At 38.2% G+C, this 144,179-nt stretch overlaps 2 protein-coding genes and 2 long non-coding RNA genes across 6 annotated transcripts; 2 read left to right on the forward strand and 2 right to left on the reverse strand.

The window, feature by feature from the left end:
- Positions 1-4,417: 4,417 nt before the first annotated feature.
- On the reverse strand, positions 4,418-83,555 carry LOC136254213 (protein NLRC3-like). Its single transcript, XM_066046882.1, has 6 exons — positions 83,490-83,555; positions 69,654-69,774; positions 61,404-61,460; positions 40,670-40,942; positions 25,046-25,108; positions 4,418-8,053 (listed from the first exon to the last, which is right to left on the reverse strand). Exons 2-6 carry the CDS (start codon positions 69,754-69,756, stop codon positions 4,578-4,580), a joined length of 3,972 nt encoding a protein of 1,323 aa, XP_065902954.1. The 5' UTR covers positions 69,757-69,774; positions 83,490-83,555; the 3' UTR covers positions 4,418-4,577.
- LOC136254214 (uncharacterized) lies at positions 27,420-28,109 on the forward strand. The gene is made up of 3 exons (XR_010700367.1): positions 27,420-27,499; positions 27,555-27,611; positions 27,663-28,109. It is a non-coding gene; the product is annotated as an uncharacterized lncRNA (long non-coding RNA).
- LOC136253656 (uncharacterized) lies at positions 72,949-73,659 on the reverse strand. The gene has a single exon (XM_066046316.1). The coding sequence runs from the start codon at positions 73,657-73,659 to the stop codon at positions 72,949-72,951; it is 711 nt and encodes a 236-aa protein (XP_065902388.1).
- Positions 83,556-83,585: 30 nt separating the features above from the next.
- Positions 83,586-106,346, forward strand: LOC136254226 (uncharacterized). Of its 3 annotated transcripts, XR_010700379.1 has the most exons (9): positions 83,586-83,791; positions 83,840-83,969; positions 87,243-88,377; positions 88,427-88,489; positions 90,377-90,658; positions 91,621-92,406; positions 104,251-105,072; positions 105,660-105,730; positions 106,164-106,346. It is a non-coding gene; the product is annotated as an uncharacterized lncRNA (long non-coding RNA). The 3 variants fall into 3 exon arrangements; XR_010700378.1 differs by having other exon boundaries at positions 83,586-83,969; XR_010700380.1 differs by having other exon boundaries at positions 83,586-83,969; positions 87,243-88,371.
- The last annotated feature ends 37,833 nt before the right edge of the window (positions 106,347-144,179 follow it).

Here is a 144,179-nt window from a genome sequence, read left to right on the forward strand (position 1 = left end):
AATATAAATGTCTATGTTAGCACACCCCTTTCTGAAATCCTAGATCCACCCCTGCTAGAAATATGTGTTCCAACTACAATGCTCTGCACTTGCCACTTAGAAAAGAATTTTAAGCCAGCTGCAGAAAATTAATCTTATCATTTCTGGACGATATCTATATTTTATATTATACCGGTTTTGGAAACTTATACAAAGTAAAATTTAATGTGACATCCATGGCATCCTCTAAACCTTGCCACAATTGGCTAATTTCTTACTCTGCTTATATAGCACTACGGGCACATGGGTAGTGATGGATTTACTGTTGTATGAAGGGTTAGGAAAACTGCTGTAGCATCTGGTAGGGTTAAGGAATTGTAGTTAGGATATTAGGGCTTATCAAGACACACGATAGTGTGTCGTGCGGCCCAAGAAGCCGGCGCGCCACACCGTGAGTATATTGACAGGAAGAAAGAAAACGTCATTTTCACACTTTTGTATCTCGTGATAGCTTATCCGATTGAAACCAAATTTGCTGCAGAGTTGCCCCCCAGCTAGGGGAGTCTACATTCCAAATTTGAAGGAAATCACTCAAGCCATTTCCGAGATATGAGCGGCCAAAGTTTCGTTTTTTTTTCTTCGTCTTTTCGCACACTTGCAAAAATTGCTATAAAACGCAAACGCGTGCTCCGATCGCCTTGAAATTTGGCACACAGAAAGGGAGTCCAAAGGCGCATCCTAGCATCAAATTTGGTGCAAATTCGATGAATGGTTCAGGAGTTATGACCGATTATTCGCGTAAAACAAGATCGATTTGTTGTCACGCCTACAGGGTAAACCGCTTCATGGAATGAGCTGAAAATTGCTATGTAGATGGAGTAACCATCGTAGGAGTGCCTTTTGGTGGTTTGAAAGAAATCGAGATTAAGACCACGGAGATATGACACAAAACCCAACCTGTGTCACAATTACACGATCGATTTTTAGTAATAAAAAAGTATTAGTTTTTACGCCTACTAGGCAAACCGCTAAGAGCAATGAGCTGAAAATCGGTGTATAGCTGGAATAATCTTCATAGAAAGTCCTTGCAGTAGTATAGAAGAATTGGATTACAAACCACTGAGTTACGCTGAGTTATGATTCGAAAGCCAACTCTGTGTAGCAAATGTGAGATACTCTAATAGAACAGTCACCCTAATAGAGCATTCAGCTAATTTATTTACTCCATTATAGAATTCTATTACATTACAAGTTATTCTGTAGGGACTTCAGCTGCAAACAGTTAATCTTATAGACAGTTCAGCAAGAAGCAAGTCACCCTGTAGATAATTAAGCTACAATTATATCACTGTAGAGATTCAGAACATTACAAGTCACACTGAAGAGAGTTCAGCTATAAACAAGTCATGCACCCTGTAGAGAGTTCACCTACAATTAAATCACTCTCTAGAGAATTCAGCTACACACAAATCACTGCATGTGCAGAGAGTTCAGCTACAAACAAATTATCCTGTAGAGAGATCAGCTACAAACAAAACACTTTGCAGAGAGTTCAGCTACAAACAAATCAATCTTTAGAGTGGTCAGCAACAAACAAATCAACTTGTAGAGAGATCAGATAGAAACAAATCAACCTGCAGAGAGATCAGCTACAAACAAATCAGCTTGTAGAGAGATCAGTTACACACAAATCAACCTGTAGAGAGATAAGCTAGAAACAAATCAACCTGCAGAGAGATCAGCTACAAACATATCACCTTATAGACAGTTCAGCTACAAACAAATTACCCTGTAGAGAGATCGACTACAAACAAATCAACTTGCAGAGAGATCAGCTACACACAAATCAACTTGTAGAGAGATCAGCTAGAAACAAATCACCCTGTAGAGAGTTCAGCTACAAACAAATCAATGTGCAGAGAGATCAACTACAAACAAATCACCCTGTAGAGAGATCATCTAGGAACTAGACACAATGTAAGGAGTTCAGCTACAAGCAATACACCCTGTTGAGATTTCAGCTAGAAACAAATCAACGTGTAGAGCGAACAGCTGGAAACAAATCACCCTGAAGAGAGATCGGCTACAAACAAATCAGACTGTAGAGAGATCAGCTAGAAACAAATCACCCTGTAGAGACTTCAGCTAAAACAAATCAACCTGCAGAGAGATCAGCTACAAACAAATCACCTTATAGACAGTTCAGCTACAAACAGATTACCCTGTAGAGAGATCGACTACAAACAAATCAACTTGCAGAGAGATCAGCTACAAAAAATCACCCTGTAGAGAGATCAGCTAGAAACAAATCACCCTGTAGAGACTTCAGCTACAAATAAATCAACCTGCAGAGAGATCAGCTACAAACAAATCACCCTGTAGAGAGATCAGCTAGAGACTAGACACAATGTAAGGAGTTCAGCTACAAGCAAATCACCCTTTAGAGAGTTCAGCTACAAACAAATCAACCTGCAGAGAGATCAAATCACCTTATAGAGAGTTCAGCTACAAACAAATTGCCCTGTAGAGAGATCAGTTACAAACAAATCAACCTGCAGAGAGATCAGCTACACACAAATCAACTTGTAGAGAGATCAGCTACAAACAAATCACACTGTGGAGATCAGCTAGAAACTAGACACAATGTAAGGAGTTCAGCTACAAGCAAATCACCCTGTAGAGAGATCAGGTAGAAACTAGACACCATGTAAAGAGTTCAACTATAGAAGAGGTCACCTTATAGAGAGTTCAGCTACAAAGAAACCATCATGTAGAGAGTTCAGCTGCAAACAAATTACTCTGTATAGAGTTCAGCTAGAAAAAGTCACCTTGTAGAGAGTTCAGCTACAAAGAAACTGCCATGTAGAGAGTTCAGCCTCAAACAAATTACCGTGTAGAGAATTCAACAACAAACAAATCGCCCTGTAGAGGGATCAGCTAGAAGAAGTTACCTTGTAGAGAGTTCAGTTACAAAGAAACCATCATGTAGAGAGTTCAGCTACAAAGAAAGCACCATGTAGAGAGTTTAGCTGCAAACAAATCACCTGTAGAGAGTTCAGCTAGAAACAAATCACCCTGTAGAGAAATCAGCTAGAAGAGGTCACCTTGTAGAGAGTTGAGCTACAAAGAAACCGTTATGTAGAGAGTTCAGCTACAAAGAAAACACCATGTAGAGAGTTTAGCTACAAACAAATCACCTATAGAGAGTTCAGCTAGAAGAAGTCACCTTGTAGAGAGTTCAGCTACAAAGAAACCGTCATGAAGAGAGTTCAGCTACAAAGAAAGCACCATGTAGAGAGTTTAGCTGCAAACAAATCACCTGTAGAGAGTTCAGCTAGAAACAAATCACCCTGTAGAGAGATCAGCTAGAAGAGGTCACCTTGTAGAGAGTTCAGCTACAAAGAAACCATCATGTGGAGAGTTCAGCTACAAACAAATCACCCTGTAGAGAGTTCAGCTAGAAGAAGTCACCCTGTAGAGAGTTCAGCTACAAAGAAACCATCATGTAGAGAGTTCAGCTACAAAGAAACCACCATGGATGTAGAAAGTTTAGCTGCAAACAAATTACCTGTAGAGAGTTCAGCTAGAAACAAATCACCCTGTAAAGAAATCAGCTAGAAGAATTTATCTTGTAGAGAGTTCAGCTACAAAGAAACCATCCTGTATATAGTTCAGCTATATTTTAAGTCACCCAGTAGAGAGATCAGCTGCTAAAAAATATACTGTGGGGAATAATGGGCATGTAATAAATATATGTATATAATTTGTATAATTACTAATAAAATCAAAAATAATTGAAGTATTAAAAATCTTCTATAAGTTCTTTTCTTCTTCCTGTGGTAAATAAAAAAACACATGGGTTAAAAAAGCCCCAAAGCCAGCCATAGGCTGGCTTTGCAGTATACAAATTCAAAAAGAAGTGATATCTAATCAAAAACAGCTAAGCTGTAAAAAAAGGTGCGGCCCCCAAAAAGGCCATGGTGAAAAAAGATGTGAAATCCAAGGTGGCGGCCAAGAAATGGCTGTGATGGTAGGTTAATGGAAAAAATTTTAATAACGACAATTCAGGTGAATTTTGTGCCACTTGGTTTTGGGATCAAATTCACCTGAATTGTCGTTATTAAAATTTTTACCATTAACCTACCATCACAGCCATTTCTTGGCCGCCACCTTGGATTTCACATCTTTTTTCACCATGGCCTTTTTGGGGGCCGCACCTTTTTTCACAGCTTGGCTGTTTTTGATTAGATATATATATGTATGCATCTAGGATGAGATAGCTATTCACTTTCAATTTTCTGGTGAATGAGTATTGGCTATATACATTTCTTTTACTGCAATAACATCAATATCAATTGTAACTATGGCAATAAATCCTGCATGCACATATATAGGTACTAGCCAGTGTAACATAAAGTTGATCCTTTTGTATCATTACTTCTTTTGTTAGTAAGTAAATGATATACAGTAAAATGATATACACAGTGAAATAGCAAATACAAAATAGTATAAAACACAGTAAAATGATAAGAAAAATCAATCCATTTAAAAGTAAGTTATATACAGTTATAATTGTAAAGATACAATAATAAGTTTAGCTAAACATAAGTGTTCAGTAATGTAAACTGTTTAGTAATATTTAATTTCTTAAATTTTGTGCTTAACTGAAGTGCATGACAAACCATCTTTGCTCCCTCGCAAGTAATCATATTATTTGATAGGTCAAGTTCTTTTAGTGTGACATTGTCCTTTAAATGGTCTCCAATAGCTATGGCTCCATTATTGGATATGTTATTGAATGAAATATCAAGTGTTTGCAATACTTTATTTATTTTTAAAGATTCTGCAAGTTTTTTAGCCCCCTCATCAGTAATATCATTGCGAGACAAGTTGAGTTCTTGTAGTGTGCAATTACTTTTCAAACAATCGCTAATAGATATAACTCCATCATCACAAATTGAATCAAATGAAAGATCAAGTTTTGTTACTTTATTACTCAACATAGCTGAAACAATGATTGCTCCTGCATCACCAATCCGCTGTCCAGCCATGTTCCATAGCATTTCATCTCTATTCAGACTTAAACCAAGTCTCTTCCATGGATATTTTGAAGTCATTGGCAATAACACTATGAGCTCCAATAATGTGCTGTTGTATTTGAGACCATCGCTGATAGCTACAACATCAGACATTTGACTGCATGAAACCTTAAGTTTCTGTACTGTTGTATTATTATGTAAACCAAATGCTACTATTACTGCTGCATTATCATTAATTATTGTATTAGCTATTTCCACCACTCTAGGTAAATATTCATGATGACCATCATGCAATATGTTGACATCTACCACTCTGTCATTGTAGGTCTTTCTTGTATGAAGCAACACATTATTGTCATTTATTTCACCTTTTATTTTCTTCCACGATACGTTCACCTTACTTAAAGTTGTGTTGCAACTCAAAATTGCTTTTATTGACTCAATTCCAGCTCTTCCAATATTATACAATGTTAGTGATGCAAGTATCACATTTGCTTCTAGACTATCTATTATCTCCCTAACATGGTCTTCCATTCCAAATTCTCCACAAACTGTTAAACTACTAAGTACACAACTATGTCGAATGATAGCACAATACGCACCCCATGGGGATGATTCATTTCCACTAAGGTCAACATACTCCAGTGCCGATGTATTTATTGCAGATTCTACGAAGCTATTCATTCCGCTACTAGTCATCATATTAAGTGATAAATCAAGTTGTATCAGGGTGTGATTTTCTTGAAAACAGTTAGCAATAGCTGCAGCTCCTTCGTAAGATATACTATTTCTTGAAAGATCAAGCCTTTCTACTATTACATTATTATGTAAAGCAAAAGCTATTATTGAAACTATGTCATCATTGATTCTCTTTTTAGACAAATTGATTTTGTTGGACATGGGTTCACAATATTCATCATAAAGTACATTAATATCCATCAATTTGTGATTGTTACTTGTCATTGCACTGGTGTCAAGTTTCGTATGCATAAAAATGTGAGTTTTGTCTTTTGTGTCTTCCCTCTTAAGTTTCTTCCATGATATATTCACCTCTTGTAAAGTGGTGTTGTTAACTATAACTTCTTTAATTGAATTAACACCACTCCTTCCAATATTACACAAGGTCAGTGATGTAAGTTTTGCATTTTTTCCTAGACTTTCAATTATATCATTAATATATTCTTCTATTCCATCATCTCCACAGAGCATTAAATTATGAGCACAACAATGTCTAATGACAATACAATACACACTCCATGGAGACGAGTTATTTCCACTGAGGTCAACATATTCTAGTGTTGATGCATTCTCTTCATTTTTTTTTAGGTGCTCTGATAAACTATTCATTCCATTGTTTCCAAGGTTGCAGTTTTTCAATTCTAAGATCCTCCAGTTCAGTGTGGTAGAAACGGACATAAAAAAGACTAATGATGAAATATGGTGTGGAAGCAAGGCTATACCGGTGAGCTTGATGTTTCCATCACTAAAAATGGTAGATATAGCATGAGGTATTCCATCACTCTTAGCTTCCATGTAGCACTGAAACAAATGTAAACATTTTCTTTTGTCATTTTGAATAGCATGAGATAGCTCTACATATCTGCTATGGTAGCTAAGAACATCATTGCCAGGAATTATAGTACCCCCGGTATCATGTTTAGATATAAAAGAAGTAAATACATTTGATCGTATTCCAACTATTCCGACAAACATCATCCACATAAAGTTAAACCGACCATCCCAAAAAGTCCTCTTCATAAGTGATGACTGCTGGTCACAAGGTAGGGTAGAAACGTGGAAAGCAGCAAGATACTCTTGCATTGTAAAGTGAAGAAAGTTAACAGAAGTAGTCCTTCCAACTCCTCCTTTAACATAATGTGATACAGCTTGTAATAAACCGAGCCCATTAATAGTTCCAGGGAATTTATCAATTTTAGGGCACAGCTTTTTAATTTCATTATAAGAAAACACTAACTGATTATTTTGCAATCCCACAAAAGCTAATTTGGACAATTTTTCAACAAATTTATAGATATTTTCAGGTAAGTCTTTTAATTTTGTCATTACGAGTTTATCAGAAGAAGTTACTTTATTCAGATGCCTATATATAGTGTGTGTAACAAAGAATTCATTCATTTCAGTTAGTGTTTCAGGAAGGCTTTCCTCCTTAAAAAGGAACAGAAGAATGGTTAGATGAAGTGGAATAAAACAGAGATCATTGATAATAGGATGCTGTTTCAAGTACTTGTCCAGTTCTTGCTTTTTGTCTGGTGTATCTTTGAGGTATAGTGAAATGTATTTATCTCGTTCTTCTTTAGCAAATCCAAGTATTTCAATTCTCCTGTCAACTTGATTATGCAGCAATAATGTAGCCTTTGGTCGTGAAGTTACCACTACTATAGACTGCCGAAACCTCTTTCCTACATCCGTTCCTTTAATGATGCTAGTTACAAATGAGTCTCTCTGTAGTTCATCAGGCAATTCATCAAAACCATCAAATATAAAAACTACATTTTCTCCTCTAGATTTCTCAACGTACTCTTCTAATTCTTGGGATACTTCTTTGATTGTAAAAATCTTTAAGAAATCCTTAACTGATATTACTTTGCGTAATTTTGGATCTCTAAGATGTACTAAGAAAACCAATTTATGGTCTTTCAAAAGTTCATCATTAGCCCACAAGTACACAATCTCTTTAGCCAGTACGGTCTTCCCAATCCCAGGAGCACCTTCTATCAGTATACGTTTTGGTGGTTCACTGGTGTTGGTATCGGGTGCAAATATTTTGTCAATGTTCTTAGTGACTTTAGAATGTGATGATGCTACCAATTTGTCTACAGCAGAAGCACCTTCTTTGAATCTCTCTGATATTTCAATCAACTCTTGCTGTGTCCTTCTATTGATATAATGTATCAAGGCAACACTGACAATTGAGGTTGGCTGTTCTGGTGGCCATTCTTCTTCTTGGGGCCTCCTTCTAGTAACTTTGTAGTCAGCTCGTAAATCATCTGATAGCTTGTTGACCACTTGTGGTACTAAAAAGGAAAATAATACAGACTGCATACATTATATACATAACTGTAAATGTAAGCAATGTTTTCAAAAACCAGGTGTACTTATGTGGATGCATATGGACATGCAAACACAGATAGATAGATAGGTACACACACAAACACACACACTACGAAAACAAATTTCAGTAAATCAGGGGAGTGCCCATAGCCAGCCAAACTAGGTAGCTTCTTTTCAGCAGTCTGAATACGGGTATGGCGACTCTCCTCAGTCTTTGTGAATTACCTTCCCTTTGGGTTTTACAGGCATTTAATAACTGAAAAACAACGGTGCAGGCCTTGTAGACTAGCAGGAATAGCCTGTCCCTTCCCTGGGCGTGTTCCTACTTATGTGAATTAAAATGAAGAGCAGCTTGGAGGCTTTGTCTAGAGAATTTGCAGGAAAAAACACAATAGTCAAACTATAAAACAGTTTAGAAGAGCTTTCCTTAGCAGTGCATAGCAACGTAATCAAAGAATTGTGAGAATTTCATGAATTTTACAATAACTTAATTAACTGATGTATTATTGCAAACCAAAAATCTATTAGCTAAAATAATAAATACACTGTAATAACTAGTAACACATCATATTTTAAAAATTATTAATTTTAAAAATGAAGTAGGGATCTGTGCAATAAAAAGTAGTGAAACAAGAGATAAATGATGGTATTACAGTATAGCTCAGTGGGAAAGTCCCTACTTTGGCATTGAGCAATACTTGTTATATAATTATAGCTAATGTGCAAGCCAAAGCAGGGACATTTCCACTGAGCTATGCTGCAATATCACCATTTGTCTATTGTTTCATTACTTTTTATTGCTGCATAGATCCCTAATTCATTTTTAAATTAATAATTTTTAAAATACTAGTTTGTTTAAGGGGTGAGGTCATCTTGTTAACTGTTAGTAAACAGCTAGATTGTTAAGAAGGTGTGGTCTCTGTACTCTATTGCTATTAGTCCATCTAGATCTATAATTGATGGGTGTGGTCACAAACCTATCGTGAACGGGATACTAATCGCAAACTTGCAGATATTTAGCTCGTATATCTCTTATAGCAGCGCCAGGACTGAAGTGCTTCTGAAATCCAGCTCTGAAATAATTCTGTGGTGGCTATATATGCTGCCGAAAGGAAATGTTGATATGGAAAATTAATGCCTCAGTATGATTTCATGGATGAAGAAGACAAGCAGCCTGATTGAAGATAAAAGAAAAGACAAGGTGCAGAGGGCCTACACTCATCGGAACCCCAAAAAGCACACCCCACTGGTGAGTTTGTTATTGTGGCGTAAAATGGTGGCTGTGTGCTGCTTTGTTTGGCCTCTAGACTTGCGAACGTGGTCAGGCAGTGAGGCAGACTAAATTTCGAGATTTAACGATCTTTAAAAAAAAATGTTATCCAGTCTTTTCTTGTTTTCAACGCTGTATTTCATGTTAGATTGACTAATAGTATTCTGCAAAGGTGATTTTTGTCTCGTAATATTTCTCTAGGATGATTTTTAAAGGCAGAAATATTGGTGGCATGCATCAATTTTGGGCAATCCCTACTTAAACAGTACGGTATTGACAGTTGGTTAATTCCAGATGAGTTAGCTAGCTGCATGGCGCCCCATAGAGAGTCCAGCTATAAACAAATCTCTCAGTAGAAAGATTAGCAAGAAACAAAACACCCTGTACAGTATTCAGTTAGACACAAATCTCCCTGTAGAGAGATCAGTTAGGCAAGTTAGCTTGCAAAGAGTTCAACTATATTTCAAGTCACCCTGTATAGAAACAAGCAGCCCTGTAGAAAGATCAGCTAGAAACAAATCACTCTGTAGAGTGTTCAGCTGGAAACAAGTCACCCATAGAGAGATCAGTTAGAAACATGAGAGAATTCCGCTACATTTCATAGTGTTTCACCTAGAAATAAGCCACCTTGTGGTGAGTTCAACTACAAACCATTTACCATGTAGTCAAAGAGTAGTAACATTATGAGGCTCCCTGTGGAACTTTCAGCTACATACACATTTTCCTGTAGAGTATTCAGCTGCAAACAGTTCAACCTGTGTGATGTATTTTTTATGATCAATCAACACCATAATTATTGCTTAAATGTACATGTAGCTACAGTACAGCTCACGAGCAACGTCGCGTGGTCTGTGAGACTTGCATGTGTGGCATGCACGCTGCACGCATGCTACGTACTTGTGTGTGCATTTGCAGTATACATAAACTACTTGTTAATTATTGTGTGTCTTCTTTTTCCTTCCAGATTATCTCTTGATACGTGGTGGCACTCTCCTCAAGACTCACCTTGAACAAGAGCTCAATCTACTGGACATCATTATTGTTTTGGCAGGTTATATAGAGCCAGTACTGGTTGCACTGTTTCGCCAGATATTTTTCCAGCAGTGGAGGCTACTGAGAAGTTACGTGTATTTTAAAAAAAAAATGGACAAAATCTAAGCGCCAAAAAAGTTACCTCATCTTAGGCTTGAACCCTGGCATCTGTAGGGATCCCCTAGATTTGTATACAGCGATCTGTAATTAGTTGGAAGTATCATATACTTCCACTTGTAATAACAATAACTATAATAATAGAATTAAGATAGTAATGAAATACTGTATAATAATCCCTTGCTAAAACGTACAATGTCTTTCAGAAGTTGGCAATTCAGTGGCTGCAGTGTGATGACTTGTTAACAAAATGAAAATATACGTATTTCAGGTACAGTTGAGTACGTGAAGCAGTTATGAGTCATAAAAACATTATTTCCAGTTGAATACGCAAATCGAGCTCAAAAAAATTTTTTTTGATAATACTTTAGTGCAAGCACATGTCATAAACTTTTCTTCATGAACAAATGGATATACAAGTTCTACTACAACAAACCATATTGGTGCTAACAGATGCTATTGTGAGTCATGGTATGTATTGAGTCAACATCTATGCACATCTTTCACAATAAAACAACTTTGGCACTCTTCTCTTTATACTTGTACAGTTTTCGCTGAACCACATGTTACACCCATCACAACAGATCCATTTCTCTGAGCTATCACCATACCCAGAGGAGGTTGGGGGTATATGTGGTTAATCAAATATAAATAGCTACACTTAGTTATATCAAATCGGTATCATATCGGTTTCAAAATGATTAATCCATATTGGATCGGTATCGGATCGATTCAATTTTCTTATATTGGTACACATCTACTCATTTTGCACACCTTCATAGATAGGGTGATGACAATAGCTCTGATGACTTTCCTGATTTTTTCTCAAGTTGTTGGAATTTTTTAGTGTAAGTACTTTTACCCTCGATCATAATATAGTAGGTTGAGTAATCATGTGTGATCTTTTAGGTGCTGTTATCATAACACCAATTAAAACTTTATAGGGATTCAGAAAACATATGGGTTAGCTACATTTGTAAGGTCTAAAGTCAAACAGGGAATCAGCAAACTGTCTATACTTGGCTTGTAGCAATGGTTGATGTCCCAGCATGTTCACATAACCAGCTTTAATTTTGAACCACCACTGCACCAAACAAGCTGAACAAATTAAGCTTGCCTGTGTAGAAACTCACGGCACAATGCTGAACAACTAGAAAAAATGGCTGGCACGATGCTGAACAACTGGAAAATATGACTGGTATACAAGGGAATTTACACATATGTATGCAGCTATACTGGTCTGAGTACAGTAAGCATCCTGAATCTTTAGTGCTAGCATAATACAATAACATTATTCATTTATCAGTTATGCACCAGTTGTATAGCTATAGAAGTATTGCAAGTCACTGAAAGTATACGTGTAACTAAAAATAAGAAATTTTACATTAGAATAGGGATTATAGGAATATAAAACAATGAAATAGGGGTCGGAGGTGATCTATACCTGCAGCTATACTGGTAGATATTTAATTCTTTCTTTTTAATACCTAGCCTACAAATACCAATATTGAGTATTGTTGCTAACTAACAAGTATTTCTAGAAGCAGCTACAGCTACTCTGATACATATTGTACCGGTTCACTGTTATCAGGCCTTCTTCTAGGAAGTTACTCAATGGGGGATGAAAATAAGGGTGAGCAATGGCTTTTAAGTTGCCTTAGAATGACTGACAATGACTGACTAAGATGATTACTGTAAGTGTTCCGATGTATTCTCTCAAGAGTTCTTAGCTAATGTGTATGCACACTAAACAATCATAATCCTTTAGATTAAACTGATCATTCACTTAAATGGTGTTAAGTACTGGCTCCAACATGCTGGATAGGTAGCACTTAACACCACAGTAAGAACTTCAAGACTTTTTGAAGTTACTACTTGAATGATACCAAGTGCTGGCACTATGAGTATCCAAACAAAGGTACTCATGCTTGCATGTAACATCAAAGAATGGGGAAGCTGTAACCACAGAGAGGAAAACTTACTATTGGTTGTTAGTGAGCAAGCCTGAAAGTGATATGAAGGCACAGCTAAAGCAACTTGCTTCTCATGCATGGCATGATAAAAACGCTTTTTCCTAAGTACACTTATTTGCTCTGTAAAGTCATAATGGCTAAATGTCAATTGGGTTCAACAACGGGTACTTTTAGGTAATCAGTGGTTCCTGTGGATATAAAGTACATAAAATAGCAGGGAGAGAACATCCTGATTGCCTGCCAGATTCCTGTAAACATTCGATTGCAAATTGGCTGGCTGTTGCCTAGGCTCTATTATGGATTTTTTCTCCTTACTGTAGCTTTTTAAACATACTGAATAACCAGGTGACCTACAGTACCTGTGCTGTAAAGTCATAATAATTAAATAAATAAATAGGTATAATCTGTCTTTACAAATAAAGTAGAGACTAATTGCAGGTATAGATCACCTCCCCCTGTTTTATATTTATAGCTATCATCCCTATTCTAATGTGAAATTTCTAATTGCTATTTACACTTGTTTTTCCTTTTTAAGCGAACCTTTTTGGAGGACGGAAATACGTCTCCTCAGATGTGAATATCTTCTCTTCGGGTAATACAGGCATTTAACAACCGAAAAACAATGGTGCAGGCCTCATAGACTACGAAAAAATATTCTATCAAGGTGGGTATATCATATATGTACACGAACAGAAATGAAGAGGAGCTTTGAGACTTTGTTAAAGAATTTGTGGGAAAACAAAAGTTAAACTACTTCTGTGTAATATGATATTAAAAGCTTATTTAACAAATACCTCCTTAGCAGTACATAGCAACATAATTGAAGAATTACAAAAGTTTCATAAACTATGAAATCTGGGAATTACAATAAATACCTAATTGTTTAATTCCAGATGAGATAATTACCTGTATGGCGCCTGGTTATTAGAAGCAGCACATCAACTTGCTCTGTAACAATTCCAAACAATTGTCAATGTTAATATTACCCTTTATTCTGCATTTCAACAAATGTCCCCATTACCTCAATTCATCCATCTCATTTTTGAGGTGCACCGATATACCAATACATAACGTTTCGTACCATATGCAAAGCCATCTAAGTGCATGGATAATTACTGTTTTGTTGTCACAAAGCTTACCAATCATACAACAAACACTCATAGTGGTGGGCCTGGGGATACAGCAAAAAGATGAACCAAGGAACACAGCATAAAACAACCAGCCATCTCTACAATCCATTAAAATGCGGAGTAATCCGGACTAATCTTGGCAGGGGTATGTATTAAAATATTTGTTGATGCCTTATAGTCTGAGCTGTCAATAGAGACCACACCACCATGGGTAACCAAGTATAGCCAATGATCTTAAGACTGCCTTCAGTAGTTCTTCAGTAGTTAAAATAAAGTAGAACATGGTCTGGCGTGAGATCTCGCGTGATTTATACATAGCTCAAGTTTAAAAAACTAACCTATTCAGTGGGGCTAAACGGGGCTTATTGTACCAATGCCATGTACTTGTCATATTTCATCAATCAGGAGGTTTTTCAGCACCCAAGGAGGTCCAGTATACTTTTCAATACAAAAACATTGGATTCATGTGCACGCTTCCAACCTCCTCTGCACCATACCTAATGCCACACTTTGGGAAAGTGGTACTGTATTGTGAATCTGAATCAATGTCTTCTCCAGTACCTCCTTGAGAAGACTCACCATCTTCATCACTCGAGCTTGACAACAAATGTAAACCTTTAATGACAACATCAATTCCTTTCTCTTGAGAACTGTTCCTCCTTAACCTAGTCTTCTTACCACTGGTCATAGCATGCTTTTTTTTTTCAATTGTTTCTTTTCTCTGACTGCTTTTTTACATTACCTCTCTAATTGTTTTAGTTGCTTGTTACGTTACGTTCTCTCTCTATTCTCTTTGCTTCTTTTTCTTTCTTAGCTCCAGCCTTTTCAACCTGTTTTCTCTTCAAATCTTCCAAAACGGTGTCATCAGTAATACAGATAGCTTCAGCATTTAAAGTTACCTTGTATTTTCTGTTGTTTCTTGGTTCAGGGCATGGCAAAGCAAGAATCTCAGAACATCATCGCTGGACAGTTTGAAGTTTCCTGGCTTACCAGAGTCTTTACTTTCTTCTGATTGCTTACAAGAGACTAATGAAGATGATGACTGCACAGTGTTGCTACACACTTCAGTGGGGTGGTTAACTTTTAGCCATGCTGTATAGCTTGGATCATCAAAATCATATCCCTCTTCATAACGCTTCTTATAGAGTTCAACTTGTTTTGGTGTAAACAGAGAATTTTTTTTTGTCTCACTATTGGAAGTTGAACCATCTTGACTGCTCTCTGATAGCGATTGCTTGAATGGTCTTGAGGGTGCAACTTGTCTATGTGTCACCTCACTGGGATTTATGGGGTTTTCTTGAATCCAAGCATGATGTTTAAAAGTGTTAGAGAGAATGGCCAGGTGACTGCAACAAGAGACGCTAGTTTATCACTGGTGATCACTCTTCCAGAGTGAGCAGCAAGATATTTGCTGTAACTCATTGAAAAATAGCTTTTAAATACTTGAGGACATCCACATCCAGGTGTTGGAGAATGTGAGTAGTGTGTGACAGCAGGCATGATGAGCAACACTGGCTAAGTTGGTGGAACGCTTGCCAGGGAGAACTTAAACCACTGCAAGAAAAGATCATCATTTATCCAACCATTACAACTACTGCAAAAAAAGTGTTTGTGTAAGCACCTACACGAAAATTAGGCGGAGGTGATTGTTAACGGGAAATATCACCATAGGTGGCAATACAAAGTCAGATGCAGAAACACATGTCAAAATAGTATGTGTTTTCCCCTTTCTACAGTAAGACAAAGGCAGAGGTGAACGTATAGATAACTTAGGATGTTGGCAACAGAAGCCATCAAACCATGCACGGCCTGCCCTTCGATCTTTAAATGGATGTTTTTGTTGGGTGGCATCAACAATCTTAAATGCTAGGCACGTCACTGTTTCACGACTTAAACCAAATCCCACCTGTGCCATTTTTATTAAGTAAGATGCTAAATGTTCCTCCTCTTCCTCAGTTAATACTGTGGGTGGACCTGGCTTGCATCCAGGAACTACAGTGTCATGGACACGTCTTCTTAATATTTCAAATGTGTACTATATTTAGCACGCTTGCACATGCGCACTAGGCTTTCTGTTTATAGAGCACCATAATGACATGTTGTATTTATCGTGTGATTGTATCTTGTTGATTCTTGTTTGTTTAATGAAGTCGAGATATTACATGGTGTCAGGAATCTAAAGGAACAGTTCTTTTCGTGATGGACAACTTAAAACCTCAGGGAGAGTTAGATTTTTCCACCAGCGGACCCACCACCATTGCAGAGAAGTGGCATCAATGGAAGCAAACTATGCAATTGTTTATTGAGTTGACAATGACGAAATCGTCGGAGAAAGAGAAGTGCAGTGCGTTTCTGTACGTGATAGGACAAGCAGGAAGAGACATATACAACACTATGACTCTAACAGAGAAAGAAACTGGCAAAATCGATGTTCTATTCACCAAATTTGAAGCGTATTGCAAGCCAAAACAAAACGTAACTATCGAAAGATATCATTTCAACACACGAGCACAAGGTAGAGGTGAGACAATCGACCAGTATGTCACAGAACTCCGCTTAATTGCAAAGAACTGCAAATTTGGCAACCTAGAGAATGAATTAATTAGGGACAGAATAGTCTGTGGCACATCTTCAGATGATGTTAGACAACGACTGTTGCGTGTAGAGGACCTCTCACTGGACAAAGCAATATCAATATGTCGTGCAGATGCTGAATCTAAGCAAAGCTCCCAATATTTGGCAGAGAACAGTGACAGAGTTCATGGATTGAGAAAGTCACATAGTGCTCAATCTCAAAGGTCCAGTGGTAGAGGAGGCAAGCAATCCACAACAGAGCCCATGAAACAACCCTGTGGCAGCTGTGGCCTCCGACATCCCAGAAAGCAATGTCCAGCATATGGCAAACAATGCCGCAAATGTAATAAATTCAATCACTTTTCTAAGTATTGCGGAAGCTCCCGGACAACTGATGCTATTGAGCAAAATGAGGATTCAGATTCTGGAGACAGTGAACACTCATTATTTATTGGAGCCATCACTAGTAAAACAAAGGTCACAGGAGATGAGTGTCACACATCCTTACAAGTGCAAAACCTTACAGTCCGATTCAAGGTCGACACAGGCTCACAGGTAAACATACTACCCCAAGCAATGTATGACAAGCTAAGCACAAAACCACTTATGACTAAACCTGTGACAAAACTCACCAGCTACAGTGGAGGAAACCTCAAAGTGGTAGGGTGCACTCGCCTTATGTGTGAACATCGACAGCTTGAGTTTCACATAGTTGACACAACACAAGACCCTATACTTGGGTTGTCTGCATCCCAGGAGCTTGGAATTGTCAATATAGTTCTGAATATTGACCGTGGCACACCACAGCTTACCAAGAGGTATCCAAAGTTGTTTCAAGGTCTAGGATGTCTCAAATCTCCCTATCACATTGAGATAGACCCCTCAGTGACTCCTGTTGTATGTCCACCACGAAACCAACCAGTGGCATTACGAGAACGCCTTAAGCAGACCCTAAATGAGATGGAGAGCATGGGGGTGATAAGAAAGGTTGATGTACCCACTGACTGGGTAAACTCGCTGGTTGTATTTGAGAAGCCGAAGTCTAAGAAACTGCATATCTGTCTTGATCCCAGGCCACTCAACAAGGCAATCCGACGGGAACATTTTCAACTTCCAACACTAGAAGACATTACAACCCGACTGTCTGGGGCATGCTTTTTCTCTAAACTATATAGATGCAAATCATGGGTACTGGCAAATCCCCCTCTCTAAGGAAAGTCAATTGCTGACCACTTTCAATAGCCTATTCGGTCGATATTGCTTTAAGCGAATGCCATTTGGCATCAAGTCAGCTCAGGAGGTGTTTCAAAAAAGAATGTGCCAGTTGCTTGGTGATCTACCAGGTGTTGAAACAGACATTGACGACATACTTGTATGGGGTATTAACCAGGAGGAACATGACATGAGACTAGCAGCAGTTCTAACCAGACGTGAAGAGATTAATTTAACTCTCAACAAAGACAAGTGTCTGTTTGGTCTTCCAGAAGTTTCATACATTGGACACATCTTGAACTCTGAAGGTGTAAAGCCAGACCCCGAAAAAGTCAAAGCAGTCAAAGAGATGCCACCACCCACCGACAAGAAAGGTGTGGAAAGGATACTTGACACTATCATTTATTTGGCTAAATTTATACCCAACATGTCCACAATCACTCAACCAATTAGAGAAATCCTAAAATCAGATGTCACTTTTCACTGGGAAGACCCCCGCAAGAATGCTTTTGACAAGATCAGGAAGATACTATCAGAGCAGCCAGTCCTGATGTATTATGATGTAAGCCAACCTGTTACAATTTCATGTGATGCATCTCAATCTGGCTTAGGAGCAGTCCTCTTACAAAACGCCAAGCCTGTTGCATATGCTTCTAGGGCTCTCACTGATGCAGAAACCCACTATGCACAGATAGAAAAAGAGCTCTTAGCGGTGGTGTTTACCTTTAACAAGTTTCACCAATACACATATGGAAAGGAAGTGAGAGTGGAGTCAGATCACAAGCCACTAGAAGCCATCACTAAAAAGCGACTAGCTGCAGCACCACCACGCCTGCAAAGAATGCTCCTACAGCTGCAACGGTACACATTCACACTCACCTACAAACCTGGTAAGGATATGACCCTAGCTGACGCATTATCACGTGCTTACCTTGATAATGTCTCCACCCCAGATGATTTAAGTGAAGACCTTGTATGTGCAGTAAACTCAGTGATGAACAACCTGCCAATATCAGATCCCAAGTTGGAAGCGATACGACTAGCCCGTGCCAATGACCCAACAATGGTCACCTTACAGAGTGTAATAACATCAGGATGGCCAGAGAACCGATCAGAGATTCCTCAAGAACTGAGACCCTACTGGAATTTCCGTGATGAGTTGAGCACAGTCCGAGGAATTATCCTCAAAGGTGAAAAGGTGGTGATACCGCACAGTTTGAGGAAAGAGATGTTGAACAAGATTCATACAGCACATCTAGGAGTAGTGAAAAGCAAACAGCGTGCAAAGGATGTTCTATTCTGGCCAGGAATGGGCAAAAACATTGAGAACCTGATCTCGAACTGTGAAACCTGTTTACAGTACCAAGCATCCAACTCCAAAGAAACCATGATGTCAGATGAGCCACCAGCCCGACCCTGGGAATCAGTTTCCACAGACTTATTCTCCTTGAACGGTGAGGACTACCTTTTAATTGTGGACAGCTACTCGCATTTCATTGAAATTGCAAAACTGCATAGCACATCTAGCAGATTAGTAATTCGACACACCAAATCTGTGTTTGCCCGCCATGGAATACCAAGAATTGTCAAGAGTGACAATGGTCCACAATACACATCTGATGAGTACAAGAAGTTTAGTGAAGAGTGGGGTTTCAAACATGTGACAACAAGCCCATATCATCCACAGGCAAATGGACTAGCTGAAAAATCAGTACAGATTATCAAGAGAATACGGAGGAAGGCAAAGACTGACGAAAGAGATCCTCACCTGAGCTTACTGGAATACCGCAACACCATGATCAATGGTATTAGTTCACCAGCACAGCTATGTATGAGCCGCAGGTTACGTTCAGTACTACCGTGCACACCAGAACAACTGGCTCCTAAGATGATTAATCCAGAGAAGGTCGTGGAATCTGCAAGACTTGCTCAATAAAGAAACAAAAAGTATTATGACAGAGCCTCTAAAGATCTCTGCAAACTGCAGCCTAATGATAGTATCAGAATACAAGTAGAGGATCAGTGGGTACCAGGAGTAGTAGTCAAGCTGGCAGATGCACCCAGATCGTACATTGTAAGAGGTCCCAATGGTCGAGAATACCGCCGAAATCGCAAGCACTTGAGAAAAGTCAGTCAGGCATCAGAAACATTGTCAATTGATGACGATGATGAGAATGAGGGAGCCACGGAACAAGTGGAACAAACTCAGGAAAACACTGTACAAACTGACTCAAGTGCAGGGGTAACAACTCAAGAGCCAGTCAGAACCTCTCGTGGTCGAATTGTTAAGGAGCCAACAAGATATCAGAACTTTGTGAGACTTTAATGCACACACATGCACAACATACACACAAATTGTATTTTAGGGGGAGTTGTACTATATTTAGCACGCTTGCACATGCGCACTAGGCTTTCTGTTTATAGAGCACCATAATGACATGTTGTATTTATCGTGTGATTGTATCTTGTTGATTCTTGTTTGTTTAATGAAGTCGAGATATTACAAAATGGTACATTATAAAGTTTTGAAGCCTCCCTAATAGTCATGTTACTGTTCTGTACTTTTTTAGTGGCAGCTTCCATGCTTATTTCAGTCCATCATTTTTGTTTTCCTTCAGCCATTATATCTAAAAAAATAAGCAAGTGATCATTAATTAGAATGTTGTTTGCCTGTTTGCACTTTAATTAATGCATAGTCTCCTGGGTACTCCCTTTTGCTTAAGGGTCTGGTCAAACAACAGTTGTGGTTTGGTATCTCGCACGATGAGGTATCAACAGTCTTTTGTTTGGTAGGTCTGCTGTGTTTTGTGATGCTACAGCAGATACGCTTATAGCATGACCAAGGCAAGCATGAAATCATCGATTATTTGCCACAGAAGTTGTTAATACAAAGTGTGAAGTGTTAATACGAAGTGTTAGTACAAACTTACAAAGTGCTAAACATAGTGTTAACCAGACCCTGAAGAAATTGGCCCAAGAGACAATAGAACTTTGCCAAACACTTACCACTGATATTAGTAACTGTCTAAGTAACCAGAAAGATAGCTCCAAGACAAAATACAAACTGCATTCAAATGATCGAGGTGTTAATCAGAATACTAGAATTTACTCATGCACATCTAATCACGTGATAAGGTACCGTCAGCGGATTTCTAATTTAGTTATTAACTAGTCAATGTGTCACCAAATGTGTGCACAGATAATCAAGAAGATTGACAATGGTGACTCATAATACCATCTAACCCACAATACCAGCACCTACTCTATAGCTACTGTACGCATAATTATTGAACAATGGCTGCAGTGTGTCCAGCGACCTATTAAAAGAGACCAAATATATAAATTAGGCACGTATAGCTGCGTGAAGTTAAAATAACTAACTAGGTATACCATAAATAATATACGTACAGGCATCTATGGATATACGTAGCTATAATATATACTGTACGTACAATATTAAATGATTTAATACACAAATCTGAGGAGTTGTGCGTAGCTACCTAGCTAGCTAGCTGCAAACAGATATCTTACTGCTGGCTACGTATGGATTACCTGCACTATCATAGTTAGTTCCCTGTAGCTAGGTCCAGCTGATAGAAAGAAGGGCCACAAATGTGAGAAATGTACGTCTCAGTATTCTCCAGCGTGGCTCGCGCGTATACAGAGAATTTTGCGTGCAACATGTGTGTTGCGTGTGAGGCAAGTACATGCACTCGCGACATTGCTCATGAACAGTACCATAAACAAACCATTAAAATCTTCTCCTTCAAAATAATCTTCTCCCTGTATTAAAGAAAAAAAGACAAGTTAAAAGAAATACCTAAAGCTAGCCATAGGCTGGCTTTAGATATAAAATTACAAAAAGAAGTGATATCTAGTCAAAAAAACAGCCAAGCTGTAAAAAAGGGTGCGGCCTCCAAAAAAACCATGGTGAAAAAGATGTGAAATCAAAGGTGACAGCCAAGAAATGGCTGTGATGGTACAGTAGATTAATGGCAAAAATTTTATTGACAATTCAGGTGAATTTGGTCCCGAATCCTGGTTAAACTTGGAGGAGGCAATGCAAATTCACCTGAATTGTCGTTATTAAAATGTGGCAGTTGTTCTGAGGACAATTTTTGGCAGTGAGTCTTGTCAACTTTAACCACGCGTAGATAGTTTTGAACTGAGTAAAAAAGCTGTTTAATCTGTTGAGGAAGAAACACAGACTGTAGTGAGTGTATGTAAGGCTGCACATTAAGCTACACTGAGTGAAAGGTTGCTTTTTTAGTCTGTACATCCCACTTCCGTGTACCATGAAACGTAGTAACCCATAACTTTAACAAGATCATCCTGCGATCTTAATACAAGCCTCGATACAAAAATGAACTACTCGCTGGCTTTTCAAGATACAGTATGACTGTCAAATTTTGGGTAGGCAAGCAGTAGAAAATAAGCTACAATTGTGGGGAAGCCGATTTTTAATGCTTGCTTCCACCTGGTAGTGGCAATTTTTTTAAAAACCATTACAAATCTTGGTGTGACATGGGTGGACTACTAGAATTAATGCATCAATTTAAGAAAAGTAGCTCTGCACAATGGTAGATAATCAGGTATGCAAATAGTCTCTAACAGCAAACCCAGTGCCACTGTGCCAACCAAGTGTGAAGGAATTGCTCTGAAGTGCTAAACTCAGAACTCACACTACACACATCCCAGAGAGCTCCTGTTTGTTGTCAAGGGTAGAGAACAAAATGCTTCATTGATTTCTGTTAGTGCAAAGCACTTTATGGTGGTGGTATGCTTGTTTCAGGCCCAGAAAATTCATGGTGAAGCCATACGGAAACTGTACTGAGCCACCTTAAAAACATGAAATCAATGAGGTACTGCTGATTTCTTTGTAGAAATTCACTGAATATGACAGTTGTGGTAGAGTCCTATTATAACTTCACACACACATGGCATAGCACAATTTTCTCTGTGGGTGATTAATGGTATAGCCACAGGTGGGTGAAGCCACAGCTATGCATGGGCACCTCTTTCAGCTTCTTGGCAATGTTTACGCCAGTGTCTCTCAGAAAATGAAGCAATTTCTAACACAAAGTTCTGCATCTTCTAACTTGCAAAGAGTAGTTGCCTCTGAATGCTTCTGTGGCTATACTAGTCCAAATTTCTAGGTAGACAATTATCCAAGCTAACTAAAGAAAGGACTGTGTACTTTTATGTTGATTATACCAAAAATCTGCATACTTGTTGCTGACCCATTATTAAAATTTCTGGAATATACTACTAGTATTTTAAAAATTGTAAATATAAAAATGAAGAAGGGATCTACGCAATAAAAAGTAGTGAAACAAGAGATAATAAATAATGGTATTACAGATAGCTTGGTGGGAAAGTCCCTACTTTGGTATCGAACAAAATTATAGCCAATGTGCCAAAGTAGGGACTTTCCCACCGAGCTATGCTGTAGTACCATCATTCATCTCTTGTTTCACTACTTTTTATTACATAGATCCCTACCTCATTTTTAAATTAACAATTTTAAAAATACTAGTTTTAGTTTTTTATTATAGCACAGCTAGTTACAGCTTGTGACGACTATACATGACTGTTGTATTAGAGTGACTGTTCCATTAGAGTATCTCGAGTCAACAAAGAAGTGTGCAGGTAGCTAGACCAATAAGGGATAGTGGTGTGCAATATAGGATATTTTCCTATCATGATTATTGCACACAACATATCCCGATACGATATACAACTCATCACTCAGTTAGTTTATTTACACCGATGACACTTGTAGCAGTGATGTACTAGAAGTACAATACAACATGGTACCGCATAATCAGCATACAACATTGCAAGCTCTTTTATCAAAAAGTACAGTGTACAATGACATCTTGGGTACATTTTTCTCTAAATATAATTAAAATCTATACTTTGGCTTATATCGTGATATAAAGATTCTATATCATATCACGATATAAAAAAATTATCACAATATTTCGATATATATATTACGTATCGCACATCACTATAAGGGGTGAGGTTATCTTGTTTACTATTACAAGTAAGTAAATAGCTATATTGTTAAGAGGTGTGGTCTCTGCACTCTATTGTCACCTATATCTTTATTTGATGGGTGTGGTCATGAACCTATTGCGAACGGGATCCCAATTGCAAAGTTGCAGATATCTAGCTAGTATACCTCTTTTAGTAGCGCCAGGACTGAAGCACTTCTGAAATCCAGCCCTGAAAGGGAGTTTGTAAAACGTGGAATATGAAATAATGGAATTGCAGAATAAATAAGATTGTACAAACAGTCATATGCTCTATAGTAATTATACTTTATTTTCCTTATACAGTGGAACCTCAGTTATCCGAAACCCTTGGGACCAGGGGTGGTCCATAAGTCTGAAAAGTCCATATCTCTGAAACTGTGTATAAATAAATAACCTTAAAAAAATAACACGAAGAATTTTTTTTTAATATCAGTATTTTCAACTACTCTAATAGAACAGTCACTACTCTAATAGAGCAGTCATTTCTGTAGTTCGGTTAACCGAGAATCCGGATAAGTGGGGTCCGGATAACTGAGGTTCCACTGTACAGCTCTGCATGGCACACCACGGCAATGGATAAACAGCAGCTGGGCAAGCATTAAATGGGACGAGCACACAACCAATCATCCTACCTTTGCTAATTTTATTTATCTATACTCCTTAGTTGATATAGCTACAAAATGCTAAGATCTAGTTGTATTGTTAGGTCAAACTAGCTGCCCTTCATGTGCACACGACCAAATTTATAAGAGTCACACTATCAAGTTAGTGGAGTAGGGAAGTCCAGTGGTTGTGTTTGTCTTTAAATGGAATTCAAAACTCTTCAGGACTGATCAAGAGTGTAGGTAAGTAAGTTTAGCGAAGGTAGATCGCTCTAAGGTGATTAGTTGTGTGCTCGTCCCATTTAATGCTAACCCAGCTACTGTTTATCCATTGCCATGGCATGCCATGCAGAGCTGTTACAAGGTAAATAAAGTATAATTACTATAGAGAATCTAACTATTTGTACAATCTGCAAAAGATAAATTTGCTTATTCTGTTATTCCGTATTCAGCATTTTACAAACTCCCACTCTGAAATAATTCTGTGGCATCTAAATATGTTGATACGGAAAATTAATGCCTCGATATGGTTTCAATGGGTAAAGAAGACAAGCAGCCTGATTGAAGATAAAAAATGACAGGGCACAGAGGGCCTACACTTGTTGGAACCCCAAAAGGCACATCCCACTGGTGAGTTTATTATTGTGGCGTAAAATGGTGGCCATGCACTGCATTGTTTGGCCTCTAGGCTTGCAAATGTGGCCAGGGATCCCTACTTAAACAGTACTACGGTACTCTTTGATACATACATCAGAATGATTCCAGCACGTATGTAGTTGGTTACTTGCAATATGTATGCAACAAGTGTACATATCGGTTGTTAGTATTACATGCCTTGTGATTTGCCTGATATGTACATCCCACCCTCAGGCCTATGCCCAGGAATGGGTGTACATATCAGTAAATCACTTGGGCTCAAGATACAGCTCCTACAGACAACACACACACGTGTCATGTGTCTACATGCAAATATGCTAGTAACAAACAGATGCGTATTAACTGACCTTTCACAATGCTAGATGGCTGGTTACTACTGGAAACATCTGTACTGGCACTCATTCTAGAAACTATGTAAGTATGCATGAAATAAAATGACAAACCTGTTTATATCAAATTATCAATTCGTTATATACAGTGTACAATACACATATGTACATTACAATTCAAGTGTGAGGAAAATGAAAGTGCTGAAACAAGTAATATCAGCACCCAATGCACAAATTTAATTCATATTTACTACATGTATGTTGTATATATTACAGAGTCTTACATAGGGAGAACACATTCTATCCTTACAATTTACAAAGCATTTCCCACAAACTGACACCTTCACACTACCATGGGACACAAAGGAGACAAAGGTAAGTTCATGATAGGTGAGGCCAAAGTGATGACTAGCTGTGAAAAAATCTAATCCAGAGTTTATACTCTTATATCTGTGATGGGTATAGTGTTGCATCAATAATCAGTTCAATAATCAGTATCGGGCCAATATTGGCTACTTAATCGTAAATCAAAACTGAAGTAAATCTCTACTGTGCTGTGTATGTAGGGGAGGTTAAACATAAGGCATTTTAATTAAGTTATGTGTTGATGGTCTAGCAGTGACTACAAGCCATGCCCATAGTAAAACTGACAGGTTTTAGGCCATGCCTAAAGTAAACTGAGGTTTTAGGCATTTATTTATGTAGTACCAACCACTTATCTCAACTGTGCTATGAATTCTGGTTGTTAGCTATAACTGAACTATGCTTATTTGAAGGTATAATGTAGTTAGTAAAAGAAAACGGCTGGAAACATTTCAGATGGTTCATGACATGTTTGAGCTTGACTGTACTGGATCAATATTGCTAAACCATCATGAAGGTAATGAGACTGTTTACTGGTTGATATTCTGATGGAAGAATGGAAACCTTCATGATCTCTACCATTTACTACTGTGAACGATAAATAAGAACAATCAACCTATATCTGGTTAAGAAAATAACATGCTTATGTGTGCTTCAACCGTGATGTAGTGCTGGGCAGTATTGAAAAGTAGCAAACGGTATACCTTCCATAAAAAGTATCACGGTATCACTAAATATCCCGGTATTAATATAAAAGCCATTGGTATTAAAGTAACTGCCATTTACCTCAACAAAAGCACCAAATACCCAGGTAGCTCAGCAAACTTCAGGTACAAATTATCACAATCAAACTTGTTTTACATAGTTTGGTTAGCTGACTACATCAGCACCTGTCTACAAACATTGTCACATGTCTGGGTACCTTTTAAATATGGGATGAAACAAGCCCACAGGGAGGCAATAGTTCCCAGACAGTATGGCGGTATTAAAAAAACACACACACACACACACACAAAAACAGGCGGTATCAAAATCGGTATATATGACTTAAATATCACAGATTACTAACAATACCAGCATATCGCCCAGCTCTATAGTATGTTCGCGTTGAACTGAATCCTGGGTTGTTGGTTAAGAAGCCATACAAGACCAAAGGTTTTAAACATAATGTTCATGACGCATTTATTCGTAAGCCCATGTTACGGGCGCACACTTAATTGTTGAGAATATGGCGTCCAGTGCACCATCAGCGAGTGCGGAGCGAAACCCTCTTGGAAAGAAATTAAACAGTCAAATGAAGTATCTACTTATGAAACTATGGGAGTACTTTAAGCAAGAAGCGAAGAAATGTAAAATTTCTGTCAACATCATGGAGAGAATCTCGCAGGCCACCGGTATTGTATGTAATGCCTTCTTTGCTGGGTTTTGGCATACATTACGCCACGCAGGGATTTCAAGGACATCCATTGTAAGAGTTAGAATTGAACACCACAAGAAAGGCGGTTTATCTACGCCAAGAAAAAGCACTTTGCACAAGCCCGCTCAATTGTAATCATCAGGTACAAATGTTCACAAGTCCATGATGATGCAGACAGTTTTGACTGAGATGCCATCAGACAAGATCCATTCATTGTACGGAAGGAAGGAAATTTATTGCTCTCAAAGACTTTGGTAAGTTAAATTTTGAACCCTGGAACTTTGTCACGTACTCCGTCTTAGGCCAAACTTAAGAATGATGGTGCTTTCTCTGGGGGTAGAACATAGCTTTAAAGAGTGTTGAGTGATATGGGATTTAAGTACAAGACGATTAATGACAAGAGGTTAGCATTGAAACTGTTTGTGCTTTAATGTCACTACACATATACGCAGGGTATACTATGAGCAGCCCTGCATAGTCCATCAGCATCATAAATATTAAAGACAAACGAGGTACAACAGAACTGAAGGAAGACCAGTTGTGTACTTGGATGAGACTTAGGTAATGAAGAACTTCCAGAACAATTCCTCATCCAAATCAGCAGTGATAGTAAAGATAGCGATGGCAGTATTAATGAATCTTCCACTAGCAGCAATGGGTCCAAGTCTTCTCCTGGGCTTACTTCATCTGATGTAAGATTGTTTGATATTTGCAGCATTGGTGTTACAACTTGATGTTGTTCCCCAGGAGTCATCAGGTAGCTGGGATTAAACTCTGTGAAGTACATGAAAATACAGATGAAGTGTAAGTGTGTGCACTTTAATAAAAAATATCATTGCTTTATTGTGCTAGCAGAAATTGAACATACCATCCCTTGTATATGAAATCAGTGCAGGAGTGTTTGGAAGTCACTACAGGTACTATCAGCCCAAATTCATACAAACAGTATTATTTCATTTGTTGAAACTTTTAGTTTTTTTGGGAATTTAACTTCAAAAACAAAATGCTGGCTGGAAAGACTGTGTACATGTGTGGCAAGCAAAGTGATGAGAAAAGGATTAAAATGACAAATTGACTAAATGGGAATAGAAGACGATAGGCAGCTGTGGTGAATGTGAAGTAAAATACATGTTGTTTGGCTCACTTGCAGGAACACCAATGCTGCATAACAGATTTTGAGCTGTTATAATTTGGTTTTTTTCTCTTTTGAGGCTGAAGAAGTTTTTCCCTGAATATAAGCAGGCCACTGATCTTCTAAATACAGTGCAACAGTGGCCCCACTCTTCTACTTATGCAACTCTGTTTTACACACAAAAACTGTTTTATTTTTCTTGTAAAGTGTATTACAGCCTCTTACATAACGGATGGTGAAATCATGCGTGTTGAGGGTGGGTGTGTGACGTCTGGCTTCGCCACAAACATGTGTCAACATGAACATCAAAGGGCCACGCTTTAGAGGCTTCCACATTGAAAATGTATGGCGAAACTTTACAGTGTCATAATTGGAGTGTCTTACATTCGAATGAAGCGATTTTAATTTATTTTTAGCGGATTGAGAAGCGCTATGTATCGAGCAATACAGGAGGCCCATGTGATGTAGCAATCGTAAGTTATTAATTGTTTTTGAGGATTCAGCTCAACGCGAACGTACCGTATACGCGGTTTTTTTTCGAGGGATAAAATTTTCATGAATGCCATGATTTGGAGGTTTTCACGATTTTATTTCCACGAATACTGCTTTTGAATCACGTGATTAAACTTTACTAATCACGTGAGTTTCCGCAGTAACCACTGCACGCAGAGTTGAATGGATATTAAGCAGTACTTCAAGTCTAGAGATTCAAACTTTGAAGACACCTTGCCGAAGAAGGTGCCAAAGGCTAGCATACGAGCGGTAGAGAAGGAGCTTAAGGAACGGGCCGAGGCAGTAGTGAACATACGAAGTGGTGGCTATGTCAAGAATACAGACGAAGAGAGAGCAACAATTGGTGGGTATGCCACTAGGAATGGAGTTACTGCTGCTTTGCGCCATTTCAAGCAAACGAAAGAATATCCTGGTTTAAAAGAAGCCACAGTTCACGGCTGGAAAAACTTGTATCAAGAAGAACTAAAGAGAAGATCAAAGAAGAGAGGTTCATGCAACGATCCAATAATCCAGTTGCCAGCCAAGCGCCGAGGAAGACCTCTGTTGGTTGGTAATCATCTTGAAGCAGAAATATAATTATTTCTTGAAGCTATGTGAAAAGATGGAAGTGTTGTCAACACACAAGTAGTAATAGGCACTGCGATAGGAGTGATATCCTCTTATGATGCAAACTTACTTGCAGAGCATGGTGGCCCTATCGACATAACGAAAGATTGGGCTAAACGGCTGTTGAGGAGAATGGGTCTAGTGAAGCGACATGGTACTACTAAGGCAAAGATCAACCCTTTGGATTTCGACGCTTTGAAGAAGCAGTACCTTGCTGATATTAGAACCAAGGTCTACATGGAGGACATCCCAGCAGATATTATTATAAACTGGGACCACACTGGGTTGAAATATGTGCCTGTGTCCAATTGGACTATGGAACACAAAGGTGTGAAGAGGGTAGAAATAGCTGGCAGTGACGACAAAAGGCAACTTACTGCATTGTTTTCTTGCACATTTAGTGGAAAATTTCTCTCACCCCAAGTGATTTATGCTGGGAAGTCACCAGCATGTCTTCCAAAAGGTAACATTCCAAGTGGGTGGAATTTGACCTTCACTCCAAACCATTGGTCTAACGAACAAGCGATGATGACCTATTTACACGCCATTCTTATTCTATATGTTGAGAAGACTTGGGCAAATCTGCAATTGAGCAAAAATCACCCAGCACTTGTAATCTTTGATCAGTTCAAAGCTCAAACTACTGAAAACTTTCTTAGTGCTTTGGAACAGCATCACATATCATTTGTAGAAGTACCAGCTAACTGCACTGATCGGTTGCAACCATTAGATCTGAGCATTAATAAACCAGTCAAGGATCATCTGAAGGGCAGCTTTCAGGATTGGTACGCTGCTGGGGTACGCAGGAAAATACTAACCGGAGATGGCGACAGAAATGTGATTGATTTGCGTCTTTCTTTGCTGAAGCCATTAGGACTTAAATGGCTTGAAAGTGCCTGCACTTACATTCAGACTACTGATTTTGTAAGAAATGGATTTCATGCAGCAGGCATAACTGAAGCTATATCAGATCTAGTGTAAAGATACAGTTAATTGGCTTTATAAACATAAACAATGCTGTGATGTAATGTTGATTTACCAACTTATATTGAAATTAATTAAATGTACACAATAATTAACTTTTATGGTACATCATGTTTGGTATTGCTATGGAAATGGACAAATGTTCTTTGAGTAGAAGCAGTTAAGTAGGTGCTGACGCATAAGACCTTGATTATACCTCTTCTGTGAAGGATCTTCTTGAAATGCAATAGATGTTGCAAAAGCAATAGAAAAGAGACCACAGTCAGTGCCTCCACACTGTTTCTGCACATTAGCAAATTTGATATTGCATGGACTACAACGAAACTGTCTTTGCAGCATCTTGTATGAACTTTTGTCCCACCCTGTATATAAGGAGTCATACACATGCACTAACTTGCCCTTGCTTGTTGTTGTAGCACGTACCCAATGATTTCCATTGATATGTAAAATCTGTATGTGATTAGCTGTTTACTCCTTGTGGTCTTGGTTTTGAAGCAAAGTCAATCTTAGCCCATTTATTTTAGGAAAAGCTTCCTTCAGCAATCGCTGTGCAACATTGATGTGCTTATTGGTTAGCATTTGACCTGATGCTAGAATTATTTTGTCCCCATTAGTCAATGAAATACCCTTAACCTTCACCCACATGTTACTGTCTTCAGATACTGCAATACTGTTATCAAACAATAACGGCTTTGGTGCTGCATACGAGTGCTCAGTATTGATGTAGCGGAGAACATTAATTTGATCCTTGGAAGCTCCCACTGTAGCAATCGACATCTTATTTGCAGGACCAAGAACAAGAGTAGAAACTTGACTGGAGAGTGTAGCAGAATGTTGACTGGAGATTGTAGCAGAAGGTCGACTGGAGATTGTAGCAGAAGGTTGACTGGAGAGTGTAGCAGAATGTTGACTGGAGAGCGTAACAGAAGGTTTGACTGGAGAGTGTAGCAGAATGTTGACTGGAGAGTGTAACAGAAGGCTGACTGGAGAGTGTAGCAGAAGGTTGACTGGAGAGTGTAGCAGAATGTTGACTGGAGATTGTAGCAGAAGGTTGACTGGAGAGTGCAGCAGAAGGTTGACTGGAGAGTGTAACAGAAGGTTTGACTGGAGAGTGTAGCAGAATGTTGACTGGAGAGTGTAACAGAAGGCTGACTGGAGAGTGTAGCAGAAGGTTGACTGGAGAGTGCAGCAGAATGTTGACTGGAGAGTGTAACAGAAGGTTGACTGGAGAGTGTAGCAGAATGTTGACTGGAGAGTGTAACAGAAGACTGACTGGAGAGTGTAGCAGAAGGTTGACTGGAGAGTGCAGCAGAATGTTGACTGTAGAGTGTAACAGAAGGTTGACTGGAGAGTGCAGCAGAATGTTGACTGGAGAGTGTAACAGAAGGTTGACTGGAGAGTGTAGCAGAATGTTGACTGGAGAGTGTAACAGAAGGCTGACTGGAGAGTATAGCAGAAGGTTGACTGGAGAGTGCAGCAGAATGTTGACTGTAGAGTGTAACAGAAGGTTGACTGGAGAGTGTAGCAGAATGTTGACTGGAGAGTGTAACAGAAGGCTGACTGGAGAGTGTAGCAGAAGGTTGACTGGAGAGTGTAGCAGAATGTTGACTAGAGATTGTAGCAGAAGGTTGACTGGAGAGTGCAGCAGAATGTTGACTGGAGAGTGTAACAGAAGGTTTGACTGGAGAGTGTAGCAGAATGTTGACTGGAGAGTGTAGCAGAAGGTTGACTGGAGAGTATAGCAGAAGGTTGACTGGAGAGTGTAGCAGAAGGTTGACTGGAGAGTGTAGCAGAAGGTTGACTGGAGAGTATAGCAGAAGGTTGACTGGAGAGTGTAACAGAAGGTTGACTGGAGAGTGTAGCAGAATGTTGACTGGAGAGTGTAACAGAAGGTTGACTGGAGAGTGTAGCAGAATGTTGACTGGAGAGTGTAACAGAAGGTTGACTGGAGAGTGTAACAGAAGGTTGACTGGAGAGTGTAGCAGAAGGTTGACTGGAGAGTGTAGCAGAAGGTTGACTGGAGAGTGCAGCAGAATGTTGACTGGAGAGTGTAACAGAAGGTTGACTGGAGAGTGTAGCAGAATGTTGACTGGAGAGTGTAACAGAAGGTTGACTGGAGAGTGTAGCAGGTTAGCTGATATATCTATAGGGTGACTTGTTTGTAGCTGAACTCTCTACATGATGGTTTCTTTGTAGCTGAATTCTCTACAAGGTAATTTCTTCTAGCTGATCTTTCTACAGTGCGATTTGTTTGCAGCTGAACTCTCTACATGGTGGTTTGTTTGTAGCTGAACTCTCTACAATGTGATTTGTTTCTAGTTGATCTCTCTATAGGGTAACTTGTTTGTAGTTGAACTCTCTACAGGATGGTTTCTTTGTAGCTGATCTCTCTACGGGTGACTTGTTTATAGCTGAACTCTCTACAAGGTGATTTGTTTGCAGCTGAACTCTGTACAGGGTGGTTTTTTGCAGCCGAACTCTCTACAAGGTGACTTCTTCTAGCTGATCTCTCTACAGGACGATTTTTTTGTAGCTGAATTCTCTACAGGGTGATTTGTTTGTAGCTGAACTCTCTACAGGGTGATTTGTTTGTAGCTGAACTCTCTGCAAGGTGATTTCTTCTAGCTGATCTCTCTACAATGTAACTTCTTGTAGCTGATCTCTCTACTGGGTGACTTGTGTTTAGTTGTACACTCTACAAGGTGATTTGTTTGTAGCTGAATACTCTACATGGTGATTTTTTGGAGCCAAACTCTCTTCAGGGTGATTTGTTTGTAGCTGAACTCTCTACAGGATGGTTTCTTTGTAGCTGATGTCGCTACAGGTGACTTGTTTCTAGCTGATCTACAGGATGGTTTCTTTGTAGCTGAACTCTCTACAGGGTGATTTTTTTTCTAGCTGAACTCTCTCTAGGGTGATCACTTCACAGCTGAATCCTCTACAAGGTGGCTTCTTCTATCTGATCTCTCTATAGTATGATTTGTTTGTAGCTGAACTCTCTACAAGGTGACATTTTCTAGCTGAGCTCTCTCTTATTTTTAGCTGATCTTTCTACAGAGTAACTTGTTAGTAAAGTTGAAGTCTTTACATGGTGGATTTTGGTTGTTAAGCTCTCTGCATGAAGACTTGTTTGTAGCAGAATTTCTACAGAGTGAATTGTTTGTAGCTGAACTTTCTACAGGGTGCATGACTTGTTTATAGCTGAACTCTCTTCAGTGTGACTTGTAATGTTCTGAATGACTACAGCAATATATTTGTAGCTGAATTCTCTATAGGGTGACTTGCTTCTTGCTGAACTGTCTATAAGATCAACTGTTTGCAGCTGAACTCCCTACAGAATAAATGTAATAGAATTCTATAATGGAGTAAATAAATTAGCTGAATGCTCTATTAGGGTGACTGTTCTATTAGAGTATCTCGACCTCGCATTTGCTACACGATTTGGCTTTCGAATCATAACTCAGTGGTTTGTAATCCGATTCTTCTGTACTACTGCAAGGACTTTCTATGAAGATTATTCCAGCTATACACCGATTTTCAGCTCATTGCTTTAAGCGGTTTGCCTAGCAGGCATAAAAACTAATACTTTTTTTATTCATAAAAATCGATCGCGTAATTGTGACACAGGTTGGGTTTTGTGTCATATCTCCAATTTTCAACTCATTCCATGAAACGGTTTACCCTGTAGGCGTGACAACAAATCAATCTTGTTTTACACGAATAATCGGTCATAACTCCCAAACCATTCATCGGATTTGCACCAAATTTGAGGCTAGGATTCGCCTTTGGACTCCCTTTCTGTGTGCCAAATTTCAAGGTGATCGGAGTACGCATTTGCGTTTTATAGCAATTTTTGCAAGTGCGCAAAAACATGAAGAAAAAAACTAAGAAAAAAAATTGAAACTTTGGCAGCTCGTATCTCAGAAATGGCAGGAGCGATTTCCTTCAAATTTGGTATGTAGACTCCCCTGGCTCGCGGGCAACTCTGTAGCAAATTTGGTTCCAATCAGATAAGGGATCACCGAGATACAAAAGTGTGAGAATGATGTTTTCTTTCTTCCTGTCAATATACCCACGGTGTGGCGTGCCGGCTTCTTGGGCCGCACGAGACACTATCGTGTGTCTTGATCAATTTGTTCAATGCCAAAGTAAGGATTTTCCCACCGAGTTATGCTGCAATACTATCATTCATCTCTTGTTTCACTACTTGGATCCATACTTTATTTTTAAATTAAATGTATTAGTGTGACTGCTATACACATGTGACCGTTCTATTAGAGTGACTGCTGTGTTAGAGAATCTCAGTCAGTCTCCTATGGCCACTATTCTTTATTTTCATGGTGTTATCATTAAGTACAGCTAGACTAATAAGGGGATGAGGTAATCATGTTTAAGTAAATAAATCGTTAAGTTACCCTTTTAAGGACCACCATATTGTAAACAGTTCCTACCCTAAAAACCCATGAAAATCACGACAATGATAGTCTACAAAACTACTGTACTAACTATTTAACCCTTAAATCCACACACAATTATTAACAAAAGTGCACTGAAAACACATAGGCCGATATTTTGGACATAATGCGTGACTGTAAACAAAGCATTATAACTTCCGTATAGTACGTGCTATGGCTACACAATCTGTACCAATCTATCCGTGATGTAATAAGGAATGAAACAGTACCTAGGGTTTTACCCCTTGGCAAAAACATAAGGCCAAAAACTCGCTGTGAATATAAACTGTCTTATTACATACCTTCAGAAAACGGTTGATAACCTCTTCACAGTGTGTCTTATGGAGTTCTGGTAAGGACCATTCAATGACAAATCACACCATATAAAGCTCATGTGAGTCAAACATTTTTATAAATGGCTACCAACATGATGCGTGTGAAGTAACAGGAAATACAGTCGCAGTTCTTCGTGGTATCATAACAAGTGAGCGATTGTTGTTACAATTATTTATACTTGTGTAAGCAGCCCAATGAATAAACTTTCCACTGATATAAGGTTTTCAGTTAATATCATTAGACCAGTTTGTCTGTGCTGGCTGTTTAGAAGCAGGGGCGTAGCTAGCCAGAAGGTGATGGAGAGGCAGGCATGCCCCCACGAAACACTCAAAATCATTCATGATTGCAAAAAAAAGGCTAATGACCCAATGGGGGGGGCTAGCCAACATACGGTGTTGTATTATTACAGCTTAAATAACTAGCTACGTAACTATTTCAGTACTGACTGCTTCCAATCGAGGTAGCTATATTCGTCGAGCATCATTGCACGTGCCACAACTGTACTCCAACAAATTCATCTAGTCCGGTAGAGCTAATACTTTAGTGCAAATACAAGTTACTTTACGTTAGCCACAGCCTGTGCTGCAGTCCTAGCACACTGCTGACAGGATGACGTATTCACTCACTTCACTCGGCGAAATTCAAATGCCATGTCAGTATTGCACGAAATCCCACCTGTCTTGCTAGCAGAACTTGTAAACTTGACTGATCCACCTGACTGACTGACTGACAAAGTAAAAACAGACTGCACTGCCATACGTACAAAGGTCCAGTGTGATCGATTCGATAAAATAAACTTGGTACATTTATTTAGCTAACACTTTATCACCTCGTAGGCAGCAGGTTCGTAGCGTCATCTGGTCTCCTTTGTCACTTGTGAGTTGTGACTCGTGCTGCGGAGAAGCGGGTCACTCTTTTTAGATTCAAAAATGTTCTATCACGCGAGTAATCTAGGCTAAATATAGAAGTATGTCGCTAATATTTTCGTTTGATGGATTCACGAGCGAGTTGAATGTTGTGTGTGCGCATTCACTAGCAACCCCTGCAGTGGTGATACCGCGTAGTAGTGTACATAATTTACAGTCATTTGCGTGTCAGTTTAATACTGGTAAACTTGTGACGAAGGTTTTAAAAAAATCATTTAGTGATGGGGGGGGGGGGGCAAATGCCCCCCCTTAGCTACGCCTCTGTTTAGAAGCCATTCTTTAACCATGTATTACTTAAAATATTTGTGCATTTTTTAACGTGCTTAAAAAAAATAGCCAATATATCGGCCCATGCGCTTTAAGGGTTAAGCATGTAAAACCAACCCTTTTGAAGCATGCAGCAAGGTGAGATTCCTGTGCCTGTGCATGATCGATCTATTTATTAGATGCCTCCTATTTTGTGTTTTATTTACAATGCATCACGTAATTATGTATGAGATGATGCATTGAAGGAAGAAAATTTTCTGAAACAAAGTTAATCATACAATTGGCAATTGCATGTGGAAGACACAAATCCAGCCTTTAAGAGCATCCATTGCATTATATTGCATAAACAAAATTAGACTTAAAAGTCTTTCCTGCTGCCACCTATTTGTTCCACTAATGATTTCCTCTATTGACATTTATCAACAACATATATTGGGGCCAGCGACAGCCTGCCATATGTATGTGTATGGCACACATATGCGGTACAAATTTAGTTTTGCAAATAATTCATACGTAATAGTGCATGCTGAATGTGCACATGTACATACATATACAGCCGGTGTTCTATGAAATGCAGTGGTAGACAGGGACAATGCTCAGATACAACAAATCCATAACAGTCAAGCTGTGCAAAAGGTGTAGTGGTACTACAATTGTAGTTAGCTATAAACTAAAAGTAAAAAGTATTGACCTAGCTGAAATTTTAATTATTGGAATAATTTCTTGGTGATTTACTTCACAGTTTGGCTATTCTTTCAGCAGCTTGGCTATTTTGGCATGGATCCCATCATTTACTACTTTACATGTGCCCTATTCAAGGCAGAAAGTCAAGCTGATGTTGAAAACAGAACGTAGACAATTTACTTATTTCTAAAACTATCCAGTTAATGAGATTATTAATTTAACTATATGTAAATTCACTTAATCGCTCAGCGTAAAAGTAATAGTGAACTTGTTCATTCTGGTCACCTCTGCCAGGCCTGCCTACACAAATGACACAATTAGGAAACTGTTACAATGGCCAGTTTAACCAGGCAACCTTATTATATAGTGGTCCAGTTAGACGGGTTTCCGGCATTGTATAGTTGAATATTAGAAGTATTATGCAATCACAAATGCAGTAAAATACCAGTTAAGCAAGCAGGCATAGCATGGAATGTGATCAAAGAAATTTGGTGTATGACTTTGACTCATGATGCACTGTCTTTGTGCCAATTTTGAAGAAATTTGAAGAGTGGATTAACATTTTAAGGGGGCAAGCAACCATGTCCTATGACTTCCGTGAATAAAATTATGTGTTTTATATAAAGCTGTAAAACCAACACAGATACTGTTCTCCACCCAATAAATAAAACATGTTTTAGTTGAGACATTGAACTGCTGTTTAGCGCAAATCTGAGTGAAATCCTCTGAAGTATGTACAAATTTTACAAAAAACTGTAATTTTAGCACTAAAATTGATTCTCCTCCTACAGTTAATTGTGAAACTCCCCAAATTTTTTTGTAGTGGAGTGTAATAACATTATCTTAACAAATTTTTAGAAATGACTACTATGGCTTCAAAAGAAGAGATTACTGTTTTTCATAGAAAGTTTAGAGAGTTCAATAGCTTATTTGATAAAGTACTTCAAAAAATATACTTCCATACTTTTGTTACAAACTTACTTAGGTAGCAGATGACAAAGTTTAAGAAGAATAGAATTAAAATTGTGAGACTAGATCCAAAATTTATAGAATTTTCATTCTTTAGGTCTAAAATACTAAACTGAGTCTTAAAGTCAGTACATGTACTTCTAACTGGAGATAATGATTTTTAATTACCACAAACACATCTGATACAAAAGGGGATGGAAAGCAAGCACATATCCATGAAAACCAAAATTTTGTATGTGAAGCCATAGGAATGAGTAGCATGCCCCCTTAATTTCTTTGATACTTTAGCATGGAATGACCAAAATACTAGAATTTCCTGAGTTAACATCCCAATTTTCCCTATGCTGACAGAGGTCCAGCAGGTGGTTTTGAGTAGCCCATAGTATGGAGAAATATTTTGTGGCATAAAATCAACTATAGACCACATTGCAAGGTTCAGCCAAAAAAGCCACTTATTCTACCGAACTAGGATAAGTTTGGCTAGTTTTAGCAATTTACAAAGTTATGCACGTGATCAATCGTGCTGTCTTATGTGTTTAAATAGCTTCGTGATCAGACTATCAGTAAGTGTTTATACAATCTGTTTCTAGCTGTAAAACAAACTGGAAGGATTAGTTTGGCTGGTTTTAGTCATTTACAGTGTCACACACATGCTGTCCCAGTGGGGTTGCTTTCGTCATATTCCCTAAATAAAGTCTCCACAAAACTGTACTGTATTTTGTTCAAGTGTGCTGTATTTTCCCAATTAAGCACATAACTGTAATGTATTTGCCCAATTAGCTGCATACCATAGATTCCAGTTTTTAAGCACATGCCCTTATAATTTTCGGAGGAATTATTTGAGAAATACACTATGCTTGTTAAATGCATTCACTTAATAAATGATTGTAATGGGTTTCTGCTAGGAGAGTATTACTCGTACCTACCACATTTTTCTAGCGATTTAGTTACCAGTGTTCAGTCAAATAGCTTACTTCAATCAAGGAAACAACAGTCCTGAAAAGTCAGGTGCAGCTATTGTTAATACAGGTGGTGGTATCTGCTAGACATGAGCCTGGCAAAGTATCAAGTGTACTGTGGCGCTTCTGGCTTGTTCTATTGGTATTTTACTACTATTCTACACAGTACTAACTTGCAGGAGTGATTTCAACTATATGCGCTTAACAGGAAGTGTTTAGCGCAAGTATTCCATACGTGCTTAACAAGCAATACGTACTTAATAATTGTATGCATCTAATAACCACAGTTATGGTAACTGTTCTGTATGACTTATACAGTACAGTTATGCAGCTAATCAGTACAGTATTGACAATACGGTACACGGCATCACTTTGATCCTCCCACGCAAAGTACAATATATATATATATATATATCAAGACACACGGTAGTGTGTCGTGCGGCCCAAGAAGCCAGTGCACCACACCGTGAGTATATTTACAGGAAGAAAGAAAACGCAATTTTCATACCTTTGTAGCTCCATGATCCTTTATCCGATTGGAACTAGTTTCACTACAGAGGTGCCCACCAGGTAGGCCACACCACATACCAAATGTGAAGGAAATCTCCCTAACCGTTTCTGAGATATGAGTGGCCAAAGTTTCGCACACTTTGCTAAAATTGCTATAAAACACAAACTTGTATCCTCCATTGTATCGATATTTGGCACAAGTAAAGAGCGTATAAAGGTACATTCGCGTACCAAGTTTGCTATGAATCTGATAAATATCCAAGAAATTATGAGCGTTTATTTACGTAAAAAAAGATGAAACTTTGTCACGGCTACAGGGTAAACCGAGTAGAGGAATAACTTGAAAATTCGTGTGTACATAGGCTGATCATTGTAGGAGTGCCTATTGGTGGTTAGAACAGCAACAGACTTAAGTTATAAAGCAAAACCGAGCAAGTGTAAAATTGCGGGATCAATATACTGTAATAGAACAGTCACTGGGGGGCAAAACATGTCAAAAAAAATGAACTGATCACGACCAGAGTTCGAACCAAGGACCTCCATACCTAACACCTGCATCCTTAACCACTGAACCACTGCTATCTCAGCTGATCACTTCACTTAATTTCTACCTTATAAATGAAAATTCTAGCTTAATAAGTAAAACTGATCTACCAATAGAAAATCTAGATTGCACTAGAACATTCTATGTGTGTTCTATTAGATGATTTCAGCGAAAGCAAAAACGTGTGCTCTATTAGAGCATTAGCACCACACTATTGTTGCAACACTTTGAGGCTCAATTTAGTAGCTATTTCATCAAATCAGAGCCATTTTCGTATCGATCAGTGGTATATTTGTAGTATTAACTCAGTTTTACCCCCAGGCAGTCTGCGAGCAAACTAGTATGACCGACTCACACCAATCATCATCATCATAATCATCATAATAAGTGCTATGCTAGCAAAACTTGTGATACAACAACCTGGAAATTATATCCCAGTAAAAAGGTACAGGATTTGGTTTTTGAAAATACAAAAAGAAGTGAAATCCACCAGTGCATTGTTAAAATTTATTAGCATTAACATCATTGCAGCCATTTCTTGGCCATCACCTTTGATTTCACAACTTTTTTCACCCAGGCTTTTGAGGTCCGCACTTTTTTTACAGCTTGGCTGTTTTTGAGTGGATACATATATTATGAACTCTTTCTATTATGATAATATGTGTATATTAGTGCCATTAAAATACCACGTTAGGTCAATATAATTAGCTAGGAATCAACTCAAGCCCACCTACTGGTTAACCATAAATTACCTCCTGCAGAGAAATCTGAACATCACTTAAGTAACCTCCCAAACATGTGTAACACAATAACTGTTACTATAAACAAGGATAATAGTGGCAGTTGTATAGGCTTACTGTAGAAACACTGAACAATTACAATATGTGACTATGTGTACATATTGTGAAGTATTCACTATTGTGAACAATTGATTTAGTTGTACTAAAATGGCAATATCCCCTAGTACACAATACTTACCATACACATCTTTAACTGGATCAAGACCAAGCTGTTGCCTTTTAACATTTGTAAGAGCTACCTCCAGCGTTTTCCAAGTAGGACTTGTAGTTAAATTTAACCACCTATCTAACACAATTCGGAAACAAGTGGTACTTCTGTTAGGATAATCAGTCCCAATAACATTAAGTATGTGGAGCTGTAATCCTAACTCCAGACCAATATCAACCCAATCAGCAGCATATTTCTTGGTCACATATCTGTTGAGGTCCTTCATTGTTGGAATGTCATCTTCTGTAAACCAAAACAAAACTTATTAAACTGTGAGGCATGTATGCATGATACCCATAATGTGTGTGCAAACACAGAAGTATAAAATACAGTATAATGGAGTCACACATATACTGCAAAGCTGATGATAACGCCTGGACACAAGAAATTCAGTCAAGTTGCATAGATGTCTGACCATAATGTAATTTGTCCAGACATAGTGCCAGTATTCCATCAAAGCTCACAAGGAGGGAACCTAAGGACTGAGTGCTGTTTGCCAGGAGACACGTAGTATACATTCACACAACCCAAGGTAGTGACCACAAATGTACCATGGTGTACTGTAACCCAGCATGCTACCTGTGCAATTAGTGTCACTGTAGGGCTGGGAGATTATATTGATTTTGGAATTAATTGTGATTGTCTCTGAACATCGTAACATTGATGTGCATTATAAACAACAAGTACACAAAAAATTTGGAATCTTCAACTAGAGTAGGGACCATAACACATCAATAAAAAGCACTGAAACAAGCTGGAATAGTGCATGATATTTAAATTACAGTAAAACAATAAGTGTTGTATCCCTACTGTGCATTTCCATTATGGTAACTTATCTTGGGCACAGTAGGGATATAACACTTCTTATTGTTTTACTGGAATTTGATATTGTGCACTACTCCAGCTTGTTTCAGTACTTTTTATCGACGTGTTATGGTCCCTACTCTAGTTGAATTTTTTGTGCACTTGTTTCAGTTGTTTAACTTTTTAATGTAAAATAAAATTATTATGACTGGTGAACCTACGAATACCGCATCAAAAGAAAGGAATGGCGTTGTGCTCCAGCTATCAATTATCATCTGAAAAGTGAAGTATCCATTACGCTTCATTGTCAGCTATGTTTAACCTGTTACATAACATTATGAATCAAGAACTGTTCAAAAAGCACCTCTGCAATCAAAATAGCCACTATGAAAAATACGGATGATTTTCATTACGAAGGGAATCCATCATGTGCTACCGCCAAATCGACACTTTCACTGTCAGCAAAGATGAATGGGACACAAAGGAGGACACTGGTAAGTCCATGAAGAATGCATTGTACATACTGTGGTATACCAAAAGGCACCTCTCAGGCTAGCCATTATCAAGCTACGTATGTTTGTCTGAAGTTATCAGTCAGTCAGTAGAACATTCCGTTTAAATTTTATAGCAATTTGTTGAAAGCATTTTGGGTTGATCTGAAGGCTTGTTTGGGCTTAGTTTTACCTAGCGAATACTGCTTCATTGTCATTACGGAAAAGTGAGGCTGGCTTTTGGATGATGTTTTTCATGGGCCACGCACACACCTTTGTGGTCCCTACTATACAGTACTATCGTACCATGATGCACTGACATCACAATTTACTAATACATCAAATATGTATTAGTAAATTCAAAATAGTGATCTACTGCTAATTCATCCACTACTTCACTCTGTTAATTGTAGCAACCACCTTTATTTTTGAGTGGTCAGCAAGTCATGTAATTTACATTGGAGTCAATCACAATACCTTGGTGATCACTTGATAAACAAAATGTAAGTAGCCTTCCATCAATGTACTGTACATTATTAGCAACGATCGATCTTTCCCCAATGTAGCACTGCCGTACTCCAGTTAGAATACTCCAATACAGTTGCTGTTCCTATCCAGTTTATTCATGAATACATTGCTCCAGTCCCGCACACCATTACAATTATCAATTATTTTTGGAAACAACATCCCCTGACGACTGGTCACATATTTTTACAGAACCAATTCTTTACATGAACTTTAATTGTGCATGCAAATGTGTAGGAATTGATTGTGGGTTACAGTTGGATGCATCACGTGATTTGCTAAGCTGTGTATGTGTATCTGCGTACAAAACAAGCTGAGCTGTCTAGTATTAATGTTAGTACCCTCCCCTTCCAAGCTATTTATTTTGGGGGTGGGGGTGCACGTGTCTCCCTGCTCCGCCTCCCTTGCCAAATATTGTTTGTGGGAATCCATTCATACCAATAAAAAATAGTGATGGAGAGTGTCTAACTGCCAATGTAGCCTGTACAAAATCACTGAGTAATATTGATTGACAGTGGTCTTTGAATAATAAATACCTCCCTGATGATAGAGATCTGTTGGTAGGAATTGACTGCTGTTGATTATGGTAAAGCCTTTGTTCTACCAAAGTATGGATTCCCTCTAAGTTACACAGTGATTTTGCCTGAAAGTGTCCTAGTTAGACACTCTCTGTCAGTACTTTTATTATGAACTCTTGTTCATACATGTTCGCAGCATAGATGTCTTCACTGTCGTATATCCAATGGATACAATATTTACATGAACAACAAAGTCTGCACAAATTATATTAGATATCTCTTTTCTGACATTATATCATCTATACTAGCTAATGTGCACTAGTGAGCCAATAATATGCTCAGTATAATGTAGTCCATGCACCTCTGGAAAAAACTGCATGAGATTTTTCTTATAGTGGCTGAAATAATAAATGCACAACCATTGACTGTTAAACTGATGCTTGTCAGAGTTTCATGCCTTGTGACAGGTAGCTAGCTCAGTATCATACTATCTGGTATGTTTTCATGAGCACTACATGAGGATGCTAATGTGACTGACAATGACTAAGAGTATGACAACAGCTGTTCAATATTAGGAACGTGTAATGTATAGTCTCTCTAAATATTGGCCACCAATATGGTAATTTTACCAATATCGGTATCAGTACAGAAAAGCAGGAGGACCGATATTGCTACCGATATCAAGACACACAGTAGTGTGTCGTGCGGCCCAAGAAGCTGGCGTGCCACACCGTGAGTATATTAACAGGAAGAAAGAAAACGTTATTTTCACACCTTTGTAGCTCCGTGATCCCTTATCCGATTGAAACCAAATTTGCTAGGTAGGGGAGTCCACATTCCAAATTTGAAGAAAATTGCTCCAATAATTTCTGAGATACGAACGGCCAAAGTTAGGGTTTTTTTCTTCTACTACTTTTTTTTCTTCTTTTCACACACTTCGCAAAATCAACCATAAAACACGAATGCGTTTTCCAATCGGGCTGAAATTTGGCACACTTAAAGGGCTCATTAAGGCGAATCTCTGTACCAACTTTGGTAGGAATCCGATGAACATTCACGTAGTTATGACTGACTATTTGCGTAAAATAAGGTCGAAGGTCTGTCACGCCCACAGGGTAAACCCCTTGAAGGAATGAGCTGAAAACTGCTATGTAGATGGAGTAACCATCGTAGGAGTGCCTTTTTGTGATTTGAAAAGAATCAACATAAGCACCATCGAGATATAACACAAAACCCAACCTGTGTCACAATTATGCAATCGATTTTTTATGAATAAAAAAAACTATTAGTTTTCATGTCTACCAGGCAAACCGCTTAAAGCAATGAGTTGAAAATCGGTGTGTAGCTGGAATAATTATCTAAAAAGTCCTTGCAGTAGTACAGAAGAATCGGATTACAAACCACTGAGTTATGATTCGAAAGCCAACTATGTGTAGCAAATGTGAGATCAAGATACTCTAATAGAACAGTCACCCTAATAGTGCATTCAGCTACGTTTATAACTTACTCCATAATAGAATTATATTATGTTGGAAGTTATTCTATAGGGAGTTCAGCTACAAACAGTTAATCTTATAAACAACTTAGCTACAAGCAAGTCACCCTTTAGAGAGTTCAGCTACAAATATATCGCTGTAGAAATTCAGAACATTATAAATCACACTGAAGAGAGTTCAGCTATAAACAAGTCACCCTGTAGAGAGTTCAGCTGCAACAAGTCACTCTGTAGAGCATTCAGTTACAAACAAGTCACTGTGTAGAGTTCAGCTACAAAAAAAAAACCCAGTAGAGAGTTCATATACACAAACAAGTTAGCTACCCTATACAGATCAGCTATAAACAAGTATACAATGTTCAGCTACAAGTAAATCATTCTGTAGAGAGTTCAGCTACAAACAAGTCACTCTGTAGCACAAACAAGTCACTGCGTAGAGAGTTCAGCAACCAATCAAAAAACCACCCTGTAAAGAGTTCAGCTATACAAACAAGTTATAACTCTATAGAGAGATCAGGTAGAAACAAGAGAGAGCTCAGCTACAAACTTGACAGATCACACCGTAGAGAGTTCAGCTAGAAATAAGTCATCCAGTAGAGAGATCAACTAGAAGGCATCACCTTGTAGAGAGTTCAGGTACAAACAAATCACCCTGCAGATAGTTCAGCTACAAACAAATCACCCTGTACAGAGATCAGCTAGAAGAAGTCACCTTGTAGAGAGTTCAGCTACAAAGAAACCACCATGTAAAGAGTTCAGCTACAAACAAATCACCTGTAGAGTTCGGTCAGAAACAAGTCACCCTGTAGAGAGATCAGCTACAAAGAAACCATCCTGCAGAGAGTTCAATTACAAACAGATAACCCTATGGAGAGTTGAGGCAGAAACAATTCACCCTGTAGAAAGATCAGCTAGAAGAAGTTCGTTTGTAGAGAGTTCAGCTACAAAGAAACCATAATGTAGAGAATTCAGCTGCAAACAAATCACTCTGTAGAAATTTCAGCTACGAACAGTATAGAGGTCAGCTAGAAGGATCCCCTTGTAGAGAGTTCAGCTGCAAAAAAATCACCCTGCAGATAGTTCAGCTACGAACAACTCACCCTGTAGAGAGATCAGCTATGAACAGATCATCCTGTAGAGTTCAGCTACAAACAATTCACTCTGTAGAGAGATCAGCTAGAAGAAGTCAACCTGTAAAGAGATCAGCTAGAAGAAGTTACCTCATAGAGAGTTCAGCTACAAAGAAACCACCATGTAGAGAGTTCAGCTGCTAAGAAATCATCCTGTAAAGAATTCAGCTACAAACAAATCGCCCTGTAGAAAGATCAGCTAGAAGAAGTTATTTTTGTAGAGAGTTCAGCTACAAAGAAACCATCATGTAGAGAGTTCAGCTGCAAACAAATCACCCTGCAGAGAGTTCAGCTACGAAAAGATCACCTTGTAACTAGAAGAAGTCACCTTGTAGAGAGTTCAGCTACAAAGAAACCACCATGTAGAGAGTTCCGCTGCAAACAAATCATCCTGTAGAGAATTCAGCTACAAACAAATCACCCTGTAGAGAGATCAGCTATAAACAAGTCACCCTGTAGAGATACCGTATGGCTCCAAATTTTTGTAGCAACTAATTTTATTACAAAATTTTATGTGCATTGAAATCGAGCCACCGATAGTTAAGCACGAGGCTTGTGAGGGTTTAGCTATACGATAGTGTTGGTGTAAAAGGAGTTTGTTAAATACCAGGCTACTATCACATGAAATTTACTATTATTACCATTATTATTATTATTACTCTTCGACCTTAAAATAATGCTTGGCGTACTACCTGTCCAGTCGTTTTTGGTACACTTAATAACCTCTGACACAAGTATGATGCTTTTTTTCTCAGTACTCATCCATCCATTAAGCATCCGTGCTTCTGGTTTTGTCTTCACAAGTATTCTACTTCGCGACGATGTAACTCGTGTTCCACATATTACCGTAAAAGCACGTACGTGCAATGTCACGATTTTTTTTTAATTACGAAAGGGCTTGAAATTACGAATTTATTTTTACGAAAATTTACTTATTGATGAAAACATGGCTTTTTACGAAATTTTTATACTACGAAAATTTGGAGCCATACGGTATCAGCTAGATACAAGTTATACTATAGGGATCAGCTACAAATAAATCACCCTGTAGAAATATGTGTTGGAAACAAATCATCATGTAGAGAGTTCAGCTAGAAACAAGTCACTCTGAAAAGAGTTCAGCTACAAACAACGAGAATTTCAGCTACAGTTCAGTTATGTATGAGAAGTCACCTTATAACCTACAGTATGTGATTATCATTCATTGTTAAATATACAAACATTATTAATCAGACAAAAAACTGTACATAAAATCTCTTCCTTTGTTCCACAATTCCTGCAGAAAAGAAAGAAAAAAAAAGCAAGTTAAAACTAAGCACCAAAGCCAGTTTATGCCCGGGTTTGTGGTTTGCAATACAAAAAGAAGTGATATCTAAACCAAAACAGCCAAGCTGTAAAAAAAAAAAGAGTGCGGCCCCCCAAAAGGCCAGGATGAAAAAAGATGTGAAATCCAAGGTGGCGACCAAAAAATGGCTGTGATGGTAGGTTAATGGCAAAAATTTTAATTACGACAATTCAGTGAATTTGGTGCCAAATCCTAGTGCTGTTTTGGTTTAGATTTATATAGTATCAAAAGTTTGCACATAAATAAATTATGCACTGGTTTCTATGTTATCCATTAGCGCCAGTGGCTTATTGTTCACTCTACAAAGTGCTACAAAATGAGAAGCCATACAAATGCACACAATTCTTGTATTTGTTGCTGGAAAGCTTATCACAGTCTTTATAAATGAAGCTATTATAGAGTACCTTTGTAATAAACAGAAGGGTCACAGGATAATAGTGCTGAGCGATATACTGGTATTCTAATATACCGCAGTATGCTTATTAAACCAGTACAACGATATTCAAAGTTTGACCACACCGGTACACCGGATATGGCAGGATACACCAGTATACTAAGTTAACTTGTTAATCCAGTTCATCCACTTTAAACAGGTGAAATAGCGTGGTTGCAGCATGTGTAGAAGTGTCTTATCTTTGTAAAAGGAAGCGTTTCTCAGTAACTAAGGTGGCAAAAGTTCAGTTGTTCGTGTGGAGGTTCATGGTTGTTTTAACTTATTTATCGTGTGGCTTCCAGGCGTAAGGTGGCAAGGTGGCATGCATACCAGGTGGCAAAAGCCTTATAACAGCAGCTGTCAACACAATGGCTTCATCACCATCTGACACAACATCTCAATCAGTACAGCCTAGTGAGTTACAACTGGTGTCAAAGCCTAATACCACCTCACCTGTGTGGAAATATTTTGCACTTGAGTGCAGTGAGCAAGGACATTGTAAGAGCAATGAACTGTCATTTGTCGATTGTGTAATAATAAAGTGATAGCAAAAGGAAGCAATACAAGTAATTTGAAATCTTACCTTTGTGTGCATCACCCATTACGTTACGCTGAACTACAAGACAGTTCAAAATGAAGAGTAAGAAAGACAAGGCTAGCAAACTTACTGATGAAGGGCAACCAACTATCACCAGTGCATTGGAGAAACTCAAGAATTAAGATCATTCATCAAAAAAGTGGAAACAACTAACTGACTCGGTAACATACTGACTTGCAAAAGATGTGCTTCCCATGTATACAGTTTAAAGAAAGGTTTTCAAACCTCTTAAGGACATTTGATTCACAATACCAATTAACAAGTTGAAAATATTTTCCAACACTGCCATTCCTATACTTTAGGCTTCAACTCAGAGGAAGTTGGACACGATATAAGCGCTCCTGAAATTTATTACTGTTAATTGCATATTTCTAGCATGTGACAAGAAGTAAGTAACAGAAGAAATGTTTAGCAATATCCACACCACGTTACCTTGTGCTTCTCAAGTTGAACAGCAAATTCTTATTGCAAGATGGGTGTGCGAGTTTCTAATTCTCTTTTCGATTCTCTGTGAGGCCAAGCTAGCAGCATCCGCTCTTCTTTTTCATTACCCTGGGAGGCTTTGTTAGCATGTACATTGCTTTCTTTGACAATTATTGTGTTAAACTACACATCCATAAGGCGTCCTTATAGTATTACACATTGATTCCACCCAGCAAACGCTTACACACGTGATCCCTGTAGATTTCAAGAGCAATTTATGTGCCTGGAGTAGTGGGGTTGACTGGCTGAATAGACTAAACTTGAAGTGCACTCTCGAATGGTATTTGTAAAAACTTTCGTGAACGCTTGGTTAAACTTTCAATACAAAATGTATGCACTCACATGTGCGTGTCCAACCTCCTCTGGCTTCAACTAGAAAGAAAGCGTCTGATAGTATATCAGTTACTAAGCACTATGCTGCCACCACAGATCTGTGGTCCAGTGCAACATCTGCCCCTTACATGTCATACACAGTGCATTTTATAGATCAGGAATGGAATCTTCAAAGTTGGTGTCTGCAAACCCTTTTTGTTCCACAGGATCATGATGCTTACAACCTTGCTGAAGTTATGGTGGAAACCCTTGACAATTGGGGCCTTGATCCACGTAATCAAGTGTGCTTAACAACAGACAATGGAAGTAATATAGTTTGTGCCACTTCAGAACATCTTAATTGGAATTGTTTAAGTTGTTTAGGGCATAATCTGCACTTGGCAGTGACCAACTTGATGAAAGATGACAGATGAGTAGCAAGAGCATTTGGAGTATGCAAATTAGTGGAGCTGTTTGCCCATAATTGGAAAAAGAAATGTGAATTATGTGAAGCACAGATACAGTTGAAGCTTCCAAATCACTCATTGGTGTCTGACTGTGCTACTTGGTGGGGGTCTAAAGGGAAAATGGTTGCAAGAGTTTTAGAGCAAGAAAAGGCTATTCGACAAGTGGTAGGTACAGATCACAAAACATCTCATCTCACAGCCATTTGGCAAGACATGGATGTGTTGCAGTCCGTACACTCTGCAATTAAAGATTTGCCTGAATTTACTGACACATTATCAGGAGAGGATCGGGTCACTTTGTCTGTTCTTAAAACAGTACTTCACATCCTTAAAAATCAAGTCCTCAATGAATCTTCCAGATACTACACTAACCAAAGATATCAAAAACTGTATACTGGGAAGTATTCTGAGAGTGGAACACCTGAGCTGATTAATTTGGCTAGTTTGCTTGATCCACGGTTTATCACTGATTACATAGATAAAGATTCAGAATTACCTAGTGTACTAGATAGGCTGATAGATGAAAGTGGTGATGCTGAAGACCAAGAAAACAGCATTGAAAGCAGACGCCACAGAATTTACAGGAAACAACAATACAGAAAATACAAATACTTCTGAACCTTCTACTTCTGGTAACTCCAACAAATGAAGGAAGTTATCAAGCTGGTTAAAGTCTGCTAAACAAGCAAGTTTACCTAGAGCAGGAAGTTTTCCAGAAAAGGTGAAGAGAGATATCAAAACATTTCAAAGATTACCTCGTGTAGATGAAGAAACTAATCCCCTTAAGCGGTGGCCTGTGCATGCGTCATCTTACCCAATGTTGGCAGCACTAGCTAAGAAATATTAGTGTATTCCAGCCTCTAGCTCTGCTTCTGAAAGGGAATTTAGTATCTCAGGTAACATTGTTTCAAAAAAGAGAAGTTGTCTAAAGCCTCACAAAGTTGATGAATTAGTGTTCTTGGCACACAATTCATAGTGTACTTACATTACTGTTCTAAAAGTACTATTGTTGTGATTACACCAAACATTTGTAATATAAATTTACAAGTTTGCAATGACTACTAAATTTACTATGCGCATAATACTAATTTTATGCTTATTAATGTGAACTATTAATGTTATTGAAAATGCACTATATACCACCATACCGTGGTATTATCCATATATCAGATACCGTCTGTAAATTTTAATACTGCTTAGCACTACAGGATAACCAAGGAAACTTGCTGTACCAGCATATACACCACTACAGGCAAAGTATAGCAATAAATACATGCACATGTTGTTGTAGGGTAGGTAAATGTACACTTTTGTTTGCTTAAAACTACAGGTATAATGCAAATAACGTATCAACTATCGGCTTCTTTTGGTGACATCAATATTGGGTATCGGTACATTCCAAAAACCCATATCAGTACACCTCTAGTCTCGTACACAGCCAAGAGCAGTCACGTAAATACTCTAATAATGCAGTCAAGTGTGTCTGGTAACAACAAAGTTTGTACTGAACTTGACTTCTATTAAAGACACTAATGTAAATTGCTTTATCTACAAGCTACAATAATCGTCATTATCAATAATTAACAAATTCATTATGGAATTAATAAAACAGGGTTCAAAATATGTTTGACAATCAGCCAATTTCCGGTCAATATTGCATATTGACTGGTTAATTTTATTGTTGCCCGGACATTGTGACTGAATGTGACACTACTGCTGGAGAGCAGCCTTACAAAGGTAGTAATATTTAATTAAACTATATGTTTATGGTTTGTGGCCACAAGCTTTACCTCAAACCAAAACAGTGAGGTTTAACTCTTAAACCCGCATAGGCCAGGTGATGGAACAAGGATTAAAATGATACTAAGGGTTTTCCCTAATGCTAAACAGTGAGGCCATGTAATTTACAGTGTTGGGGATAACGCATTACTTATGTAATGAGTTACATAATATTATTACTTTTAAGTAATATAATGAAATTGCTATAAAAACTAGTAATATAACTCAAGTTACTATACTTACAAATATAACATGATACCTAAGTAATGAAGTTACTGTAACGAATCTAATATTAAGTACTTTTATTACTACAGTAACGAAGTTACTATGGCCACTCCACATAAGTTCTCTGTTTCCCATCCATCGCCCACATCTGGTTACTGTCAGCTCTAAATATTGTATTCTTCCATTATTTTCCCCGTTTGTGTTATTTTTGGAACTTAACAAGGAAGGTACAAGCTTGAGCATGGCTGTATATGCAGCTTTTTATGGTTGTGCTAGGCAAATAATGGCTTGTAAAGCTGTCAATCTTATAATGGAATAATGGAAATGGACCATCTGCCCAGATGCAAATATGCCTGAGTGCAGGATGGGAAACAGAGAATTTATTTGGAGTTGCCTAATCTCGTATTAGTACACTGAGTAAAGCCTAGCTACAACGAAGTAACGAAGCTCACCCCTAATTAATGAATGAAGCTTATTGACCAGTTTCTTTCTCTTGGATACAATTATAATCAAGATTCCAACAACGCAATCATGCCATGTGATAAGGTTGTAGTTGCACACGTGACGGCTTAAGGTTGCGGACACAAAGTATAATATGTAATATTATTATATTTATTTTATTTTATGGGTAATATGTAACTGTAACTTAGAAAATGGTATGCTAGCAAATGCTTTGAAGTTTGATTAAAATAGAAGTTTCTTATTGACGAAGAGACTCCACCACAAGTCTCTTAGTACCAACACTATAAATTACATGGCCTCACTGTTTAGCATTAGGGAAAACCCTTAGTATCACTTTAATCCTTGTTCCATCACCTGGCCTATGTGGGTTTAACCCTTAAACCTGCACATAATTTTTAGTAACAATGCACTGAAAACGCATACGCCGATAAATCGGCTTTTACGCATGGCCTCAAACAAAACGCTGTAGCTGTTGAACTAATAACTCTACGGCTACGCAATTTGTGCCACTATATTTGTGATGTAACAAGGAATAATATGATACCAAGGGATTTACCCTTCGACAAATGTATGGGGCCAAAACTCGCTAAGAAACAACATGTACGCAATTAAAACATGCATGCCAATACATACCTCCAGAAAATGGATCATAACTACATCCCAGTTCATTGTATCGAGCTGAAATAAACGCTAGTAGATTCGCCACAAATTGGAGAATTAAGGCATATAAAGGTCACATGAGTCAGACATTCATAAAAATGGCTTCCAGACCATGCGTTCACGAGGTAGCGGAAACCAGACATCGATCTTCAGCTCGTCATAACAAGTGAGTGAATGTTGTTACAATGGTTATTCATCGCTGTCTAAGTAGCCCAATGAATGTACTTTCCAGTGATAGGTAGTTTTTGGACTAATGTAATTAGACAAGCTTCATACACTGCCGTTTAGAAGCCATCATAGATTCATCCACTAGTAATAATTGTGCATATTTGAGCTTTATAAAAAAACGCCGATATATCGGCACGTGCGGGTTTAAGGGTTAAGGGTTAAACCTCGCTGTTTTGGTTTGAGGTAAAGCTTGTGACCACAAACCATAAACAAATAGTTTAATTAAATATTACTACCTTTGTAAGGCTGCTCTCCAGCAGTAGTGTCACATTCAGCCACAATGTCCGGGCAACAATAAAATTAACCAGTCAATATGCAATATTGATTGGAAATTGGCTGATTGTCGAACATATTTTGAGCCCTGTTTAAGTCTTACTTGCAGCTAACCACGTTAATTAATTAGTTATCCACACAGACAAGAATTTATTGCTAACCACTGAAATATTGTCAACAAAACAATAGCACAACCAAACCAGCAAGTTCTTTACCACTCTACTGATTCCGGTGCCGGAGGGTTAACCAGAGTGCTAAAGCAGGTATTGGTGTGTCTTATTTTCCTAGAAAATGGGCTGTGTTGTTGCAACACAACAAGCCAGTGCCATTATACAGTAATTTTGCAAGCTGTCTTTCTCCACTTTCACTTCATTTACATGAGGTGCAGTGATGCCAATCCATTGATTCTCCCTTGTGGATGGTATATAGACTTTCCTTGAATATTTGCGAGGATACCCCGGCATCTAGTCAAGCGTATGGTACACCAATCGTAATACAACTTACAGTAGCAACTGTTCAAGCTACTGTCACTAATTTTTCACAGATTTCTCTTACTCAAACTGTCTTGTTGATAGCAGTGTGTATCACCAATAAAAGTGCCGTCAGGTTTCAGCGACTAAGCCTTGAGGGGAAGGTAAATTTTTGAGCTGAGCCTTCCCATGTAGCCTTGTGCGTGACAGTCACTAGCAATGGCACGAGGCATAGCTACGATGTCTTTTTCACTGCTGGCAGACCATTTTCTAAAACATTAAGACACTCCAAACTAGCATCTTCAAAGTATAAACATCCGAGAAGGAGGTGTTAGAATGACGCAATGAAAACCAAGGCGGAGCCGAGGTTTTTATTACATCATTCTAACACCGACTGAGGACGTTTATACTTTGAACAGTTCGAAGATGCTAGTTTGGAGTGTCTTACTATAACTAAAAAGTTTTAGTTGCAAGTAATAGTAATATGTTCATATACTAAAATGTAGGGTTTCACTGATACAGAAAAATACCTACCGATCCGATACCAATATACGTAGCAGTAAATTTCATACCGGTAATTTCCATACAATTTACACACCTCTCAAGTTAGCTATGTGTGACTGCTCTATTAGAAAATTTTATTGTGCAGTGACTGTTCTATTAGAGTATTTCAATTTTTTTTATGCAAACATAGTAAGTAGCAATTGCTCAATGTTTAACAAAGCAATTCCTGCACCTTTTATGCTAGAATAATGCTCAACACTATTTCTACTCTGTTATATCTTAAACAAGTACATGAAAAAATTTGGAACTTTCAACTAGAGTAGGGGCCATAGCACATTGATAAAAAGTACTGAAACAAGTTGGAGTAGTCCATGATATTAAATCACAGTAAAACAATAAGAAGTGTTATATCCCTACTGTGCTCAAGATACCATAATGGAAATGCACAGTAGGGATACTAACACTTCTTACTGTTTTACTGTGATTTAATATCATGGACTACTCCAACTTGTTTCAGTACTTTTTATCAATGTGCTATGGCCCCTACTCTAGTTGAAAGTTCCAAATTTTTCGTGTACTTGTTTGTTAACATTTTTTATAAATAATTTTATTATGACTGGTGAACTCATGCATACTACATCTGAAATGGCGCTGCATGCCCCAGCTATATCAATTATCATCTGAAAAGTGAAGTATCCATTACACTTCGTTGTCAGCTATGTTCAACCCGTTACACAGCATTTCAAATCAAGAGCTTTTCCAGAAGTACCTCTACAATCTACGCATACCAAAAGAAATGGTGCCACACCTCAATTTTATTAATTATCATCTGAAAAGTGAAGTATCCATTACGCTTCGCTGTCGGCTATGTTCAACCTGTTACACAGCAATACGAATCAAGAACTGTTTGAAAAGCACCTCTGCAATCAAAATAGCCACTATGAAAAATACGGACGATTTCCGTTTTGAAGGGAAGCCATCACGTGCTCGAAACCAAATCGACACCTTTCCCTGTCAGCAAAGATGAATGGGACACAAAGGAGGACACTGGTAAGTCCATGAAGAATGCATTGTACGTACTGCGGTATGCCAAAAGGCACCTGTCAGGCCGAAGTGACGTCGAACAGTTAAAAATCAAGCCCGTAGCCTTAGCCGATATCAAGTTACACTTGTCTGAAGGCATCAGTCAGTTACTTAGTCAGTCAGTAGAAAATTCCGTTGAATAAAAATAAAATAAAATTCCGTAGCAACTTGTTGAAAGCATTTCTGAAAGCTTGTTTGGGCTTAGTTTTACCTCACCAATACTGCCTCATCGTCGTCATGGAAAATTGAGGCTGGTTTTTGGGTGATGTTATTTTGTGGGCCACGCCTACTCCTTTGTGGTCTTTACTATACAGTTACTATCATACTGTATGATTTTGCTAGCATAGCATCTACGATGATAGTTATGATGACAATTGGCGCGAGTGGCTATTAATTGGTATCGGAATACCTAAATAACCAATACCAATTGATACCAAAACTCTCAATATCGGTTCCGATTCAATACCGATCTGATTATTGGTGGAACACTACTAAAATGTAACAACATAGAAATAACTATTGTGTATGGATTTATAGACACTTTCTGTGATTACAGGTGTAAATAGATGCCAGAATGTTCTAAAACTCATTTGTATGACTTTACCGATACGTATAATAGCTTGAATTATTTTTGTACTGCCTGTATGGTCTTGTTATTGCTGTTGAACTGTTCTTGTATTGTTGGCATTGTTGGACCATTGCTGCTATTCATTAAATGGTATATATTGAACTGGGGAAGTTTACACTAAAAGTTACTGATATTTTATCATTATAACTGGGTACAACTATAGTAAAGCAAGCTTAACAAATCAGTAAACTAAGAACCTTTAAGCAGTGCATATGACTCACAAGAGTAAACTCGCAATCAAAATTAAAGACGTGGCAGAAATTTGAAACACGGATACACAACTTGCTGTTGTTCAACAATTAAGTAAGCCGCTGTAGTTACAGTAACAATTCATTTAACCTTCTTCAAGTAGCCCAGTGAACAGTCCTTTTGAACAATGTGTTGTTATAGGTAAGAATTAAGTTACCCCATTTAATGTTGCTATGTGTGCCCTAAACACGCATTCGCAAAAGTTCTTTGCGGGTTTAAGGGTTAAACACCAGCCTACTTGTACTTGTCAGCTATGAATGTGCAAAATGTATTTAAAACCATGTTATCCAGTGTCACTTTTGACTTGTGGGATACATGAATTTTCATTTAATAGCTTAAAGACTGCTGTACTTGACTAGGAGCAGTGTGTTACATTATTTTATGACATGGTTACATTACTTTTGGTATGACCACATTTTGATTACTGAAAGCTTAAAAGTGGGTACCAGTACATTTTTATGTTTTGGTAGTACAAAAATCTGTGTTGTTCTGGTAGCTTGACAGACAATGACAGTACGTGCACTCAAAAAAATTACTAAGAGCCCTGCAGGCATGTATGCAGTATGGAGCCCTGTATAAAGTACACAAACTAAAGTACATACATGTTGAGCTGGATCCTGGGTTGCTGAATAAGAAGCCATACAAGATGAACATGATGTTAATGACATAAGCTCATGTTACGGGTATGCAGTTGAGTATATGGCATCCAGTGCAGCATCAGCAAAACCCTCTTGGAAAGATGTTAAACAGCCAAACCAAGTATCTACTTATGAAATTATGGGACTACTTTGAGCAAGAGTTTATAATGGTGACCATGATGAAATCTCGAATTAAGATGTCACGCGCGAAGTTGGTTTTCCAGATTAGTTGGCTGTGTCTTTCTGAGTTCCTCAGCACGTTGTGCCATACTTTTCTCGAGTACACTGTTCTTTCACTCTGTAGCTTCAGTCTCTCAATCTATATGCGCGTGCCCACTGTACTTATAATTAGGTCACCAATCAACACAAATCATCGAGTCATTTGAACAATACCATAGGACTTCACAGGTTCATTTTTCACAGGGTATAGTATAGTTCGAAATTCTCCATACACCGTTATAAACTCTTGCTTTGAGCAAGAAGCAAAGAAATCTAAAGTTTCCGTAAACATCAAGGAGAGAATCTCAAAGACCACCGGTAATATCATCTTTGCTGGCCTTTGGCATTCATTACGTTACGCAGGGATTTCAAAGACATCCATTGTAAGAGTTAGAACAGAGTACTGCAAGAAAGGCGGCTTTTCTACACCAAGAAAAAGGCACAAAAAACACTTTGCACAAGCCTGCTCAATTGTATTTGTCAGGTACAAATGTTCACAAGTATGTGTTGATGCGACAATTTTGACCGAGATGCCATCAGACGGAAGATCCATTCATTGTATGAAACGAAGGAAAATCTATCACTCTCAAAGATTTTGGTAAGTTAATTTTGAACGCTGGAACCTGTCACGTCCTCCGTCTTAGTCCAAACTTAAGCATGCATGAAATGATGGTATTTTCTCTGGCGGGAGAACATCGCTTAAAAGGGTGTTAAGTGGTATAGGATTTAAGTACAAGATGATTAATGACAAGAGGATAGCATTGCAACAGTTTGTGCTTTAATGTCACCACATACATAACTTTTGATTATATAATTAAGCCAATACTGCTGTGATTCCAATTTTTTGTGGTCCATGAGGTAGTTAGATTGCCGGTTGCACACTGGTGGCCTGGAGTCAGGTGAGGGACATGTAAAACGGAACAACAGGAGGTATAACGGCATTGTTATGGACATTGTTACAGTATGTGTTTGTTTATGAAAGGTATACTTTGACTGAAGTTAAGGAACTGGTTTATCAAGGATTTGAGGCTGTTACATCCGAGAGGTGGCAATCCTTGATAAAGCATGTTCAAGAAAAGGTCAAAGATCATTACTGGGAACAAAATGGAATTCATGAAGAACTTCTAGAGTGAATCCTCATCCACATCAGCAGTGACAACGATAGTGAAGATGATGATGGTGGCAATGACTCTTCCACTAGCAGCAGCAGCAGCAGCAGCAGCAGCACTAGCAGCAGCAGCAGCAGCAGCAGCAGCAGCAGCAGCAGCAGCAGCAGCAGCAGCAGCAGCAGCAGCAGCAGCAGCAGCAGCAGCAGCAGCAGCAGCAGCAGCAGCAGCAGCAGCAGCAGCAGCAGCAGCAGCAGCAGCAGCAGCAGCAGCAGCAGCAGCAGCAGCAGCAGCAGCAGCAGCAGCAGCAGCAGCAGCAGCAGCAGCAGCAGCAGCAGCAGCAGCAGCAGCAGCAGCAGCAGCAGCAGCAGCAGCAGCAGCAGCAGCAGCAGCAGCAGCAGCAGCAGCAGCAGCAGCAGCAGCAGCGGGTCCAAGTCTTTTTCTGAGCCTACTTCATTTGATGTAAGATTGTTTGATATTTGCAGCATTGGTGTTACAACTTGATGTTGTTCCCCAGGAGTCATTGGGTGGCTGGGATTAAACTTTGTGAAGTATATGAAAATACAAATGAAGTGTAAGTGTGTGCACTTTAATAAAAAAATATTATTGCCTATTATGCTAGCAGAAGTTGAACATACCATCCATTGTATGTTTGATCAGTGCAGATGTGTTTGGAAGTCACTAAAGATACAATTAGCCCAAATTCATACAAACAGTATTATCGAAATGTGACTTCAAAAACAAAATACTAGCTGGAAAAGTTGTGTACATGTGTGGCAAAGTGATGAGAAAAGGATTAAAGTGACAAATTGACTAAATGGGAATAGGAGAGGATGGGCAGCTGTGTGGTAAATGTGAAGTAAAAAACATGCTGTTTGGCTCACTTTCAGGTAGTGCTATGTGATACCAACCAAAGTTTGCATATCCTGATACTTTTACTTAAGCATCACGATATACTTTAGGTATTGGGTATTAACTGAAAAACGGTGAAGCTTGCAATAATGTAGTAAGTTACAAGTTGTTGTGTAAAAAACATAACATGTGGGAGAGAGAAACCATCAATATTGATGAATAACAAAGTTTAACATTTTCAGGATGCCACAAAACACCTGTAAAAACATAACTATGCATGGTTGTATGAAAGCGTAGCCTAGTCTAGCTCCACTGACTTTATATAGAATACCAATACACTGCCATAGGAAGTCCACATCTTCGAGAAAATTTTATTTAGCACAAGACATTCTGTACAGGCTGAGCACTAGCATCCTAGGTGTAGTCACTAGTATAGCGGTTACTGAATAAGTTGAAATGAACACGAATGTCCCATAGCAAGTGGATTACAAGTTCAAAAACTAATCTGTGATGGCTCCACAACTCTTCCTTCTTTCGTTTGTACTGCCAAACTTGACTGCTTGCACCATCAAGCGGAATTAGATTCACACTTATTAACGTGTCTGACTGCTGGGATGCCATTTTGACACAAGATTATTTCGTCCTGTGCACTTAATTTAATATACCTGATACAGGCGATACCTAAACTTTCCTTTGCAATACCAAATCAGGTATCGATACTATCGCAGTATCAATAGTATTGCGCAGCAGTACACTAATGCTTCATAACAGATTTTGAACTGGATTTTTCCTCTTTAAGGCTGAAGAGGTTTTTTCTCTGAAGATAACTGGGCCACTCATTTTCTAAATACAATGCAATAGTGAGCTCTTCCACTCATGCAACTCTGTTTTACACACACACACAACACACACACAACACACACACAAAAAGCTGTTTTAAAAGTGTATTACAGCCTCTTACATAACGGATAGTGAAGCGGGAGTGTGACATCTGGCTTCACCACAAACATGTGTCAACATAAACATCACAGGACTGAGCTTTAGAGACTTCCCTACTGAAAATGAATGGGGGTACAGCTGTCATAACTGGAGTGTATTACATTCAAATGAAGCACTTTTAACGTATTATTTAGCGGGCTGAGAGGGACTACCTAACGAGCAATAAAAGAAGCCCGTGCGATGTAGCAATCGCAAGTTTTTTTTTTTTTTTTTTTTTGAGGATACAGCTCAACACGTACGTACTATAGATAAAATTGAAAGGGGAATAGGGATCGCTGAAAAAAGCCATGAAACAAGAAGGGATCACTGGGATGGTAATGTAAACCACAAATCCCTATTTTGACTCATTTTAAAATGATGGAGCATGTAATTAAAATTTATGACAGGTTGTCAAAATAGGGATTTGTGGTTTATATTGCCACCCCAGCGATCCCTTCTTGTTTCATGACTTTTTCAGTGATCCCTATTCCCAATTTAAAATTTTCAATTTTTTAGCCATCTAGTAGAAATCAGTACATAAACGAATGCTAGAATTGAGTATTCGAATGTTTGAATGGAAAACTGCGGATTATTCGAATGTTTCTAATATTTAAAACCCACAATCAAAAATTTTAATTTGTTGAATCTAAGCAAAGTACATGTTAATAACTTGATACCTGGCGCGTGTCATGTCCTGTACTATTTTTAGCTACATGTGACCTAATTATATACATTGGGTACCCATGTAAAGGATTCGAATGCTATGAATTTGTATTCGAATGTTCCCAAATGAACGAACATTAGAATTTCAGAACATTCGTTTATGCACTAGTAGAAATATTGAAAGTGTAATGATGCAAGGGAGGTCGGCTGCACTAGAAGCTTTACTAGTGGACAATTAATCTTTACTTCAGCCATGGCTAAACTATCAATTGGTAAGATGCAGGGTGTATATATGTGGCTAAAGTTTGAATTTATTTGACTATATTAATGCTGAGCGATAGTAGAAAATTCACTATCACGATATTGAAGTATTATTCACGATACGATAATATCACGATAATTACACTTTGAATGATCCTCAGTCAAGTTCCAAGTATTCAATGCATGCTACGCATAATAGATTATGATTTTCTTGTAAGTGCATCAATTAGGTAACTAATTGTAATTAATTGCGTGGGGGGAGGGGGGGGGGGGGGGGGGGGGGGACACACACACGACATTTCTACAATTTTGGTTACAGCCTTGCAACCAAACTTTTTCACGATAAAGCAAGCCAAGTAGTTATAAAACAGCTAAGCCAGCTTCTCAAGCAGCATTTTTAGTGGAATTCTAGACTCTTCGTGAAGCGATCGACTAATTGTGTGGGCGGACGATAAATACACACAGCTTGTAATAGCCTTGCAACCAAACATTTCGCAAATAAGCAAGCCTAAAGAGTTACAAAATAGTTAAATAAACTTGGTAACAATGTTTCTAGTAATCTTACAGCAATATTGCGATAGTAAGCTGTATTCATCATATTGCGATAATGATTTTTTGATCGCGAGTATCGAACTATTGATATTATCACTCAGCACTAGACTATATACAGTAACACTGAATGGTAGTTTAAGCATACAGTAATGCTTGCATAGTGTGATATATGTAGAGTGTACTGTGTAATTTGGTGGAAATTCAGAAATTAAAAGATTGTAATTTAACGGATACTTGCAAAATTACAACGGTGCAAAACACACATTCACTCACTGTTTTTGATTTGTTTAATCACCTCTGCACCTTCTACCTCCACCCTCATTACACTGTCTGCAACAGACAACATTGCTAACATTACCATAACACTACATACGTAACCTGCAACCTACGTATGTGCTTATTTATACATAGAATGTGCACATGTGCATATAGCATACATATAGTGTAAAGTGTAGTATAGTGCGAGTGAGTGTATGGGTGTTTAGCAGAAGTTCAGTTTTGCGTGCTTTGTTTGGGTCAGTACTTTAAGTACTACATATGTCAATGTTTCCGTGTGGTGAAACCCAGGCAACAGTAATACAGTTTACACTGTGTATTAAGAACACCTTGGGACTGACCAGAAGCCTAATGATTGTCTAGGTATCCTGATTTTCCAGGTTAATTTACATGCTAAGGGATAATTTGGGACCGAGGTGTCACATTTTCAAGTGTCCTGATTAACAAGTTCCACTATATTACTGGTTAAAGTTGACCATGCAAGGAGTTTGGGTTTTGTGTGTAGAGTCCAGGATGTCATCTGATGACATCACTCTATGTATATCAGGTTTCTTAGGATTTACATACCTCACAGGGTTCAAACAAGTTTTGTGTACTTAGAACCAGAAATTAAATGTGTGGAACCTGGATGTGAGAACTTTACTAGATGTTGATGGTCTAATAGAAATTACAAGATGTACTGATGATGTTACTGATGATGTAGCTGTAGTAGATGAAAGAACAATTGATCAAGTTGTAAATGAAATAGGTAGTACAAAATTGATGTGGTTGCTTTACACGAAAAAATGTGGTTTTGTGAAAGTGTTTATAAGTTAGCAGGAAGTTTTTGTCCTCTGGCAGGACTGTCCATACTCAGGGTGAATGTAGAGAAGGGCGCTGCACAATGTGTGACTTGATACAAGTAATTCAAGAACAAAGGAGGCTTAGCAGTACACTGATCAGTATACTGATAGGGATTGGGCAATATTACACTTCAGAAGAATGGTACAGTATTACCTAAGTATCACTAAATACCTTTTATATTCACACTTTCAGATTTGCACTTATACCCACATTGTGCTAGTAGTAAAAGTTATCTTTTCAAAGGAACAAATGAAATGACAACTATACCACAAAGTAAGGTTTGAAGTATCCCAAAAATTTTTTTTTCAAAACTCATTGTGAACACTTTAACACATATAGGTTTGTGCTTGCCCGCAGCATAAACGGGGCTTGATTTAACCACTAAAAATTTAATTACTACATTAAATTCGGTATTTTCAGAAAACCACATTGGTATCTGAAAAATACCTTTATTACCTCCCAACTCTATAATAAGTATACACATGCAGAACGTGATGCTATTCTAGTTGCCATTTTTGGCTTGCTTAACTGTTCACCAGAGCAAGCAAGTGTACTTGCTTTGCCCAATTCCAGTCACAGCAACCATTAGAAATCATTGCTACTGTATACAGATGCCTTAAAAAATATTGCTGGTTTAAAGTAGTTTTATTGTACTGGGGAACTAAAAGTAATTCCAATTAAAGAAATTTATTAAGTACTGAAACTAATATTGCAATTGGTCAGTATCTATCATACTATTAGGGATCATGGATGCTTGGGTTTTTCTGGCCAAAAATTTTCACCCAAAAACCAGCTTCACAATACCATCCGACACCTTGGCAGTTGGTATATAACCAAGCCCAAAAGTGCCTTCCGTACGACCATAAAAGCTTCCAAAGGATTGCATTAAAAATTTTTATTCAATGAAATTTTCTATTGGCTAACTACCTGCCTGATATCTTCAGACAAGCATAACTCAATAATAGTTAAGGCTACAGGCTTAAGTTTTCCACTGTTCAATAACAAGTCACCCTGTACAGAGTTCAGCTAGAAGAAGTCACCTTGTAGAGAGCTCAGCTACAAAGAAACCATCATGTAGAGAGTTCAGCTAGAAGAAGTCACCTTGTAGAAAGCTCAGCTACAAAGAAACCATCATGTAGAGAGTTCAGCTGCAAACAAATCACCTGTAGAGAGTTCAACTACAAACAATGAGAGTTTCAACTACAGTTCAGTTATGTAAAAAGTCACCTTATTAACTATAGTATGTGATATACAATGTTAAATACACAAATGTTTAATCAGACAAAAGCTATACACACAATTACTTCCTTTGTTCCACAATTCCTGCAGTAAAGAAAAAAACAAGTTAAAAGGAAGTACCAAAGCCAGTTTGTGGCCATATTTGTGGCTTGCAATACAAAAAGAAGTGACATCTAAACCAAAACAGCCAAGCTCTGTACAAAGAGTGCGGCCCCCAAAAGGCCAGGGTGAAAAAAGATGTGACATCAAAGATGGTGGCCAAGAAATGGCTGTGATGGTAGGTTAATGGTAAAAATTTTAATTACGACAATTCAGGAGAATTTGGTGCCGAATCCAAATTCTCCTGAATTGTTGCAATTAAATTTTTTGCCGTTAACCTACCATCACAGCCATTTCTTGGCCGCCACCTTAGATTTCACATCTTTTTTCACCCTGGCCTTTTTGGGGGCCGCACTCTCTTTTTTATAGCTTGGCTGTTTTGGTTTAGATATTCTTTTCTCATCAAAACCAAATTCACAAGACCTGCTGTCCTTTGAAAACAAATTTCCACAAAGTTGCCTTTAGCAATCAAATATTCTGGCATAAACACATAACTGCTCATGTTTTAGCTCATTGTAATGGTTAACAGTATCATTACTGTGTCAATAGCCAGTAAACAGATCTGCCATTGTTGGGTTTTGATGTCATCTGCTGCAATTTTAGCATAGGCATGATCGAGCCAGTGACTAATTAAAATTTTGCTCCACTTGAGACTCCCCCAAGTTTTCTCTCCAATGTATAGAGATGGGGATTGTATTCCGGAGGTTCCGGATGCAAGGAACAGTGCTAACTAGTGGTATTACCTTCGTCACTCCTTGCCCACAGCACATTCAAAGCTGAGCTTTAAATAGAATTCTTACTTCTAATTAACACCTTCTTTACTTGCTCAATCAGCACGTGATACTTCAACTCACGTGATGGATGAGAACTCTGTGTTAAGCCTTTTGGAGAGCATTTCTTCTAGCGAATCACTGAGGAAGAAGTTCCTGGATGCACTTCGAAACCCAGTTCAGCAGGACAAGGATAGAGAAGGACAACAGCGTGGCGACCAGGCACGCGATCAATCAGGAAACACTGCAGCCAGTCCCCCAGTGGTTGAAGACCACCCTCTTGATTATGGAGAAGACCAATTGATAGCCAGGGTGCGCCAATCTGGTATTAATGCCTTGCTGGGAGCCGGTGTGCCCCAGTTGAGAGGGGTTAGCAGGCTGGATGCCGGTATGCGCCAGTCGTCAGCTAGCTCTCTGGGAGATGAGGACTCCCAGGCTATTAGTAATGATGGAAACAGCTCGGGGGAATCCACACTATTTGATCCTAACAACTTGAAGACGGATGACGATTTCACCTTTGAAACCCATGAGGTAATTAAACAGTATCTAGAAAAACACTTTCGCGCGTCTCTCGATAAAGACGTGCAAAAGGAGATGCATAAGGAACACCCGGTACCTCGTACTCCCGCAATGAAGGTGCCAAAAGTTGATCGCTTTGTCCTCGATCACCTAAACCAACACTTCTCGAGGTCACGTGATGCCGAACTTGGCACGATACAAGCAGCGTTGTTGCGATGTGCTGGGCCCCTCTCGTGTCTGTGGTCGGAATTAATTGATAACGATCTGTTGAAGGATGAGGATTCCATGATAAACATTCACGATGCGCTAAGCGTTGTCCAGTGCACTTTAGTGCTGTTGGGGAATGCCAACGAACTTGTCTCCCAGACAAGGAGATGCAACATCCTCCGGTCAGTTGACCAAGGTCTGGAGAAGTATGGTAAGGAACCCCCCACTAATAGTGAAGAATTCTTGTTTGGGAAAGAGTTTTGCCCCAAGCTGAAAGCGACAGTGGAGTCTGATAAGACGTTGGCACAAGTGGTTCAAATATCCCACCGCTATCAGCCATATGACCAGAAGAGCCGCCAGTCCACATTGGGTCGCAGTAAGAAACAGTTTTTTCGACCAGGCCCTGCTGGCAATTCGGGGTCCCGGCAGGGCAATGTTCCCCCATCCAACAAGCAGCCTTACAAGCCATACCATCAGCACCCCCATCCTCAGAAGCAGTCCACTTTCCAAGCCCACAAACACTCGGGGAGATTGGAAAAGTCCTGAACAACTTACCCCTACCACATACCTCTTTTCAAGCACTCAACTTGAATCTGCACCTTCTGCCTCGACATACACTAACACCAGTAGCAGGAAGGGCTGCCTTGTTCCTAGAGAACTGGGCGTGCCTGACCAAAGATCCTTGTGTGCTATCCACCATCAGAGGGTATCAGATACCCCTAGAGTGTTTGCCAGAGCAGCACAGGTACACCATCACAGTCAGCAGGGAACAACAATCAGTTCTGCAGTAGGAAGTGTCCAAACTGAGGGAGAAAGGGGCAGTTCACCCAGTGCAGCAGTCAGAAGCTCACATAATCAGTCCGATCTTTGTCGTCCCCAAAAGCGGCGAAGGTTGGAGACTGATTATAGACCTGAGATACCTGAACTCCCATATAGTACCGCCTCACTTCAAGATGGAGGGCCTGTACATGCTGCCAAGCATCATCAGTCAGGGGTGGTTCATGGTGAAATTGGACCTAAACGATGCGTACTTAACCATCCCTGTGGCCCAAGAATCTTAGAACCTTCTAGCCTTCCAAGCAGGTCCACCACACAACTTGATGCAGTTCCAGTGCCTCCCATTCGGGCTTTGTACCGCACCATTCACCTTTTCAAAAGTTACAAAGCCTGCAACCCAGTTCCTGCGTCAGTTAGGCATACACCTAATTATTTATCTAGACGATTTGTTACTGGCAGCTCCTACCAAAGATCAACTATTGGTGGACCTTTCAACAGCCATATGGTTGCTTACCACTCTGGGGTTCCTAATAAATATCCCAAAGTCCATCACAGCCCCCACCTGTCATCTGGAGTTTCTGGGGTTCATAGTGGACACAGACAACATGGTAATTTCTCTCCCAGCACACAAGTTGCACTGTATCCAGAAGGAAGCATCTCATCTTCTTTCTCTGGACAGAATTCCAATGAGGACTCTGGCTTGCTTCATTGGGACACTGGTAGCAACCAAACCAGCTGTATGGACAGACCCTCTCCATTATCGTGCCTTACAGGATAAGAAGATTCGGTCACTTCACCAACACCCTCACTACCAGGGTTCTGTGAGCCTGTCGAAGGAGGCACAGGTAGACCTTCAGTGGTGGTGCTCGGAGCTGCCTTCCCACTGCTCAGCCCCAATATGGAAACCAGAGGCCTCAACAGTGATCGAGTCAGATGCCTCCAAGTTGGGCTGGGGGGCAGTCTGCCAAGGGGTACCAACTGGTGGCAGGTGGACATTAGAGGAGACCCAAGTTCCACATCAATTATTTGGAGCTCAAAGCAATGTTTCTGGCCTTGCAGTCCTATCTGAAGGACAAAACCGATATAGCAGTACTGGTCAGGTCAGACAATCGCACTGCAATAGCTTATTTGAACAAGCTTGGCAGTCCGTTGAGATCCCAACTGTGTCAGTTGGCCCTGGAGATTTGGAAGTGGTGCCTCCTACATCGGATTACATCACATGCACAGTATCTGGCAGGGAAGGACAATGTCTTGGCAGACTGGGAGTCTCGCCACCACGACAGCAGCGATTGGCAACTCCTACCATCAGTCTTCGATGCTGTCCACCTCCTCCTTGGTCCTTTTACAATAGACCTATTTGCGAGCAGAACGAATGCTCAGCTGCCAGATTACTGCAGCTGGAGACCAGACCCACAGGCAAGAGTGGTAGATGCCTTTTCAACATCTTGGTTGCAAGACCAGCCTTATCTCTTCCCCCCCTTCAACCTGATTGGCAGAGCACTGTCGAAGATTTGCCTGGAAGAGGTAGACTATGCTTGTCTAATAGCCCCAACTTGGCCAGCTCAAGTGTGGTACTCCCAGGTATTGAGAATGTTAGTGAGGAATTCCATTCTACTCCCCATGGAACAGGATTTGCTCCTGAGTTCAGATCTGAAGCCCCATCCTCTAATCCAGGAGAATTGGATGTCTTTAGCTGCATGGCCTGTCTCAGGCAAGCTTTCTCAACACAAGGATTTTCTGAAAGAGTTACAGAACTGCTCCTGCACTCCTGGAGATCTAACACCCATGCAGCATACAATTCAGCCTGGTCTAAGTGGTGTGGCTGGTGTGCTGGAAGGCACATTAATCCACTTTCAGCATCTTTAGGAAATGTGCTAGAGTTCCTTGCAGACCAATTTGATTTAGGATTACAATACCGTTCACTTAATACATTACGCTCTGCAATCTCAACTTCCCACCCACAATTAGATAACGTTAATGTGGGAAGCCATCCTTTAGTGTCTAGGTTACTAAAGGGCATGTTCAATGCCAGGCCACCAGCTCCTCGCCTTAGTGTGTCATAGGATATAGCTGTAGTTGTCGAATACTTTAGAAACTGCCCTTCAGAAGGTCTCTCAACTCTGGAGCTGGGCAGGAAGGTGGCAACGTTAATGGCACTAGCTAATGCAAGCAGGTGTTCAGACCTAGCAACCCTGGACAGGGATCATTTGAGATGGACACCCACTGGGGCTCAATTTACAGTAGTTCGGCTGACTAAGACTCGTACTCGAGGTCCCCCTAGGACAGTACACTATTCTTCTCTGCCAGAGGATGCTGACGTATGTCCAGTTACTTCCCTTCAATTATAACTCTCCAGAACATCAGAACAAGCAGCTTCAATAACTTCACCTAAGCCAGTATTCTTGACTTCAAAGAGGCCATTTAGAAGAGCTCGTCCAGGAACTTTGGGTCACTGGATTAAACACAGCTTGGGAAAGGCAGGCATTGATACTGAGCAGTTTACAGCCCATTCCACCAAAAGTGCCAGTTCTTCACGAGCTTGGGCTAAAGGAGTCCCTGTTGCTGAGATTCTCAAGGTGGCAAATTGGTCTTCAAGAAGTACCTTTGAGAGATTCTATTACAGAAGTGAAGGGTCTTCTGAATTTACTAGAGCTGTTCTATCAGGAGCCTCTAGCAGGTATGATTTGTGTTTTAAACGTACCACTAGTTAGCACTGTTCCTTGTATCCGGAACCTCTGGAATACAATTCACAGATTCCCCGAGGACAAGTTCCGCAAGGGGAGGATGGATTGTATGAGGAGGTGGAGGATACAAGGAACAGTGCAATCCCACCCACATGATATATGTGCCTTATACCCTCCTTTCTACAGCTCCATGGAAATGGCAGAGGAAGAGGGAGATCTGGAGGTGCGAGTGATTTTGACTATTCATTGAACTAACTCTGATTAAGTAGTGTGATTAGTATTCTAGAATATTATACTTGTATTGTACATTATTCTTTGGGGTTACTTACCCCATATACAGGTGTGTAGATTGATTTTAATTATATACTTGCACCAGCAAATCAAATTGTGCTGGTGAAACAGTAATTTGTGTATGCTGCTTCTTTTCACTGCGTAAGAAGGTGTTAATTAGAAGTAAGAATTCTATTTAAAGCTCAGCTTTGAATGTGCTGTGGGCAAGGAGTGACGAAGGTAATACCACTAGTTAGCACTGTTCCTTGTGTCCTCCACCTCCTCATACAATCCATCCTCCCCTTGCGGACCTTGTCCTCGGGGAATCTGTGAATTATTTCATCTGTTAGCAAGCATCATACACATGTATTTTTCGTAATTTTGTGACATGAATTTCCATTTATTTGAAATCCACCAGACTTTGAAATACAAAATTAAAAACCTTCAAAATTCTCAGATTTGCCTCTTCTGCAAAATTTTCTGCTTCAAAAATAACCTGCTATACAGTACTAGTTAAATACCATACATAAGTACAATAAACACAAACAAAGAGGATACTATGTATGCAAATACAGCTATTTGAGGTTACATGCTAAAAGATACTTTGGGGCCATTAATAAGTGTCCTGATTATGCAGGTGATCTCCTCTCCCAACCAAGTTTTGACATACTGTAACTCCTTTCAATAATGTACAACTTCAGGTTCTGCTCCTCTTATACTTCAAATGTAGCCCATTGACATACAAGAAATAAATGAAGGTAGTATTTATGGATAAAATTATAGAATGAAGATGGCTTGGGAGAACTATGTGTATATGTGCAAACGACATTAAAGATTACCTTCTTCTTCAGTTGGTGCATTGGTGCTTTTGCCTACATCAAGCTTATGTCTTTTACTAGGGAGTTGGTTCACACTGTCCTTGAGTACTTTACGTTTACTCATTACAACAGAGTTGAAGACCTGCAGTAACATACACAAACACATGGGAAGATTAACTATAGAACTTAGTAATGCAATACCAATACAGTGAGATCTTTGCTTATCCAAACCTCAGTTATCCAAACATTTTGATCATCATGTGACTGTTCTATTAGAGTATTTTGTCATCAGTGTGCATTCTATTAGAGTACGTGACTGTTCTATTAGAGTAGTTGAACGAAGCTCTGTATAATGGGCTTCAATTATCCAAACAGTTTCACTTATCTGAACACTTTTGGCTAACTATAAGAACAAAGCTGCTCGAATAACTGAGGATCCACTGTACTAGTATTGGCATTGGCCCTATTATTTCTATAAACGCCCGATACTTTGTATGATGTAAGACAATTGCTTTTCAAGATGGCAGCGTGCATAATGAGTTTGGTAAGAGCTAGTATCAGATCGGTAGTGAAAAAGTGATAGCACAAGCACGTGAATTAGCCAGACCCCAATTTGGTACTCTTTACTTAAAGATTATAATAGTGCTCCTCAAAAAAAAAAAATATATATATATATATATACTATATAAGAAAACACTTCTGATAATTCATCAAATGTGTGAATACTGATTAATAAACCAATAACGCTGTGAGTTTGGTATGCAGGAGGTGAGAAACACTAACTACACATCCATATCAGACATTCTATGCCAGCCAATAAATGTGTGCTCAGCCATTACTAACATGCCAAACAAGGCAAAAATAATAATTGCTTGGCAATGAATGGTGTGTCTTTTTTCAAATTGCAAGGCAATCATCTTACTCCAGTTATGCATGCTGTCCACGAATTCCTATAAAACTGATATGGGATGTGTGTTTCACCAGACCCTTACTTTTAGTAAAGTAGTGGACAATGCCAGACTAGATGCATAGCTGTGTCACTATAGATAACAATGTTGAGGAACTTCATTGAAATGGTATAAGGCCATGTCAACTAAACTAGTTGTTTCATGGGCTCAACTACTACAAATATCTTCTCAAAACACACTATGACTGTTAATGAGTTGTGCTATATCATTGCGAGTATTTCAGTTCAAATTGCCTTGTAGCACAATGTAAATTGAGCAACACCACGAAACTATATTTGTGACCGGGCCTGCGAAAACAGGGCATGTGGGCACAAACTACACCCCATCACTCTACTAGTCATATCTCATTACTGGAAAAGTATATTTCCATTCTGTAACTTGCATCATTATGCCAATGAAATGCTTACTAAGAGCTGAAAATTGCAACACCATAGCATAATGGTACAAAACGTTATGAGTGATGAAAGTGTGAAAAAGTAGACAAAAATCATGTGCCCACATGCCCTATTATCGCAGGCCCGGTCACATTTTGTATGTTTTGCCAAGTCTCTGAATACATACTGTAAAAACTAATGAAATTGAATCAAAGTAGAGGCAATTCAATCTTTACCTAGCTGCTATAGTAACAACGAGAATGAGAAGAAAAGAGCATACAATGACGTGTCCGAAATGTTGAACATGGTACTTTCACACCACTTGTTTTTTCTGTTGCTGGTGGCATGGGGCCAACTGCCACAATTTTCTAGAAACGTTTAGCTTCTCTGCTGTCAGATAAGTCAAACCAGTCATACAGTCAAACAATCCGTTGGCTCCATTGCAGTTTAAGTTTTTTACTCCTACGATCCTTAATCATGTGCTTGAGGGGTGCACATTCTTCATCTGGCAAACCACAGCTGGCTGCTGGTGATATTTCCCTAGCAGTTAGTGAGGCCAGGTTTTAAGTAACTGACTGACTGTATGTGTGTGCTTTCATCTTTATATTGCCATCATTGAAAAAAAAAAACTCACCCTGACTGCAGTAAAATGATACACAGAATTCTTAATGTAGGTGTACCAGACCCTTTTTTCCTGATGCCCACACAAAAGAGAAGAAAAAAAAAAACGGTCTGGCAACCATCATGGCATTTATCAGTTAGAGAACTGAGGTTTTCACCTGCGTTCGAATCTGCGTGACGCTGTGCGTGAGAGCGTACCGATTAGCGTGACAGCAAAAGGCTGAGTGTGCACTCACGCTAACCGCGTAGCCAGACCACTTTTTTTTCCTTTTGTGTATGGGTGGGGAAAAAAAGGGTCTGGTGAACATAGCATAGCACTGTTGTTCTGGCAGTCAACAGTTTCTGGGGATTCTCTTGCACGGCTTCTGACCACTAATTGGTGTGGATGATGTCGATCCCACACAAGCACTCGCGTCATTTGCACACATTACAAAGATATAGGGGGGTTGTACCTATCGCTGTCGCTAAAGACGATTTGCAAACACAGCAAGACATTATCTAAGTCCATCAACTTCGATCAGTCCATCACCACGAGGCAACCCTTTTAGTCCAGTTCCTTATGGTTTTGATTGTGATTTACTGGACCAAAGCACCAAATTTGGTACAGTGACTTCTTAGGGTATACTGAGTGATTTCAGAAGGGGTGCCACCATGAACTTGCCCTGCACCCCTTCGTACAACAGTTATGTTGGACAATCCGCAAAATTAAAACCTATTATATTTACCCTATTGAATAAGTTGTCTTTCCCTTAACACATTCCCAATTTTAATAATTCCTTTTTGTAAGTGATTAGTCCATAACATCTCATAATCAGTTTCATTGAAATATTATGTCTCTGTATAAAGATACATAGCTTAAACAAAGCTATACGTTTGGTGAAAATTAAAATCACTAAAATTTGAACATGGTTAATTATGAAGAATTTCAAACATTAGCTTGTTACTTTTCCATTGAAAGCCGAGTACATATTTCCACTACAATGGCTATGTTCTGCACATAGAGCACCACCTGTTTACCAGATACTTCACCTCCTGGGTTCCAGAATTACACTATCTTTTACACATTTCTATTTCCTAGAAAAATGCACTTTAGGTAGGATTCTAAGATCTTTTTGTGCACTTTTGGAAAAAGCATGAAACTTACCACATAGTCTGTTTGTTTAAGGTTACGGGTTAGGTGCTTAATAGAGTTATTATTTTTCGAGGCGTGATGGTGGACGTGTATAATTGGCGCATGTGTCAAGAAACCATTAGAATATAAAATTATAAAGGAAGTAGATGATTCAAAGCGTTGTATAACCACTCGATAGTAGTGGAGGAACCATACAGAGTGAGTGTTAATTGACTAATGAATTACAATGCATCTATTCTTTTGTTCCATTCTTCCATGTTGGTAATCCATGCCGGTTCGCGGATGGGCTTCATGGGCAAATTTAATTCAGGCAGAATGCTGTTAAAGAAAAATCCTTTTAGTTTCGGCAGGAAGGAATTGCAGAAAGTTTCGTCATACTGAACCCGTTCAACATGAACATCTCGGCAAGTCCTCACAACGAAGTCGCACCATTTCATTCCAGTACAGTGCATTGCCACCTGGAGTTGGTAGTAATACTTATCAGAACGTTTTATTGCTAAAATACCACTCGGAGTGCAGGAAAGAAAAGTTAATTTCTTACTCTGTACAGCATCCATCATGGTAAGGTCACGGCAACTGTGGGGATTCTTGAATTCCACCAGTCCCTTGGCAGGTGTAACTTGGGGATCATTGACGAAACCATCTGGTGTTGCAGCCAGCCAAGGATGGGCAACTGATATGACCAATCCACAGTCAGTGTCAACCGATATCTCAGGTGACCCATGCTGTTGCTTCCATTGCATGTAATGAGAGGCAGTTGCTCTTTCCTGACTTAGGCCCCAACAAGTGGCTTCATTACCAGAGAATTTGGTATAAAGCATGTTGTGTACGGTGGATGTAACTTGAGTGCTAGCACGTCGTTTGGCGATGGTACCAGCCATTGATGATGTTATCCGTACTCTTCTTTCTGCTTTCCAGATGCCAAATGCCATCTCATCATATTGATGTTGCATGGTAAGTAGTTGTAGTTGTTTTGCTCGTTGTATTGTAGTAACTACTTTGGTGTTGTAGAAGCTGATTATCAGGTCCTGAAGATGTTGTGGAGGAACATCCTGTATGACATCAGCAGCATTAGGTCCGCCATCATAGCGTGAGTAAGATCTCCTTGAGCTGAGGCTGTTGTCAGAAGATTACTGGCGAGACTTCTTGCATTGTTGTTTTGCTGGTAAGGCAGATTTACGTTTTCGATCATTTTCTACTTCTTTAGCGATTGAGGTAGCATGGGTGACAAAGATATTATTTGGTTGATGGAAAGTGGCCTTCTCCCAGCACTTCGGACCCCACGTTGGACCTTCATTCAACCTTAAGCCAGCTCCCGCACAACGGCCTTCCCAGGATCCTCGCTGACTTCGATTAATTTGTTTCCCTCCATCAAACTTGGTGCGCATGTGCATCCAAGACTCAGCAAGGTCGGTGGTAAAGTTTCCTATAGAATGAATATTACTGTATTTGATTGTTATATGTAGCATGAAAAACATACCGATGAGTTGTGGAGCTTTAGCAACAAGACGGCTGAGTATTCTCTGGATGTCACAAATGATAGCTTCTTCTTGGGGAGTAGGGGATGCAGTAGATGCAACAGGAATGGCCCTCACCTCTTGCAGGTTGGTGTCATCGGTAGCATCCTGCCACTCTTTGTGTAATTCTACTATTGTCTCTTCCAGGTCATCGTGCTGGGTATTGGAAGTGGTGTTGGTATCTACAGATTCATTACTGCTGCTGTCACGAAGGTAGCTGGGTTTGTCACTGACATAGCAATCAGGTGGAATGGATTGCATGGCTGATGTAGCTGACTGTTGTGCTGTTCTACAGAAGTCGGTGCTGCACTTCGCATGGTAACCAAAACAATGATATGGTCCATTCAGCAAATCGCGTTCCAACTTCAGGATGGCTTGCTGGCGATCACTCTCTTTGCTGTGCATGATGATGGCACTCCTGGCAGATTTAGTCAGTCGTTTTCTCATGCTCTCAGTAAGTTTGCTTTTCCCTTTGTATGATGGATTTTCACGTACCATGTGCTTTAGTGAAGATCGAAAACACTTGAGGGAGTGGTTGGCACATTCAATCTTGGTGATGGAGTATCCCCATTCTAGTGCCTCTACAAGACTGGAGTATACTGAGCTGTCACCGTCACCAATAAATGAAGTATATCTGATGCTATGCTTCGCCTCACTGATTTTAAAGCCTTCAACAATGATGTCACTTTCCATGGCAGAAGATGAGCCTTCCCAGTTACGGAAACACTTGTGTGGAGGTGGTTGTTCAGGATGTTTACTACAAATGTAGCAATACTTGTTACACACTCCCATGTGCAAGATCTTCCCAGTGGTTTTACCAATAATGATGGCTACTCCTGACTTGGCATTGTAGGAGTGTCTGTGGGAACGTTTTGACCGCCCGCCATCAACTACCACGGTGACTGCTGGTATTTGGTTTGGACCATGGTAAGAGTTGTTAGCAATAGCTATCTGTCTTTCTTCCCTTCCAGCTTCTAACATCAACTCCTCGAACAAGTCTCTCCACCATTCACCAATCTGCTGTTCTGCTGACACGAAAGATTGCTTGGTCATTGTTGGTACTCCAAGGATAGCCATGGTTTCTGCTAGTGGTTTGTGTCCTCCACCCGTTGTCATCTGACCCCAAACAGCTACCAAGTTAACATCCCAGTACACTCCACCACTAGTACCTTTCACCTTACTCGATGTTAAAAGGTTGAATTCTTATTGGCAACCAGTACAGCGATTGGTAAGTACAGATTATAATCCAGCACGGTCAGTTTCTTGTAAAAAAATAAACAATTCTTTATCCTGTAGCGTATTGTCAACATAACCCTGACAAGTAGGTACATGGGATGTCATGTCAAGTAAATGTTTCTCCAGACAGCTGAGATTAACAATTCTGTTCCCCAAACTCACAATGTCAGGATGCTCTGCAGGTTGTGTTGAAACTGGTAATCTTCTCCTGCAATATTTCCCATGACTTGCATTGGGATTTCTTTTGTTTTTAGTGTTTCCCATATTGTACCAACTATGATAATAGTATTTATTATGCACACATGTATTTACTTACATTATATACTTTCTTACCTTAGCTCGTACTGAAGGTAGTCAAGGCGATAGCAGTGAATATAAGAAGCGCATGCGTAAGGCTGAAATTAACTTCCTGCAATAAGGTCTAACCCGCAATTAACAGTACTGGTTTTTATTCATCAAAAATAGCAATAGTCAATCAATTGGTACTAATTTCCAAGGTCTGTGCCAATAGGAGGTTAAATTATCTAGGTCCTGTCGTGGAGAATTTGTGGGAAAACTTAAGAGCGGCTGGTGAGTAACGTGTTTATGGAGAGTACAGGGCTATTGTTTTTGCTGCCTAAATACCGCGAGTCCACTGCCACGTTATCACAATTAGATAACATCCAAATTCGCTCGTGAGGACCTAGATACAGTGGAACCTGTGTTACAGTCACCTGGATTAAGCGGTCACCTCTGCATAACAGCCATGGTCACGAGGTCCCAAATATTTTCCCATACAAATGTATGCATTGTGGTCTGCATCAAGCGGTCACCTGTCTAACGCGTATAACGGCCAACCAACAATTTGCATATGAATCACTGCATACATAACTTTCTCCTTCGCATAGCGGTCGCTACCTTTTATGGTGGCTTGTTAAGCCAATTTCCTGGTACCGCACCGTTTCAATTAATGCACAATTATCACACTTCCTGTCTTTCAATGAATACTATATAATCAATCAGGCTTTATTGCTTAAGCGTATTCCTTTAACCAACATTCATACACTCACCTTACCCTTTCTGTACTAAATATTCAGACTGTATTGCGGTTGGCGCGAGCCTCTTAATAATAATTACTCATTTATAACAGTCATAGCCACTAAAATGCTGCTGACCACCTTATGCAGGTTTTCTCTATAACAGCCACCTGTATATAAGGGCCAGATATATCTGGTCCCAAGGTGACCGTTATAGACAGGTTCCACTGTATTACTAAATAACAGCTTACTGATTCCTTAAATGGTGAGTTGGCTTCCCATGAAACCTGGTTTTTGATGAATAGCAACTCAACAGTTTCGCTGTTTAGTGTCTGCATTTCTGTACAAGCGCATCTCTTGTTGAGTGTATTGCCGCTTTTGGTATTTCTTGTATGTTGATATGCCATGTTATTTTAGTGTGTTCTTCCGTGCAAAACGGTTAAAACAGAACTATAAGCAAAGCGCCTACAAAATTATTTACTGGGTAACCCGTAACCTTAAAAGTTAGTTTTTAAAATAAAGATCCACACCTCCTCTAATTCAACCTTTGGTGACCTTACACCCAATTAAATGCCTAAAATTGGTCAGATTTCATCCATGCACAATTCAGTATACACAGGGACTGATCCAGAGGGGGTGGATGGGGCGGCTAGCCACCCACCATGCATGGCCTTGCAGCCACTCAGACATGCATTATTTAATAATGCTGAATATTACTGATCATGAACAATTTCGTTATATCAATATAAACTAATATAAATCACTGCATTGTATCAGATTCCAATGCTAGCTGGCTATAACCTTACAGTAGATGGCAGCGGTATACATGAATTTATCTATGATCATGGGCAGCATTAAACTATTAACTATCACCAGGCAGAGGACTTCTTGAAGGAAAATATGGGGTCTGCTTTAGGGTTGAGTCAATTTTACTTTTATGTCTGCAGCAAATCACCCTAAAGCTGAGAATAATGCGACTGCCTCAAAATTAGTTAAACTGCTAAGTTGGTTAAGTAGTGAGAAACATACTGGGAATATTATAGCTATAACCTTTAAGGTGATGTTTCTTCCTGTAGGGTATGTCATTAGTATAGGAGATGATAGTTCACATTTAGTTATTCAATGGAGCAAAACTATACTATCATCTCCTACATATCACATATGACAGAGAGGAATGCGCAGTATGTGCACAGGTGTTACAGGTGTATTACAGTTTGTTTTAACCACTGGTGTTAACTCATGATCAGCCTGTACTGGGATTACAAAATACAATAGGCCAGGCAAACTTGATTACTAGTCTCTCATCCACAAAAATTCAGATTTCCATGCGGGCGGGAGCATTTTTCATTATTCATTAGTAAAGAAAATACTCCAAATCAAACTGTCTGTTATAAAGGTTAACTAAAACCTTTTAAGAACTATTACTTACGTATTAGCTACCACCGTTTCTGAGGTGCAAGTGACATTTGCTGCGCTGTAAAATGATAACCAGCCTTCCTCACATCAAATATGTGTGCACATGATTGATAACAGCAATAATGAAATCAGAGGCGGTGAGGTAAAAAGGGATGTGGGTGGGGATGAAAAACAATTAATCAAGTTTGCCTGGCCTTATTATGTTCACAAGGGCATGCTACTAGCTATGTGCTTCACTGTACAAGCTAGATGTCCCTGATGTAACTACCAAGACATTCAAGACTCTCATCTTAAAATCTGGGCCAGCCACCCACCTTGGTTTATTTCTATATCAGTGTCTGATACACTAGCTTAGTTTCAACTTAATACTCTTGCTCTAAAGAGAACGTTAACATTTAAAGAAAGTCCATAGCTTGCACTAAGTTATAAGAGCAAAAGTAGCCCTATTTCCGCTCATAATATAGTACTTATACATACCACAGATTGCATTTCTGAAATTATTATTAGATTATTGTGAGGATGTCAAATTATCAATGTAATATCACACATACAAAGTTTTCTTGGTGCAGCAGATTACAGATTGTCATTCTGTATTAGAGCTAGACATGTAGAATTCAAGAGATTTCATTGTGGTAGTTTTGATAATATACATAAGGGAAAAGATCTTTAGTTGCACTAAATAATTGCATTTCTATAGGGTGGTGTGACATATTTTCCAGTGATATGTGTATAAGATTGTCTGAACCTATGTTTGTGAGTACATGTAAACATTTACAAATCAGAAATTATACAATTGCAAGCTAAGCAATTGCCTTGGCTTTATTGATTCAATAAAAAATAGAATCCAGTTTAATCAAAATGTGTACAAAAACAGTAAAATTTTGCCACAATTCACACAAATTGAACCTCGTACATAAACCTGCTATCAGAAAAGGTATGTATCCCATAATAATAATACTGTTTTTCATCTGATACAGTGATATGCGATAATAAGTTTGCAACTAAATCGATTAATCACGATAATTGCATCACGATACGATAATTATCACGATAGTAAATCCAAATGATAAGATGCATAATGTAGCACTAATTTACATATTTTCTATGAACACTGGTAAAGGCACATCCTGTATACCCAAATGCATATGTGTCCTGCTAAAACACAGCAAAGTTCAATCTCAGAAAACAATTAGAATACATAATTGAATAAACAAATGAATGCTTTAATTGTTTGAGTAAATCCGGCGAGGTAAGAATGTCTAATATTGGTGCTCACGATAATCACAAGCTATTATCATATCACGATAATGAATCACTGCGATATGATTATCACACTATCGATATTATTGCACATCACTAATCTGATAAGTATAATTCCTATTTAAGGTGCTAAGTTGCTAAGTACACTCTATTAGAAATGTAAACATATTCTGTACATATTTCAAGCTTGTGCATGGAAGGGAAAAATTGTGGTTCATGATTGAAGTCACTGTAACTTTAAAACACAGTATAAGCTATGTACAGACTTTCTGTAAAAATAGCTTAATATTCTTTCGGGCAATAGCTTCAATTTGAAACCAATTTTGTGGATTTTGGATCATTTAAATGTGATTTAGTGACAGAAATGACAGTGTTAGAATGCTAAATTCCTGTACAGGTCACCAAAGGTCAAATCTGAGGTGGCCCCGTATCGAAAAAAAATCTTTGTCATATGCAAACCTTTTTGTATGTCCATGATTTTGACCAATTAAAAGATGCGTTTGTAAGGCTTAGAACCCTTATACACAGCTAACCATTACTCAGATTCTAAGAGGTGACAAAATCAGCTAATGGTAACTCCATTGTAATGCTAATGATTTTTAAAAACGTACACAGATTCTCTGCTTAAGTATCCTTCCAGAGCTGTGTAATCTCCAACTGGTATTGTCTCATATTGTTAATGATCATTAATTTTTGTTCTTATAGTCTCTAGCTGTTACACTACACATAGTTGCAGAATTAAAAGCATTTTAATATTCATATTCAACACTCTTCATCAAGTAGTAACTTACACAGTATACGCTGTAGAGTTTGTAAATCATTCGAAATCTGTGCTTTAAACATAACAGACTGGCTAATAAATAAACCTGTATGTACACATTCAGCTTATCAATAGCTAACTATGATCAGCAACTGCACATAATTAATAGACAGCATAAACAGATAAGCTGGCAAAGATTAAAGCCAAAGATTATTCTGATCATTGCTCTCTGAAACCTTAATTAATTCTATAAGGCTGACCTTGCTTGCCCCTCAAGGAGATAAAATATCAGATGCAGAGCTTATGATAACATACGGACACCAGACAAAATCCGGTCAAATTGCATAGATGTCTGACCATAATGCAATTTGTCCAGACATTGTGTCCCATCAAAGCACAAGGAAGGAGCCTAAGGGCTGAGCTGGCATGCATCAACAATAACAGTCACTTGGTTGCCAGGAGATAGTATACATTCTTACAACCCAAGAGAGTGACCACAAATGTACCAATGCCAACCCTTTAGTATACTGTAACCACATAACAGCTGCAGTAAGGCATGTGACAGGAGTGTATAAACAGTGGAATGGAATACTGGAAGGGTGGAATACTGGAATGGAATTTTTTAAAGTTCAATATCATTTTTTACATCCAAATAAGTACAACTCGCAAATAAATAGGATTTCCCTTGAAGTCAGCTTATTTAGCATAATTCACCTCACCATATACAAAGTTTACCAATATAATGTAGTGTAAAGTCAGTTATGAACATGCACAATAGCAGTTTATTGGGAATACCAAGAAGACTCCTGACTTAACCCTTGTTCCCAAATGATAAAAAGTCAGCTAGCTAGCTGATTACATGAATGCATTATAAAAGTGCATTCACTGCATAGTGAAGTATTCATTTATTTATTATCAACTTTATCAGTTAGGCACTGGAGGGTGAACACAGAAGGCAGAGCCTGTACGAGGTGTTTGCCATTAACCTAGGAACCTAAGCGAAATCTTTGGGAAAAGTGAAATGCGACTATCTTGTAAGCATTTACATTGAGCCTTTTCCACAATTATGTCAGAAAATAAAATTTAAGCCAAAGTTCATTGTGGCAGTGCCACGTTGCACACTGAACTGAACCACAGTTTGTTTCAGACAAGTAATAAAGTGTTGAGTTATGAGTCATACAAGTGTTATGGTGAGGAAAAAGATGCTAAAAGAGCTGACTTCAAGGGGAATCCTATTTATTTGCTTACAGAAGGGGAGGAGTTGTACTTATTTGGATGTAAAAAATGATATTGAACTTTAAAAATTTCATTCCACCATTCCAGTAGTCCATTCCACTGTTTATACACTCCCGCATGTGACTATGCTATAGTGGACATATCGGGCACTCATCTTCCACATGTCCAGTCAATTTTGGAAATTGTCCGGCGAATTCTGGTTTGCCAGGACATTGTGGCAGGACAACAGAGAAGTCTTATCATAAGCTCTGCAGATGTTCTGTGTACAGTGATTGGCCAAAGTAGTGGAAATATAGACATGGTTTTTGATAGAAAATTAATAAGAAGTAATATCAACAAAACCAGCTATATTTAAATTTTAGCGGTTTTAATTTTCGCTAAATTTAAATATTTTTGTGTGTGTGTGTGTGTAAGCCATGTATCTTTATAGAGAGCCGTGATATTTCAATGAAACTATAATGGGATGTCATGGAGTGCTCACTCACAAATAGGAATTATTAAACTTAAGAGATGTGTTCAGAAAAACATAAGTTATTCAATATAGTAAATATGATGGGTTTTAATTTTGCAGATTGTTGAAAATATTTGTCATACAAAATGGTGCAGGGTGAGTTCATGGTGGCACCCCTTCTAAAATCACTTTATACATCCTAAGGAATAACTGTACCAAGTTTTGAGCTTTGGTCCGGTACATCACGATATTGCCTAAAATTTGACATAAGAGACTGGACTATTTGTAATGCGCGCAAATGACGTGAGTGCTTGTGTGGGATCATAGATATACTAATGCTTACCGGGATTGGAAACGGAAGTTGCGGTTACAGGTATCCATGTTTCGCCTGACGTAATATTTCACCTCATTGTACTATGCATGGCGTTTGGTAGGGGTCCAGAATCATTGCTGTAAGTAGAAAATACAGTGCCGTGTTGTTGTATCAATATTTGGAGTGCATAGCGGAAGGAATTACAAGTGACCTTACCAAATTTCAAAATGGTTTGTTGCTTTGTCTGGGCTACGCATGTACCAAAAGGAAACCGAAACACAAAGTGAGTTTTGTCTTAAAACCTACCGAAAAGTGACAGTCTGCCAAATATAACTGCACCAATGCATAGAACACGTCTACAGCTTATAATAGCCCGAATATGGCCTAACTTAAGCTTCGCTAGTCGTCTAGGCGTGTTCCAAAGCAGCTGCACACTTAGTTACCGGTGACACGGCCCGATACAACTCCAGTTTCAACTCTGAGCGATGATATTAAAATACTGGCTATTTCTATGCTCTAGTAATGCAATACTTTCGAGAAAGTTCCGCTGTACGTACTGTAAGCAGCAGTTTGCCACACTCGGAAGTAGCCAAGGCAAAACACGGATAACTTCAAAGGAATCTACCGCTCACTGTATAGTTTCAATGTAAAATTATCACGTGCGCAAATTCCGTTTCCAATCCCGGTAAGCGTTATGCACCTATCAATGTTAAGCCCCACCCCCTCCCCCCCAGTATGGGGAGGGTGGGGATATAGTGGGGATTTGATCAAGTGGAAAGTCAAATTCCCCTACCTGGGGGTGAATTATCAGGTCAAATCCCCACATAGTCCCACCCTATGAGGGTGGGGATAGGAAGGGGATTTGACAACCAACGTGTTGTAAAAACAGAAGCCACAGTGACAAAGTACACGAGGTGCTGCAGTTTTATCACGTGCTCTCTCGCGCTTCACTTATAAATCTACTCTTATAAAACTACTGTAAAGGATCTATGCTACTATAGAGCGCTTGTTCAAATTCCCCACCCCTGGGGGCAAAATTTAAGTTCAAATCCCCTCCTAACGCCCCACATAGCCCGTACTGGGGGGTGGGCTTGACATTGATAGGTGCATTATTATATCTATGGTGGGATCGACGTCATACACACCAATTAGTGGTCAGAAGCCGTGCAAGAGAATCCCCAGAATCTGTCGACTGCCAGAACAACAGCGCTATGCTATGTTCACCAGACCCTTTTTTTCCCCACCCATACACAAAAGGAAAAAAAGCGGTCTGGCTACGCGAGATTAACGCTCTCACGCACGGTGTCAACACTGGTGAAAACCCCAGTAAGCGCCGTAACGGAGAAAAAGCGGTCTAGCCACTCGAGACTAGGCCTGGAGTATGTTTATGAGTCTGGAGTAAAGTAAAAGACCAGCTAACAAGAGCGAAAATTGAGTGCATCGCTCTAATTAATGCACGCTTACAAGATTAACAGCTCCTTTTGCGGATTCAAACTAATAACGTCTGTCATCTTTTTAACTGCATAATCTGCAAATACATACTACCCAGTAAAGTACCTTGTTATCTAGTTTAAATCAACCGCTCCAACGACGAAATAAGTTAATGGCGCGCAAAAAGCTTATGTGCACGTGTTGTTCCACGTGAGTTACGTGTCGGGTGTGTGGGTGGTGTCACCTTCCCATGTGATACTGTAGGTACTAGGTATGGTATTAGCCTTACAGTACCATACAGTACTGTAGCTACAGTACTGCAGTGTATGTCTGACAGGACCCCACGTGCTACTGTCTGAGCGGACGGATTTAGGTGGACCCTTTCACGTCTTTGCCAATTGAATTTTACTTTTAGTTTTACTGAATGGGTTGGGAAGTTTTAATACATTGAGTTTAGAAGTAATCTTGGTCAACAGATCAACATGAGGGTAATCTTGCTGTTGTACTCTAATATATTCGTATCTGAGGTATCGAGTTGTGCGACAGCCGAACTACCTAGGAGCTCACCTACGAGGGTGGACTAAAGTGAAGGGTGAAATTTTAAAGGTACATTGTATCTGTAGTATGAATATTGTGTAAACAGTTCAGTTGCATTTTTGGCATAAGAAGCCTTCTGATATCATTTACAGCACAAAGGCGGTTATGACGTATGCCAAATCAACACCCAACACCTGAGAGTAGTCTGGCAGCACCCACTCCTTTGCATCATTATAGAGGAAGGGTCTGGTGACTAGTATACAGTACTTGTGCTACTACCACTATAGTGGTAGAGCCAATCAAATCACAGTAATAAGTATTTGTGTGTAACCATGTAGTTTGCCCCATGAATAACACAATAACCATGGCAACCAAATTTGGAATAGTTGGAAAGCAGCCAAATGAGACTCCACCATAAAGACTTATGTTGAGAAGTGTAAAGTTCAAGCTGTGATACAAAAGTAGTTTATTACGTCACACGCAATTTGAAACCAAATTTGCATTCCCACTGCACAAATACCATATACTATGGTCATTAGACCCTTCTCTATGTGAAGGGGTGGGCACTACCAGACTAGGCTGAGAGAATGAATCAAGTGCTGGAATTGGACCAGACCCTTTTCAGCACTGACACTTGCAATCTAATCAATAAGGTGAAATAGAGGTCTGACCACATGAGACTACCACTGGATGCTCATAAAAGCCATTGGGAAAATGACAAGTGACAGTAAAGCTTCAAAGCATACAAATATTTTTTTTTGTACATAGAAAAGGTGATTTCTAGGTTGTTGCACAGTTATCCACTGTGAATATGACAAAAGATACCTGAGCCACAGGGCCATGTACTTAGAAATGTTGCTAGACTAGGCTGTTATTCGTGAGTTCACAGTCAGAAAATCATTCAAAAACTCCAACAAACCTTAACAGTAGCCTTTGTTGTGAATCACTTTGCAGTCATGTGCAGAAAAACACTGAAACAACATGATGGGCCAACTAAGTTAGCCTGTTTAGCGAGCCCAGATATGTTATCCAGGTGAACATAACACTTGTTTTACTGTACATCTCTGATAAACAAGGAAAACATGCAACTGTTGTGTAATTCATTTCCAGAAACTGTTTTCATCATACTGTATGTTACATTCTGAGCTTTACAGGCTCATAACTTTGCTTAGCGTATTTATAGCAGACGAACATCACAGCAATGTGCTTCAAAGACTTGGGTATCTCCTTTAGATTTTACAAAACCATAACTTACTTTAGTGTCCGTGATCGTCCATTTCCCAGTGGTTTCTGTACATTTTTATTAAGTAGAAAATTCACTATCACGATAGATATTGAAGTATTATTGATATCACGATAATTACACTTTGCTTGAGGAGTAATAATCTTCAATCAAGTTCCAAGTATTTACTATTTAATGCATAAATTAATATCATCATAGATTACTATTTGCTTGGTTTTCTTGTAAGCTCATTAAGATTATTAATTGCGTGGGGGGGGCGATATTTCTACAAGTTTCATTACAGCCCTGCAGCCAAACTTTTCCAAGCCAAGTAATTATAAAACAGCTAAGCCAGCCTCTCAAGCAGTGTTTTTAGTGGGATTCTAGACCCTTCCTGAAGCGATCGACTAATTGCATGGGCGGTCGATAAATGTACACAGCTTGTAGTCTTGCAACCAAACATTTCGCAGAAAAGTAAGCCTAAAGAGTTACATAGCAGTTAAATAAACTTGGTAACAAAGTTTTTAGTAATCTTACAGCAATATTGTGATAGTTAGCTACAATATCGTATTGCAATAAAGATTTTTTGATCGCGAGTATTGAACTATTGATATTATCGCTTAGCACTAATTTTTATGTCTAGCCACAGCATCCAGTGGTTGCACAAATGCAATTAAAGATCAATAAAAATATTTTCCCTTACATGCAACTGTAGTTAATCCAGCGCACCCACAGACTGGCTGTGAGTGCACGTCTTTGAATAATATGGTTCAGCGGCATCGACTCTACCTGATTAAATGGTTATAGACCCAAAGTATATTCAATATCCTTGGAGAATGACCATCGAGATTTCAGTTTAGATGGTGTCTCTGTGTGATCACGTCGGTGAACTCATCCAGGAGACTGGAGGCATACGTAGCTACAAGTCCTCATAGTTTCTACTTATGGAAATAAAATATCAAACGTTAGTTTATATGCAAATAAACTTGTTTATATTATATTATATTATGTTGTTACAGAGAGTAAATTGAAGGCTAAAGAGGAACTCTAGATCTGTAAAGACACTTAGAATTCCAGTAGACTCTGACAATGGTATTGTCAAATAGTCAGGTACATAACTAAGAACTTTATAGCAGCCACTATTTGAATAATATGGTTTAGCGGTATCGACACTATCTGAAATGGACTATAAAGTTCATTTCAGGTAGAGTCGTAAAGTATGAAGTATAAACTTTATAGGTGGTTGTGACTAGTATGGAGTTCTTAGTTACCTGACTATTGACAATACTATTGTCAGAGTCTCCTGGAATTCTGAACAATGTCACAGAGTTCCGTCTACCATCTTCTCCCTCACCATCTACCTCTAAACATACATCATAATAATTATCACTAGTTACTACAGTATTTAAATTAAACTTTAATTATTTTTTTCTCCACCACACAAGTAGCTAGCATTAATGACGATATGGATAACAGTCTCCTGGATGTTTCTGTTGATATGATCGGTGAATCCCCCAAAAAGAAGCCAACATCTACACGGGTCATTTGCCAAAGACGTTGTAAAACACCTTGCCATTAGTGCTGGGATGAATGTCAATTTTCTACATTCGAATATTTTATAAATAACGTAAACGAATGTTCGGGTTATTTGTTTCTTACATTTCATATAACAAAACACTTTTAAAACTGTTTCAATGCTGTAAGTGAGTCAAGAGTACTATACAAAACTACATAATTACAACTTAAGAACTTGAAGAATACAGCTAACTAGTAAATAACTACTGCCTACTGGTTAAGAAACTTTGAGTTTTTGTTCAAGAAAACAATGGCTTCAACATTCTTGGCTTTTAAACAATTTCGGTGCTTAGCTGTTATGATTCCTGCTTTAGAAAACAATCTCTCTGGAGAGGCAGATGTAGCAGGTATGCCAAGGTAAACCTCAGCAAGTTTAGCTAGATTTGGAAAGCTGTGCTCGTTCATATTCCACCAAACCATTACATCAGAATTACGAGGTAGTGATTTTTCAAGCAAAAATTCTTCAAGTTCTGTATCATTTTCAGAGCCCTCTGAGTCATTGTCATCTAACAATATATCCAATGCTGTTTTTTTCTTTTTTGCAGATCGAGTTTCAGATGGTTCCTTCTCTTTAACAGCAACACACTGAAAAGTGGGGTTCCACTGTTAGCATCCTTCCATTGCAACAGCTCTTCTCTGGCTGATTCAAGTCATCAGTAAGAAATTTTAAGCTCTTGAATCGAGGATCTAACGCAGCAGCTAACACAAGTGGTGAATCCGGTTCAATTCCATCCAAACTCCACCTTCTCATGATGGATTCTCTAACAGCTGTCTTGAATGCAATGATACTTGCTGAATCACCTTCCTCACTGTCCATGCTAGCAAACACATTATGCATTATTGGCAAAATGCAAGATATTGACACCTTTCTTTCTGTACAAAAGAAAACGGTTGCTACTTTCAATGGTTCAAGCAATTTAGCTAACTCTTCCAGTAAAACTCACTGATGAGCTGTGAGATCAAGGGTACGGTCTTGACTTTTAGTAATGGTAGTATCTGAAAGTACAGCAAAGACTGGCCACCTGTTAGCTACTAAACACTGAATCATATATATGGTACTATTCCATCTTGTTGTACAATCTATTTTGTCGATTCATATTCATTTGAGACTGTTGCTTGTATAATTCAGCCGTTGCCAATGTACTGTGATGGAAATGGCCTACTAATTTACGGGCAGCACCAAGAGCTCTATCAATAGACGCATTATTTTTAAATCCATCACTAATGCGAAGTTGCAGGATGTGAGCTGAATAGTTCACTCTGGCCCATCCTTTTTCAATTCGCAACAGATCAGTGGCCCATCTCCTGTTTGATCCTTGATCATGTACAATACTACTGACAACTTTAAAGCTGGATTTAAAGTTAGATAAACTAAGGCTATATATTCCATAAAAGTGATTTTTGTTATGTATCATGTTTCTATGATGATTGTTAGTGGCAGTATTTTGGGTGGTGCCCATCACTTTAAGGAGGAACCCTACTAAAAAGTACTAGTGTACTGTTTGAAAGTGTTTAGTGCATACATAATTGTGTGAGATGGAAGCAACTGAAAACTGATACAAAGTATGCATGGGTATATAATGCTGAGCCAGTGGCTCACTGGTAGCTTATGTCATATTGTATCTCTTTTATTAGAAGCAAAGCAAGAAAAAAGTTGTGTATCTCAAAGGAAAAGTAAAAGTATACATTAGGTAGAATTCCTGCATAGTAACTATTGGTGCTTTAACAGAGCCGTGTGGACAAGAGCACCAAATAAAAAGTGAAGAAAGTGAATCAGATGGCTTTGTTACAGGTAAATTATAATCACTACAGTATAGTCCCATGTTCATTTGCTTAGATGAGGGTTGTGGAATATATTTGAAGAAATTCTTTGTAATTGCATGTCCTTGGTAAGGTCATTACGTCCTAATTTGCTTTTGTTTTTTTTTGTAAAAGTTTTCATGACAATAGTTTTTGTTTACAAATTATTTGCACTAAACAAAGTTGTGGTGTTTTACGTTTAGAACATGTGTGGTAGTTATAATGCAAGCTTTTAGTATTTACAGTGTTTTGTGACAGCAGGTGATAGTGCAGTGTACATGTCTACAGGCAAAATAGTTATTAACAATAAGTGTCTAGCTACATGGGCATGGCCCAACCAGCTATCTACTGTGTGGCTTCACTGTTAGAGTATCTCAATCTTTTGCGCAGTCCTGGTGCAGTGGTAGAAAAGCACTGTTTCTCTGTGTTAGTTGAAAGTTAATGGCAGCAAGGTATATTGTAAATCACATGAAAAATTCACAATGTTAAAAGCTAATTTCATTGACAAAACTATTTTCAATTTATCCACATTATGTCTACAATCAATAGTTATACCACGGCTATGATATATATAGCTACGATATACACCCGAATCATGAGAGCCACAGGCCTGAGAGCTAAGGGTACAAAATATAGCAGTAAAACCCAATGCAGTCATGATATATATCACTCTAGGCACACTCACCTGATAGGTAAAAGACCTACAGAGCACTCATCCTGTTCCTTTAATACATCAGTAGCTAATGATTGATAGTGGTTTTAATAGTGCTAAACTATCAGTACAGTGTGTTGAAGTTTGTAGGTGCATATGCACAAAGCTACACCCACTTATAAGAAAATTGTTTTGCTGTGTGTACACTTAATGGAACCATGCCCACTGAATAATTATAATTATAAAACTTACCATGCAGTTATCATATAGGTACCTTTTACTTGATAAGCTAGTAGAACACACAAAACGTAGCTCTTAGGTGTGTGTATACATGCCTCAGTTTTATTGATCTGGGTCTGACCCAGATTGCTATGAGGGTCAGTGTAGTAGTGACCCAGTTTCAATACTGTATGCATTATCAATTTATTACCATTGTGATGTTTTGTATTTAATATAAGTAAATGAAGTCTACAGTCTAACAATATGTGACCGAATATGAAAACCCGACACAATCGTGCATTTTTGAAATTCTTGATTATTAAACCTACGTACCCTCTCTTGCAAAGTTTCAGCCTTGTATTCCAATAACTTTTGGAGTTACAGCCCTACAAAGTAGCAACAATAGAAAGATTGATTTGTACAGCCAATATAGGGAAAATATATCACAGGTGCCTACTAAAACAGTTGTACTTTACGAACGGATTAACATATGGAGATGCAATTTGCACCATTGTGTTCGCCATGAGTGGAAAAATCGATTACTGGGTAAGTTTTTCTTTTTATCACCTTTCTTTACTGCATACAAAGGCAAAATTTGTGAAGAAAAATCAATTGCTTATGATTGCTTTGACTAGTCTTCTGCTTTTTCCCTGCACGGTGCTTATCAATTGGAAATTGTAAGTGCTTGCCCTGAGAAGTTTTTCAGAACAGGCATGCACTTATAATTTCCAATTGATAAGTGCCATGCAAAGAAAAAGTGGTGTGGCCACACGAGACTATGCTTTGACATAATGTAAACAAATGCCCATAACCTGTGTGCCCTTGGGTATATTGCAATGAAACAAAGTTTTTGAGTTGCTCTTGAGTAGGCGAATAAGATGATATTCACCATTTGTATTCAATGCTTTATACTGTAAATTTAGGCTTGTACAATTGTGTCAGGTTTTCACAGATCTGGTCACATATAGTTAATCAAATCAACAAGTTGCAATTAAAACTTTACTATAGGTGATTCCAGTGCTACAGCCATAAATTTGTTGGATTGTTCTGATTTATCACTTGATTGAGAAAATGATGTGTGGTGGGTCAAGAAACTCAAGCTGCAAAAGTGTGATCATGAATTACTGCTAAAAGAGGGCGATCTTAACGATAGAATAATTAATGCAGCCCATATACTATTAAGTGCACAATTTCCAGAAATCAGTGGTTTTCAGAGTACAATAAGGGCACACAATCTTAAATTCCAGCCAACCTGTAGTGATAAGCTTTCTGTCCAGGTTTTACACACAGGTAAACAATAGTTGCAGGTATACTGTATTATACAAAAATGTATGTGTTAAATATCTTATATAGTGGGTTATAATAAAGCATCTGAAATTTCATGTGAAATAAAATACATGTAGTAGTGTCACTAAAATTTGCGATTGAAGGTCATTGCTAGAATTAGCATTTAATGCCAAAATCACATGATAATGTTTTTATCACACTTGCAAATTGATGTTAAGCGAATGACGCTGTATGCTAAAATTCTTTTCTTGCTATAAAATGCTGCAATACGGTTGTGGTTCTCAACATAGAAAGGTGTCAATGACAGGTTCCTTGGTACCATTATATGTTTACTAGAGAAGTTTAACATGTTTGTTTCAATTAAGCACACCATGAAAAGTGTAACATCTGGGTTTTTATTGCATGATGTCAGACAATGTCATTGATACTACTTTACTATTTTTGTTTGTCCCTGGTAGGAAGAGGAAATAGAAGGAAACCCATATACCTAAACTACATACATGCATGGCCAATGCAATGTTATAAATCTGAACTCTATATATTGCCCTAAACTTATCATATATACCTGTAGCTAATTTTCTTTCATTGCACAAATCAATAATATTATGTTGTCAGTAGATAGTGGCACTAAATTAATAGCTCCAAACATCAGCTTATGAAAATGAAAGTGATTCCTTCAGTTCTGTATTTACCAATCAAAATTTTTAAGCTAGGTTATCACAAAATTTGCTAGTCAGGTTTAATTATCATACATGTGCAATACCCTTATTGCTGTATCATTTGTTATTAGTATTTGTGTTACTGGTAAAGAAGGCTCGAGGAGCCTGTAAAGCCTGATCTGTACAAAAAGAATAACAAATTTGCAACTACATAGCAAAAACTTATATATGATAATAATTAACTAATTAGTAATCATACAATAAAGTAGACCAGCCACTGTCTATTATTTTGTGCTCTTTTTGCAGGTACTAATCATTGGATTTGTGCTTTTCGAGGCAAGTCATCCTCTTCTGTTCAGGTGATAGACAGTTTAAGCACAGAGACGAAAATTGACATTAGTGTTGTTTTACAAATTGCTAAAGTGTTCCCAGTCACAAAATCTATTTTGCAATTAGACAGACTGGCTGTGCAGCAACAAATAGGTATTCATGATTGTGGTGTATTTTATTCGCGTTTGAAGTATGTGCTGGAAATGATGTAGAGAAAATACGTTTTGAACAGTTTTCGTTGAGGAAACATCTTTGTGATTGTTTTAGTAAAGGAAAGATGACGTCATTTCCACAACAGACGAAAGCACAGCCTGTGCGTTTCTCAGTACACAAAGTAGAAAGGATACGGATTTTCTGTGTTTGCAAAATGCCAGAAGAATATGATGTAAAGATGATCACCTGCGACAAATGTCATTTGTGGTTTCATTACAAATGTGTCCAGCTACGAGTTAACCAAAGCCCAAAACTGTGGAAGTGTCCTAATTGTATATGAATGGAGAAAACAGTTTTGACACTTTGTGTGTGTACGTGCATGCAAATATGTGTGTAGTAGTAGTAGTAGTAGAGAAAGAGTATATGTATTGTATAAATCACATCCATACATTTAATAGACTAAACTTTTTTTGGCCATTTGTATAAATTTACTGAAAAACACGCAGCTCTGTAAACTACTCTAACAGCATTCAGTCGTAAAGCTGCTAACACTGATTTAATTTCAGCGGGCACCACGGCTAAAGAAGATTGTAATCACTTGTAGAGAAGGTGCAGAAAAAATTTATGATATATATACTGAATGTGTAGTGCATGGTCGAACTATAGCTGGCTACTGACCATGTCAGAGTAACTAAACGAAGCCGGCATCGATGCGTTGATAGCTCATTGTAATTTAAGTTTCTTTGAAATTGAATCCCGGGGTAGCTTCTCGACGACTATTCAATAGCTTTTGGTTCACACAAAGTTGACTTTAAGATGCAAGAAGAGTGTACTTGCGTCCGACATCAAGATTTGGCAACAGATTTCTTTTGTAGATTTGTAATTCACAGCCAACAAAGAATTAAGCGAAATACCAATATATATTTGAAGAGGGTAAGGATTGCTCTTTGACATCGAGAGTGGAGGGACTCAATTATCTGCAAGCATTATGAGCAGTGCTACTCGTCCGAAAATAGATATTTTTGTCCGATGATTAAGAGTATTCGGACATGTCACTTTTGCAGCTTCAGCAGCCAGACGGAGAAAGCCGGCTGCAAGTCTGATGTTTTGCATGCAAGACTTTATGGCCTTGACCTCTCCAAAGGCATAGCAAGAGTTGGAATTTTCTGTGTAAGTTTAAAGAAATATCGCGTCCGAACCTATGGTGGTCGAACATTGGTGGCTTACTCGCTACAGTATGTTAATTTGTCTTGCCGCAATGTTACCGGCAGTTAGTTCTATATCGTGATATATGTTCATATCCTGACATAAACGTTGGTAATATATGATATAGAGTTTTTCTATATCGTGGCAGCACTATGAATTACTTGTGTATTGTTGAAAATTTCTCAATATCTTTTTCTTAATGCCAGAAGAAAGAGACTAACAATAAAAACCTGTATGCGGGATATCATCTTATTCGCCTACTCAATAGGCACCAGCCTATTATGCTGGCATATAATTTTGAGCATTTTAGGTGCCTGAAAGCATCAAGCACAATGCTGGCATAATAGGCAGAATAATTGTCATACTGTAAGCAAAAATGCATGCCACAGAAAAAGGTTGACTTACAATAACAGAACAGTTGATGCCACTCACACGGCATTAAGTAGTTATTTGACATGACTGTTATTATAGTTTACAGTGTAGCCAAATTCTTAATGCACAACGAGTACATTTCAGTTCATAAGCCAAAGTTTATCATTTTCCATTAGAAAGTAACAAAACATGGGAACTATAGCAAAATGTTTGAGCATAATTATGAGCATAATAGGCAAAAATTTTGAGCACTGCAGCATAGCATAATAGAAAAAATTAAAAGCATAATAGGCTGGTGCCTACTACTCAAGAGGAGTTGGTAAAATCTTTGTTTTGTTCTAGTAGACCCAAGGACATGCACATTATGCACATTATGGGCATCATGTCGAAGCGATCAATCTTCACAAATTTTGCCTTTGTATACAGTGAAGAAAGGCGATACAAGGGATAACATACCCAGTAATCAATTCCCCCTATTCTTGGTGACCACGATGGTGTGAATTTCAACTCCATGTGTCATTCTGGTCGTAATTAACTGTTTTAGTAAGCGCCTGTAATTTATTTTCCCTATACTTGCTGTATAAATCAATCTTTGTGTTGTTGCCGGCCGCTAGGCTGTACCTCCAAAAGTTATTGGCATGTAAGGTTAAAACTTTGCCAGGTGGTACATCTACACTTGGCTAAGTCAGGGCTCAACCCAGAATATTAACCTAGAGGGGGCGAAGTAAATCACTTTGGATTCTAGGGGGGTCTGGGGGAATGCTCCCCCAGGAAAATTTAGGTGTAAATATACTTAATTTTGGAGAAATTTTACTGTGATGCCATTGAATATTGACCATTGGATTATACAACTTTGAGATCAATTAAACCTTTCCATTTCTCAAGGCTTTAGATATAAACCTAGGAGGGGCAATAGCTAACCCAGGGGGGGCCTGCCCCTCCCCCCCTAGATTAATCCCTGTAAGTAGATAATAAATCTTTAGTAAACAGGAATTCAAAAAATGCACAATTGTGTCAAGTTTTGCTGGTCTGGTCACATATATGTAAAGAGTGTCTGGATAAAGGGGATCTTTTGTTGTAGGCTCCCTCAAGTACTCTCACAATTATAGGATGTTGCCCAACAGGGTGGCCATCAACTTAGCCACGTGTTGAAGAATGACCGAACGCTAAGCATTTAATGAGCTGTATTTGTAACCTTGTTCATAGAGTTCTGCTAAGAAATTGGCTACATCACTTATAGAGCCTGAAAAGGGATTTCTATTCCATTTACCACACCAGTTGGATTGTGGGAAAGCTTCCATACCAACATGTTCTGGACTTTAGTGATGCTGCCTTCTCCCCTTCTGTTAATATAGATATAGGCAAGTGCTGTAGGGTGAAATAATATTCCACATGCTTGAACTGCTAAGCAGCTCTATACAATTGATGTGAAGACGTTGTTTGGTTTTTCCAGGAAATCAATCATCTCCTGGGACCATTGTCCATGCACAGACCTGTTAATCAGTTTGTCATCTCATTGTGAGTCAGAAGCCAGACCATCTGGCAGTAGCCACAGATGCATTTACTCAGGATTGAAATACCATTCCAAGAGAAATTGTATGCAATCCACCCTGGGGTCTAATAGGCAGAGTCCTGTCCCTAGTACAATCACAAAGAGTTCTGGAAACCCTAAGGTTGGTACTCCTTGCTCCTCCAAATATTGGTCAGAGTGCCAATTCTTATTCTACAGTTTCATAGTCAGCATGTCAGAACAATCTACTGGACATTATACTACGTGTGGGTTATATTCACCAATAATGTGAAGGAAGCCACCTTTCTCAGACAGCAACAAACCTCGTTCTGTCATAATGGAGAGACAAGTCCACTAAGTCATGCAAGTTTTCTTTCATTAAATGGGCTTGGGGACTATGGTCTCTGATCAAAATTCCTTTGTAGGTTGCTCCCCAACCATGTAGGGAAGCATCCCATGTTAAATTCATGGATGGTTACTGGGTACTTAGGCTACTTCCATTCCAAGCGTTGAGGTGGAATTACGGAAGATCTTCCAGTACTTGGGGGGGGGAGGGGGGACAACTGGACCACTTCCTGGTAAAGCCGCAGTGGTTGCAGTTAGCTTTGATAGTTGATTGTGGGGCCATTGGGACCATAAAGAAGGCATTCTTTAGGTCCACTTTGGTCATCTCCTTAGGAGATATTTCGCTGTGTGTAGTCTCTCCATCTTGAAATACTCTGATTTTACAAATCTCTTTAGGTGTTTCAAGTTGATGGCAGATCTCTGACCCCCATCTTTCTTTGGTGTTATGAACATATTCAAGTAGAACCCCTCTGTTGGAGCTGAAATTGACATATAGCCTGCTTCTGCTGGATAGTGCTAGAGAGAGATGCAGTATGGGTATACCCAGGATGATGTACTGAGTAGGCTTTGCCACTGGACAAATTGCCTGAATGGACCTTATCCACAATGACGTCACGAGCAGCAACAAGATGGCCGCGTTATTTGGGGTACTAATGTACAGGCGCCTATGGAGAAATTGTTTTGATCCATCATATTTCACTCGTGAAGCAAGATACCGAGGAGTAACCAACAGGTATGGATATAAAGTAACAAAAACTATTGCAAACAAGCGTTATCTCGAAAATTTTCCGGCATGCGATACAAATCATTTGTTGTCCTGTCTTGTAACCGTACCTGTTGCTTAGAACTCGATATCTTCTTCCCTGACTGAAATATGATTGATCAAAAGAATTTCTCCATAGGCGCCTGTACATTAGTACCCCAAATAACGCGGCCATCTTGTACTCGTGACGTCATTGTGGATAAAGCCCATTGACTTCTCTAAAACCTTTTGTGGAGAACATTCAGTGGTGTGAGCTCTGTCACTTGTTGATTGTCTAAACCCTATAACCTCTGGCACCTTTGGGGTCACTGTTAGGTGTGTTGACACCCTGGCTTCCCTGGTGGTAGACCTTGAATACTTGTTTTGGGTATCCTTTGAACATTCAGACAGTTTAATTTGTTAAAATAACCAGGTAGGGCCAGGTTCGCCGTAAAACACCCCTAAGTTGTCTGAAGTCTTAGGTTTAAGTGAGGTGCTGCTGTGACCTCTAAATCTTTGTCCCAAGGTCCATTACAGGGATGTAGCATAACCCTTTGGTCATCCCCAGGTCCCAATGTTGTGTAAGCCTCAGTCCTTAAGTACAGCTTGTACCTATGTCCCTAGGTTCCACCATTGGACTGTAGTATCTTCACATCCCAAGGTTGGAGACCTAGGTTCTACCAATGGACTAAAGTATAACCTTTTACCCATCTCCAGGTCCCAAGGTTGGGGCCTTAAAACCTTAAGTCCATAAGTCCTTAGGTTCAACTACTGGACTACAGAATAATTCCTTAGCCATCCCCAAGTCCCAAGGTTGGAGCCTCAAATCCTTAAGTCCATTAGTCCTTAGGTTCAACTACTGGACTACAGAATAATTCCTTAGCCATCCCCAAGTCCCAAGGTTGGAGCCTCAAATCCTTAAGTCCATTAGTCCTTGGGTTCAACTACTGGACTATAGAATAATTCCTTAGCCATCTCCAGGTCCCAAGGTTGAGGCCTCAAATCCTTAAGTCCATAGGTCCTTAGGTTCAACTACTGGACTACAGAATAATTCCTTAGCCATCCCCAGGTCCCAAGGTTGAGGCCTCAAATTCTTAAGTCCATAAGTCCTTAGGTTCAACTACTGGACTACAGAATAATTCCTTAGCCATCCCCAGGTCCCAAGGTTGGAGCCTCAAATCCTTAAGTCCATAAGTCCTTAGGTTCAACTACTGGACTACAGAATAATTCCTTAGCCATCCCCAGGTCCCAAGGTTGAGGCCTCAAATCCTTAAGTCCATAAGTCCTTAGGTTCAACTACTGGACTATAGAATAATTCCTTAGCCATCCCCAGGTCCCAAGGTTGAGGCCTCAAATCCTTAAGTCCATAGGTCCTTAGGTTCAACTACTGGACTATAGAATAATTCCTTAGCCATCCCCAACTCCCAAGGTTGGAGCCTTAAGTCCATTAGTCCTTGGGTTCAACTACTGGACTATAGAATAATTCCTTAGCCATCCCCAGGTCCCAAGGTTGAGGCCTCAAATCCTTAAGTCCATAGGTCCTTAGGTTCAACTACTGGACTACAGAATAATTCCTTAGCCATCCCCAACTCCCAAGGTTGGAGCCTCAAATCCTTAAGTCCATTAGTCCTTGGGTTCAACTACTGGACTATAGAATAATTCCTTAGCCATCCCCAGGTCCCAAGGTTGAGGCCTCAAATCCTTAAGTCCATAAGTCCTTAGGTTCAACTACTGGACTACAGAATAATTCCTTAGCCACCCCCAGGTCCCAAGGTTGAGGCCTCAAATCCATAAGTCCTTAGGTTCAACTACTGGACTACAGAATAATTCCTTAGCCATCCCCAGGTTCCAAGGTTGAGGCCTCAAATCCTTAAGTCCATAGGTCCTTAGGTTCAACTACTGGACTATAGAATAATTCCTTAGCCATCCCCAGGTCCCAAGGTTGAGGCCTCAAATCCTTAAGTCCATAAGTCCTTAGGTTCAACTACTGGACTATAGAATAATTCCTTAGCCATCCCCAGGTCCCAAGGTTGAGGCCTCAAATCCTTAAGTCCATAAGTCCTTAGGTTCAACTACTGGACTATAGAATAATTCCTTAGCCATCCCCAAGTCCCAAGGTTGGAGCCTCTAATCCTTAAGTCCATTAGTCCTTAGGTTCAACTACTGGATTATAGTATAATCCTTTAGTCTTCCCCAAGTCCCAACGTTGGAGACCACAAATCCCTTGGTCCGTAAGTCCCTACGTTCAACTACTGGATTATAGTATAATCCTTTAGTCCCAATGTTGGAGACCCCAAATCCTTTAGTCCTTAAGTCCCTAAGTTCAACTACTGGATTATAGTATATTTTTTTTAGTCATATTGTGGTCCCAAGGTTGCAGGCCTCAAATCCTTTATTCTTTTAGTTCCTAAGTTTAACTACAAAACCATGTTATTATCATGCAGTTGACTAGACATTAAGGGTCTAGTCACATTAAGTGAAAAGGTAATGTGAACATTAAGACTAGACATGTGAAAAGGTATAAGGTATACACATTATGAAAAAGGTGAAAATTATATGTGTAAATTATATGTGTATTTTTTCACCTTTTTCACATTAAGACTAGACATTGGGTTCCCTGCAGTTCGACTCCTGGGGTAGGAGGGATTTTTTTCCTTAGTTTGGCCCTTTTCTGTTACACTTTATTTGGTCAGTAATTTTAAGTCTTAGGCTCAGGTATCACTTTATTAGGTTAGGAGAATTCTAAAGGCTGCAGCACATGTTGCTGTCAGACCTTCAGTGCTGGTCACTGTAAAGCAGTACAATAACAAATACTTTAGGTTTAAGGAAGAAAATCCATCCCTCCTGGAGGACAGCTGAGTGTGGCCCCGACTAGACATTGGGTTCCCTGCAGTTCGACTCTTGGGGTAGGTGGGATTTTTTTCTTTAGTTTGGCCCTTTTCTGTTACACTTTATTTGGTCAGTAATTTTAAGTCTTAGGCTCAGGTATCACTTTATTAGGTTAGGAGAATTCTAAAGGCTGCAGCTTATGTTGCTGTCAGACCTTCAGTGCTGGTCACTGTAAAGCAGTACAATAACTAGGGCTGAAACAATACTAATACTCGGTGAGTACTTGCTAAGGATTTGTTACTCAGATAGCAAAATTAGCTTTTTTGAGTACTCGTAAGATCACGTGACCCAGCTCACATGATGCGTTTATCATCAGAGAGTGACACAATAAAAGCTGTAGAGCTTGATTAGTATAATTTTCTCAGGGACACTAACATCAGTACTTTAATACAGTGTGTGCATGATTGTTGTTTCTGGAGGGCTGTAAGCTGTTTAAGGTTGGTACAAAACATGCCAAATGGGTATGACTACATGTAACTAGTATTCGTGAGTACTCGATCGTTTACTCTAAAGAACTCTCGAATACTAAACAACTATGATCATTTTGGCCCTATACTAATAATGATTGTAAAATCATCATACTTTACCATAATATATTAGACAAATCTATATTGCCAAGCACTTGCTAATTGCTATAAGCAGCTTGATGTGAGGCAACTAGCTAATGTGGCAGTTTATAATATAACTGTAGACCATTTGACCCTATTGGCATCATACAACTCTTTCGTTGAGATATTTACTTTCAAGCATTGCTTACTATGATGTAAATTTCTTCAGTAATCTTTTAGCCCTTAAGACAATCTTAGGTAACCAGGTACGGTTGTAATAGTTAAAGAAGCAGCATTTGCTTAATACCAGCCAAATTTTTCACAACCTTTTAAAATAGCTTCCTTTTAAAATAGCTTGCAATTTTTGGTGCTTTACATATCCATAGCTATTTTTAGCTCGACATCTTCATATAGAAGTACATTAATACTCCCTCTTCATTTATAGTCAAATACCATGAAAACATTAGAGTCTCCATGATCTATGCCATTTTGAAAATGGAGACAAATACGTACTCAAACTTTCAGTATGGCTGTGTTTGTTTTTAACAGAAGTGCAAGATGTATTGAATAGGTGGAATAGCTTAGACAGTGCACTTACTAGAGCATTACTGTTCTGACATTATAACTTTGAATAAGAAACCACTCAAGTAACCTTTTCAAACGTGACCGGATTACCTTTTCACACATAAAAATTGACCCATTTGTTCTTGAAGCTTCATAACTTTTGCATCATTGCTTCGGTTTGCTTGGAATTTACCATCATATCTATCAGTTGGCTACAATTTGATATGTAAAAAAGTTAATTGGTGCAAGGGGCAACTGATATGATAATTTGTTTGCCGATGCGTCAAATATGTGAAAAAGATATACACCTTTCGCAAATCCAGTCACAAATATCCAAGTTCACCTTATCATAATTCCTACATTTAGAAGATGTGAACTTGTCAATGGCTTCAGTATACTTATACTGTAAAATATTAATAAATAAAAACAACTTGTATCTTTGTCTAGTCTTCTGTACTAATTTTTCAGTTATTTTGCCTTTGCTTTTTCTTAGACTGCACTGCAATATTAGATCAGGAAAAACCCTACACAACCAGCATTGAAGAATCACATGAGTTGTATACAATACATCTTAAGTTTTTCAGATGTATGATCTAAAGTTCTATGAGGTTATTTATAATTCTCCTCAAAAAGTCAGTATAATTAAATTATAACTATGTTACCAGGAGTAATAATCACCCCCTAGTACTGTTATACTCCTGATATTATACAGAAATGTCCAAATTAATTATGCAACTGAACATATTGTACATGCATACATTTTCTATAGTGCAACCTGGTAACATTGCATTATGTCATTACTTAAACAATTCATTCAATAAACTTTTGGTTACATGCAATTGCTAAATGCATGGTTACATGCAATTGCTAAATAACTTATTAGCACTCTCTTAGGAATTACACATTTAGGTGATAAAATTGGTAATTATGTATATATAGATAGTGTGTCAAACCAGATTTGTCACCAGTGTTAATGTTATTAGGGATAACACAATCAAACCAAAGGCACTGCAACTAAGTCAATACCAGTCGCAAAATTCATCGTAGCCTTGGGACTCAAGGACCACAGCAAGATTATACTGTTGCTGTGGCCATGTAGTTGAACCTAGGGATTTAAGGACTAAAAGATTAGAGGCCTGCCATAAGGCCTGCAGGACCACACTGTAGCCCTATAGGTGAACCTTGGGAATAATGGAATTGAGGCCTTCAACTTTAAGACCTAGGAATAATTGCTGGATTATCCTAAAGTCCTGAAGTTGAACCTGGGACTTAAGGAATTGATGCCTACAACTGTGGGATGTAGGAATAACTGGTGGGTCATCCCACAGTCCTGTAGTTGAAGTTGGATACAATCCTGAAGTTGAACCTTGGGACTTAGGACCAAGGGATTTGGACAATGTGGAAGACTAAAATATTATAGTATATTCCAGTAGTTGAACGTAGGAACTTACGGACCAAGGGATTTGGGGTCTCAATGTTGGGACTAGGGGAAGACTAAAGGATTATACTATAATCCAGTAGTTGAATCTAGGGACTTAAGGACCGAGGGATTTGGGGTCTCCAATGTTGGGACTAGGGGAAGACTAAAGGATTATACTATAATCCAGTAGTTGAACCTAGGGACTTAAGGACCAAAGGATTTGGGGTCTCCAACGTTGGGACTAGGGGAAGACTAAAGGATTATACTATAATCCAGTAGTTGAACCTAGGGACTTACGGACCAAGGGATTTGGGGTCTCCAACATTGGGACTAGGGGAAGACTAAAGAATTATACTATAATCCAGTAGTTGAACCTAGGGACTTATGGACCAAGGGATTTGGGGTCTCCAACGTTGGGACTAGGGGAAGACTAAAGGATTATACTATAATCCAGTAGTTGAACCAAGGGACTTAAGGACCAAAGGATTTGAGGTCTCCAACATTGGGACTAGGGGAAGACTAAAGGATTATACTACATTCCAGTAGTTGAACCAAGGGACTTAAGGACCAAAGGATTTGAGGTCTTCATCATTGGGACTTGGGGAAGACTAAAGGATTATACTACATTCCAGTAGGAACTTAAGGACCAAAGTACTTGTGGTCATCAATGTTGGGGCTTGGGGAAGACTGAAGGATTATACCACATACCAGTAGGGACATAAGGACTTAAGGATTTTGTGCCTGCAACCTTGGGATGTTAGGACGACTAAACAATGGCTTTGCATGAACCTAGGACAAAGTGTTAGGGGTTACAGCAAAAAGTGTTAGGGGTTACAGCAATACTCCAGTTAAGCCTAGGACTTCAGACAACTTAAGGGTATTTTATAACTGGTGGATCATCCCACAGTCCTGTAGTTGAACTTGAGGACAATCCTGAGGTTGAACTTTGGGACTTGGGAGTTAATGAATTGATGCCTGCAACTGTGGGAGGTAGGAACAAACTGGTGGATCATCCCACAGTCCTGTAGTTGAACTTGGGGACAATCCTGAGGTTGAACTTTGGGACTTGGGAGTTAATGAATTGATGCCTGCAACTGTGGGATGTAGGAACAAACTGGTGGATCATCCCACAGTCCTGTAGTTGAACTTGGGGACAATCCTGAGGTTGAACTTTGGGACTTGGGAGTTAATGAATTGATGCATGCAACTGTGGGATGTAGGAACAAACTGGTGGATCATCCCACAGTCCTGTAGTTGAACTTGGAGACAATCCTAAGGTTGAACTTTGGGACTTAGGGACTTAAGGAATTGATGCCTGTAACTGTGGGATGTAGGAATAACTGGTGGATCATCTCACAGTTCTGTAGTTGAACCTAGGGACTCCCTAACACTATGACCAGGAACCTAGGGAATGTAAATGTATTATCCCATAGTCCTACAGTTGAACCTAGGGAGCTAGGGAAACCAAAGGGTAATAGTTGGCGAACCTGGCCATGTATGAAAATAACATACAATTATATATGGTTTTCCAGTCCTGTAGTTTTTTTTTTTACCCTTGTCTTTCCTGTTGGTGTGCCTCTTCTGAAAAGACTGTTGTTGTCTATATGAGGAAGAAGAGGCAAGTTCCTTACCACCTCCTTACTTGTGGTCTTTCATTTTTGTGGTGAAAGGAAGGACCAAACAATTGAAACAGCATCCTTGAATATGTTTCATCATCAACGAGGGTAGTCTGCTCTCTGTTCAAACACATCAGTGGAGAAGTGGGGTGACAGATTTCCAATCCGTTTAAGAGCAGGCTGGGCAGACTCTGGGATTGAAAGTACCCACTCTAACATGTGTTGACTAGTGGAATGGGTGCATCGTGGATGTATTCCAGCTAGACTCTTGTCAGCTGTCTTGGCCGCTGGTGTCATCATTGACTGGATGGTTGGGTCCAGCTTGAGCTTGGTGAAGGCAGTATCAGAAGTGGGTTGCTTTTTCTTGATGCTCTTCCGCCGTTTGCGGGAATCTAGGGTGAGTCCTGGTGTGGTAGCAGAGATTTTCGTCTACTGAGTCTGAGCAGTCCACTTGCCGGTAGACTTGTTGGTCACAGTCTATGACTTCATCCTCGTCTTCACCCCAGTCAGGTGTCATGGCATCTGGTTTCTCATTAGGGATACGTATCCTCTGCTTGGAACTTTGCCCCATCAGCTTTGTCCCTGTTGTTGAGGAGGCTGGGCTGCTCAGCCTGAGTCACTACTGTAGAGAGACTCTGCTCCTTGCTATGTGCGGTTGACAGTGCGATGTATAAGTTCTGTTCCAGGCCAGTCCCAGTGTGTACAAAGGAAGAGCCCTGTCCTTCCACAGTGGCAATGAGATGAATCACTTGAAGACATGATTCTACTTTTGCTTGCTAACTATAAGCAAGAAGAAGGCCAATTAGTTTGAACACTGGCAGTCATGGTGACCTGTTTTATTATTGATCCTACAAAAACTTGCTGAAATCCGGTAACTAGGCCTAATTAACACATTGATATGTCAAACACGTTGACATGTGATCCAAGCATTCCATAGTGTAATTTCATAAGAATTTTACTTGACATGGTGTAATCTTCAAGTGTAAAATATAGTAGGGCCAATCCAAACCATGCACATGACTGTTCTATTAGAGTATTTTGGCAACAACAAAAAATGTATGTCATATTAGAGTAATTCAACAGAGCTTTGTTGAGCTCATAGTGTATCTGAACTGGTGATTGAACAGGTGTTCTTATAATGGTAGTCTCACTGTTTGGACACCCTGTATATAGATGGTATGGCAATATAGTGTTCTGAAAGTGTTAAATGTTACATTATACAACTTATCTATTTACTTTAGACAATCTTCATCAAGGACTCCAACTCACTGGGATTTACAATGTCACATCTAGCACAATGGTTCAACTGGGTCTGAAGGAGAGAGTGGTTACAAGAAATAGTGACACTTTCAACACACAGCACACAACAATACACATTAGCTCCCTGCTGTATACTATTTTGTACTTATGTCATAGTGGTGATTATGTGATAGTACAATGTATATTTGTTGACTTCTCGTGTCCATGTATGTACAGTGCACAGCAACATGGTAACACCTACATACATAATCCATAACACTTAACCGTACAATGGTAACCTATGTTTTGAGGAAATGGAGCTTTTGTATATAGCAGCTGTTGATCCTAGATATATCACTTGTGATATCCTATATAGAGCAGTTAGTGGCATTAATAGAACAGTCAGTGATTGCTATTTCGGAAAACTCAATGCAAGGGAGAAATATCCTGTAACTCCTCAGTCCACATGGTGATTGTCATGGTAATCATACAACTTTATCCCTATTTGTAGAGCTTCCTCTAGGACATCAAAGCTAGTAGCTATTAATGTTTGTTGACAAAGTCCAGGCGTGTTGGTTCATTTGATGTTGCTTTTAACATGATCATTTATAGTACTGTATGTTTCTTTGCATAATTATCTTTGACAACATAAATCACTGATGCTATAACACATCTAGTGTATATATCATGCTAATTTTTTCAGGTATTAGACAGAGAAACATGCTGTATGGCTATATTGCTGATATAGAGAATAACATATAATCCACTCACAGCTATCTACTTATCAACAAGGAGTGACAATACTTGTGCAACTGGTTTAACATGTTAGTATCCATGGTAATGAAGCTTTGGTGGAGTCAAGTAGCATCCAAATGTAGGGGTGGGGATTTTTAGCTGTTGTGCAATACATGTATATTTTAAAACCGAACCACTAAATATAAATTAACATTTAGTAATACAATAATATATCAACATACCAAAAATACCGGGAGAATACCAGAAATTACTGGTTTTCAATTATTTGTTAGCAAGAGTAGAGCATAGCATGGGACTACTAGAAAGGTACTAATGGGAAACAAGTCACCCTGTTTAAAAAGTTTGCCTCCAATTGGTTTTAAGAGTAAACATTGTGTAGTCTACAATGAGGTTATTGATGCAATGGAAGCTTATACATATTTAGTGGGTATTTAGTAACACCGCAATATTTATGATTATAATACTGTGGTATGATATTGATCAATACGACCCACCCCTATCCGAATGTTATAAAACTGAGCGAAGCTTCAAACCATTTGTCTCAACTTTAACGCACACACAGACACACATGCTACACAAATACACTAATGCATGTAATTGGTACTTGATTGCCTGCATAGCTATGTGTAATTCATTCATTTTTCGTTCTCATCAGGTGTCAGTGATCAAGGCTAGAGTAGCTGATGAGCTAGGGATGCCAACTGGTAACAGAAACTTCAAGTTGGGGTGAGTATGTAGTTCGCTTTACACTACGTATGTTATACAGTTCCACTGTCTAATGCAGTGTTCAAAATAAACAGTGAGTTACATAAAAGCTACAAAAAGTGGTTATAAAATGTACAAATCTGAGGTTTAATTTCAGAAGGATTGTACCTTGCATGGTGTAAGCTTCAAGTGTGAATACCTTGAATAGCCAAATCCTAGCTAACACTGGACATGACTGTTCTATTAGAGTAGTTTGTCAACAAAATGTAAGTCATATAATCATATTCAACAGAGCTTTTGTATGGCTTATCTGAACTGATTCATCTACCTGAATGCTTTACAGATTGTTGGTCTCACTATACCTGGGGTTAAAACAGTTTGGACAACTTGTATACTAATAGCACGACAATATAGTGTTCTGAAAGTGTTGGATGTTACTTATCTATTTACTTAGGCGATCTTCATCAAGGATTCCAACTCACTGGGATTTTACAATGTCACATCTAGCGCAATGGTTCAACTGGGTCTGAAGGAGAGAGGTGGTCGCAAGAAATAGTGACACTTCTAACACACAGCACACAACAGTACACATTAGCTCACTGTTATATACTAACTTATGTTTTGTACTTATGTCATAGTGGTCATTGTGTGATGGTACAGTGGTTGACTGGCTTCTTGTCTCCATTTATCTGAGTTCTGTTACTGTGAATGTAGGGATATTAGCTACTCATTTGGTCACTTATTTTGGACAGGTACCTTCAGTGTATACAGGCATTGCTGTAGTCAGTAATGTACAATCAACAGACTCACTGTACTTGCTTCAATTCCCTGTCCTTGCAATTAGTTACTATAGTAGCTCAATGGTGTACTACCCAATGCTAGTGTGTTATGGGTGTTTCAAGCTGATGTTAGCATGGTGTATTCTAGATCTTTTATATATGAATTTTTCACACACCGTAATTATAACATACCCAGGCTACATCATGCAGTAAACATGAATGGATTTACCCCCCTTGTAGAAGACCAACACAACATTTTCCCTACTGGTACAAAATCTGTATGACTCGGAGCAGCTGTATGTTAGCCTGTGCAGTGATTAATACAGTGGAACCTCGATTATCCGAACACCGATTAACCGAACTCTCGATTGTCCGAACACCAAATCGACTGCTCAATTAGGGTATTTTGTCAACAAGTGTATGCTTTATTAGAGTAGTTGAGCAAAGCTCAGTATATAAATGTATGGATGTTCGATCTTACGTACTTTCGATTATCTGAACACCCTTCCCCCCAATTAGTTTGGATAATCGAGGTTCCACTGTACTACACTGGTCAAAATTTAGGTTCAGTGGTATACGCGGTACATGGTAGTCTGTTCATGTATATTAGGGATTGTGTATTGCCCAAATTCATGGCAGCTTGGCAGTATTGGACGTGCCTTTTCACCAACTGCAGCACATACAATACATGCATCATTTGTGTCCCAGTTCTTTTCGCTGACAACGCAAAGTGTTGATTTACAATATGGCTTCCCTGTGGCTCTTTCGTGCTGTACTCCCTTTCCATAGCAACTGGATTGATTGTAGTGGTGCTTCTTCATTTGTAACATTGTGTAACAGGCAGAATATAGGTGAAAACAAAGCGTAATGGCGGTGCTCCTTCACTTTTCAGTAATGCGTCTAGGCCGGGACACATGTTCAGATGCAAAACGGCAAGCCTAACGCTGTGTGTTCTTTCTTTTTGCTTTTTTTCATTGCAAAATAATTTTCGTATGCAAAACTTGTAAGAAAATTCCTTACTCAAAATTTTTTACATGAGATTGAACTACTCTAATAGAGCATAAATCGTACAAAAATATTTTTTCACGGAATTTTTTGGCACAAAAAGCAAATTACAGTAGTGCTCTTTATGGGTCTAATGTTAAAGGTCATTTTGACACTCAACCACTTTACAATATGGTTTAACTACTCGATACTCAATACTCTAATGCAATGTGTAGTACAAGAATTCTCTTCTGTATTCTAGAGATATTGGTACATACACACGGTGGCATAGCCAGACCTCTTGCCATGCCAGTGCACTGGGCAGGCAAGCCATTCAACCATGCAACACACATACACATGCCTAACTTCATATGGACACCAATGATGTGTATGCATCACTATGTATACCTACACTACTGTATACAAGATGACTAACATACGTAAACGTTTGATTATAAGCAGATTTCAACTAGAATTTTCATTTATAAAGGAGAAATTAATTGAGGTGATCAGCCAAGGTAGCAGTGGTTAAGGATGCAGGTGTTAGGTATGGAGGTCCCTGGTTCGAACTGTGGCAAGCCTTTTTTTCGACATTGTTTGCACACATTTTTTACCCCGCGCGCGGTGACTGCTCTATTAGAGTATCTCGATCCATCGATTTTACACTTGCTTGGTTTTTGCTTTATAACTTTGTCGCAGTAATTTTATTACTATCGCTATTCAAACTATGAGAAGGCACTGCTACGATGATCAACCTATCTACACACCAATTTTCAAGTTATTTCTATACTCGGTTTACATTGTAGCCGTGACAGAAGTTTCATGATCTTTTTTTATGTGAATAAACGCTCATAACTCCTTGAATATTCCTCAGATTCACAACAAACTTGGTACGTGAACCCACCGTTACACGCTCTTCATTTGTGCCAAAGATCGAGGCAATCGAGTTACACGTCTGCATTTTATAACAATTTTTGCGAAGTGTGCGAAAAGAAATCGAAGTCCCCGTACGGCATAAGAAGAAAAAAACGAATAAAATAAATTTTGAACGCCCATATCTCGCAAATGGCTGTTTCGAATTTAGTCAAATTTGTTGTGTGGCGTACCCTACCTGGGGGGCAGTTATAATGCAAAAATGGTGTGTTTTGGAGAAGGGGCCATGGAGCTATGCACGCATGAAAAGGCTGTTTTCTTTCTCAGTTCCGGCCAATATTGGCCGTACGACACGCTACCGTGTGTCTTGATATGCAATACAATAATCATATCAGTGGTTGACTGCTCTATTAGAGTATTTAGATTTTTGGTGATAAAGGTACTAACTTTTTTCTGAAGTTTTGCTGAAACATTTTGACCGTTTTTAGAAGGGGTGCTATGCCCCCATTTAAAATATTAGTGGTCACTATTTACATTGGCTGAGTATATGAGTTTATTATCAGATTATTCTCTTGTTCAACATGTGGATAGTCCAAGTCGTGTTACAGACCATAGTTCAACTTTAATTGATCATATTATTACTAGCTGTCACACTTCTGTTCAGGAGGTTGTGCAAACCTGTGGTTTAAGTGACCATTATGTGCAGATAGCTACCTTGCAATATCCCACAGTTAAAACTGTGCCTAGAGCTTACTTTATTTGTTCATTTCGACAATGTGACTGGAACCAACTTTGTAATGTTTTAAGCAGTGCTCCTTGGAATGTTATGTCAATATTTGATGACATTAATGATAAGTGGTGTTTTTTTCACACTCTGTTACAAGACTGTCTATCTTCGTTTTTACCTCTAAAGTCTATTTATTCTAAAAAACCTAAGAGACCAGCTCCATGGTTTACTCATGAAATTGCCAATAAAATAAAAAACAAAGCAAACACATTTTAGAGAAAACCCAGCTTGAATCTGATAGGGCAAGGTTTAAGAGTCTCAAAAACAATCTCAATCAACTATTCGTCAGGCTAAAATTGATTATTTGAAGTCATCGCTATCACAAGTTAGGTCTTCCCCAAGGATGGCTTCTCAGATGTGGCGCTGAATCAACTCAATTATTGGTAGACCAGCTCATCCAATATCTAAGGGTTCAGATGATCTATATATCATTGCCTTTGGACGCCATCAATGAACTTTTTCAGAATGTTGCTACAACAGATAGTCACAAATCATCTGAACATTTTAATGTGCCTGTTGATTGTCCAAGTACTGCTTTTCAATTTTGTGAGTTATCTGTTGAAGTTGTCTTATCACATTTGACCTCATTGGATGCATCTAAATCAACTGGACCAGATGGTTTGTCTGCCTGTTTCCTTAAGCAAATAGCTACTGAAATTGCTGAGCCTCTTACAGACTTACAGCACTATATAATGAACCTCTTCGAACTGGTATAATTCCACAAGAATGGAAACATTCTCACATCACACCTGTTCATAAGGGGGGCTCATGTGATGATCCATCAAACTTTTGGCCAATTGCTGTTGTCTCAGTGATTGCAAAGATCTTAGAGAAGTTGGTCGCTGGCCGATTGTCTGCTCATCTGCAGTCTAATCATATATTACACCCACACCAAGGTGCATACCAGCATGGAAAATCGACAACTGACATTCTTTTAGCTGTACTGGACTCAATTACTTCATTTTTGGACAAGGGTGATTCAGTATGTGCTGCATTCTTGGACCTGCGTAAGGCATATGATTCTCTTGATCACAGCATTCTATTAGAAAGATTGTTAGACCTTGATTTGTCCCATTCTGTTTTAAATTAGTTTAAAGATTATCTTACAGTGAGACATCATCATGTGAAATACAATAATCAGTTTTCATCTTGAAGGGGTATTCCTCAAGGCAGTGCCTTAGGGCCTCTGTTATTTCTTATTTATATGAATACGCTTCCCTCTGTGATTGATGATGGTATACTATTACAATATGCGGATGACACCACACTAATTTGTTCTGGCAGAACCCCAGTAGAAGCTACATATAAACTTAATCGTCAACTTCATTTTATGAGCTCTTGGTTGGTAGATAATAGAATGCAGCTTAATGTCAAGAAGTCTTGTGTTATGTGGTTCAGCACCACTCGACATAGGAATTCACAGCCCTTTCCAGATATTAAATTTGACAACATCACATTATTTACTACTAACAAACAGAAGTATCTTGGGCTGGTGTTTGATAGTCAGCTGAGATGGTGTGAACAAGTTGCGAATGTGTGTAAAAAGATGTCGTATTATATCCACCTAGTAAATTGCTACAAGAAAGAACTTCCTGACAAAATCATCTAGCTTTTAATGAACTCACTGGTATCATCTCATTTGTATTATGCTTTCCCTGTGTGGGGCCCCTCCTTGCTTCAATGCCATGTGACTAGAATACAGTGGTTACAAAATTGTGCTGTTCGATTAATCTATCGTCTACACAAATACGACCATATTACGGAATATTACAACCGTTTACATTGGTTGAAGTTTCCTCACCTTATCAACTTTAGCTCTGTTTGTACTATGTTTCATCAGTACCACTCCACAAGAGGGATTCTGTTTCTCCCTCCAATTCAGTTTGGTAACATGACTAATTACAACACTAGGACTGCTCCTTATTTTGCCAACACAATCAGGTGTACTTTAACATTTACGCAAAGATTTTTTCGATACAAAGCCACTCATTTGTGGAATTCCATGCCATCTGATATTAAAGAACTTCATTCATTTAGAGATTTTCATGGCTGTGCGAAAACCCATTTTTTGTCAACTATGTAATTCAGTGTTGTTTGTGTACTTGTATATGTGGGTGGTGTAATGTATGCTATTGTCTTGCTTTGTGTTTATCTTGTATATTCTTGTATGCTTAGTTTTTGTTGTTGTTGTATTTTTGTATCACTCCAACAAGGAGGAATGGCACCGTGCTGATTGTTGTGAGTATAAAATGATAAATCAAATCAAATCACATTGCTTCGTAATGATTTCTTCAAAATTTTGATGCTACATAAGCTACCTCACTGTTTAATCCCTATACTTCAGTCTAACCAAATTTCTATGCAATGCATGCATCATGGACATTCCATTGTGTCCCATTTTTTTCTACTATCACACTGACATAGGTGTTGATTGTTGTAACACATCATGACTTCAGTGCTGAGAATCGTACTAAATTGATTGCAGATTTAGAGGCACTTCCAGCTCTATTATTATGACGTGGAATGGCCACTGCTTATCTGTAAATAGGAAGGCACATGTTTTGGTCACATAATCAATTTTTATGGCATCTTTCTTTCCTTTGTTGCAGCACACACTGTAATAAATTATGTCATTGCAAAACAAGTAAACAAATGACTATAAGGTTATACTTGTATCATTGGTAATATGTGATCATTACTCCTATGACTCCTGCCTTGATAGGTACCTCCTATGGCTGATATAAACTTCCCACTTCTTTGAACACCATTACACAGTGACTGCCATAGCAGCTGATCAACAAGTGTCCATCTGGTGTGTGGTATATTCCAACTGGATTTTGTAACTGGTAGAGAATATTACAGTAAAATCACAGTCAAATTTGGACTCTACGGTTGTAATCAGTGATGAACAACTTAATTATCTTCACTATTGTTCATTGTTAGATCAATAGGATAATGGAAGTTACCAGGTTCTGTGCCTTGTTGCCCAAAGCAGTACAAGAATTGATCGTTTTTAAACACCTGGATTCTGTGGTTGCTAAAGTCACACATGAAGAGCAACTGTGACTGTGTCAACAGCAGACCACAAGGAGACCTGAACTGGCCATGCAGCAGTACCTTCACTGCCACAGAAATTCTGTTTAGTGTAAATTTCAAAATTTAGCGGAATTTTCTACTGATTAATTGACTGACTGACTGACTAATTCCTTCAGACAAGTGCAAGCTATTTCAGTAATTGATAATAATGGGACATGTGCTCATACAAAACAATAAGCCTCTTTATTCTAATGCAGCATGCGCAGGTTCACCATTTATAATAATGTTGCAAAAGCACACAAGTACAAGTAGAATTATTTAAGTTGGATTAGGGCTCAAGGAATAAATGTAGTGAAGCAAAGGAGGCTGCCTACACCTAAAGATACACTAGTGGACATTTACTTCCTAATTTAGTCACGAGTATAGACTGAAATAGGAATTAAATGTCCACCAGTACACTGTATATTTTCAGGTGTAGGTGATCTCCCTTGTTTCACTACTTTTATTTCTATGATCCCTAATCAAACTTAATTTTTACCTGTACTTGTAGCATACATAACAATACAGTAGTTTATACAACATAATATAAATGAAACACGCACAGACTACACTAACTACAACTATATGCATTTATGTTAGCACACATGCATGTATACTGTACTTATTAAATGTGGTTCATGTCAGTGTCCATTAACTGTATCATGGATGTATTGGTAAACACCCAAATTTTAACCACGTTTTATTATGTTGATTAAAATAACACATCTTTCACATATCTTAGCAAAAGTGACAATGGCGAAGAGGTAGTCTGGATTGAGTACTGTAGCTACTAAATATGATACATTTACAGATAGTATACTTGCTGATACCAAAATGATTAGAATTCTTATCGTGTCTTTCATATATTTGTGGCTGTTTGTGGTCTTTGTAAAACTGTTATTTCTTAAAAGGACAAGGAGTAAAAGTCCAATACAAATGAACACCACAATTTCAGCAATAAGCAAAAACATTAACAAAGTTACACTAATGTACAGCATGAATGGTGTTACTTTAGAGATAGTTTCTACTGCAATACAATAGCCATCATAAGTCAAGTAATTTGCATCTTGAAATACCATGGTCACTCTGCTACTGTTGATAACTACAACTACACAAACTGCTACAGTTACTGATCTCCAGAAAAACTTCCTAATAGATTCCTTTGACAGTAGTGGACTAAGTCTATAGCATCGGTAAAATGTGTAGAGTATTGCAAGAAACAATTCAAATTCAATGACCATTGCACAGTGGCCAAGACTTATAGCCAGAAAAAGAATAGTGATGCAAACAGCATTGGGAACCTTTAAGATGTATCTCATGAAAGAATGAATAGTTGTTAGAGCACAAAACAATATCCATATAACAGTTGCTGCCAAGAGTAAACGAAATGGAAGTGATGAGCACATCTTTTGCTTAATAATAGCAATTAATATTGAAATATGGATGATAAATGCAACTACACTGAGAACAGAATTCAGTATGTGTAACAGTGTGCTTGTTTTAGTTTCAATTCTTTGTCTGCACAATTTATCATTGACCTCCAGTAGCTGCAGTGTAGTGGTTGTACAGCCCAGATGATATTGATCACTATGATATGCAATATTCAGTTCTTCTCCAGTCTTTATGATCTTTACTGTACAGTTATCAACATGACAATATTGTGTAGTATCAATCACAACAGTACTGAGATTGAGGTCATCATAAGGAGTTGTACAGTTGATAAGATCCAGTGGACATCCATTAGCTACAAGGAGTGTTCCATACAACAAACTTGTTATCATCAACATGTTAAGAGTGTGAATGTGAAGTGAGTGATGTTGCCATTTATATAGGTTTGCTGTTGACATGTTACATAATAATGAAATTAATTGAGTTAGTATTTTATTTCTATAGTTACTTGAATATTCTTGGGTGGGTAGCTATACAGGTGCAAAACTATATTAGACTAGAATTAGTAATTGAGCAAATAAACATTGTAACATTGTTTGGTTTTGCTGACCACACATATACGCTATTGTTCATAATGACTAATTTTACTATTTCATAACACAACAGGAATAGTATTGGATGTAACCATGACAATATAATTATTTTTGCAAACTAAACAGCACTGTAAATTATGGTATGCTCTCTGCGGCCACTTAGTATGCGTATATACTTCACAGTATGATGTGCATACTATTGAAATAATCTTATACATCGTATGAGATACAGTGTAGCCCAAGATGACCATAAACTAATTCCAACCTAAGCTTATATAGCCATGCAACTGTATACTCATTCAGGTCACAAACATTCTGCTTATTAGCATAATTATAGGTTCACTGCATAACTAAATACTAATACATCGTATACATTTAGTATAAGAAATTAGATATTAATGATTATATATTCTTCTTGGAATTCAGTCTATATAACTGGTATCATGACAACATGTAAACTGATCACAACTAATCAAGCTACATGTACACAACTGGTGTAGTAGTGTAGTTTACATATTTATAAAACACGAGTTTGTATCATGATCACAAGTTGATATCAGACTTTCAGTGCTGGTCACTGTAACAGTGCTAACAATGCTAATAATATATAGCTGTATTGCTACATACATATGTATAGCTAACTGTGTATCGAAACGTTTGCAGCTCATGTACGTATCATGTTTTAGTAAAGTTGAGTCCTAGTACTTTGCAAAAATGACTTTAAATTTGAAAGCTCAAACAATACATCTCATCGACTCTAAAGTTTTGAACATTTCTGCTTTACAACTAGGTGTATGCAATCACTACTTTTTTCTTATAATAACTGATCATGAGCTTTGTAGAGTTCTGTCATGTTCCATCATTGTGTGCACAGCGATGCCTCATCAATGATAGACAAACATCAGTCCATTAAAACTTCTGAGGTCATGAAGCATATCATGCTAGCACTGTACGTGAGACTCTGACATGACTACCCCCAGTGGCGAATTAAGCCAGATCAAAATATCCTTAAGCAGTCACCCTATGACATGCAGTCAAGCATATATTTTATCTGTTAAAACTGCTCTGAAATTCAATTTTTTAGATGGTCAAATTTCCCTGGGTGCACGGCCACCCCAAGACCTTTAAATTAGCATGCATCATATGCTAGTCAACTTGTCACACTTCAGTATGCCTTCCTTTCTACACACTGTAATTTTAGCTATAATGCTGTGTAACTAGGCCTTAACGCCACAAAAGTCTGGATTGAAAACCAGCCATTAAATTCCTGGAGCCGCCCACACTTATCAGTTGATAGCGGCCATATAAGGCCAGACAAACTTGATTACTTCAGTATTTCTTGTCCACAAAAATTCAGATTTCTATGCGGGCGGGAAGTCATTTTTGATTATTCATTATTAAAGAAAATACTCCCCTGTCTGTTACTATAAAGGTTAGCCAAAGCCTTTTAAGAACTATAGTACTTACGTTTTATCACTATTTCTGAGGTGCAAGTAACATTTGCTGTGCTGTAAAATGATAGCCAGCCTTCTGATAGCATCAAATACATGTGCACGTGATTGATAACAGCAATAATGAAATTAGAGGTGGTGGGGTAACAAGGGATGCGGGCGGGGATGAGGAACAATTAATCAAGTTTGCCTGGCCTAAATGTTTTGTGAACACAATATATGGAGCTAAGTATCATCCATTAACATTTTATGTAATACCTTTGTTACTGTGGCAAGTGGGCACCAACCTATTATGCTGGCATAATTTTGAACATATGCGAGGTAATAGCTAAGTGGGTAGATCATAAAATTGTTTTTCTGTGAATAATGGATGTCATGGAAAAAGATTGACATACCGTAGCTACTCTCATGTAGCCAGACCATCACTCTCCTACTTTCTTGCCCTAACATTATTTTAAGTAGGCCATAGCTACCTATTTGAAAAGTAGATCAGATTTATTTTACAACAAAATGGGTTGGTCCCAGACAAAAAAATACAAGCTATAGTTTCAGCAGGGCCGCCAAGAGAGGACGGCAGCTCAGTCACGGGCGGATCTAGAAATTTTCGGAGGGGGTTTCAGGTTAAGGAAGTTTTTAATACCTATACCTGTGATCCCAGACTGTCCAGCTGGGGTGAATGTTAACTTGATAGCTTAGTGACCTAGCTATAGCTACGTAGATCTGTGGCGTAAACTAGCTAGCAATGAATCAGTAAAAATCACTCCACAACATTATGTCACAGTTGAATCTTACCAATCCAGGTCTTCGCAGAAAGTTTTGAAGCAAAACAGCACTTGTAGTTGTAGTCCAAGGAGTGGCACTCAGTGGCGTAGCTACACTGGGGCCTGTGCCCCACCGTCAGTAAATGTTGTAAGTCACGTGGTTCGAAGCGCGACGGTTTCTCACAACGCTACCACGCAGCTTTTTATATGAAAAATCATCGTTGCAGGTACAATTCCTTGTTATTTCGCTATTGCTAACATCAGCGGACAAAGAAAATTTAAATTCCATTTAATTCCCACTATCACATGATCGCGAGTTGAGTAAGGTGTCAGTAGAATGAGGTACACAGCTTCTAATAGTTCTTGCGCGACAACAAAACAAGCGAAATCACGTGCATAGGATTTCGACCAATCAAATCGATTCATTTTTGAACTTCAAACTATAATTACCACACGTGACTTCCGCTTTAAATTTGTCGAAGCGCAAGAACTATTAGAACCTGTGTAGTCTCGCGTAGCCAGACCCACTCTTCGCGCGGCGCTTATCGATTCATAATTATAAGCGCCTAGTTGCGAGAGAGTCTGGTATAGTTCGAATAGTAAAGTTGTTCTGACACCCTGAGCTTTTTCAGGGTGATAATGAAACACCTGGTTAACTTTCATCACGCCACGTCATATTGCGGATTAGTGGCTTACTGTCAATAGAGAAAGGAATTTGCTAACAACCCGCAATGTGACGTGGCGTGATGAAAGTTAACCAGGTGTTTCATTATCACCCTGAAAAAGCTCAGGGTGTCAGAACAACTTTACTATTCCAGACCCTCTCGCAGCTAGGCGCTTATAATTATCAATCGATAAGCGCCGCGCGAAGAGTGGGTCTGGCTACGCGAGACTAAGAATGAGGCTGTACGCATCGTGATTATATCAAGTCAAGGTGATAACATACTACTACGTATACTCTATGACAGGTGTTGAGTGAGGTGTTCTTGATAGAAGACGTGCAAGAGGTTTAATAAATAAAGTATTCATTTTAATGCCCACTGCAAGAAGGTTGTGAATAGTGAGCTGATAGAGTCTAGTGATGCTAATAGTGATTGGACCTATGATACTAAGGAGATTGTCGAAGTTATGAGGCACGTGCTACTACGCATTCCTTTTAATGCGCGCTATGGTTTAGCGGATCTCCAACACTGCAGTGCTGATGTGTGATATGTTGCTAGGCGATTAAAAGTTGGATCAAGAGTTAATCCGTGAGAGCTGTAGAAGAAGAAGTTTGGTAAAATTGCATGCTGATCGAGCAATAGCGTAGGTTGTAGTGTCAATTAGCTGCAGAAACAGCCGTGTAGCACTGAGTATATTTAGCTAGCTAGGCGCAACCATGCACTTTCATAAGATTTCTATATAAATGTGTAAGAGTCCACGGTGAGATGGACTCGTATGTCGTGTATTTATAATTGCATGGGCGGAGTTGATACGAATGTGTGCCCCACCTAGGCCCTGCCATCACGAAGTCTAGCTACGCCACTGGTGGCACTCCAATATACCTTGTACTCCGATCTTCGTCCTCGGTCAAAGTCGAAAAATAAGCCTTGACTTGCGCTAAAATTCGCGCTTTACTCTAGACGGGGTTCTTGCATATTTTCGTAAAATCACGGTTATGTTGTAACTCTTAAGAGTCTATTGTGGTATACACTTATAATCGAAGTTTGTCTTGATCTACTGCAAATTTCTGTTTCGACCTAGGACGAAGATCAGAGTACAGCATATATTGGAGTGCCACCCCCTTGTCCACTCGTTCAAACGAAAATTATTTTTAGAAGTGCTTAAACACCGTGATGGCATTTTCAGTGATTTCAAAGCCAAAAGTATGAAGTTATGCCATTAGAAAATGTATAACTCGTGGTAATTTTACGATCCGTAAATAAATTTGGGGGGCACGCACAATTTTCAGAGGGGGTTTCATTGCAGCCCCCCTGTATCCACCACTGCAGCTGGTGGAAATTTGTCCAGGGTCCCAACCAGACAGTGCTGAAACAAACCCATACCGTAGTCTGTAGGGCCCCAATTTTCTATTCTGCCCAGAGTTTTCAGCAGACATGCTTATGAATATGATTTTTGGCTACAAGCCATCGATCACTTATTTCAAGAACAGATCAACAAGTGGTCTAGCTTTGCAAGTCTACACTATTTAATAGCCGGTTAGTAACTCTGTTAGAGCAGTAAACGTTTGACAATTATTTAGGCATAATAATAATAAAACAAAGTGTCCAAACAATTTTTTTTCAATAGCAATAGCTTTAAAAATTGTTCCAAAACGAAGATGTATTATCCACTCAGACTGAAAGCACAAATTTGCTAGTATAACACGGAGGCTGAGACAAAAAAATTAACCATAATCATGTCAACATAACAGGTTAAATTTTTGAGCATGCACTGCAGCATACGTAAAAGCATAATAGGTTGGTGCCTAGCAGCAAGCATTATGTCATAAGAGCCTCCACCATAATTAATTACAACTGATACACACAAGATCGAGATCATGCAGTACATGTAACAAAATCCCGTCTGCAGAAGTATAGTTATAATGCTTCAGTTTTGCTTCCAAGCAACTATAACATACGTAAAGTAATACAATAATGAGCTATACTCTTATACATGCTTCATTGTTTGTCTTATAGTTAAATATCACATCATCAGCTGTTTGTGGTGACATACCACCAATTGAGTCCAACACAGCTAAGATCACATGTATTTGCAATTGCACATGGCACAAAAGTTGAATGTGGAAAACTTTGTCCAGCTTTTGTCAGATATGCATAATATTTTCTCATATAGGTTATAACTTTAATTTTTAAAATATCTTGTTGGAATGTCTGAATGTCCCAACATGCAAAAATTTTTAGCTAACTGAATGATTAATTCATAACTTTCAAATTGATTCCTAGTATCTGTCTGTCCAGTAATTAAATGACAAACTTAATAAGAATGTAGCTATATTTATGTGATCAGTTTTTATTTACTCACAATGTTGTTCTTTCTTGTTGGACTAAATACTAAACCACATGCACACACACGAAGTTATACAAATATTATATTCATAGATATATGTATGCTGAAGTATGTATGTAACACACAGCAACAATGGCCAAGTAATTCATAGCATAATTATATAAAAGCCAGCAAAAGGTATGATGGGAACAAAAGTATGCAATGCAAGCCTTGTTATATTAGCTAGCATGTATACTGGCAATTAAAGTAGCTCAGAAGCCAATTAAACAATTAAGCATTATTATGTAGCTTAATGTGTGGTGCATGGAGACGTGCATGTGTGTATGTTATGTACCTTGCGTATACATGCACTTACTTATCCTTATAATAATTGTTAATCATATTTGCTCAGTGACTCTACTATCAATGCTACATTATGTAAAACAGATTAGTACATATACATCAAAAAATTAATGCAATCTATATGAAGCTAGTCTGCAGTGTTGTAGGGATCAGTAAGTCAGTAACCTTCAAGGTACAAGTTCCAATCATACCAGACAATCCAGAGTGGAAATGAATGGACAACATTTAAGGCCATCATTAATATAATATTGCTTGTTTCCCATCACCCAATGGAACAGGTGATTATTGATTATTAATTGTACACTTGACTTCTACTATTTCAGTCTTTGACTGCCCTATTAGAGTATCTCGATCTTGAAGGCTGTCACCCATACACCCTACAAGAGCGGAGGGACTTCCACCCTTCTGGTGGGCTTCTGCTATGTTTATATGCACAGCTAATGCATTTATACCTTAAGACTTGGTCACTCTCTGCCTCATGAATAGTGCATTCACGTGATCTATAATCAAATAATTAAAATTTGGTGTGGCTACCAAAAAAACTGATGCGGGTGGTGACAGGAAACAAGGAATTCAATAATGATGGCCTAACTCATTACTTATCCAGTGAGCTTTATGTGGTATATCATCTGTGGTAATGGTAACAGTAACTGTGATATAGTGCATGGGTATGTATACCAATATGTGTGTGCAAAGAAAGATTTTCTAGGGTATTTGGTAAGCATGCATGCACAACCACACATACATGACATTACATTGCATGACTTCTCCCACACTAGCTACGTGTCACACTGTGGCAGATTTAAAATTCCAATACATTGCTGCAGTGACTGCTTGCTTATATCATTAAGTACGATGGTACTTAATAAGTAGGGATTGGTAAGAAATCATATGGCTTTATCATTTTTTGCAATTTAAAGAACAGCCTTGCAATAAGTTTTATCTGAAAAAAACCACCTGGAATACATTAGTACTGCTGTAATGATGCTGTACTTTGGTTAAACAAAGCGAAAAGTCAAATGTTTCAATGTACAGCGAGTTTTAAAAATTTTGAAATTCACCTGGATTTCATCTGCCTGCCTGCCTGCCTGCTGTAAGACCCGGTGTATGGCTCCAGAGATTTTAAACAGCCAAGGTATATGATGGTGGATTCACGAATCTGTTATTCCGATTACATTCTGTCCATTGCACCATGCTGTTTGCTTTCATCACTTATTTGCTTCTTTGTTCTTCTTGAAGGATAATTAATAGTTGCAGGCTTAATAATTGTGGCGCACCACAACCCAAACATGTGATCTTAACGAAGCGTGTGTGAGAATGTGTGCATAAGATGAGGGTGAATGGGTGTAGTACCCAAGGAGTTGTCTGTAGCATTTATTAATGCTGGGTAGTCATTTATAGTCTTATCAGTTTAGCTTTTTTTGTGAGGTAGCTAGCTAATAATGCGGATCCACCTCGGGATACAGATTTTTAAAAGCAAGGGTTTCACTCTTGATGGTGGACTCTCCAGCAATGTTTTACTGTAAAATCATCAACATTTAGGCCATTGGAAATGCAGCTGAAGCCTTTAACAGTTGCTGTAATAGCTTTAAAAGACAAAATGATATTATTTTAGAGGCACTTATTGCATACGAAGGTTAAAGATAGCTGTTTCAAGTGATATTTATACTATGTGGAAAACAAAGAGTATAATATAACTAGCTATAGCTAGACATAAAAAGTAAATAAACTAGATATTAAAATTTTTTTTTTAAATTTAAAAGGAAGTAGGGATGGATATAATATACATGCTACCAAAAGTAATGTTACAGCTGAAATGAGAAGATTAGACGACTACTTGCTAATATGAGACACACTTTGATCCCTACTTTTGGCTAGCTTGATAGTCTCATTTCAAGATGTTAGCCAAAAGTATGCATTAAACTGTGTCTCATTTTAACAAGTAGTCATCTAATCTTGTTTCCTTACTTTTTATTGCTGGATCATTTCTCATTTCAGCTGTAACATTTTTGAGCTTGTTTCCTTACTTTTTGTAGCATGTATAATAACACCATCAATACTTTCATGTAATTGGTAGAACAGGTAAAAATTGTACTAACATATTCCAGGCCATCACTGGATTAGCAGTAGACAAGAATGGATTCTTGTATGTAGCAGACGGTGACTTGCATCGCATTTTGAAATTTGGAATGCCTATTTCCATAATTAGCAGTGAGGGTACTGCTAATGGCCAGTTCAGATATTTTCACGGTCTGTTGTTAACTCAGTCACAGTCATTCTTCATGTGTGACTTTAGCAACCACAGAATCCAGGTTTTTAAAAATGATCGATTTTCACACTGCTTTGGACAACAAGGCAAAGACCTGATTACTTTAATTGAAGATAAGTTGTATGTCACTGATTATAGTATCCAAGTATTTTGTGCACAAGGACAATTTCTTAAAGTATCCGTTTGCTGTGGATTTACTAATGTCCCTACTGGTTACAAAATCCATGTGCCAGTTGACACTAGATGGACACTTCAAGCACATACGTAATTGCTGATCAGCTGTTCACTGGTGTTTGAAGAAGATGTGAAGATTTCATTCCCCTTGAGTAGTGATGATGGAAAATGGACAGATAGTAATAGTTCTCAGCTGATAGTACATGCCACACATACTCTATGAATTTGTACTTGTGATTGTATCGTAGTGTGCTGTAATCATGTAAAAATTAATTATACGGTTTATCAGGTGCACGTAATACTGTATGCTCTATTAGAACAGTTTACCTGATCAATGATTTTTTGATAGCAAATAGTTATCAATCAAATTCCTTTTACATGAATATAGTCAAAATTAATACGGAGTGTAACAACTGAGTGTCTGTTGCTCACTGTACAACTGTATTGATTTTCTAGTAAGAATTTTTCCTATACTGACATGCGCAGTCATGCACATACTGTTACTATTGTACGTGAAATAGTGTTATAAAGTGTGAATAGACTCTATTATCTACAATTTGTCAAAACATGCCTTGGCCATCATTACATATATATAATCATTTATTTAGTGCATTATTTTGAACATAACATTATGTAATAGGAGAATCTATACATACCATATACAATGATATTATACGTATGTATGTATGTACAGCTATGAAATCTTAGATGAAATGTGCATCACTGTCTACAACTTTGTGTACATATGAATGGTTCATGTATGTGTCCATTAACTGTATCATGGATGCAATGGTAACCATCTTTAATGCTTTATCATTTTATTCACACTTTAACATACTGACTAGAACAACACATCTTTCACATATCATAGCAAAAGTGCTAATGGTAGTGTGATAATCTAGATTGAATGCTGCAGCTACTACATAGGATACAAGTATGGATAACATACTTGAAGATAGCAAAATGATTAGAATTCTTATCATGACCTTCATATATTTTTGGCTGTTTGTGGTCTCTGTATAGCCATTATTTCTTAAAAGGACAAGTAGTAAAAGTTCGATACAGATGAACACCACTATTTCAGCAATAAGTAAAAACATTGACAAAGTTATACTAATGTACAGCATAAACGGTGTCACTTTAGAGATAGTTTCTACTGCAATACAATAACCATCATAAGTCAAGTAATTTTCATCCTGAAATACTATGGCCACTCTGCTACTGTTAATAACTACAACTACACAAACTGCCACAGTCACTGATCTCCAAAATAACTTTCTAATAGTTTTCTCAGACAGTGGTAGACTAAGTCTATAACATCGGTAAAATGTGTAGAGTATTGCAAGAAACATTTCAAATTCAATGACAATTGCACAGTGGCCAAGACTAATACTCAGAAAGAGAATGGTGATGCAAAGAGCATTGGGAACCTTTAAGATGTATCGCATGAAAGAACGAATAGTTGTTACACCATAACAGATTATCCATACAACAGTTGCTGCTGAGAGTAAATGAAATGGAAGTGATGAATACATCTTTTGCTTAATGATAGCAATTAATATTGAAATATGGATGATGAATGCAACTATACTGAGAACAGAATCCAATATGTGTAATAGTGTGCTTGTTTTAGTTTCACTTCTTTGTCTGCACAATTTATCATTGACCTCCAGTAGCTGCAGTGTAGTGGTTGTACAGCCCAGATGATATTGATCATTATGATATGCAATATTCAGTTCATCTCCAGTCTTTACCATCTTTACTGTACAGTTATCAACATGGCAATATTGTGTAGCATCAATTATCACAACAGTACTGATATTGAGGTCATCATAAGGAATTGTACAGTTGATAAGATCCAGTGGACATCCATTAGCTGCAAGGAGTACTCCAAGTAATAAACTTGTAGTCAGCAACATTTTGAGGGTGCATGTGAATGCGTAGTGAGTGATGCTGCCATTTATAGGTTTCAATGTTTGTTGTTGACATGCTACATAATAGTGAGACTAATTGAATTAGCATTTTATTTCTATAGTTAGATAATACAATTGGATATTATTACATACACTGGGTGTGTATATAGGGCCACAGATAGGCTATAGTTAGTAATTGAACAACTGAAATTATAACATTCTTTGGTTTTGTTGACCATGTGTATACACCATCATTTTAATGGCTAAATTTACTATTTCGTAGCACATGTACAGCATGCAGGCACTTGATTAAGGAAATAATTTTATGTAACTGTGACAATAACTAATTTTGTAAACTAAACAAACAATACAATGTTTTCTGAAGGTATAATAAACCATAGATAGTATATATTATGTACATAGTATATACTATTCTATGAATAAACTAAAGTTGTGAAATATGAAGAAAAACAAAAGTGTAACCCAGAATACTTATGTATCCATTTAACATGTAACTATCTCATTGAAATCAGAAATATTTTGCTTAGTAACATACGATTATTACATTAATGTAATTACCGTATGATACATGACATATAACAACAATATTAATGATTTGTTCTTCTTAGACTTCGTCCTGTAAACTAGTGTCACAACAACATGTAAACTGAACACAACTACATGTAATCAAATTACTGGTGTAGCAGTGTAGTTTACTTTACATATTTATCAAACACAAGTTAATTTGTACATACGTATCTTTAGCTGTATTGCTACTACATATGTACAGCTAACTGAACTGTTTGTGCATTGAAAGTTTGCACATATACCACTGTACATGAATAATGAATAACCTAAAAGTTTGCAGCACATATAACATGTTTTAATCCATCATGTTATTCTATACATCAAGTCCTATTTTGCATAATGACTTTAATTCGAAAACTTAAATATGAAGTTTTTAACATTTCTGCTTTACAAGTAGCCTTAATAAATAACTAATGTTCATTTGGTTCCACATGGGATACTTTGAGATAATAAGTCACTCTCTAGAGTTCATATGCATGAAATTGACAAGGAGAAATACCCTGACTGCCTGGCAGATTTCTGTAAGTGCATGTTTGAGCGTAAATCGAATGGCTGCAGATTCGAGGTACAGTCATGGATTTTTTCTCCTTTTTCAAACATACTTTATGTAACATCTTTAAACAGGCGGTAACCTTCAGCACTTGCACTGCAAAGCTTTAGTAATAACAAAAAAATGTTCAGTTGTCAGTAAAATGTTTCAATTACTACTATGATTGTTACTGATCACTAGCTACTTGCTTTGTGGAGTTCATTGTATGCACAGTGAAACCCTCATCATTGTAAGGGATCAGAGTCAATCTACTTACATCCAACCATTAAAACATCTGAGGTTAGAAGGCCCATCATGCTAGCACTATAGTTGACACTCACTTGACATGGCTACCAAAACATGGCAAAAAAGAACAGGAAAGTCTTCTGGAAGAAAACTCTTCCTGCGCTATACACATCACTGGAGCACTGACTACTGCATGTGTACTATAGCAAAACCCTTTGTAAGTTTTTCCAATGATCCTAAGAAACATTATGTATGTAACAATGATCCACAAGTTATCTTAGTTGGAGCACATTTTTCTGTTATTTTCAATATACGAATAATAATGTCTTATTTACCAGTGTACTATCATGCGTACATAAATGGGCTGTAGAACCAGACGTCCTACAGACCTTCAGCACTTGTGCTGTAAAGCCTTAATATCTAGTGTCCATTTGGTTCCACATGGGGTACTTTGAGATAATAAGTCACTCTCTAGAGTTCCTATGGATACATATAATGAAACTGACAGGGAGAATATGTCCTGACTGGTTGGCAGACTCCTGTAAGTGTTTGAGCATTAATCAGATGGCTGCAGGTTCGAGGCCGCCCAGGTCCAGTCATGGATTTTTTCTCCTTTCTCCACCTTTTCAAACACACTTTATGTAACAACTTTAAACAGGCTGTAGGACCAGGTGTCCTACAGACCTTCAGCACTTGTGCTGTAAAGCCTTAATAAATAGATAAATAATGTTGTGAGCACAATCGATCCTAGGATCATCCACTGAAATTTTAAAACATCCTTTTTACTGCAGCAACCATTATGTCATCAATATAAAAACCTCCACCATAATTTACAACTGATACACACAAGATGTCAGTATGTGCAACAATATCCTGTCTGCAGAAGTATAGTTATATACCAAGCAACTATAACATAAAGTAATACAATAATGAGCTATACTCTTATACATGCTTCATTGTATGTCTGAGTTAAATGTCACATCATCAGTGATGTGACTAATGTCATCATTGCAGTTGTTTGTGGTGACCTACTAATTTAATCTAACACAGCTAGGATCACATGGTAGTGAACCAGTGTTTATTCTAGGACAGGTAGGGGGAAACCTTCACCCCAGACTCACCCCCTAAAATTGTGAGTGACAATTGCACTGCATACTGGTTTTTTAAAAGGCACACAAAACTGTCAAAAATGCCCTTAGATTCAATCCTAGACAGTCTAATACAGGTATGTAACATTTTCCCAGGTTAAAACTTGCATACGTAGCTATATGATGCATGCAATCTTAGGATAATTTAAACAAATTTTCCTATATAGCTATGACTCTCAAAAATTCCAACATCAGGTAAAGGTGATATCTGAGAGCCTCAATTTACATCATAAAATCCTTATAGTTTTTGAATCTCCCAACATACAACAAGCTTCAGCAAATTTACCTATAACTGAATTATTATTGTGTCTTATTGTGTAAGGTGATTTATCAGCATCTGTCTAGTATCCAGTAATGAAATAACAAACATAGTTATATACATAAGATTTTTGTGATAAAATTTTATTTATTTGTACCAATTGGCAATGCTGTTCTTTAACTTGTTGAATAAATGCTAAACCACATACAACACATACAGTTATACAAATACCCAATGATATATATGCTGAAGTAAAACACAATATACTGCAGCAACAATGGTCAAATCATTCTTAGCATGCAGTCTATATAGAATTATGTGAAAGCCAGCAAAAGAATGAAAATCTTCTAAGTATGATAAGCAATGAATCCTACATAATTTTACTGAAATAGGGATTAAATGTGCACTATGGTGTAGCTGCAGGTGTAGATGACCTCCTTTATTTCTATGATCTCAACAAGTAACAATTAGGTAAAGTTCTGTAACTACCATTAGTGGTGTGTGGAGTAAATTCATTTTGGAGAGGTTGTACCCCCACCTAAATGAATTAGTATTAGTTTCTAAGCCAGGCTGCATGAGTGAAGTTCTCACATCACTAGTTAGCCAATTAGCAGACTACAGAACAAGATCACTATAACTATTGAAAATAGCTAGGTTAGTATTATAGTCCTAAATACTTTACTTATAATAATTATACTAACTTACTGTCCCAATAGTGAAGTTAGTAGTGTTACACACAAGCCTGTACTCATTTATCAATTTAAAACTCGGAGTTAAAAGCCCCACTACTGGGGGAATATTTGTTTGTAAATCCCCCTACAATCCCCTATAATCCCCCTACTTAGCCCATACCGGGGGTTACAAATGATAGGTGCATTATTGTATATAGTACAAAAGAGTAAAAATTGAAAACTCAACCCACAATCATAAGTTGTAACATTGTGTATTAAAGCATAATGATGCATGGATAATGTTTTGAGGGGTTAGTTAGCCCATTATTTTAAAACCACAATCAATTGATCGTCAGATACCAGTGTAAAACAAATTGGGTGAGTGTTCTGTAGTTCTTTCACCTATTAGGTGAGCGTGTGATATAATCACTTATGCCACGGCTGCTTGGAATTTGCTGATACATACACCCACAACCCTTGGACCAGCAACGCTTGGACCTGCAACCCTTGGGCTTTGGGTGTATATATCTTTCACAGCCATGATACAACTATTACACACATACACACACACATAATACATATAAATTATAGATCAATCACTCTTCATAGCTTTATAAAGTGAACTACCTTTATAGAGAATTCAAAGAATTTAACATCGGTATATAGCTAGCTAGTATTATTAAAATAGTTCTCTGCTTTCAAATGGTTACCTGAGCTGCAGATGAAACTGTACGTAGAATTTTGGGTCAATTTAACTTTTTTACACATGCATCCACCTTTATAGGTTAATTCAGTCAAGACTGGTAATTAATTTGATTCACTTGTAGTCAAGGTAACCAATTACCTATATACTGATCTCTGGCTATATAGTACAAAAAATTAACAGGTTTTCAAAGTAGGTTCCTGGTAGGATAATTTTGAAAAATTCTTGATGCAGGTGACTGTTCTATTATATACAGGGTTTTGATTATTTTAGCAGAAGGATCTGCCAAGAAACATTGTAGTGTAAAATCAGAGCACTGGGAGAAGTGAAAGCAATGATGCACATATCTTCCTGACAAAAACACCAAACAGGTAACCCCACACATCTTATGATCACTTTAGTGACAACTGTAATAAAACCATGTAGCTAAAATGTTCCTTGTGGCATTTAATTTCACCCTTCAACACAGATTATAGCTAACTTGTCAACACATGAAAGCTAGCTATTCTTTTGAAAGCACTTTAAAAGATTCAACTATTAAAACAAATTAACTGACAGTGCCTATTATGGCTTTAGGAGGCTGCACCAGCATAAGAATGGGGTATGCTGCAGAATGCCTGTCAGACAAGAATAGCCCCAGTGAGGTTGTTAAGGTCACCACAAACAGTCATTAGCCTACCCATGGAGCTACTCCAGCCTGTTAAGCATGTAACCCCATATGAATCATGTGACTTCTTAGCAGAACAGCTTCACAAGGCATTATCAGCTAACTAGAATAATTTGCAATCACTTTAATGTTGCAAGAGAGTACGTAGTTTGCTTTCAGACTTGACAAATTGGCTAGTCATCCATGTTGGCTAGTTTATCAAATTCACAAGCCTTCAATGTAGGCCCCTACTGTAGGATAGTTATAAAAATCCTTGACTATTCTATTAGAGTAGCGGTAACTGCATTTTAGCTGATGGCCATGGGTCCAACAGTGCTGCAAAGTAGCATTGTGGTGTAAAATCAAACCTACATACTGACAATATGCCCTTCATCAGGAATTTTTCGTTGGTCTTTCCTTATCTCATTTCCTGTTTCCATTTTCCTAGAATTGTGCTTACTCTGAAAATTCTGGCTGGGTAACATTTCTAAGCTTCATAAAAGCACAGAAGCATTACGCTTTGCCCATTACAATGAGCTAATAATAATAATAATAATAATATTGAAGAACAGTCAACAGGACAGTATACTTCATCATATATTCCAAAAAGAAAAGAGGATTATTCATTATCAGTTTCCTAGAGAGAATTTCACACCAAAAGTAAATTGTTGGTGAATCTTCAAGACTACACTGACATCAAGCAGGATCATTCATATTCAAATAACATTTTAAACTGTTCTTACCTTTTAGCTAAAGGACCTAACAATGAACGTATTGATTGAAGCAAAAGAAATTAGTATAGTGTCTAAAAAGCACCTTCAACACTCAGTAAAACAGGTAAACTTTGTACTAACATATTCCAGGCCATCACTGGTTTAGCAGTAGACAAGAATGGATACTTTGTATGTAGCAGACCGTGACCTGCATTGCATTTTGAAATTTACACTAAACAGAAGGAATGCCTATTTCATAATTAGCAGTGACAGTACTGCTGATGGCCAGTTCAGATCTCTTCATGGTCTGTTGTCACATGCAGTTGCACTGTTCCTGTTTGACTTTTAGAATCCAGTTGTTTATCATGACCAATTCTTGTACTGCTTTGGACAACAATTTAAGGCACAGAACCTGGTACCTTCAATTATCCTATGATGAAAATAACGAAGATAAGTTGTATGTCACCATAGCATCCTGTAAGAACAATTCCTTAAAGTATCTGCTGCTGTACATGTGATTTTACTATTGCCAGTCACAAAATCAGAAAATCTAGTTGACACCACATGGACACTTGCTGATCAGCTCCTATGGCACAGACTGAGTTGTAATGTTCATATCAGCCATTGAAGGAACCTATAGAAAAGATTTAACCATTGTGGAGTATAGTGATGATGGACAATGAACAGATAGTAATAGCTGGCAGCTGATAGCACATACCACGTATGCTTTATATAGTAACTGTATCACGGATGCAATGGTAACCATCTTCCATATTATAGGCAGTGGAGACGAGGAGGCCAGGGGGATCATAGCCCCCCAACTTTTATGGGACACTGTTTGCAAGCCGGGAAAAGATTGAGATACTCTAATACTAATAGAATAGTCAGGATCTGGATACTCTAATAGAGCAGTCACAGTAATCAGAGAAGCAGTGTAGCAAGTTACTTAGCTACGTATGTGTAGTCATAAATAAGGATATATATATAATTGGTGGAGAGCTGGAGAGCAGCTATTGTCAGCAGGTTGTGACCTTTTTTTTGGTTTTCAACTTACAGCTGGCCTGGCCCCCTCACTCTTTGGCCTGCTCCACTGCCCCTGCCATCTTCAATGCTTTATGATTTTATCTACATTTCAATATGCTGTGAATCAGTGTTGGGGGGTCGCTAACGTGTTACTAATGTGACACGTTACGTAAAAATTATTACTTTTGTGGTAACTACTGAAGTAATATAACAAGTAACAAAGTTACTAATCTCGTTAGTAAATCCACTGAGTAACGCCTAGCCACAATGAAGCCGTAACAAAGCCTACTGAATTAAGCTTCAGTATTCACCAGCTTCTTACTAATAGCCAAGATTTACACATTGTCCAACAATCAGACATGGGTCAAGCCTTAAGCACTTGTACTTATAAGCACCTTAAGCACTTGTTTTGAAGTGCTTAAAAGTATTTGTTACTGTGCAGCATTTGTGCTTGTGCTGGTACTTAATTACTTATATTTCAAAGCTTATAAGCACATTTTAAAGCACAAAAGCTGCCAGCCCTTATCAAAAGTCTTTGATCCAATGAGCTTCTCATTTAACAGCCAAAAGGTGCCATCGAATGTGAATAATTGTTCTATCAGGTGTACCTGTAGAACAATTATTCTGTGTAGCAGGGAAAGTTTTCAGGCCTGAGAGGTGCAGATTGAAAAATGAACCAATCGATGTTTGTTCATTGTAACAATAGTATACTTAAAACAATAGGTGCAGACTGCATGCACCATTGTATATGTTGATATGAGTTTGTTAATAAAGTAATTAAGTAATTATATCAAGCATTTAAATAGTGCTTCACATTGTACTTGAAGCATTTACTCAATTACAGCATTTGTGCTTGTACTTGTACTTAAGCACTTATACAGGTGCTTGAAAAATGCTTCAAACCCTTGACCTAAGTGCTTGACCCATGTCTGCCAACAATGTAATCATGTCACGTGATTAAGGTAATAGTTGTACACGTGACAGCTTAATGTGTGGACACAAAATAATATGTAATATTATTATAGTTACTTTTTTGGGGGGTAATATGTAACTGTAAATAATAGTTCAGTTGCAAGTAATAATTATGTAATATGTAACTAGTTACACAGCATAATTCATACACAAATACTGACTGTATTTATTCCGTCTATGTTATGGTGTTGGAACTAATAGTCCAAATATTCTACCTTGGCTCAAACAAAAACAGATCACAGCCCCCAATAGTGAATAACATTAGAGTCATTTATAGATTTGACGTTCATTTTGTCTAGTTATAAGGAGTTTTTAAAAATAGTTGTTCCAATACTGAATAAAGACAGGGTTAGAATATGTAGTATTGGAGCACTATTTTTACTGTGTTAAAAAGTAATTGCCCCAGCACTATATACTACTTATAATAACAACACATCTTTCACATATCATAGCAAAGGTGCTAATGGTAGTGTGATAGTCTGGATTGAATGACACATATATACATTGCAATCATCTTTTAACTCTGAGTCAGTATTGTGGATATAATATGCACATTACATAATAGAATAACGTGTTTTTTTATACGCCATATACAATAATTATAGGCACATGTATAACTATGAAATCTTTGGTGAAACATAGCTACATCACTACACGTATGCATGCATGTATGTACACAGATGCAATGGGCATCCACAATTCTTTATCATTTTATCCACATTTCAATATTATGCTGATTAGAATAATGCATCTTTCACATATCTTAGCAAAAGTTCCAATGGCATAGTGGTAGTCTGGATTGAATACTGTAGCTACTAAATATGATGCTTGAACAGATAGTATACTTGAAGATACTAAAATGATTAGAATTCTTATCATGACTTTATTATATTTTTGGTTGTTTGTGGTCTCTGTAAAACTATTATTTCTGAAAAGAACAAGGACTAAAAGTCCAATACAGATGAACACCACTATTTCAGCAATAAGTAAAAAGATTGACAAACTTAAGCTAATGTACAGCATGAATGGTGTCACTTTAGAGATAGTTTCTACTGCAATACAATAACCATCATAAGTCAAGTAATTTGCATCCTGAAATACCACGGCCACTCTGCTACTGTTGATAACTATGACTACAATAACTGCCACAGTTACTGATCGCCAAAATATCTTTCTAATAGTTTCCTCTGACAATGGTAGGCTAAGCCTATAACATCGGTAAAATGTGTAGAGTATTGCAAGAAACATTTTAAATTCAATGACTATTGCACAGTGGCCAAGACTTATAGCCAGAAAAAGAATGGTGATGCAAAGAGCATTGGGAACCTTTAAGATGTATCTCATGAAAGAATGAATAGTTGTTAGAGCACAAAACAATATCCATACAACAGTTGCTGCCAAGAGTAAACGAAATGGAAGTGATGAGTACATCTTTTGCTTAACAACAGCAATTAATATTGAAATATGAATGATGGATGCAACTACACTGAGAACAGAATTGAGTGTGTACAATAATATGCTTGGTTTAATTTCATTTCTTTGTCTGCACAATTTATCATTGACCTCCAGTAGTTGCAATGTAGTAGTTGTACAGCCCAGATAATATTGATCATTATGATATGCAATATTCAGTTCATCTCCAGTCTTTATGAACTTTACTGTACAGTTATCAACATGACAATATTGTGTAGCATCAATTATCACAACAGTACTGATATTGAGGTCATCATAAGGAATTGTACAGTTGATAAGATCCAGTGGACATCCATTAGCTGCAAGGAGTACTCCAAGCAATAAACTTGTAGTCAGCAACATTTTGAGCGTACGTGTGAACGCATGAAGTGAATGATGTTGCCATTTATAGGCTTCAATGTTTGTTGTTGACATGCTACATATCAACAGTGAACCTACTGTAATTGAATTAGTATTTTGTTTCTGTGGTTAGATAATAAATTGGATATTATTACATACACATGGGTGGGTAGATAGGGCTACAGATAGGCTATAATTAGTAATTAGACAAATGAAATTGTAACATCAATTGGTTTTGCTGACCACACATATACACAATCATTTTTAATGGCTAAATTTACTATTTCAAACTACAGTATGCAGGCACTTAATTAAGGGAATAATTGTTTGTCAGTAACTGTGGCAATAACTAATTTTGTAAACTAAACAAACAATACAATGTTTTCTGAAGGTATAATAAACCATAGATATATGTACGTAGTATATGCTACAAATAAACTAGCTAATGTTGTAAAATATGAAGAAAAATGAAAGTGTAATGAATCCAAAATACTTTTGTATCCATGAAACATGTAACTATCTCATTTGGGTCAGAAATATTTTGGTTAGTAGCATATGCTGATTACATTTAATATGTAATTACCAATGCACATATATATGCCATATAGCAACAATATTAATGACGTGTTCTTCTTAGAATTCTTCCTGTAGACTAGTGCCATGACAAAATGTAAACTGATCACAACTAATCAAACTACATGTACACAACTGATGTAGCAGTGTAGTTTACATGTATAACTACAGACTAACTACTACTACTATACATGAATAATGAATAACCTAAACGTTTGCAGCAAATATAACATGTTTTAATCCATTATGTTATTCTATACATGTACATCAAGTCCTATTTTGCAAAATGACTTTAATTTGAAAACTTAAATCTCCAGTTTTTAACATTACAAGTAGGGACCCGCCGATTATGCTGGCATAATAATGAGCATAATAGGTGCCTGAAAGCATTGAGCATAATGCTAGCATAATAGGCAGAACACTTGTGCATTATCATAAATTCTTGCTTATCAAAATACATATCACAGAAAAAGATCGATATACTCTAATAGAACAGTCAGAGTGCTGACTGTTCTATTAGAGTATATTGATCTTTTCTGTGGCAAGCATTTTGACAAGCAAGGATTTAGAGTCTGTACTTCAGCAACTTACTGTTTACCATAAATTGCAAATTTACTAGAAAAACATGGGAATTAAGGTATAAATATCGAGCATAATTTGAGCATAATAGGTAAATATTGAGCATTAATTTAAGCATAATAGGCAAAATTTTGAGCAGTGCAGCATAGCATAATAGGTAAAATAAGGAGCATAATCGGCGGGTCCCTAATTACAAGTAGCCTTAATAAATAACTAATGTCCATTTGGTTCCACATGGAGTACTTTGAGATAATAATTCACTCTCTAGAGTTCATAGAAACTGACAATGAGAAAACATCCTGACTGCATGGCAGACTCCTGTAAGTGTTTGAGCATAAATTGGATGGCTGTAGGTTTGAAGCTGCCCAGGTCCAGTCATGCATTTTTTCTCCTTTTTCAAACATATTTTATATAACATCTTTAAACAGGATCCGCAGCACTTGTGCTGTAAAGCCTTAATATCTAATGTAAATTTGGTTCCACATGGGGTACTTCGAGATAAAAGTCACACTCTAGAGTCCCTATGGATACATATGCATGAAGTTAACAGGGAGAAAATGTTCTGACCGCCTGGCAGACTCCTGTAAGCGTTTGAGCGTTAATCAGATGGCTGCAGGTTTGAGGCCACCTATGGGTTGGTTTTTCTCCCTTCTCCACCTTTTCAAACACACTTTATGTGACAACTTTAAACAGGCTGTAGGACCAGGTGTCCTACAGACCTTCAGCACTTGTGCTGTAAAGCCTTAAAATAATTTTGTGAGCACAATCAATCCTAGGATCATCCACTGAAACTTTAACAACATCCTTTTCACTGCGGCTACCTTTTTGTCATCAATATAAGAACCTCCACCGTGATTTAAAACTGATACACACAAGATGTCAGTATGTGCAACAATATCCTGTCTGCAGAAGTGCAGTTATATACCAAGCAACTATAACATAAAGTAATATAATAATGAGCTATACTCTTACACATGCTTCATTGTTTGTCTGAGTTAAATGTCACATCATCAGTGATGTGACTAATGTCATCATTGCAGTTGTTTGTGGTGACATACTAACACAGCTAGGATCACATGGTAGTGAACTATGATGGTATGTACATGTACATGTGCATAGTAGTAGTGTATTGAGCTACATTTGTATGTACTGGTGTACACATTATTTGCACATGGCACAAAATGTGGAAATCTTTGTTTAACTTTTGTCATAAATTACGTGCATGTATCATAAAATCCTTATAGTTTTTGAATCTCCAAACATACAAGCTTTAGTAAGTGTAACTAACTGAACTATTATTGTGTATAAAGGTAATTTTATTGGTATCTGTCTATCCAGAAATGAAAGATATTTGTGATCATTTTTTTATTTATTCACAACAATTGGCAATGTTATACTTGAATGCTAAACCACACACAACACACACCAGTTATACAAATACTCAATGGTATAATAAATTGAAGTAATAAACAATTTACTACAGAAACAGCGATCAAATCATGTGAAAGCCAGCAAAAGAATGAAAATCTTCTAAGTATGATAAGCAATTAATCCTGAAGTAGGGATTAAATTTCCACTATCAATAATGGTGTAGCTGCAGGTGTAGATGATCTCCTTTGTTTCATTGCTTTTATTATTATGATCTCAACAAGTAACAATTGAAGGGCTTCAGTCAAAAAGGGCAATAAAGTGTTTTCAGTATATCTAGAGAAAACGGCAATTGAAAGTTATACAGACAATATCTCAAATAAGCACCTTTAAAATTTATATATACTGTAGCACTGATTTTAAGCACTCATGAATAATATCTTTGTGCAGCTATTTAAATTCATCGACAAGAGTCTCGCCAGTGATTCTAAACTCCAGAAAGGTACTAATACAAGGTAATAACTTGACCAGTTGTGTTTTGCTGCTGAGTTAAAAAGTTTTGTAACTTGCCCTTGGTGAAGTGTTGGCGACTTGGTTGACAAATTTTGTTGCAGCGTCAAATACTCCAGCCTATAGGGAATATCCTGACACTATTATCTGGATTTTGCTATAAAGGTGTTTAATTGCCTTTTTTTGACCGGATCGAGCCCTTCAATTAGATTAAGTTCTGTAACTACCATCAGTGCTGTGTGGAGTACATTCATTTTGGAGAGGTTGTACCCCCACCTATCTATGTATGTAATACACGGCTGCAAGGAATTTTGCTTATATATACACCCAAAGCCCGAGGGCTACAGGTGTACAGTATATATCAGCAAATCCCAAGCAGCTATTGTATAAGTCAGTGATAAATATCACACTCAACTAACCAACTATTAGGTGAAACACTTACCCACACATCAACTATTAGGTGAAACACTTACCCACTTGTTTTTCTGATGACCAATCGTGGTTTTAAAAGCATGGGCTAAATATCCCTCAGAACATTATCCATGTGTCATTGTGCTTCAATGCACAATATTACAACTTATGATTGTGGATTGAGTTTTTTACTTTTGCTCTATTTACACTACATTAAGGCTATTAATTTTGCTATTGGGACAGTAAGTAAGTTGCTATATATATTATAAGTAAAGTATTTAGACTATAAGTTACCTACCTATTATCAATAATTATAGTGATCTTGTTCCGTGGTCTGCTCAATGGCTAACATGTGATGTGTAGAAGTACGCACTCGCGCATTGCTCAAATGATTATTTAGTGATCCTAGAAAATAGTTTGTTAACAATTGACTCATCATAATTTTCCAACTGCACTCAGCCTTGCTAAGAAACTAATACTGAATCCCACAATGTAATCCTGTGTGTCATTCAATATAATGAGTCAAAGCATATGTGACCGGGCCTGTGAAAATAGGGCGTGTGGGCACAAACTACACCCTATCACACAATGGGTCATTTCTTAGTATTGGAATAGAATATCTGCATTCTATAACATAGCCAATTAAATGAGTAAATATGTGCTGAAACTTTCATGGCAATAGCTTAATGGTATCAAAAGTTATGAGCCATGAAAGCTTGAAACAGTAGGCAAATTTTATGTGCCTTCATGCCTTATTTTTGCAGGCCCGGTCACATAAAGTATCTTTGAACTCGTTGGGCACCAAAGCCATGAGCGAGTAGGTGCAGTGTTTCCATGATATTTCCAGGGCAATATGCAAGTTAAACCCTGAGTGGCAGTACCTTTGAATCCCCATACTGTGGTACCACTTATTAAATTCAAAGGCACCGCTCGGGATTTACCTCGCATAATGGCTTTGATGCCCAACCAATTCGAAGATACTATATGCTTTGACTCATTATATTGTGTGGGATTCATTATCAATTACTTAGCCAAGCTGAGTGTAGTCACAAAATTATGACAAGTTGATTATTTTCTATGATGAAGGATCACTAAATAATCGTTTGGGTGATACGCGAATGTGTACTTCTACATATCACGTGTTAGCCATTGAGCAGACCACGGAACAAGATCACTATAATTATTGAGAATAGGTTAGTGTTATAGTCCTAAATACTTTACTTATAATAATTGTAGTGACTTACTGTCCCAATAGCGTAGCCCCTACCCCCAGTATGGGCTATGTGGGGATTAGGTGGGGATTTGACAATTTGCAAAAGCCCAACTACTGGGGTGTAGCCAGTTGTCTAATCTCCTACTGATCCCCCCATTGCAATTTACTAGCAATTCACCTCGTATGTGTGGGCTGTGGCCTGCACATGAGTCTGTACTCATTTATCAATTTAAAACTCAGAGTTAAAAGCCCCATTACTGGGTTTGTAAATCCCCCTATATACAATCCCCTATAATCCCCTACTTAGTGTATGATAGATGCATTATTTTAGTGCAAAAGAAAAAACATAGAAAACTCAACCCACAATCGTAAGTTGTAACAGTGTGTATTGAAGGATAATGTTTTGAGGGGATATTTAGCCCATCATTTTAAAACCACAATCGATCATCAGATACCAGTGTATAAAACAAACAGGGTGAGTGCTCTGTAGTTCTTTCACCTATTAGGCAAGCATGTGATATAATCACATATGACACAGCTGCTTGGGATTTGGGCCATACACCCACAGCCCTCGGGCCTGCAACCCTTGGGCTTTGAGTGTATAATATCCCTAGCAGCCATGATATGACTACTACACACACATATATAACATATATTATAGATCAATCACTCTACTTGATGTTCATAGCTTTAAAAGTGAACTAGAGAATTCAAAGCATTTAACATAGTATGTTGAGGTATATAGCTAGCTAGTATTATTAACATTTTCTCTGCTTTCAAATGGGTTACCTGAGCTGCAGATGAAACTGTACCTAGAATTTTGGGTCAATTTAACTTTTTTACACATTTTTGCATCCACCTTTATATAGGTTAATTAATTTAGTCAAGACTGGTAATTAATTTGATGCACTTGTAGTCAAGGTAACCAATTACTTATAAATATTATACTGATCTTGAAAGGTGAAAATATATTCCACAAGGAACATTTTAGCTGCATGATTTTGTTACAGTTGTCACTAAAGTGACCATACAATGTGTGGGGTTACCTAGCTATTTGGTGCTATTGTCAGGAATATACATCATTGCTTTCACTTATCCCATGCAGGGCTCAGATTTTACACCACAATGTTTCTTGCTAGATCCTTCTGCTAAAATAATCAAAACCCTGTAATAGAACAGTCACCTGCATTAATAGAGCAGTCAAGAATTTTAAAAATAACTGTGGAGCTGCCTGTTAATTGTTTGTACTGTATAACCAGTACAGATTATTAGCTAACTTGTCAACACATGAAAGCTAGCTAATTTTTTGAAAGCACTTTAAAAGATTCAACTATTACAACAAAGAAGTTCACAAAGTATTCTAATTTACTGACAGTGTCTATTATGGCTTTAGGAGGCTGATAAGAATGGGGTATGCTGCAGAATTCCTGTCAGACAACAATAGCCCCAGTGAGGTTGTTAAAGTCACCACACAGTCATTAGCCTACCCATGGCCCAGGGAGAAATCAGTTGCAAGATTCTTGCAAGACTGTAAGTGACTCGCAAGAAATTTTCCAGAAAAGGGACATTTTCCATGCAAGAATCTTACACTGCAAGATTGTTGAAGAGTTGTGCAAACTTGCAAGAATCTTATAAGAAAAGGATATTTTCCGTGCAAGAATCTTGCTTGAAGACTTGCAAGTCTTGCACATGATTTCTCCCTGGGGGCTACTCCAGCCTGTTAAGCATGTATACTGCTGCATACCCCTATGCATCATGTGACTTCTTAGCAGAACAACTTCACAAGGCATGATCAGTTAACTTGTAATCACTTTAATGTTGCAAGAGAGTACATAGTTTACTTTCAGACTTGACAAATTAGCTAGTCTGTTTGCCTAATCCATGTTTACTAGTTTATCAAATTCACAAGCCTTCAATTTAGGTCCCTATTGTACATAGGCGGATCTGAGGGGGGCCAAGGGGTGCTGTTCCCCCCCTGGCCCTTCTCTTGCCCCTCTTGGACTAACAGTATTTTACTGATACCAGAAACTGAAATCATGCATTCAAACTGTATTCAGAAGTATAGAAAGCCAATGGGCAAATAGAAGACAACAGTTATAAATTTACTTTACAGTTATACTGTACATTGTAAAGAAAGTGAGGCAAATAAGTTTGCATTTTTGTGCCAAGATCAAGATACTCTAATAGAGCAGTCACTACTCTAATAGAACAGTCACAATTCTAATGTCAGAACAATACTAGCTACACCTTTATATTTTGATTTAGTACACTTTACCATCAAACAGGTTTTACCTCAGATAGGCTAACTAATCTTTATATGTATTGCAAGCAGACACTTTGTTAGCTAAGTGCTATCAAAAATGCTCCCAAATTCAAACCTAGGAGGTCTAATTTTTAAAAATTTTCTCAAAGTACAGTCTTATAACTGTAGATATGTCTATCATTGTACTGAATAAAGTTATGCAACTGAATATAACTTGTGTACTAGAATTTCTCTTAGTGGAATAAACACTGTTGTACACTAAAACTTCTTGCCCCCCCCCCCCCCCCTTGGTCCCCCCTGACAGTGCCTCCTATGCTATTGTAGGATAGTTATAAAAATCCTTGACTATTCTATTAGAGTAGTAGTGACTGCTCTCTTACTTTATTTTAGTTGATGGCCATGGATCCAACAGTGCTGCAAAGTAGCATTGTGGTGTAAAATCAAACCTGCATACTGACATGATGTCCTTCATCAGGAATTTTCCGTTGGTCTTTCTTGATCTCATTTTCTGTTCCCATTTTCCTAAAATTCTGCTTACTCCTGAATTCTGGCTGGGTAGCATTTCTAAGCTTCATAAAAGCACAGAAACATTACTCTTTGCATATTACAAAGAGCTAATTAAGGGGTAGACTGATTGATTATATTATAATTTTGTGTCTTGATTGTACCTTAGTATTGTGTCATCCTTGTGCCAGCAGGATACACTGCAGGTATAGTGAAGTATTTTATGGTTATAAATTAGTAGCATGGAAAAAAGAACAAAAGAAGATGTTCCAATTACTCCTGTACAGGCCAATGTCTCCATGTGTAGTAAGTATATGGTTATGAGCTGAAGCACTATTGTGAGGACTGCGATAAAGTGGTATGTATCTACTGTACAATGAAGGAACACAATGGCAACAATGATGAAGAAATGGCCTAAGCTAAACAACACCAGGGGCAGGGGTTTCTGAGGTTTCCGGAAACCGGTCACGTTCAGATCGAGATACTCTAATAGAGTAGTAAATCACTCTAATAAAGCAGTCACAGTATTCAGAGAAGTAGTGTAACAGACTATGTAGCTACAAATAAGGAGTTTTACTATGTACTGTATTAATGCATAGTTAGTGGAAGGTAGTTATTCTCAGCGAGCAGTTACCATTTTTGTGGACTTCACCAAATATCTAGCTATATTCGTATGCTCTTGATCAGAAATCATTCACCAAAAATCCTGGAGCCGCCTATGAACACCATGCATCACAGGAGACAATTTTAATGTACAGATTAATGTTAACAGAGAACCTAACTGTTAATTACACTGAAAAACATTTGTGGGACTCTTATAGCAAACTGATCAAGATATCAGTTACAACAAAGAAAGAAATTCATCCAGAATATTCCTATTGAAGAACAGTCAACAGGACAGTACTTCATCATATATTCCAAAAAGAAAAGAGGATTATTCATTATTAGTTTCCTAGAGAGAACTTCACGCCAAAAGTAAATTGTTGGTGAATCTTCAAGACTACACTGACATCAAGCAGGATTATTCATATTCAAATAACATTTTAAATCTTACCTTTTAGCTAAAGGACCTAACAATGAATGTATTGATTGTAGCAAAAGAAATTAGTATAGTGTTTAAAAAGCGCCTTCAACACTCAGTAAAACAGGTAAACTTTGTACTAACATATTCCAGGCCATCACTGGATTAGCAGTAGACAAGAATGGATACTTGTATGTAGCAGGCCGTGACTTGCATCACACTTTGAAATTTGCACTAAACAGAAGAATGCCTATTTCCATAATTAGTAGTGAGCTCTCTTCATGGTCTGTTGTCACATGCAGTTGCACTGTTCATGTTTGACTTTTAGAATCCAGTTGTTTATCATGACCAATTCTTGTACTGCTTTGGATAACAACATAAGGCACAGAACCTGGTACCTTCTATGATGAAAATAAGGAAGATAAGTTGTATGTCATCGTTGCATCCTAGTGTACAAGAACAATTCCTTAAAGTATCTGCTTCTGTGATTTTACTGTTGCCCCTATCAGCCAGTCACAAAATCAGAAAATCTAGTTGACATCACATGGACACTTGCTGATCAGCTCCTATGGCACAGACTGAGTTGTAATGTTCATATATCAGCCATTGAAGGTACCTATAGAAAAGATTTAGTGACCATTGTGGAGTATAGTGATGATGGACAATGAACAGTTAGTAATAGCTGGCAGCTGATAGCACATACCACGTATGCTTTATACTGTACATTAACTGTATCATGGATGCAATGGTAACCATCTTCAATGCTTTATGATTTTATCTACATTTTAATATGCTGATTATCAGTGTTGGGGGTAGCTCAGTAACGTGTTACTTATGTGACGCATTACGTAGCTAATAATTATTACTTTTGTGGTAACTAAGACTAAGTAATATAAATATAACAAGTAACGAAGTTACTAATCTCGTTAGCAATCCACTGAGTAACGCCTAGCCACAATGAAGCCGTACCGAAGTCTACTGAATGAAGCTTATTCACCAGCTTCTTACTTATCAGTGGCGGATCCAGGATGGGGCATTTGGGGCAAATGCCCCCCCCCTTCAAGAAATTGCATACAAGATCGAGATACTCTAATAGAGCAGTCAATTACTCTAATAAAGCAGTCACAATGTTCATGAGGCAGTGTAGCTTACCTATGAAGCTATAAATAGGATTTTATTTTACATAACAGACGTGATATAGTTGGTAAGGATAACTAGCTATTATTGTCGAGACCTTTTTTTTTTTTTTTTTTTTTGGTCTTCAACTGGTTTTCAGTAAGTTTTTTTTTGGTCTTCAACTGTTTTTCAGAAAGGTGCCCCCCCTCTTTCCAAACTCTGGATCCGCCCCTGCTTATAGCCAAGATTTACACATTGTCCAACAATGCAATCATGCCACATGATAAGGTAGTAGTTGCACACGTGACAGCTTAATGTGTGGACACAAAGTAATAAATTATAATATGTAATATCATTATAGTTACATTTTATGGGTAATATGTAACTGTAACTAAATAGTTCAGTTGTAAGTAATATGCAATATGTAACTCAGTAGTTACTTTTAAAAAGTAATTGCCCCAACACTGCTGATTATAATAACAATACATCTTTTCGCATATCATAGCAAAGGTGCTAATGGTAGTGTGATAGTCTGGATTGAATGACACATATATACATTGTAATCATCTTTTAACTCAGAGTCAGTATTGTGGATATAATATGCACATTACATAATAGAATAATGTGTTTTTTTAATTACCATATACAACAATTATAGGCACATATATAACTATAAAATCTTAGGTGAAACATAGCTACATCACTACACGTATATGCATGCATGTATGTGCACAGATGCAATGGGCACCCACAATTCTTTATCATTTTATCCACATTTTAATATTATGCTGATTAGAATAATGCATCTTTCACATATCTTAGCAAAAGTTCCAATGGCATAGAGGTAGTCTGGATTGAATGCTGTAGCTACTAAATATGACGCATGAACGGATAGTATACTTGAAGATACTAAAATGATTAGAATTCTTATCATGATTTTATTATATTTTTGGTTGTTTGTGGTCTCTGTAAAACTATTATTTCTGAAAAGAATGAGGACTAAAAGTCCAATACATATGAGCACCACTATTTCAGCAATAAGCAGAAACATTGACAAACTTAAGCTTGTGTACAGCATGAATGGTGTCACTTTAGAGATAGTTTCTACTGCAATACAATAACCATCATAAGTCAAGTAATTTGCATCCTGAAATACCACGGCCGCTCTGCTACTGTTGATAACTACAACTACACAAACTGCTA

This window comes from Dysidea avara, chromosome 4, assembly GCF_963678975.1.
Source record: "Dysidea avara chromosome 4, odDysAvar1.4, whole genome shotgun sequence".
Classification (NCBI taxonomy): Eukaryota; Metazoa; Porifera; class Demospongiae; order Dictyoceratida; family Dysideidae; genus Dysidea; species Dysidea avara.

Bases quoted from the DNA above. Each gene is read 5' to 3' on its own strand.
- LOC136254213 (XM_066046882.1), bottom strand. From the start codon at position 69,756: ATGAGTAAACGTAAAGTACTCAAGGACAGTGTGAACCAACTCCCTAGT. The intron at 40,943-61,403 runs GTGAGTGAATGT...TTTGGTTTACAG, and splicing joins GATTAAACAAATCAAAAACA to AAGATGACATTCCAACAATG. The intron at 25,109-40,669 runs GTAAGTATTGTG...ATACTTACATAG, and splicing joins TCCAGTTAAAGATGTGTATG to TTTCTAGAATGAGTGCCAGT.
- LOC136253656 (XM_066046316.1), bottom strand. From the start codon at position 73,659: ATGGCATTTGGCATCTGGAAAGCAGAAAGAAGAGTACGGATAACATCA.